Genomic DNA, 144,179 nt, shown 5'->3' with positions numbered 1-144,179 from the left:
TGTGCTGAAAGTGAGTGGAGACGAGGAGAGGGAGGATAGAAAGTGACAGTTTGGGGAAGCCTCTGCATGTCTCTCCTCCTACTGAGGGAAACTGGGTTAAGATATCTGTCTGCTGAGTGTTACACGCAGATCCTGGTTCATCCTCCGTTTATCTGTCGTAACTGATAACTGCACAGTAATCTTAGCGTATCAGTGTACGATAATCATTTGCATTTGTTCCCTGCTAACTCAACAACCCACCTGCTATTTCTGCCCAGACAGGGAAAGCTGACAAACAAACAGATGCGCTAAAACAGCGACCTGATCCACTCGCTGTAATTCTGTTGACAGTGTGCTTTAACCTGACCTTATTTAACTTCTCAGGGCATTTGCACAAACTCAAAATCATGTCACAAACTGTTTATATAGATGAAGGACGCGTCCCAAATTCCTCCCACATAATAGAAAGTGAAAATGGTGGCGTCTAAATGGTAACCCATTGAAAGTTGAAAATCAAAAACATGTGAAAACTCTTGCAAGACTCACTGCCCGACGGCCTTCTTAACTTCAACCATTCTAGTCAAAGCATGACCTTAACCTTCCGAGGTCAAGGCCTGTCATTTTAACCATTCAAGGTCAATGCCTAACCTTAAACATTCAAGGTCAATGCATAACCTTAAACATTCAAGGTCAATAAACATTCAAGGTCAATGCCTAACCTTAAACATTCAAGGTCAATGCCTAACCTTAAACATTCAAGGTCAATGCATAACCTTAACTTTAATCTAACCAACCAGGTGCCGAGCTTGTTAGCGAGAGACGATCACAGCTGTCAATCATGAAACCAAACACGTTTTTTGGCATTTTTTGCCAAATAACTAATTTAAACCAAGGTTATTGGAAAAATTAAAACATGAACAAACTACCCAAATCATTTTTTTGGGGGGGGGATGATTCATTTATTAGACGTATACTTTGACTTTTTAGTTTGTCCCATCCGCTTACATAGTGGAGGCGGGGTTAATATCATGGGCGATTGTTTAGGCTTCACTTTCTGGGAGCTCTCGTCATCCATCTTTAAATTCAGTCTATAATCACAAACCATTATCAAAAGCATCAGCACGTCTTGTTCTAACAGTCTTACTCTTTATTTTGTGTTCAAGGTTTTGGGTGTTCAGTTTAGTTCACTCTCCCCTTGTGTCATGTCTGTGTTTTCCCGCCTCTGCTGATTCTCTGCCCCGCCTTCATTACGTTCACCTGTCTCTCGTCAGCCCTGCAGTCACCAGACCTCCTGCTCACCTGTTCCCACCTCCCCATTACTCAACATAAAACACCCCTGTTCCTCTGCACTTTGTTAGCTTGTCTTCCTATCCGTTTGTACTTCTGTTCCAGTTTCCTCTGAGTCCTCGTCTCCTGTTTTCCTGCCTCTTTCGTCAGATTCTAGCCTGTAAACTATTTCAAACAAATCTAGTTTCTTCTTCCTCCTCATTCAATCCACTGTTGCCCTCTCTCCATCTGTGACGCTTGTCTCCTTGAATCTCAGACAAAAGCCCCCTGGTGAGGCAATCGTTAAGTCTGATCTGAGTATTGATCAAAAACCTTATCAAACCCCTGCAGATGTGTTGTGGACGTTTTCCTCTTAAGACCTTGTAAAAGCCTTGTCAAAAACACAGAGTCCGTGTAATCTAATTACCAGACTAATGAGCCTCTGGGTCATCTCGGGGTTACAGCGGAAATTAAGGGAATAAAGAGCATAAGAATTTTAATTTAAGTCAATTTGTGTTATGTTCTGTAGGTACAGACACCAAGCTGGGCTCTGGATCCTTGGTTTCAGAATAATTGCACAATTTATAGCTGCAGCTTTTTCCCCTTTAACTGCTAACAAAGCCCTGGCAAGCATGAGTCAGACGTATAGATCCTGTCTAACTATATTTTCGTCGTCATCCCCGCATCACTCATTTCCATGTTCAGACCTTTGGCTTTATTGGTAGATGAGTGCGGTTTAATTAACATTGTTAACAGCACTAATCCATCAGTGAACCGGACTGCAGCCAGATACTGTCCTCTCCTTTCCTTCCTTTCTCTCATCTTCTGAGGTCAGACTCGCTGCATCTTTGAGTGCGTTTGGATGCAAATAGTTCCAAATTGTTCCTCCATTGCGTTCATTTTTTTTGCATTATGTCATCTCTCTCTCATATCCCCATTTTTTCAGTCCGCCTGTCAATCTCTCTTTCGACTCTCTCATCATTGTTCCCAGCTTGGTGCGAGTGCAATTAAGCAACGCGGCGAGGTTAGGAGCGAGGGAGCATGGGAATTATCCTGAAACGAGAGATAAAGACAGATTAACCGACAGACAACAGCGCGCACCGTATCCTGCGCTCCTCTTATCTCTTAGACACATACGCATTCATACTAATTAATAAACGTGAGGGTGTCCGTATATGCTAAAGCTGCAAAGTCGCTGCGGCGGAGTCAAAACATGTGGCTCGGTACGATAAGCGAGACGCTGAATCCCGACCCAGGCGATTTTGACCTCTGACCTCTCTGTGGCGAAGCATCAAACGCCCCAAATAAACACTTTACAGTATGTTGTGTTTCTGCCTCCCCATGTGTCTGAAGTCAAACCGCCTCATTATCTTACTCCTCATTATGAACGGCAGATGTTTTGTCAGGGAAAACACTCATCTCTTTATCTCTCTGCTGCTGCACAGGGATTTGTTGTCGTATAATGATGTGCATGAGGGGGCGGGAGGGCTGATGCGTCAGAGTCTAGTAACCTGTGTGTGCACGTGTGTGTGCGCGTGTGTGTGTGTGTGCAGCATAATAATGTTGCCATGTCCTAGACACCAAAGACCTACATTACCCAGAGGAAATCTATAGTGTCTCACGGGATCATTTATCACAAAGGTTATCGCTGCATTGTTCAGGGCTGTTTGCTCATGTGTGTGTGTGTGTGTGTGTGTGTGTGTGTGTGTGTGTGTGTGTGTGTGTGTGTGTGTGTGTGGGGGGTTTGTACACCTTTTTCTCAGTAGAGTAATTACATCCCTTTTCTCCCTCACCTCTCCTGTTACTATGCCCTTCATCTTCATCCATATGTACTGATTATTCTCTGCTTTTCTTTTTATGCCTTATCTTTCCTCATTAATCTCCTCGAATCCTCTCCGTCTCCCCCTTTTCCCTCCCTCCTCTTCCTCTCCTTCACCTCCAGACGAGGGCCAGACGGTGTGCCACAGCCCCGCGGAGCTGGCGGGCCAGCGGCTGGCGGAGGTCGGCATGCAGCTGCGGGCGGACTGCCACCAGGGCCTGGGCTACTGGGACTACCTCTTCTTCATCGCCATCGGCTTCGTCATCTTCTCCGCCGGCACGGTGTCGGCCTGGGTGATGGGCGTGCTCATGGTGCTGTACGAGCGCTACAGCAAGAGGAAGAGCGAGGAGCTGGACAGCGACGACGAGGACGATAGGGGGGATGGGCGGCGGGGGAGGAGGATGTGGAGGAGGAGGAGGAGGAGGAGGAGGAGGAGGAGGTAACCAGGGGAACGGGGACCTGAACAAGCCGGGCATGCAGGTGTGACAGATGTGACGTGAGGAGGAGGAACCAGACCTGATGAGAGGACTCTGAGACCAAAGGCCCTGCAATGATCCATGATCTGACTGTCTCTCTGTGTTACAGATTTAGATATCGCAATATGCTCTTCACCATATTGGACAGAAAGTGTGTGTGTGTGTGTGTGTGTGTGTGTGTGTGTGTGTGTGTGTGTGTGTGTGTGAGAGAAAGAGAGACAGAAAGAGACAGCAATAAGGATGACTATGCCTTCACTTCAGGAGTACAGAATGACCTCTGAGATTATTGAGAGCAATAACCCCCATGCGCACACACACACACACACACACACACACACACACACAGACACGCACACACACACCCACACACAGACAAACACACACACTTCTCATCTCAGCACAGATACTCTTCGGAGCTGCCGGTTTCTCCGAGTGGGTGGATGTACCTGCATACTACGTGAAGTGCTCTTGAGTAACATTCTGTAAATGATAATTATAACAAGTTGTGTTACGTGAGAGACGCGCACACACACACACACACACACACACACACACACACACACACACACACACACACACACACACACACACACACACACACACACACACATAGTAGATCAATACACAGAAAAGGTATTTGGGGGGTCACAAAGAGAGTGATGCCTTATCTCTGCTACAATAAAAAAAAAAAAAGTACATTTCGGTATTAAGATGTGATTTTCCTGAATGCCTTAAGGCAGCTGACTTGAAATGGTGAACAGTCACTGTTGTCTCCTATAGACAGAATCTGTCCAGAAACAGTTTTTGGGATATGATCGAATATTTGAATGTAAAAAAAATTCTACAACTCACTGCTGGTGGGATTAACAGGAAGTTTAAAGGCACCCTGTGGAGCTTTTTAACCACTACTGTGGCATTATGGAGCAATGTTTTAAATGGCAGCTACCAATCTGATTAAGAGTAGGTGGAGGTAACATGGACGGAAGCAAAAAGTCTGATTTAAAAGTAAAGAAATGCTTTCTCTAGTTTCTAGGCCTAAAGGACGCAAACAAATACATTTATGTGATAAATTCTGAATGTAAACATTACTGTCTTTATTGACGAGAAATCTCCACAGTGTGTCTTTAAAGAGCAACTTAACACCCCTCTGAAAATCGTGTTTTTCACTGATGTTTTTGTTTTTTTACTTTGCTTCGATGATGTAGAAGTGAACTCTGGGGTGATTCGGTACACCATGACATCACTGTTGGGTTCGGTTACTGGTGCAGCAGAGCACACTTCTGACCATGTTTCCATTCAAATTCTGCCCAAAGTTTACCCAAATTTCATGAAAATCAGCAAAAGAAAATGGAAGATTTCCATCTACAACGGTAATATTGGCATAGAAATAAACAGTGGGTGGCACTAATTACCTCCAGTTACTTTCCACACTCCAGTTTAGTTGGTGGTATATGCACCTCCATCTGGTTTCCCAAGTAGAAGATAACAAAACGGATGCTTGTTTTGAAAAGAGGCTGTTCCCACATTTATATAATTTGTCTCTTAAAGGAATACAAAGACAACCAAATGTTATTGAACCCCTGGCAAACAACATCCACCAACTGGAATGGAGCGTGGAATCGGGAAATGAGCTTGCATGGAACTTTTGGAGACCGCCGCTCACTCTTAATTATGAAGGGAACTACATATGCATCACTCAATTCTGCAGCTGTTCACGGATGCGGAACGCATAGAGTATATTATATATTATATATTAAAAGACCACCAGTCAAATCTTAAACGATGGAGAACTTTTTGGAAATATGGCATTTATTTCCTTATTTAATATGAGGAACGTTAAAGTCTCTTCATAAATCCACACCAATCAGATGTCTTTCATCTGCAGCCATTTCGTCTATTCAGTGGAGTGGAGTCTTAAGAAGACGTTAAAGTCAAATCCTTCCTGTACATCATTCTTAAATTAATAAGTCTGTTTCCAATGCGTCCTATTTTTTGTATTATTTTCTAATATTTCCACTTTTTTGGGGGAAGTTCCATCAGGTTTCTTTTGTTTTAATTTAAAATGTGCATCAAAACAGGCAGATGGAAACAGACTTATTGAGTTGGTCAGATGTGAAACCAACTGGATTCTTTTAACCAGAGAGGTCAGTGAAACACTGCTTTTCAGCCTGATGCTAAAGCTCATTTTTAAGCTCATCCCGCTGTAAAGACGGGCAGAAGAAGTCTACCTATAGCGACACTATGTGACTGTATCATATCATGTGTGAACTGTTCGTGTGTTTGTCTCCGTGTCTCTGTGTGTTTTATGCTTTCCTGCCTCTCTGCCGTCGTTCTACATTGTCTACCAACCACTGTGGCTGTAGAAGTGGGGCAGGTTCATCGTGGCTGCACACGACGACAGCATCAGGGTGATTGAGTCGGTCGTGTAGCTAACGATGACGCTACACTATGTGACTGGGAGGCTCGCTTGACTGCCCTCATGTTACAGTTGAGCACATACAGGCCACGGTCTATGGCCCAGCTGTCAGACAGGAAGTGGAAGCCTCTGGAGTAGTAGTAGTAGTAATAGTAGTAGTAGTAGTGTGTGTGTGTTTGAGCTGGGCAGAGCCATCGCAGAGCATCTCCGTGAGAAGAATGGACGAGTGATTCATGAGCCCCAGACTGATCCAAACCCCTTCCTCCTCCATCCTGCTCTCCTTTGACATGATGAACGGCAAAATGGCGGATAGAGGCCGGGTGGAGAATGACAGCGGGGGGGTCACCATCAGAAGCGGGAAATTCATCTGATTGATGTACTGAGCAGCTGAAGTGAAAGACTGATTGATAGTCAGGCTTTTATTCGTTTTTCTGAGCTGAGTGGCTCCAAATGCCCCGGATGAATGGTCATGGATGAATGATAACCCGCCAGAGGGTTTGGCAGAGTGTGTGTGTGTGTGTGTGTGTGTGTGTGTGTGTGTGTGTGTCAGTGTGTGTGAGATACATGCGTGCATTTTTATTTTTAGTTCCTTGGTTTATGATGATGACAGTTTGTCTATATGAGGATATATGTGTCTGCAGAAGCACATCTTCAATGTCAAACACTTCATCCCTCACCAACCTGATCTCACGGGACGGCGTAAGAAATGCCACAGCGTTTCTGCGTGTCATAATTACGCAATTTAGGACTTTTTTGTGTGATATTTTACGCCACAGGGTTGAGGGTGCGAGATTTGGAGAATTTCTATTGCCTCGTAACGGATCTCATGATGGTGACAGCTGAGCCGGCAACTGGCAGCTAACAGTGCTAACAGTGCAAACAACTGCAACAGTGCTGATAGAGTTAACAGTGTTTACCTATGGGAGAACCGGAGGGTGGGACTTACGCAACTGTGACAACTTTATCGGCCTTAATCGCCGTATTAGCGTTGGGGACGTTAGCTAGCTAGTGTTGCACGCTATCATGCGATCCATTCATGTCAACAAAGCAAAGAGAAGCTCCGATTACAACACACAGAGAGGTTGAGTAACTTCCTTCTCTGCCCAGGTAGACATTACTCCACCATATCTTTACACAGCAAGCAGCTTTTTTCTGCTATATAAATGCTCTGAATCCCATATTTTGCACCTTTAACGTTGTGAAACAGCACTTTGTGTGTCATTTAATGGCATGTCGTCACTGTGAAACCTTCGCGGTTATGTTAAGACAGCAAAACAACTTAGTTAGGTTTAAAAAAAGCATCATAGTTGAACTTAAAATAAGTATTTAAACTAAGTAAATTACATACATACATTCTTAGTACACGCAAAGTGACTTCCAAAAACGTTGTGTCATTCATACGCCAATCGGTGAGAGTGGGCTGCCTTCACTCAAACACAGAATCTATTGCTCTCTCTCTCTCTTACACATACACACACACACCTACACACACACACACACACACAAACACACACACACACACACACACACACACACACACACACACACACACACACACACACACACACACACACGACTGTCCTATACATGCATGATAAATCTCAAGGGCACAGCTAAAGTCGGAGCCGCGGGCCCCGAGAACATTAACACTCCTGTTTTGGTCTCTCTTGCCATGCATCACCACGTCCTCCATCCTCAATCTGACACTGTCATCAGCTTTCACACAATGCAGGCACGCACACTCAAACACACACACACACACCCTGGACCTCTGATGCATCTGTTAAATCTTTAGGCTGTCATTATCAGATCATTTGTTCAAGGGGAAGCTTAGAGGCATGCAGGCTTTAACTGCTGGTGTCAATCCCTCTTACGTTACGTCACATTCAGAAAAAGATATTCGACCTTCAAGAGCGTGACCTCACAGCTAAATACATACCTGATTGGAAAGAGCGGCTGAATGTCAGTTTCACGCTGACGACAAACGGTCGAGCGGTAAGCAGACAGAAAATGTCAGTGCTTTTGGACAGCAGCAGGTCAGAGGTCAGAGGAATCCTTGTGTTTACTTTTCACAGGACAAAAATATCACATGTAGGAGGTGTCCAAGGGTGAAACTCAGTGAAGGGGCTAAAAGGTGTGTGCAGAGACATTTACAGTGACTGGAGGGAGCAAGATGTACATGGATGGATTACTGAACTGGCCAACTGGACACAGACTCAGGGACCCTTCACACACAAAATGTCACTAAATAGACTCAATATGACGACAAAGAGACTCAAAACCTCTTCACATAGAAAAAATTAATAATAATTTGAAAAGTGGCAACGTAACCATAAAAAGAGACACAACCCAACTACAAAGAGACTTCAAATGACTACAAAAACACATAAAATGACAACAAAATGACTACAAATAGACCAAACTAAATACAAAGAGATGCAAACCCGCTGCAAAGAGACATACAGTAACTGAAAACTATGAAAAGGGGCAACACAACCACAAAAAGAGACACAAAGGAACTACAAATAGCTTAAAAATGACAAAGAGACACAAAATGCCCACAAAGACTCAAAATCACTACAAAGAGACTGAAATAACGACAAATAGACTAAAACTGACATCAAAGAGACTCAAAATAACTCGAAACACCCACAGAAACACATAAGACAATTACAAAAGACACAAAATGACTAGAAATGACAACAAAGAGATAGAAAATGCCCACAAAGACTCTCAAAACCATTACAAAGAGACCCCAAATGACTTAAAAGAGATTCAAACTGATTACAAAGAGACTCAAAATTACTTAAAACAACTACAAGTTAACATAAAATGACTAGAAAAACAGATGTAAAATGCAAAGAACATGCAAAATAGCTGCAAAGAGACACACAGCGACTCACAACTATGGAAAAGGGCAACATAACTACAAATAGAGACACAAAAGAACTACAAAGAGAGTCAAAATTACTCAAAACAACTACAAGGAGAGATAGAATGACTACAAAAAGGCACACAATGACTACAATTAGAGCAAACTAACTACAAAGAGAGACTATAACAACTACAAAGTGACACAAAACAACAACAACAACAAGAGGCTTAACAACTATAAATCCCATGTGTTTCACTCCTATAACGGAGAGGTGGTGGGGTCTCTGCATGTCTGCACCCAGGGCACATCGTCTCGTAATCCACCCATGAAGACGTGTTGTGACTTTGTGTGGATTTTTGTCGCTGCTGGAGGAGAAAGTGTTGTTTATTTATTCAAAGAAATCCACGAGTTATTACTCAGAAAATTGTTGCCCCAGGCGATGATCTGGATGTGGCCGGCTCAAGAGAGAGATGAAGAAGAAGGAACGGTTGCTTTGTAACTCCCTGAACTCCTCTCATCATCTTTTGACACATGTGTGTGTGTGGTTGTGTGTGTGTGTGTGTGTGTGTGTGTGTGTGGTACATTCATGCATTATTATGCAGAGGAGGAAACATCATTATCCCGCTGATTCCAGATCAGAGGGGCTGTGTTGACTTGCTGTTAGCTTTGCAGATGTCCTCAAAGGCGACAGAACTGTCCTCAGTGTATTTGTATGTGTGTGCGTGAGTGTGTGTGTGTGTGTGTGTGTGTGTGTGTGTGTGTGTGTGTGTGAGTGTGTGTGTGTGTGTGTGTGTTTGTCCAATATGGGATCTCTGATAGTGATACAGATTCCCATAAACCTGCTGATGAACGGTATATTGTGTCTTTATTTTGTTGTTTCTTTTAGAGTCTTCTTTAGTTTTGTACACCATGAATCATAAGCAATAAAGAACATAAGGATGCAGAATGGATGAAAAAGTAGTTTTCTAAGACTTTACTTGTAAATACTGAGAGAGTGATTTGAATTCTTGTGCTGCAATAGAACAGGAGTTCAACTGAATAAAAAAACAGCAGTTAAACATTGTAAGAATTTTTGTATCACAAATACGGGAAATCTTATTTTACACATACATGAGTGCTATTTATAGAGACTTGGATCAAATGCATTCATTCAGTATCTGTAGGCTTCGTTCATCAGATTAAAGTTACAACCGTTAAGATTTTCATAAAATCAACCCACGTTTTTGATACCACTTACGGTCGGCCTTTTTAAGCAAAAGCTAGTCAATATATTTATATTCCGTAATTATCTTTCTACATGGTTGTTTTCATTATAAGTGGAGGAGTCCGCCATTCAGATTGCCTATAAGCACAAGAGATCCACAGGACAGTGATGCATGCAATCCAGCGCAGTTTTATCTCATTTTTAACAGCCTCAGTTTATCATAACTGTATTTAAATTACTGCTAATGCTAACTGAATATCTCCCACTGCTGCTGCTTCACATTAAAAGCATTCAACTGTTGAAACACGGGGTGGCTTTTATTGTGAAGGTTGCATGAAGTTTTTTTTAGGGCTGCACTTTAAATGGGTACAGCAGTTGGTGTGTCTTTTGACAGAGAACATATTGAACAAATGTTTGCTGAGGTATTGATGTTACCACGGTAACAACGAGGTAAATTAATAAAGACAAAAATCTTAAAGTCCAACTGAAATTAAATTTAGTTATCCCTTTTTGTAGTTGAAGATACAATCTCAAAAATTGCTGTTCTGCCTTCTTTGGCGACACCTATGGCGGTAATTGGTAATTGCGCATGTCACTTGTCCGTCAATTTCCCGACAACTAAATGTGAAATTTGTTTCTTTTTACTTGAATTTGCACTTGTTTCCTCACCTGTAGTCATCGCTCTTTTTAATTTGTTGTTTTCTTCGTACACAGTAACAGTTTTGTTAGCAGACTAGGAATAAAAACTAGGGGGCGCCATTATGTCCAGAAAAATTAAAAAAGTTTCTGTTAAAGAGAGCACAAGACATGTGATCTACAGAGCAGGTGTGTTTGTCTAAAAAAAAAAAAAGTGTTTAAAATGGTTTTAATTCAATTTCAGTTGGACTTTAAGGATTATAACTTTAAGTGGTGTCCGTTGATATTGATAGTCAGTTGCTACTGTGGGTGTATGCAGGGGTAGGTGTGTGTGTGTGTGTGTGTGTGTGTGTGTGTGTGTGTGTGTGTGTGTGTGTGTGTGTGTGTGTGTGTGTGTGTGTGTGTGTGTGTGTGCATTTTGCTGCATTAGCCTACTGAGGTTCAGTTTCTCAGATAACCTCCACTGTCAGGACAGTGAGAGCAATCGGCTGACATTTTCTCATATACTAACACCGGTCCTGTCGCCAAACATTTAGGTTACCATAAAACTAAACTGCATTGGTAATTATGTTTCAAGGGAAATCCTGGACGTTTGCCTTTGACGCATCACAAATAATTTTCAAATTAATCTGAGGAGGTCTGCTGGAGTACTGACTGCAATGTAATAGGAATATGCTTCGCTCAGAGCAAGTGACTTTGTATATAAAGTAAAAAAAGACTACTTAGTGTTTGATGGTGGATGGATCAACACAGGACTTTGACCCAGCAGACCGCTCTTTGTATCCTGTGTGATCAACATACTTTTGTTTGTTTCAAACTACGACGTAATTCAAGAGAAAATTTGTTACCTTCAAAAACGTAAACCAGGAAGCAGTTTTTTATGGGAACATAGTTTTGGATGTGACAGTGCAAACACGCAATGCCCCCAAGATTAATCATCAGGCTATGAAGCAAATTTTACATATTGGCCAAACAGTCTTATTAAAACATTTCCGGGTCTGTCAGGTGATGCCTTTGGGCCCAAAAATACTTACTTACATCGGGAATGAGACATCTGTTCCTCAGCTGATTGTTTTTTTAGGTAAATCAACTACCAAACACTTGAATAGCCCTATTTAAATTATTACGTCCTTAAATGCACTAATAGCCGAACCCAGAGTAGTTTTCCTTTCCTATCGTGTGAGTAAACCCGAAAACAAGTCTGGGCCGAGGGCTGGGAGGCGGAGTTAAAGAAAAACAAATTCATGGACCCTTTAATGCGTAAGGTCGCATAAAGTTCCAGGAAATTTCCTTTTGAATTTCATACTTGGATGACAAACTTTTTTTGCTTCATGTGCCACCGAGCAACAACGTACATCGGCTGCCTCAGACCCAGTATCCAGTTCTCTTTATACATCCAGGAACCACACACACACACACAGTCTTGTACACACACTCACACACACACACACACACACACACACACACACACACACACACACACACACAGCGGGCACGGGGATAGGCTCAGGGGGCTTAGAGCAGGAAGCGGAGGCTCACAGATGACTTCAGTGCATGCACTCATGAATGTTTTCACTCCCCTCTCTCGCCTTTCTCTTTCTTTATCTGTCCTCACACCGAGCTCCCACCTGCTCCGCTCTCAGCGCTCCACCCTTCCTACTTTCTCTTTCTCCGTCACCCCCACTCCCCTTCATTCGAGTTGCACTGCCAACTGCTCAGCCACTCCACTGGCAGAGAGCAAGGCTCTAATCCGTCACACGGCCTCTCGAAAAAAAAAACTCGGCCTGCTGGATCCGACAGCTTCTGCAGCTTCCCCTTCGAGAGAGAGACAGCAAGGACAGCAGACAGACAGACAGGAATGGCAAACGCATACTACCAAGAACACAAAACCCCAGAAGCACAAAAGCAACACTAGAGACAAAAACATTGTGTGCTCACACAACCATCACTGTGTGTTTTATGGAGTGTGTGGGTGGAGCTTGTGTGCTCAGTCTGATCCCGTTATTTCTCCGAGGGCGCTCCGAGTCAGAGCGTGAGCATGAAGCACAGAGACCATCTAATGCAATAAGTCAATAATACATCCCATCAGTGCTCACACACGCAGCACAAAACAGCCTCAAAGGGTTAAAGATGAGCACTTTCCTTTTCTTTTCGAGTCGCCACATGTCTGTATAGATTCTTCTTTACATTGTCCGTTCTTGCGCTAACAGCCGGATGGACAAAGTCGCGATAGAGGTCACACTCTCGTCTCCATTGAGGAGAAAATGGGTGGAATATTTAAACATGAGCAGCAGAGATGAACAGTCAAAACTCAACAACTGTTTTTGCATCACTTTCAGCGTGACCCCACTTTGAGAGCTCATACACACACACACACACACACACACACACACACACACACACACACACACACACACACACACACACACACACACACACACACCCATAAAACATACACACATGCACACTAGCATAAAAGCCTTTCTGTAGATGACATTGTGTGGGAGCAGAGGAGAGTGTGGCTGTCAGCAGGATTCCCTCTGCTTGCTTGCCCTTGAATGGCGTCAAGAGGAGGCTGAGAGGAGAAGAGCAGGGAGTCTCTTGATGGTTGCATCATGAAGGACACAAACCAGGCGCCAGACAAGAAATGAGAAAATGTACGTTTCTGCAAACCACGATTGCATTGCATGTTGACGTTTCTGAAGCCAAAATACGTTTCATAATCAACTTTAATATCAGTAAGAATTGGTTAGATTTAGGCAACAAAATCACTCGGTTAAGAAAAGGAAACAATTATGGTTAGTTTTAAAATAGTAACGTTATAACAAAACAACGTAACAACATAACGTAACAAAACAACGTAACTAAACAACGTAACAAAACAAAGTGACGAATCTAAGTAACAAAGTAACGTAACAAAACAATGTAACAAAACAAGGTAACAAAACAACGTAACAAAACAAAGTAACAAAACAACGTAACAAAACAACGTAACAACGTAACAAAGTAACGTTTCGTAACGAGGTAATGTAACGAGGTAACGTAACAAAGTAACTTAATAACGTAACTCAACAACAGTTACGACGCAATGTAACAACTTCCCTAAGCAGACTTTCTAACAAGCGTAAAGTCAAGGTTAACTTTCGGTTTCACACAGGACACGCACAGCGGTCTCCTGGGTGAAAGTCCTGTATTTGTTTGACCCAAACTTCACTTATACTCGTTATTATACCACACAACTATCAATGTCCGTCACTTGATATACTATAAAACAATTTTTCCGACCAAATGCAAAAAACGTCCACATTCAACATATTCTGTGGTTTGCAGAAACGTACAATGTCAAGATGTTTTCCAGGTAACTGGACTTAAGGACAACACGATCAGTAGATGTCCGTGCTTGAAAGGATTTGTGAGACTTAACAGGGAATTCTGGTGTTTTTTGGTTTTATTCTCATAATTGTGGCAACATATATATCGAGGTATGAAGCGCAAACCTCCTGAAGCTTTCCAAATAAACTTGAATTTTACATAAATCAATTCAAACTGCTTGTCTATTAATCCTAATGAAAGTAAACACAGAAAGTAGCTCATGTAGCTAAATGCATGGGGTCTACTAAGCTAACGTTAGCTTGGCAAGTGCAGAGTTTGCATGAGTAAGAATGGACACAATCATGAGAATTAGACCCAGGTTGGACTTTTCTCTTAACATTTACCATCCTACAGTAGAAAAAGAGACATTTTATTCAGTAGATACTGAGTGGACTGTGTGTGAAACAGGCCGGTCAGTAGGTAGCTGTACTAAAAGGAGAAAATAATAAATGTCAGACTAGATGTCCTAGAAAAATCGAAATAGTACGATTAAAACTAGAAGACAGTATTTATATAATTCTATATTTATTAGCTAAAAATTTCTGCAAATGAGCCAGAACTTAGTCTTAGTTCTTGTTCATGCTTTTACACTGCGGACAGAGGTGATTTTAATAAAAAGGTGTGAAAAGTGACAAACAAACAAACACCACACTGAGCAGCAACACAACTGAGGGTCTTTAGACTATAGAGAGCGCTGCAGGAATGAGTTCTAAAACCCGAAAATGAGTCAGCATTTTAACTTCTGGTTCCCTCCTCTTAAATACAATGTTTTTTTAAAATCTGCTTTTGGTGAGATGCCTGAAATCAGCTTTAAAAAATGTTAACGTTTAGTTCTACGACATAAAATATGTCACTAAATACAACAGTCTTTAGCTTTAACATGTCTTAAAACCACGGTTGTGGCTAAATGAAACTACTTAACGTCATCACTAGGACACCAGTCCTCCTTTAGCTTAGTGGTGGTGACGTGAAGTCATGTGACCGTAGTGTAGGTGATTGCATGTACGCTCCAAAAATCATGAACAAGGTGTTCTTTTTTTAATATTATCTTGCTTTACGAAACGTGTTCGTATCGTAAACGTTTGTTTGCCACAGAGATTTATTTCTGCAATAATTCAAAATCCAAAGGCTGTTTGTTGAAGGAACCAGTGCGACGCTAACTTCTGGGTTTGTCGACAACAATACGTCATCCCTGCAGCACTCTATTATATAGGATCTGCACACACACACACACACACACACACACACACACACACACACACACACACACACACACACACACACACACACACACACACACACACACACACACACACAGCCTAGAAACAATCACTGGCCTCTCATCTCGGTTGTCCGACTTACAGTTGCTCTCCTTTTTTGAGTCTCTCATCTTTGGCTTTACACGCTCCTACACACACACACACACACACACACACACACACACACACACACACACACACACACACACACACACACACACACACACACACACATATGGAACACAGACTATTATTGTATGAATCCACACAGAACCTGCTTCTGTATGACTGCCAGTTCTGGCTATATCAACAAAACAAAAAAAATGCGGTAACTTATATTAAGTAACATTTGATCTTTTCCTATTATTAAAACGACGTTTAAACCAACGACTGTGGCTTCTGAAGTGTTTCCTCTTTGGTTCTTTTTCTCTTTGGTCCTTCCTCTCCGACACGGTGATGTGAAACAAAGTGGACCTACTACATCAGCACAATGTGTGTGGATGGAGGGGAAGGAGGGCAGAGGGGTGATTGATTTAGCCTCTGCACCAACGCCCTGGCACTCAAAATGTGATGGAGGGATGCAGGGGAGGGAGGGGGAGAAAAGAGAGGTGCATAATGCTGCATGCACCTGCGACCTTACTCTAAACCTTGTCAACCCTACGCTTCTTCTCTCTTCTCTATTAGTGTCTTTTTCTATCCCCACAACCTCTCTAAAACCCATCTTCAATTCTCTCCCCCTCCAGTGTTTTCTCCCTTCCTATTTTCTTCCCCTCTCTCTCTCCTTATTTGTCTTCTGCTCCTTTGCTTTTACCTCCCTCCCTTATCTCCTCCTGTCTTTTTTGGCAGGAACAGCGGTTTTATTATCCAACCTCACCTCTGCCAGGTTGGGTCAGATACTGCAGTGGAGCCGTCTTCACTTGGCACTTAACGTCAAGAGAGGGAATACAAAAAGAAACCCACACACACACAGCTGAGGGAGGTAGAAAGAGTGACACACAGGAGGAGAGTTTATCCGCGTACTGTAAGTGAGAAACTCCAGCACGGCAGTAAAATCAGTGTTGGTGCAAACGTAAAGTAGTGTGCTTGCAGCTCCACTCGGCATAGCGGTGCGTCACTGTGGCTGTGGGCTTTCTCAGGAGGGGTGGTGGAGGATGCCGATGCCAGGATGCCAGTCCTGGTTCCGGGCTGCCAGATCAGAGGAGCCTCAATCGATCCTGACAGCTCAGTGTGTCACCAGGTCACAACCGAGGCAGAAAAACAAGGGCAAGGAACTGCTTCAATCGGCCAAAAATGTGCTCCTCTGCTTTTACTATTAGTAACAAGAATTAGAATACAGTTAGAATGCAAGATTATGTGGATTGTTGTCAGAGCAAATCCTCTATTTAGTATTTTCTACTACAGCTATCAAACATTCCTATGCAGACAGAAATGTGAGATTGTGGCTGTCTGTCTGTTTGACGCAGTTTATGCAACCGATTCATGCTGCAGAAGCAACAAAAACAACAACAGTACACTGGCTAAATGAAGACAGAGAACATACAAATCCCCTTTTCATCTTTTTCAAATACAGCCGATTTATTAGAAAATTTAAAAAAACAAATATTCTCCTATCATCCAAAATTATAAAAAGGGTTAGCTTTAAAACAAGGTGGCAACCACCAGTTCTGAAAAGTGAAACCAAAGCGTTAAAATGCCTTTAAATTGCATTCTTTCTAACGGCCATCAGGGGGCGACTCCTCTGGTTGTATAGAAGTCTATGAGAAAATGACTCTACTTCTCTCTTGATTTATTCCCTCAGTAAACATTGTAAACATGAGTTTATGGTCTCAATCTCTAGTTTCAAGTCTTCTTCAATACAGCATGATGTTCATTTAGTAAATGATGGTCCATTTAGAGTCAAACAGACCATAAAGCAGGGGATGCTTTTACCTTTTGATTGACAGGTTGCTACTAGAGCATTGTTACAACTTTAAACCTTTCACAGTGTGTTTTCAGTTCATTAACACCCATTGTAACATTTTGTTCAGCTAAAAAAATTCTTAAACAGCGTTTGGTTGTACTTAGCTCCTCCCTCTCATATCACTTCTGGTTGTAACAAAGCCAAGACGGCAAAGGTATTGTACAATCACTTATCTGCAAACTAAAGCAACGAATATGCTGTATTTTATTTTCAGTTTGTTTGCTTTGTATTTAATGTTAAATTACATTCCAGCAATTTAGTTTTGCTGTTACGTAAAGCTAGGGAACTCCTAACTGACATATTTAAGAAGGATTGATCCAAATCAAAGGAAGAAGATCAAGGTCAAGCTCCAAAAACGCTACACTTTATCGCTATTCAGTAGCATCTTTCACCCATGTTTTGTCCTAGTTTGTAATCCAGGGTTTCTGTCAAAAATAAATCTTAACCCTGATGACATAATCAGGGTTATTTTTAACATCCCAGAGCTCCCACCAGAGCAGCGTAGGGAGTAGAGCTCCCTATAATGGGAGAGCTGATCTTGACGTGTGAAGTCAGGGGGAATGCCTTTTTAAGATTAATTTTACTTCAAATTTTTGATTCTCAATTTTTTGCATGAGGTTGAAGAACATTTATGTCCAGTGATGAAAATAAATCACTGTATATATTTACAAACAAGCAACAGAGAGTTTGCCAAAAAATGGTGGACAAATGTCTCCAGGAGACGTTTGGCTTTCCGACCTCGACCCGCTGACCTGCTGAATCTCCCTCCGGGTCTGAACGGTTGAACTTACAGAGAAATGGGCGGCGATGTTGAAAGGTACCAGCATAGACATTATTTAGAAGTCCTATAAAACAGGAGTCGCACGCCTCACAAAAACCACCAGGAGGGCGACAGTCAGGGAGAGAACGGCAATGAGACGAAACGGAGAAATGATATAAAAAAACAGAGAAATCACATCTCACGCAGACAAAACTGTGTCACAGCGACTGTCATCCTCCATTCAAGTGTTGGATCTGTCACACAACGGGAACAATTTCATTCTCTAGATCTGATTCTCTTACCCAAAGACATCTCACTTCACCTTATTTTTGTCAAAGGACGAGTGTGTATCTGTGCTGAGCGGAGAACCACAAGGTGAACCAGCCTCAGATTAAACCTCAGAATAGCAGCTCAGCGCTCCTGTAATAGAGCTTGTCTTCCTCTGAGAGTTACAGCTCATTACCGCAGGACCGCCCCCAAAGGACCCTCCACCCCCCTCACCCATCACCAGCACCTCACCCAACCCAACACGACCTCACCCCTCAGATGAAGCCCCCACCTCGTGATGCATATCTACCTAAAAACACCCCCCTCCCCAGAAACTGCTAACCTTTGCGATCTCAAAGTACCTTCTGTTTTTGTGTTTTACCTTCCTCTCCTCCATCACTGCAGTTACCACCTGTGTGTCAGACATTTGACCATCTTCTCTTCTAACTGAACACACACACACACACACACACACACACACACACACACACACACACACACACACACACACACACACACACACACACACACACCTCCAACGCCTCTGCTCCCCTCTGTCCCCTTACAGGGTTGCTCTTGTCGACACCTTTCCAGATTTGGACGTTTTTTGATGAGAATTCCCCACCTCAATCTCTGCTGTTTCCCTACTTAACCCTCCCAGGGGCTTTGCAGATCTGCTCTGACACACACACACACACACACACACACACACACACACACACACACACACACCACACACAAACTGACAAAAAAATGACTGGATCACACTGGCTGTGGTGCACCCGAGCGTGCACGCGCGCACACACTTGCTTCGTTGTCGCCTTAATGAGGTCTCATCACGTCTTTTACTTTCTCTCCTCTTCTCTCTCTGCTCTTTTTTTTTTTGTTCCTCTTAGTCAAGTGTCGTGATCTTCATTCTGGTGCTGCACCGAGGTGTCAAATTAAAACATTAGCTGGAATGTAGATCAACATAATAAAATATTTCCTGAGTACTGTTTTGACAGTCTGTGAGTTCGCTTGAGAAGGACACACACTATAAACTCTGGGGAGTCATTTATAAGTCGGCCTCTCTCCATCTCTCCATGAATACTAAAGATTATGAACATGTGGGTGAGAAAGTAAGGAGAAAGAGTCCAGATGTGGAGGAAAAGTCATTTTTATGGATACAGATGGAGTGTCTGGATGTGGAAGAGAGTATTTCATGATTTGAATGTGTGCCTCTGCATGTAGATTCCATCCAACAAGGGTCACATGATTCAGCCCCATATCATGGCAGGACGTTTAATAGTCACATTATGCAATCTATGGCCGATGGTGAAGTACCTTTAACCTGCATTCTCTCTACTGTCCATCAGGGGGCGACTCCTCTGGTTGTATAGAAGTCTATGAGAAAATGACTCTACTTCTCTCTTGATTTATTCCCTCAGTAAACATTGTAAACATGAGTTTATGGTCTCAATCTCTAGTTTCAAGTCTTCTTCAATACAGCATGATGTTCATTTAGTAAATGATGCTCCATTTAGAGTCAAACAGACCATAAAGCAGGGTATGCTTTAGGGCGGGGCTACTGTGATTGACAGGTTGCCAACACGGAGTTGTCTGTTCTGGGAGTTGTCCATGTTTTCGTCCTAGCATCATCCAGCGAGGGTCATCTGTTCAACCGCAGGGAGAAATAAAACAATTTTGTCAAAACACAAATAAAAGATGGATTCTCACATGCCCTTTTTTTTAGAAGCTGCTGGCTCAGCACTTTGCGGGGCCGGTTATAGTATCTGTGTTTGTGTGATGGATGCCCTCTTGATCCCATTCCAGGTAGAGGTGTAGTCTGACTCCTCTCTGGAGACACTGATCATATACGGCCGAGTGGAGAAACCCACTCAGACGCACACAGTCCAGCAGCTTCATCCGACTGCTTCGAAATTTGACAACACTGTGGCGTGTGCACGTCCGTCTGCTGCAAAAATAAAGAAAAATAAACGAGCAACAGACCCAATTAGTAGTTTCCTCTTTCACTATCATTTTCCCCGTCTCTGGAGGACTCCAGCACTGCAACACAGCCCGTTTTCCTCCTCCGTCCACGTCTGTGGTCGCCTGATGAGTTTGGCTGTGATTTTTTATTGCTTCTCCAGAGACCACAAAGAGCAGATTACTCTGTCTCTCACTATTATCCACCTTGTACTTTTCTATCTTTAACAACCTCCCTGCCGAGAAAAACACTCAATCCCACCAGGGCATGATGACGTAAACCCTATTCTGTGACTTCAAATGAACTGAGAGGCCAATATTTCACTGTTTGGTTCATGTTTTGGGGCAAAATCGAGTAAAGTAACAACTATACTTGACATCAATTTGTGACATGAGCCGGCCTTTATGATCTTAGAAAAAGATAAAGATCAGATATCGTGCTGGAGGCTGCAGCTAAAAACTGCCCTTTCTTTTTTTTTTTTTTTTTGGATCAATACAAGAGAGAAGAATAAAAGATGGGAAGAAAGGGAGAGGAGAACAAGTGATGCGATTCTGTGTTTCCTCTCCTCCACACGGGCCTTCCTCTTTTTCACCGAGATGCTTTGCTATTGATTGGACATGAGAACTGTGTGTGTGTGTGGGTGTCTATGTTTGTGTGTGTGTGTGTGTGTGTGTGTGTGTGAGAACGGATGCTTGTAGCTTGCAACAAGCCAAAGTGTGTGTGTGTGTGTGTGTGTGTGTGTGTGTGTGTGTGTGTGTGTGTGTGTGTGTGTGTGTGTGTGTGTGTGTGTGTGTGTGTGTTTGTGTGTGTCTAAATGAAAACCCTCAGCCTTGTTTGTAGGGATGAACTTTTGGAGACTCAGAGAGCTTCTTCATCAATTTCTTGTGAAAATTACGAGAGCCTTTGTCTCCTCTTGAAAGGATTTATTTGTCTGTTAGAGTGGTGGCACAATTCAAATGGGATCAAAAAGAAATGTGTCTCTCTCTATTGACTGCTGTACTGTTTTTCCCAAAATAATATATAAGGGGAGGAGCTTGGCCTCTCTATATCTTTATATGCTCTAAAGAAATATTGCCTACCTACACAAAATATATCTCACACTACTTCTAAGTTCAACGTATACTCATACAACGGTTCATATGATATCTTACGAAAAGATGATTGACATAAAGTAGCCTAGACCTCAACTTTATGCAAAATATAAGCGGCCAATGTACGGTTTGTATCTTGAAACGCAACAGTGCATGGCTGCTTACATAGACAATTAATGGGAAGCGTGGAAATGATGACTACTGTGAACACGTGCCGTAAAAGATACCATGTTCACCACGTTCATTATCTCAGTTTAGCGTGATAGCATGCTAACATTTGCTAATCAGCTTTAAACACAAAGTACAGCCAATTTTGCAGATACTTAATGATAAAACTAAATATAGAAGAAATTCAGATGTTGACCTGATGGTGGCGGCGGATTAAAAGCCAGAGGATCACAGAAGTTAATACACTTCACTCTAAGGGGAACATGGATGTCTATGCTCCGAGGGTTCTACGTTCTAAAGCTTAACATCCTCTAAATGTGACACATTAAAGAGACCTTTCAAATGTTTTTATGTTCTCAGCAATGTATATTCCCCTTGGTCAAAATGCTGAACTCACCCACCAACATCTTACAGCCTTCTGATGCTATACTCCTTGAAGCCTAGACCTTATTATTTCTTCCTTTGGGCATTGATATCTCCACAGAGGCTGAATGGACTTCAAACTGCTTTTGAAACGTGCATCTCCCTTCAGTTGTTTGTATTTTGAACTGCAAAGAATGTAAGTTTATATCAAGAAAAAACACCCTGCTAACATGGGGATGCTTACTAAACTGACTAAATCTGTGTTTTTCCAGCACAAGTCAAGGTCTCTTGAAAGCTGATGTGCAGTAACTATCGTATCAAAGCCATCTGTAATTCAAATGCTCACACTGGTAACTATTCTGTGAGGCCTGCCAGCTAAATGTAGGAGTAGGGCAGAGTGGTTTCTTTGTGTTGTGTCAGATTCAAGTGCTCTCAGAAGTGCGCTCCAGCTGCGTTCAGCACCGGCACTCTATTTATAAAAAAAAGTGCATCGAGGCGTGGGAGGAGAGCATTATGTTGTGTCAATATTTCAGATAGCATGTAAAACCGCGGCAGTGTGTTACTCAAGTAAGTGAGTAGAAAGGAAATGTCTGTGTGCGTAGTTACACACACACACACACACACACACACACACACACACACACACACACACACACACACACACACACACACACACACACACACACACACACACACACAGTGGCCTGGCCTATAATTGTACCTATTTAAATTGCTAATTTCCTCCCTCCCGCAGGTGCCTCAGTGTGTTTGAAACTAAATTGCTCGTCATAGCAGGTCAGTCTGAGCCAAATGGATTCGTCTGTTCTCCCGTTTCACATATCGATGCTGGACGGTGGACGACACCTGCCGCCTCTTCTTGCTTTCTCAGATGGATTTCAACATCAGCCCCGTGAATATTTTAGTATTTGGCTTGGATGAGCCTTTGACCGGTGACATCTCCATTACAAGGGATGTTTTACTCAGTGGTGCACGTTGACACTAAACTACCAATCAGACTGAATCACCTGTCCCCCGTCAGTACATACCAGCCAACCTTTGAATTTAAAGGGGACATATCATGATGAATTTTAGGTTCATGCTTGTATTTTGGGTTAATATCAGAACATGCTTACATGCTTTAATGTTCAAAAAACACAATATTTTTCTCATACTGTCTGTTTGAATATACCAGTATTCAACGTCTGTCTGAAATGCTCTGTTTTTAGCGCCTGTCTCTTTAAGAGTCCCTTCCTGAAAAAAACCAGTCTGCTCTGATTGGCTTGTCATGAAAAACAAGGCCCGTCTTTGCAAAAGTAGTTATAAAAGCAGTGGGTGGAATTACTCGGATAAGGGGCGATATATTCTAATGAGCCTGCATGTTTTTATTTTGGTTTTTTTCTCTAACACTTTATTTAAGAATTGCCTGTGTACAATTTTCATAAATTGACAATAAGAGACAGCAGAAGATAAAAAAGATAGACAAAAATAGAAGCATAAACAAATTAAAATAGCAAAAGTAAATAAATAATATAAAGAGAGAAGAAAAAGGGGACATTAAGAGACACATTCTGATTGTAAAATTCAGACATTGTTGTATTGTTTGTTGGTTGGTTGTCACTCCATATACCCAATTTTCTTTTATATCAACATGCATAGAGACACATACACAAAGTATCTATGGAGTGTATTAAGTGTTTTCTGAGCCTGCAGCACTCTGCAATAAGGCGATGGTGTAAAACACAGGATGCATGATGATATGGGTGGATGGTCGGCCCATATAAACACACAGACATGCATCACTGGATGCTTTAGGACAACAAGTAATTCTTGGTTTATCATGTCTGAGATGTTTCGAGCCACTGCATCTCACATGTAAACTCAATAACCTCAGTCTGTTCTTGATGACTGCTCTTTAAATTCGTACAGTACAGCTGAATAGGGGAGAAATAATAAAAGTATGCATCATCATGAAGCTTCCCCCGTTGATGACTAACATTATGATGTTTTCTGAAATGTCATGTCTAAATATGCATTATCTAGTAACTTTTGGTGAATTTAAGAGAAATATAGAAGACATGGTATGAAAAAAATAGCCCAAAATCTCAATAATGACCAGTGTATGAGTACAATGTTTTTGCATTCAGTGTCTCACCTTAACTCAACTTGATGAGTGGGAAAAGTGTACTAAGTCTAAGAACTACATCGTCATCTAAACCATGCTATTACTGTGTCGTGATGGAGCCCACACACACACAATCACACGGAGAGTAATCATGGGTAATGATAACTGAGAGAGAACATAATTTTCCTCCAAAGGGACGGAGGTAAACAACAACGGAGGGAGGTAAGAGGCCATCCAGCAGAAAAAAACGTCAGTGAGTGACCAAACATTTCCTACAACCATCATCGTCCATCGTGGGTATAAGAGCAGAAAAACAGAAAGTAAGAAAGAGAACAAAGAAAAAAGAGATGGATGACGTTTCTTGTGGGCAGAGCGAAAGTAGTATGGAGCTAATCTCGGATAAGTGGCAGATTTAGAGTTCCTCGGCAGCTGTGATGTAATACTTAATGCATACAGCGGCTATAAATCAGCTCTTAGCACCATGTGAGCTTTTGCCCGGAGCGGCCCACCAGGCAAACGAGGGACGGAGCTAATTGCAATCATTCAGTAAGAAGCAGGAAGGAGGCGAGAAAGCACCTCCTCTGTCTAAAGTGACTTTAAGCATTTTCTACACTTTAAACAATCAATCAACTCTGTTATTCAGTTCACTGGACGTCCTTTCATTCACCTTTATGTGGTTTTATTGCTGTTTTTCCCAACTTATCTACGGGAAATACCTTTGAGAAATAAACTTTTCCCAAGATTGATTTACTGACCAAACCATGTTGCCCATTTCTAAAGACAGTCATTGCACCATCAAAGATTTGAGCAAACTTCTGGTCGACAAACCATCTGAGTGAATTGAAATGTGCCAAGAAAAGCTTTATACAACTATGTTTGTATATGTGGTAGTACTCTGCAAAACACCTATAAACTTTAATCTTTAATGTGTAAAATCTGTGGAATTCCCCTTTAATGGTGCACAGTGTAAGATCTGAATCCAGATCCAGAAATTGTGATTATCATAGGAATGTGAAGAGGCTACTGTGTTAACGTTATGTTACATAAATAGCTACTGAGATTAGCATGCTAACCAGCTAGCCCCAGCCCGTCCTGTCTTGTAATACCACTTGTAAAGCAGGAGGCTTTTATAACAATAATATGTCATGTTACATAACATTTATAACACAATATTTATGAAAGACTCTGACGCCACTCAAAATACTTAACCATGACAAATGAACAAATCATACATTTCATATTGTCTAAATACATTTTTCCACGACAGCTACAGTACATAAACTCGCTTTAACTCTTTATTATTACAGCAGAACTCTGATATGAGGCTGACATCCTGTAACTGAACCTCCAGAACAGCCCAGCTATGTCTATTTTATTTCAAAGGGTTAATCGCACAACGTTCTCAGGGGAGAGAAGCTAAATCCAAAACGGTGGATTATGTAAGGAGAACCATAGCTGGGGATAATCCTTCTCGCCTGTCTGACTGTTACACTGTTCTTTGAAGGCTGGTTTAAAGTGGAGATGATGGGGAGGTGAATGTTGATGTTCCCCTGAGAGCAACAGGAGTAATGCTTTTCATTCGTGGATGGATTACTGAACGGGCCTGTTGGGCTCAGGCCCAGGGGTCGAATATGTTAAGAGCCCTACTGGCCTTCACCTAGAAAATGTAACTCCAAGAGACTCGTACTAACTAGAAAGAGACTAAACATCACCACAAAGAAATAGATTACTACAAAGAGACACAACAAGACTTCAGAGAGACACAAAACAACGACAAAGAGTGACATGAAGAGACCACAAAGACAATCACAATGTCCGAAATAAGCAGGAAAAAAACCCACATTGAGACAAAAAGCAACTACAAAAAGATTCAAAATTACTACAAGAGACAACAAAAAATCCTGCAAAGACACCAAAAAGACTACAAAGAGACGCAAAGCAAATACAAAAAGAAGTACAAAGAAACTCAAAGAGACTCACAATGATTAAGAAAGCGAGAATAAAAACCACAAAGCGACACAAAACAATTACAAAGAGACCAAAACGACTAGAAAGAGATGCAAAACAGCTGCAAAGAGACCACAAAGAGACTCACAACGACTATGAAAAGGTGCAAAAGAACCACAAAATGAGTCCAAAGAGACTCAAAACAACTACAAAGACACTGAAAAAACTACAAATAGACAAAGAAAGACTTCAAAGAAACCAAAACAACTACAAAGAGATATAAAACAGCTGCAAAGAGACCACCAAGAGACACAAAATGACCCAAAGAGACAAAAAAACACGGAAAAATTGGTGACGATTACAAAGAGACACAAAACAAAAAGGGGCTAAACAACTATAAAGCCTGTGTGTCTTGGGTCCTGGGTGATGGGTGATGGGGCCTTTTTTTATGTCTGTGCCCAGGGGCCATTCGTCTCATTATCCGCCGATGTTTTTTATTCAACATCGACTTTGTTAAACATCTGTGACCACATTCAAACTTTATACTTAATCGACATAAATATATTATGGCAACATTTTGAAGTCTACCAGCGAGTAAGACAACTCAAACATGTGGACATCCCTTTAGCTGTGAGGATGACCCCCAGCGATTTCCACCACATGAACAACACGCCAACATGTGATTGCATGCTGCACATTAGCAGCGAGCTAACCATGCGAATGAGGGGTCTTCTGTTTGCACGCGGACTCAGCGGCCGTGTCTTTATATCTGTGCAAGTTCAATGCATGTTTGTGTCAGATAGATGGAGGAGGGAGAAAAGGAGGAAAATATTTTTTTTGCCATATTTCAATAGATTTGATATTGTGTTTTGTGCATGTGTAGAAAGGAGGGATTTGTAGTATTATCTTCCTCTACCACTCTGTCCTCAGCTGACCACTCACACTCCTAATCAATCGACCTCCCAATTGGCCTCCGCAACCCAGAGCCAACCACCGATTGGCTGCGGGGGGTTCTGAGGCAGAGGGGCTGGTTAATTATGCTAATCCATAAAACTGATAAGGAGACGGTTTTATGCGGAAAAAAATTAAAACCTCTTGAAAAGTGCACACAAGGCAATGTGGCTTAGAGAGAGACGGGCTCTGTGAGAAAAACACGAGTATTTTGTTGGAGTAAGGAGAGAGAGGAAATTCAGGAATCAGAGAAAGAGAGCAGAGTTGTAATTAAGCTCTTTTCCTTTTTCTCATAGATCCTAATCTCTGCATAACATTCGAGAACTCGGTGTTTCCATGTTTTCATTTGTCCTTTAATTTCAAATACTGAAACAGCAATGTTAATATTGAAGTCTAAATTTGACTGAATTCTCTGGATGCTGGACTTTTCCTCCCCCCACTCAGCGCTCAGTTCCTCCTCTGTTGCTGGTGTGCTGCTGGCCTTTCCCCTCTCTTCTTGTTAGCTGATGTCTGTGGGCGGTTAACACTGCTTCACTGATCCACAACTCATCTCTCTTTTTTTTTCTACCATTTCTTTCTTTTCTTTTTCATCTCTGCCCAAAAACACCCGATAATTTTTGGCTGTGCAGAAAAGCATTACTGTTTTTGGATTTGGGATTTAAAGTGAGCAGCATCAAGTAGACTTTAAATTTAAGTAAACATAATTTCCAACATTACCAACATAACATAACATTACCAACATAATGAGTTCAAGGATCATTTATTCTCATTATGCAACACAGGGATGCACAACAAAATTCAGTAGTAGCCCATTTGTGACCCAACAAACACATGCAAGCAAAACAAAACAAAACCAATAGTACATTCCTGAAGTGCAATTTCTTTAATTTGCATCATAAGAAATGTAAACAGCAGGAACAAAAACAATTATCTGATAATATGGCCGACATCTTAACAAATAATAATTCATCATGAGGAATTGTCCTTCAACTTTGACTATGTTTGATCCCCAAGAATCATGATGTAAACAGAGTCCAAATATTAGAGTCTGCATGTTTCTGTAATCTCTTTTGAAGGACTCTTTTGAGGAAACAGTTATATATATTTTTTGGTTTCTGGCAGTGTAATGCCAGTTACTCTCTGTGTCCCACAAAAATCAAAGTGCAAAACTGCCTCTGCAGTCCTGCAAAAACCAGAACAAGGAGAGCTCAGCAGTGCAGCTCTGCCTGCCAGAACTCGTGTTGCACTGTGGAGACAGTTGAGGATATTAAACCGAGGTGTGAAAACAGGGAGCTGGATCGTCAGGAGCTTCCCCCTCCTCCCTCCTTCACCCCCCCCACTCGCTTCTTCCACCGCCATGCAGCCTAAATGTTCCACTTCTGGATATCAGTGCATCCCAGGTTACAGCTGGTGAGGCATCAGAGGACAAACTGCCTTCACAAACAACAGAGACCTGGAAACCCTGTGAACTGCAAGAGGTTTAACTTCTCACTCTGACAGAAAATTATCCCTCCGCGTTCCCGGAGGCTTTAAAGGAGAGAGGAAAGGAGGCAAAAAGAGACAGCAAGGAAGAAAGAAACCCAAAGTTTTCTGTGCTTGTTTACTTCTTGTTGTCTAGTTTTATGCCAAATGCATTTCCTGTGTCAACCAGCCTGGAAAATGGCGCCTCAATACAACACAATCATGCTTAAAGTATATAAATCTGCTTCAAAGACTGAACTGAAAATTAAAAACCAATAATAAGGGTTGGTTGGATGTGACTTTGTGAGCTTGTGGTGGGAGTTATCTGCAGAGTTTACTGACTTCAAGGCATGAACATTGAAAGAGAGGCACAGAGAGAAAGAGAGAGAGAGAGAGAGAATGAGAGAGGGGAGGAAAGAGAGGTAGAGCAACAGAGGAGGGGGATAGGGGGAGAGATGGAGTATCTGAGGGAATATAATTAACTCCATGGTCTGCCTCTCTGCAGGCCTGCGGCATACTGCTCTAAAATGCTGATTCAGTACACAGATAGACAGAGTAGCACGGGGAGGGAGAAGTGGGTGAGGAGAGGGATGCAGTAAGAGAGAGAGAGAGAGAGAGAGAAGAGAGTGATGGGGTGTTTCAATAGCTCAGTGGGGAAAAAAGTCCTAAATAATAAAAGCAAAGAGTAAACTGTGAGGGCAGGAGTGAGAGAAACGGCTGCTTAAATTAAAGAAAAACACATTATATAAATAACCATTATGTAAGATTCACTTAACAGTTGCAGAGGGTAGATGATGGATGAACTTTATCATTTGAGGAAGGTTTTCTGCAGTCGGTGGGAGACTTTATTGAGCGCTGAACATCTGCAGATCCTTCAGAGGCAGCAGCAGCAGAAAACCTCACAGCGTTATCTGGAGAACAGCGACATCTAAAGGTGTGAGAGTAGACATGACCTGCACTGAATTTCTACTGCATAATTGCTGATAGATACAGTTGCCTACTGTATCTATTAAACTGAAGAAGAAGAAGAAGAAGAAGAAGAAGAAGAAGAAGAAGAAGAAGAAGAAGAAGAAGAAGAAGAAGATGATGAGCACATGAAACCCCTCACTCAGTGCACATGTCCACAGCTCTGTGTGCATTTACATTTGTTTAAGTGTATTATAAGTGTATAAAATAAGATAAAATAAGATAATCCTTTATTAGTGAAATTAGGGAAATTTGCAGGATTACAGCAGCAGAGAGGATAGTGCAAACATGAGACAAAAGTAAAAAACAAGATCAAAAAATATTATAAATAAGTAATAACACAGTAAAGAATATTAAATAAGTAAAAAATTAAATCCACAATAACTAAAATATTATATAAACAGACAGAATAATTGTTGTATAGCACAGTGGATTGCAGAGATTGCACAGATTTATATTGTCAGTTTTTGGGGATGTGTGGTCTACTATTGGTATTTCAAGAGTTGTATGAAAGATGTGCTACTGCAGGCTTTATCATACCTTAATCTGTGCAACATATATGTGTTATATGTCTGTTTGCTCTATGGACAAGTGGGCTTTACTTTTTTAACGCTTTCTTCACACATTTAATTATGTAAATGTGAATAATAAAAGAGAAACTGTGGCACGACTAATGTATTACAGTGTTGTATTAGCAAAATAATGCAAATAATGCAGTGTTACATTCTTATAAAAATGTGTTAATATTGTGAATATTTATTTTTCTATTATATGAATGAATTCAGGATTTACTGAGAAGAAGCAGAAATTTGACCTATGAACCTGTAGAAACTGGTGAAAGTATTACCAACAAAGACCCTCACAAATACATAGAGCCTGCAGCGGGGCTAATATGTCTTATAAGATAAGATAAGATAAAATAAGATAAGATAAGATAAGATAAGATAAGATAAGATAAGATAAGATAATCCTTTATTAGTCCCGCAGCTGGGAAATTTGCAGGCTTACAGCAGCATAGGTAAAGTGCACAAGAGACATAGTAAAGAAAGACAAGATAAAAATAAAAATGAAATAAAAAAAACAAGTATTATAAATAAGCACTAAAAAACTGTAGAAAATCAACAATAACTGAAATATTATATTTACAGACAGAAAAATATTGACTAAACAAACGTGTAACATTTTTATAAAAATGTGTTAATATTGTGAATATTTATTTTTCAATTATATGAATGAATTCAGAAAAAAATTTACTAAACAAACTGATTTAGTGACAAAAAATCCCTCAAAAAGTAAAATAAGTAAATTAAAGTTAAACTGGAATTCAGTGAAAAAAAACCACATTACGTTTTAGTTGCTCTAAAATCAGATGAGCTCAATTTAATATAAAGTATCAAACTATTTTAATATAACAAGCAAAGGCTTTTTTTTTGAAAATGTGTATTTTTTTAATGCTTTCTTCACACATTTAATTATGTAAATGTGAATAATAAAACAGAAACTCTGGCACGACTAATGTATTACAGTGTTGTATTAGCAAAATAATGCAAATAATGCAGTGTAACATTTTTATAAAAATGTGTTAATATTGTGAATATTTATTTTTCAATTATATGAATGAATTCAGAAAAAAATTGACTAAACAAACTGATTTAGTGACAAAAAATCCCTCAAAAAGTAAAATAAGTAAATTAAAGTTAAACTGGAATTCAGTGAAAAAAAACCACATTATGTTTTAGTTGCTCTAAAATCAGATGAGCTCAATTTAATATAAAGTATCAAACTATTTTAATATAACAAGCAAAGGCTTTTATTTATTTTTTAAATGTGTATTTATGAATTTTAAATCCAGTAAGAACTCATTACGAAGTTTAAAAGTGAACCTGACACGCTATTGGTGGAGAGGTTTTCGTTCAGCCAATAGGAGACGACCTCACGGGACTCTCAACCAATCGGATTGCTCAAATATTTTCGTGACGCTGCTTAGAGACGCAACCCGGAGAAACGAGAAACAGTCCAATCTGTCATCTAATAGCGCCATTTTAAAGTTATATAATCCGCCTATTTCATAACCAAGAAAAACATGGTGAGTGTTGAATAATGTGAAGTTGTCATATATGTTTAATAAATTGACATTTGTAGCTTTAATACCTTTTTTTTTTATCAATCTTTAACGTTACTGAAGCGGCGTTAGCTTGCTAGCTAGCTAGCATAACGGTCAGTTTTGAACCTAAACAGGTGTCTAACGCTCGGTAATAACGTCGTGATTTACTGACAAAAAGTGTAAAGAGTGAGTGGAGGACGGCAGCTGACTAAAGTACAGGATTTATTATTTATAATTTTATAAATTAAATGTAATTCAGCTCCAAGTTTTCCTCGCACGCTGGCTGTAACGGCTGTGGTCACATGAGACAAGATGGCGGACCCCTGAGCCCAGGATTCCTAACGGTCGCTGGTCGCCATGGTTACCAGATTCCACTGACCAAACCGACCGTTGGCGCCGTAAATGACGTAAACTAGTTTTAAAACGGCTAGTTTGTTGCGACAGTTTGCAACGGTTCATTTTTACGTTAATTGGACAGTTAAACTGTGAAGAAACAAATAAGCCTTCTTTTTGATTTAGAGGTGTAGTAAACTAGTTTTTTTTTAATTTTAAATATTTTTTTTAACATGTAAAAAATTTGAGATCATGATGATGATCCAGTTTAAGTTATTTTTTTATTATTATTTATTTATTTTACCAGATTTGGATAAAAATAACCCTTTTTTATTATTATTATTATTATTTATTTATTTTACCAGATTTGGATAAAAATAACCCTTTTTTAAAAATTATTATTATTATTATTATTTTACCAGATTTGGGTAAAAATAACCCTTTTTTTTATTATTATTATTATTTATTTATTTTACCAGATTTGGATAAAAATAACCCTTTTTTTATTAATTATTATTATTATTTTTTACCAGATTTGGGTAAAAATAACCCTTTTTTTTATTATTATTATTTATTTTTTTTTACCAGATTTGGATAAAAATAACCCTTTTTTATTATTATTTTTTTTTTACCAGATTTGGAGAAAAAAACCCTAACCCTTTTTATTATTATTATTATTATTATTTTACCAGATTTGGGTAAAAATAACCCTTTTTTTATTATTATAATTATTTTTTTTTTTTTTTAACCAGATTTGGAAAAAATAGCCCTTTTTTTAAATTATTATTATTATTATTAATTTTTTTTTTTTCATTGTAATTTTTGATTAAAAATAACCCTTTTTCCTCAATAATCACCCTTGAGGTCAAATATGTGTTGTTTTGTTTCGAGGGGAAATTCATTTTTCCCCACTATTAAATCTAGCCACATCTGAGTACTCTAAAGCATCTGATAAAGAATGAATTAGCTAAATGATACACTTTGTTTTCCTCCAGCGTGAGTGTATCTCAGTGCACGTGGGTCAGGCGGGTGTCCAGATTGGCAATGCCTGCTGGGAGCTTTACTGCCTGGAGCACGGGATCCAGCCTGATGGACAGATGCTCAGTGACAAGACCATCGGAGGAGGAGATGACTCCTTCAGTACCTTCTTCAGTGAGACGGGAGCAGGAAAGCACGTCCCCAGAGCAGTGATGGTGGACCTGGAGCCCACTGTCATCGGTGAACTCTCAATTAAATATAGTTTCCAAAGTCGTGCTTGAGTTTGGTGAGTCAAACCCTTGAGTCGTTTTGATTTAACCTGTCTCCTCAGATGAGGTGCGAACTGGGACCTACCGGCAGCTCTTCCACCCTGAGCAGCTGATCACCGGCAAGGAGGACGCTGCCAACAACTACGCCCGGGGACACTACACCATCGGCAAAGAGATCATTGACCTGGTGCTGGACAGGGTCCGCAAACTGGTGAGTGGATTGAGAGTTCCTTCCTAATAACACTGGGACCCTGTGATGAAAGATCATTTAGATAATATCATTTCAAATGTATGTGTTTGCAAAGCTCAGCAGCACATGTATACTGTGAATCAATTTATGACAATTTACCTTTACGCCACCAGGGGGCACCAAATCATACATGAATACTAATACCCCCTACCCATTTTAAGTGATATTGTGTTCATGCAGATTGTTTTGCTTTAAGTTTTCCAGGTATTTAGACCCGTTTCTGAGACTTCTACATTTAGCTCAGTACAGTGGAGGTGAATGGAATTGTGTTCGCAGTGCTTACAGCACTGTCAAATAAGTTTCAACCTCTCTTTCCTGAAACATTGAACCTGTTACTATGATCACATAACACATTAACGAATTTCAAGGGGACAAAGTTATTGTTAAAAAGTGGTCCCAATAAAAACAGTTCACAGCAAAGTATGTGGATTATTAAGAGTGATGCAGATTTTGTGTCTGAGAAGAGATGTTGCAGTTCAACTCTTAAAAAAGTAAAATCCTGACGGTAGTTGTCATGTTCATCATATGTGAGATTCATAATATTTATCTTGTCAGTTTAAAGCGTCAGGTGAGTCTGTGCCAAGTTATTTCTTTTTCGATTTGTTTGTTTATTTGAATGTGTGGAACTATCAAGTAATTCACCACTATAATATAATTACTAATGAATGAATTGGCCCTCCATCTAAACTTCATTATTATCTGTCCCAGTGTGACCAGTGCGCTGGTCTTCAGGGATTCCTGGTGTTCCACAGCTTCGGGGCGGTACCGGCTCTGGTTTCACCTCCCTGCTGATGGAGCGTCTGTCTGTGGATTACGGCAAGAAGTCCAAGCTGGAGTTCGCCATCTACCCGGCTCCCCAAGTGTCCACCGCCGTGGTGGAGCCGTACAACGCCATCCTGACCACCCACACCACCCTGGAGCACTCCGACTGCGCCTTCATGGTGGACAACGAGGCCATCTACGACATCTGTCGCAGGAACCTGGACATCGAGCGTCCGACCTACACCAACCTGAACAGGCTGATGAGTCAGATCGTGTCCTCCATCACCGCCTCCCTCCGCTTCGACGGCGCCCTCAACGTGGATCTCACAGAGTTCCAGACCAACTTGGTGCCGTATCCCCGTATCCACTTCCCCCTGGCCACCTACGCCCCCGTCATCTCCGCTGAGAAGGCTTACCACGAGCAGTTAACAGTGGCAGAAATCACCAACGCCTGCTTCGAGCCCGCCAATCAGATGGTAAAATGTGACCCCCGCCACGGCAAATACATGGCCTGCTGCCTTTTGTACCGCGGCGACGTGGTGCCCAAAGATGTGAATGCCGCCATCGCCACCATCAAGACCAAACGCACCATCCAGTTTGTGGACTGGTGCCCCACTGGTTTCAAAGTTGGCATCAACTACCAGCCCCCACCGTAGTTCCCGGTGGAGACCTGGCCAAGGTCCAGAGGGCCGTGTGCATGCTGAGCAACACCACCGCCATCGCAGAGGCCTGGGCTCGCCTCGACCACAAGTTCGATCTGATGTACGCTAAGCGTGCCTTCGTTCACTGGTACGTGGGTGAGGGCATGGAGGAGGGAGAGTTCTCCGAGGCCAGGGAGGACATGGCCGCTCTGGAGAAGGATTATGAGGAGGTTGGACTTGATTCTGTGGACGGCGAGGGTGAAGAGGAGGGTGAGGAGTTTTAAATGGAATAAAGACACTTGTTAAAGAGTAAACCGTTGGTGTCTGTTCTTAAATATATTCCAATGTTTGTCTATTCAAAGACCAGTTTGGTTATGTGCAAAGTACAGTTCATGAAAGTGTGGATGTTTAAAAATGTTTTTAAAAATGCTTTGAATGTATTCGTGAAGCTCATGGTTGTCTATCAAACATACTTACAGAAATAAATTGTATGTACATTACAGTGTTCTCATATTTTTTGTTGACATATTAGAGGGAATTTGGGATATCTCTTTATATATTTCCATAAATGAGAAATTACTGTCAACAGCCATAAATAAACATTTTTACATTATATATGAACAAACCCCTCTGTTAAACACTCAGGATACAGAGAGGAATGAAACGGGAAAGTTGGTGTATGAAGTGGAGTCTATTTAGAGAAAACAGCCTTTTTTTGTAAAAAAGGTGAAAAGAGTAAAAACATCAGGTAGATATCACCATGAAACTTCCCCGGTTGATTACTTCAGTAAGACAAATCTTTTTTTGTATTACAAGTTTTCTCAGATGTCATGTCTAAATATGAAAATGAGGCATTATCTAATTGTAACTTTTAGCCAAATAGACAAATAAGTAAAGTAAATGTATATTTTGGATGCTTTCAAGAGCACAAAAAAATCTTAAAAATAAATCTGCATGAAAATAAATGTTTTGCCTGTTGGGAAATAAAATCCATGAATACATTTCTTTATTAATTTATAGGTATTGTTTATTTTTATGGCTTCACTCTAAAATAAAAAATATATATATTTTAGAAATGAGTAAAAAAAAGCAAAACAAAAAGAGCGTCTGTTCTTTTTGCAATCAAGTACCAGAACATAAAGATACAAATGAAAGGCAGTCTGGTGGTGATAAAGGGTGTTTGTTGATATCGTGTCAAATGACACAACGTCCAAAGTTAAAGTCACAGTTGCTAGGTAACCCTCTGAAGTTTGATCGTTACAGTGTGACAATCAACAAGTATACAAGGTGCGTTCTTCTAAGTCATTTGGTTTGCAACAGCAGCATTCATTTTCAAGCATACGTACATACATTTGAGTACGATCTGGTTTCCATGAGAGGAGCTGCTTTACTCCGTAGTGTGAACGCATGTAGTGTAAACAGATTATGGATCACATCATATAGAGGCCAGAAAGCAGTAAAAGTTCAAGTTCAAGTCCCTGAAAAGTTAAAAGAAGCTTCAATTAAAGCTCCTCAGTGGAGGTCTGTGATTCTTCCTCCTGCAGATGTTTCAGCTGTGTCCGGTCACCTGGTTCTGTGAGTCAGAGGTCGGATCGGGTTCATCGCTTTCTGTCTGCAGGAAGCCCCAAGTCTTGAGCAGAGCGAACCGCTGAGCAGGAGGAGTGGAAAAGTAGTCCTTCTGTTTCTGAGAGTAGATCTGGACCGGAGGAACGATGTCTCTGTATGTCCAGTCCTGAGGACAGAAAAATGTCTCTGATTATTCAATGATACGATTAAAAACAGCAATCAGGCTGATTTGAACACTGAATTTGTTGCAATTTGCTGTTTTATGTGAATTTTATGTGAATTCTTTTATGTCATTTTATTTATTTATTCGAACTTTTTTTGCCTTTTTAGTTTTTGAGTCTGTTGTTTGCTCTTTTATTTGTGAAACTTCTTATAACAAAATTAATAATATTAATAAACTTCCTTTATGAAGCGCTTTTCAAAACAAAGTAACAAAGTGCTTTACATGGTTGAACCAGGATTGAAACATTTAAGGACTAAAGGCAAATGAAAACATGCAAATTAAACAAAGAACACGTTACAACAACAAAAAACACAAAATGTTTTATGCTGCCGTTATGCTGCCGTCTTGGTTTTAAAATTTCAATGGGACTTAATAAAAAAATGATACTGCATACTGGTACTGTGTTTAACGTCAGATAAATGTATTTAGAATCTCAAGCAATACTATTCTACTAAAAATCCAGGTTAAATTAAGACTCAACAATAAAATAAAAGAGTTGTTTTTAAATTAAATTTGAACGACTTCTAACACTAGGTCTCAATTTGTAGAAAAAAAGGTCAACAAATTGAAATTATACATTTTTGTTGTTGTTATTTTTGTGTTAAAAACTGCGATGAACTTATATCCAGCATCATGTAATGTCCTCACGAAAGAGACTTTATTCTATTCTCATCTAAGCACCAGACACATTAAACAGAAACTCCACAGATGGGGGGGGGGGGTCTCTATCTAATCTAAAAGGCCATCCGTCTGGAGGTCTTTGACATGAAACGGGTTTGGTTTCCCCCGGTGTCCAGTTATTTTTTTGGCTGAGGTTCTGTACCTGCCAGTGGAAGTTGAAAGCCTCCAGCAGCTTTATCCTGTCCTCTCTGGACGGCAGGCAGTCAGGAGGAACCGGCTGCTCCATCTCAGAGCCCACCGTCACCCCCCCGAACACCAGCAGGGCTCTGATGGCAAACCAGCCCCCGAACCTCGGGTGAACACACACTCCGAACATCTTCTGCAGGTAGCGGATGGGGGGGGGGAAGCACAAAACAAAGGTGAGGAGATGAGAATGGAAAACATACTGTACTACAAAATATATATATATGTATATACAGTACCAGTCAAAAGTTTGGACACACCTTCTCATTCAACTACTTTGAAGAATGTAAAATATAAAACATATTCTGGTTTGTTGAGCATTTGTTTGTTTACCACATAATTCCATATGTGTTCCTTCATAGTTTGGATGTCTTCTGGTGTGTCCAAACTTTTGACTGGTACTGTATATATTACAAGTTTACTAAACAGAAACCAAACAGCGTTACTTTTTCAGCCCAGGGTTGGTCGCTGACGTCGGACTGTTGGAAGTAGAAAGCCGCTCCAGAGACGTGAGCAGCAGTCTGAGCCAGAAACTTTGGCTTCCTGCTGGGCAGCATCTCGTAGTCATACCTCACATCCACCTCCTGTCCTGGGAAACACTGCAGGGCAGGAAGAGGAGGGAAAAAGTGCATATTTCACCTGATCATGAAAGAAAATTGTTGTAGCTGCGATCCTATTCCTAACTTGTGTGGGCAAACTTGTTTTTTTGGTTTGTTTTCCATTTAATTTAATGTTTTATTGTTTTTTTATGTGCCTTCCTTTTACAAAATTGTTAATAAGGACGTAAATAAAATACCTTACCTTGGAGACAGCAGAGGAGACACATTGTTTGACACACTGGTCGATGGGGTCCGACAGCCCCTGGCAGCCCCTCGCCTCCATGAAGGGCAGGAAGGCTTGTTCGAACATCGCAGGGGTGCTGAGCACCAACACGGCCAGGGTGTCATCATGGTGGGCCAGACGCAGGGTGGGAGGCAGCACAGAGTTATACCAACCGACCTGTGGGGCATGATGGGAGAGAGGGGTCAGAGAGGAAACACACAGGGGACACTTTATTAGGTACACCTGAACAATCCAGTTCAATCCAACACAACTGGTTTGTCATAAAGTATACTTTTATAATGCCTGTTATTTTGAGTTTGTTCGCAGTGTTGTAGAGGTTTAATTTAAATGATGTGTTTATTATTGAGGTCATAGCTGCTGAATATAAAGATAAGATAAAGATAAGATAAGATAAGATAAAGAGGTTTTTATAGTCATTGTAGTGATACAACGAAATTTCGTTTGGAAGCCCTCAGCAGCGAACAACAAACACAATAACAACAATATACAACACAATAACAACAATAAACAACACAATAACAACAATAAACAACACAATAACAACAATAAACAACACAAAAACAACAATATACAACACAATAACAACAACAAACAACACAATAACAACAATAAACAACACAATAACAACAATAAACAGATAAAAATACACAAAAGGAATGAAAACTTTACTATGTACAGCAGGTGAGTATTTAAAATGTCCTACTGGAGTGCAAAAGTTTTGCTCTTTTTTTGAGTATTTAAAATTTGTGCATACAGTGCAGTGTAAACATTGTTTTTGGCAGTGCAACCAGAGTATAAAGTGTATATATATATGAATGAAAGTTGTTTCTAATATGATGCCTCCCTTAAACTACAACCTCAGGAATAAAGAATAAATAAACAAATGTAATATTACAAACTTCATGAAGGTAGAATGTATTTCAAAGCTGTTGCAGTGAATTGCATTAGATTACACAGGTGTTCCTAATAAAGTGGCCACTGAGTGTACATGCTGTGAAGGTCGGTGTATATATATATATATAGTTATATATATATATATATATATATTGAATTATATTCACACTTTTAAGCCCTTTTTGCTGTAAAGGCTTCACACTGGAAATAAAGTAGATCCACGGTACCTTCAGAGGATAGATTTCAAATCCCAATTCAGATAAACTGTCTTTTAACAGTCCTGTAACACTTTGCACATTGGACGTGGACGCCGCCATTTTTTTTTGCATGGCAACACAAAGCGGTGGATTGTGGGAAATGGTGTTCTTTGACTAATCAGTGTCAGAAGTTAATCAAGACTTTTGCCTTTTTTTATTTATTATTTTTGCAATAATTTATTCCCCCCCCCAAAAAAGAATGAATTCAATACAATGTGTTTCTGAGAAAGTCTGCTGTATTTTTTCATGTATTTTGTGGAGAGTAAAGACTCTACTCGCTATCTACTACATTACCCAGAATGCCCCTGGTGGCTACGTCATACGCAATCACGTCGCTGGGCACCTGGATTTAAAAGTGGAGTCGCAAGATTTTCTGTGAGTAGCCCCGTTAGCCCGCTAACGTAAACCTTTGTGTCGTTAAATAACATTTATTATGTTTTCAACGAAAGTTTATATTTTTGTATATTCAAATAATGTGTCACTCGGTGTCAAGGTAACGGTTAAGAATGAGCGACGTCATGAAAAGTCAACGTAAAGCTGCTGCTGACTGGAATTAGTTTACGACAATTTTAGCTACTTGACGTTTAGCTACGCTCCCCTTTACGTTATGTTGATGTGTTTAGGGGCTGTTTTGCTTTATGTTTGGAAGCCAGCATCTACACTGCTGAAGGGTCCTCTTACATCGATATATATATATATATATATATATATATATATATATATATATATATATATATATATAATATATATAATGTAAATATATATATATATATATATATATATATATATATATAATATATATATATATATATATATATATATATTATATATATATATATATATATATATATATATATATATATTATATATATAATATATATTATATATATATATATATATAATTGATCCTGGAAGCTGAAGAGATACTGGTTCAGATACGACACCAAAGTTAGCTCCCTATTTGGGAAGAAAAAAAAAAAAGACCAGTTAAAAGTTTGGACACACCTTCTCATTCAACTACTTTGAAGAATGTAAAATATAAAACATATTCTGGTTTGTTGAGCATTTGTTTGTTCACCACATAATTCCATATGTGTTCCTTCATAGTTTGGATGTCTTCAATATTAATCTACAATGTAGAAAAACAAATAAAGAAAAACCATTGAATGAGAAGGTGTGTCCAAACTTTTGACTGGTACTGTGTATATATATATATATATATATATATAAATATATATATATATATATATATAAATATATATATATATAAAAAGAGAACTCACCCAATTTTTTTTCACCTCTTGACCACATTGGACCAGATCCAGATTAAACAACAATAGACCTAGACATGTCAAATCTGGTTTACGTTGTCACAAAGAAACCAGAGACTCTAAAACACAGTTTCAGATTTATGAAACTTTTATTCTATTTATCAAAATGCATAGATTATCCCAGAGAAGACAGATACACTTTAAAATACAGGTTCTTATCTGTGAAACCTTTATTGTATTCGTGAAAATGCTAAAAGGAGAGATTTAATTTTCACATCTAGACGACATTGGACCAGATCCAGATCAAAAGACCATACAACTAAAATGGTCAAATCTGAACTATGTTATGCCAGAGACACTGTTTGCATCTAATGTCTACTTGTGACAATTCTAAAAATAACCATTAAGGTTAAGGTTATATGTAGACTGATGAGTTCTGGACTACAGTATCACAGAGAAACCATTGACTCTTTAAAACACAGTTTCAGATTTGTGAAACGTTGTGAAATGCAAAAAAAAAGATTTCACTGTTTCTCCACATCTACACAGCATTGGACCAGGTCCAGATCAAAAACCACTATACCTAGTTTTGTGAATATGGATTTGATCGTCCCAGAGACGCCAGATTCTCTTTAAAACACAATTTTGGATTTGTGAAACCTTTATTGTATTTATGAAAAATGCTTAAAAGGAAGATTTCACTTTTTTCAGAAGACCAATATACCTAGACTTGTCCCAGAGAAGCCAGAAAAACACATAAAAACAGTTTGAGTTTTGTTAAACCTTTGTTCTATTTGTGAAAATGCCTTAAAAAGCTGCTGATGAGCTTCACTACAAATATGCAAATGTCCAGGCCTGCTGTAACTTAAAACCTCCACAAAGTGTCAGAGATCTCTAGTAGGTTGTTACCTCACAGACCAGCCCCTGAAACACGTCTCAAGTTACTGTATCTCTATCCCACGGTGGTTTTTGATGTTGTAACATCACCGGCAGGCCATGAACCACCGTCACGCATGACGTTTGTTACATCAAGGATCAAGAATTAACAGACTAATGCCTGTGAATGTTGCATTTATAGCTCAACTCCGACATGAACTGGGACAACCAGCTGAGCTCTATCCTGTCAGTAGCAGATGGCAGCGTTGCAAAGATGAGGGTGAGTAGATTCAAATTGACTTCCCCATTAGTCTTGCTGGAAGTAACAGAAATTGATTATTTTAAAGAGTGTGTGTGTGTGTGTGTGTGTGTGTGTGTGTGTGTGTGTGTGTGTGTGTGTGTGTGTGTGTGTGTGTGTATGTGTGTGTGTGTGTGTGTGTGTGTGTGGTGTTATGGTACATTAAGGCAGTGAAAGGATGCTCTTGTTATCACATGTAAACTGTCATAATTGGAGCCGTCTGTAGATGGCAGTAAAGCCCCACTTAACTTTTTCCAGGGTCATTCTTTTATTTCGATTAAATATGCATAGCGATGTTGAGAGTTTGGAAACTCCCTACAGTTTGAAAGTGTTTTTGTGTGTCCCCAGGAGAGACTGACCTCACCGGGGAAATTCTCCAAGGGAGTAGAAGGTGGGTGACCTTTTCTGTCGATTTGTGAATATGACTAAACAATGGGAATTACCCGCTTTGTGTATAAGTGTGTAACTTCCACTCTCATATTAAAGTGCAGATAATGATATGCACGACCGGGGTTTGAACTCATTTTAATTTTGGTTCAATCCTCTTTTTTTTTATTTTGCTTCTTCCTCCCCAGATTTGTTTCCATCGAGGGAGAGGATTTGTGATTCAGATCTGGGCCCTCCTGCTGTTCCTCCACGAGCCCCCCTTCTCCGACAGCCCTCCTCATCTCTCAGTCCTGCTGTTCAGTGGGCCGACCTGGCCGCCATCCAGTCACAACTCCAGATACAGAGCCAGGTGTGTGAATATTTGTTTAACCGAGCCGAGAGTGCGAGATCAAACAGCTTTCACAAAGAAGTCAAACAGCGTGTAATGTGGCGATAGAGCTGCTATCATCGGCAGTATTCCAATTTTTTTTGTTTTTTGTGCTTTCAAGGCGATTGAGTCACTTACCCACAAACTCCATGATGTGGAAAGAGAGAGACAGTCTCAACAATGTCACATCCAGACGCTACAAGGTAACCTACTGCACCATCACTCCCTACCTGAGCTTATACTGGGTCACGTTTTTCCCTCACAAACACAGCAACACCTGAGAGGGATTCCTACCCGGACACACCCAAACGAAGTTAACGGGTCACATATAAAAGATAATGCAGCATTTCAGCACAAATTAACCATTGTCATGTTATTGTTTATGAAGTTGACAACTCTGTAGCTTCCAAAATATATTTTGTTATTCATAACAGTTAAGTCAGGTCAACAAGTGAAGTTTCTAATCAAAAATCCAATTTCATCCAACACAGAATCCGTTTATCATTTGATTTTAAAAACTCTTCTTTAAACCTGCACCCCTTTTTATTTTTGGATCATCCAAGTGTGTCTTCTCACCTTCATTCAATCAAAACACTTCAGCAAGGCTTCCATAGTGAGACCATAGTACCTCACTTCATGCCTGATACTTTTTAGTGTTGAATTTAACGTATTACCTCTTTAATCTCTGTGTGTGTGTGTGTGTGTGTGTGTGTGTGTGTGTGTGTGTGTGTGTGTGTGTGTGTGTGTGTGTGTGTGTGTGTGTGTGTGTGTGTGTGTGTGTGTGTGTGTGTGTGTGTGTGTGTGTGTGTGTCCAATGGAATAAAAAGAAAATGTTCTCCTTCTGTTTGATTATCTCAGTCCCTCGATGACTTTAAAGACAGGGTTGGTAATCTTCTCATTAAGTCCGGCTTTCAATGAATCAAATGCTCTGACAAGAACTAAACATTTAGGCTATCCCAATGGAGAAGTTGGCTTGTCACTATAGCTACATTTGTTGCAAAATATTTTCAGAAATGATTGCGATAAACAGCCAGTTTATTCCACTGCTATAATATAATAGCATTATAATGCAAGTTCACTCTTTCAAAGAGCACAATGAACTTTTAGTTTGCGATAATATTGGAATGTGAATGTGAATGTGAGCACCATAAGGAACCTGTCGGGGGAAAAACTTGTTTTTTTCCGACAGGATCTCCTGTATTAACGTTAATTAAATACGTCATATTTTATTCCATCCTTGCTCTATTGTGGCTTTTGTCGTACCTCATTTGTACTTTGTAAGGATAAAATAGTTTGCTTAAAGTTACTGTGATGAACTTTTAACTGGTTATGAAACATTCTCAAGCTAATACTGATACTGACCTTTATATGACCTACATAAGTAAGTAATCAGAGAGAAGATGGACTATTTCTATATAGGTATTCTTATTACTTATCATCAGTGCAACTGGGTCGGATCCTGCATGAAAATCAGATGAAATCATGCAGGTTCACTAAAAACACCTTCAGCTCAGACTCCGGCAGAGACCAGTCCACTGTGGAAAGACCCAGATCTGTCTCTGCCCTGCTGTCAACCTGCAGTCGGAAGCTCGGACGCGAAGAGGAAATCTTTTTGCCCGGCAGATCTTTTGTTCGGTTTGTTGGGAGGAAGGGAGGCACGGGAGAACCAGAACCAGGACTAAGAAGGGTACACTGTCAGACCCTGCTGCACTAAAATGAGAGGTTTTCTAAAGGGACTCTGGTGGTCTGAAACACTACCACTTCCCTCCACAGAGGCCGCCAAAATCAACACAAAATGAAAGTTCCTTGTAGTAACTTAAATACTTAAATGATGCCTCACCCTTGTCCTTAAGTCTCCCCTCCTTTCTCTCCTCACTGCCCAGCCTGCTACTGTCTGAAACAAACCTAAATACACTCATCAAGGGAGCATTCATTCATAATTAAAGACATTAATAAAACATTCGGATGTGCCCTCAAGGAAGCTAGAGGAGAAGTCATCCCTTCCTTGCAGTAACCTCTCTTCTCCTACAGAGGAGGTTCACCGGCTGCGTGAGGAGCTGAGGGAGAGGGAGCGAGAATCGAGGAGGGGACCAAGTCCAGGAGCCGAGAGGAAGATGGAGCAGTGGAGGAGGGAGGTCGGACATGAGCTGAGCAGCCTGCGGGGACACATCACCAGAGCCACGTCGCTAAGCAACCTGGAGGAAAGGTACATTAGGGGCGGAGCTTGGACTGATGATAGGCCCAGCTCAAGATTGAACCAAGCGGACAGTGTTTTCACCTCTTTTCTTTTCTTTCTCTTCACAGTTTCGGATCAAAGCTCCGCCGCGAGGAGCTGGAGCACCTGCACAGAGAGGTGGACCAACTGAAAACGCAACTCAGTGAGTCACGTGCACACGCATTAACTGTGCCCTTGCAATTCTGCAGGAGCGCACGTGTCCTGATCCCAACTGCTGGCCTCCAAAAAGAAAAAGACGAGTACGGTCTTGTTCACAGCTCGTTCTTTTTTCCACTTGACAGGGAGACAAGGGGAGGACGCCTTCCTCCAGCAGTCAGAGGCCAGAGAGACCCGCAGACAGTACGAACGCAGCTGCAAGGTACACACACACACACACACACACACACACACACACACACACACACACACACACACACACACACACACACACACACACACACACACATAGCAGCAGGTTGTGTTTTGTTCTCCTGCATGTGTGGTTTGTATTCCTTCAGATGCTTCACCTTTCCTTTTGTGTGCTTTGTTCAGACTCTGGAGCAGCTGACGGACAGCTACAGAACTCACAGCTCTGATCTGACAAAGACTCTCTCTCAGTATTCTCACACACAACAAGAGGTCCGCCAGATCAGGTACATGTGCGAGCGTGCGAATGCAGGTGTGTGTGCTTTTCTTTCTGGGAATTAATTTTAATTGAATTTTTTTAATAATCTCTTTATAACAGAACATCTGTGTCAGATCTGAAGGAGGAGGTGAGGAGACTCGTTCTCAAAGAGAGTCAGCCTTCACCTTTGCTGTCAGCGCACACATCAGGCAAGTCTTTTTCCTTCTGTGGCCTTCGCGCACACACACACACACACACACACACACGTACACACACACACACACACACACACACACACACACACACACGTACACACACACACAGTATGATAAACTATTTAAGGGAAGACACTACAGGGAAATAGAGTAAAAATGTAACTTCTAGATATCATCAAGAAACTCCTGTAGATTACTTACCTCGAGTTTTGGGAAATTGTATGTTTAAATATGCAAATGAGGCATTATCTTGTTCATGTACATACATTTCCAAAACGATAATCAGAACACTGGATGAAGCCAGATTAAAAATTCTTGTTTTATTTTGTCGACATATTAGATTGAAAGTTTTTTACAGACGGAATTTCTAATATCCCGGCATTAAAAAAATGTCTCCATGTTTTACGTAATAAAATGTTGTATAAATAAGGCTATGAGGGATGTATGTATATGTGCAAACCTTAATAATATGGATGGGAATGAAGCTGTAAAGTTTGGTGTATGTAAATGCTACTGAAGTGGAGATTACTGGCTCACACTCACAGAAAATGGCCTTTGAAGAATTGTTTTGTAAAATGACACACATTTTGGAATAGGGTAACAAAAATAACTAATAGATATCACCATGAAACTTCCTCAGTTGATCACTTACAGTAAGACAATTACTTTTTCTAATTCAAGTTTTCTAACATGTCACATTTACATATGCAAATTAGGCTAATGGTAACTTTTGGGGAATTTAGGAGAAATCTACAGATGTAAATAGACAAAGTAGTAAAATAAACACCTAAATGTGTATTTTGGATGTTTTCTCTCCACTAGTCTGAAATAAGACGTGTTATGGACGCTTCATAGTCGATCTAAAAATTGATCAGTGTGTAAAAAAAACGATATTTCTGCCTGTAGTGTCTCCCATCAACCATGTCTTTCTATTTGATTCAGGGGCATCACCGCTCCCGCTGCCTGCCAGTCACAGTAGAGGGGTGCGAGTTGAAGAGCCGGACTCTGACTCCGAAGACTTCAGCCCGACCCCGAGCCTGGCTGAGGTCAGCTCAGATGACCTCTCATGGCTGGATGACAAAGACCACGGTGAGGACGACAATCTTCTGAATTATAAATGAAACAAAATGCACCTAAGCACTGTGCAACTACAGTTACTAAAAGCACATCTTGCTGAGTCATCACAACACAGAACATCTCGTGTTTCCATCATGTCATTTTCATGAGCCTTCTGTCCTCCTACATGTGCAGCACAAACATGTTCAAACGCTCCGACGGACAGAATGTTTCGCTGCGCACCAGATGGACGCAGACTGTTGGAGGTTTACAGCAAGATATGACGTGTTGTCTCCCCCCTCCCGCTCCTCCCGCTCCTCCCCCACACATCTGGCTGCGCCTTCACCCTGATTCATCCCAGTAGATCTGACTCAGCTCATCTCGTCTGTGTTTGCCATTTCTGCATACAGTTGGTTATGGGAATAGTTTTATATGCTGGCAGATATGCGTATTTGTCAGATACCTCTTGTTGCCTGGCAGCGTCACGGTGACGCCACAAATCCAGGAAGTCACTGCTCCCAGCCAAAGAATAGTCTCGCACAAAGCTCCGGTTAAACTACCATTTGTTGTTTTTAAACTTAAGTTTTTGTGTGGATACAACAAAGGAGATATAACATTTGTTAAGCGGTGCTGGAAGGTGTATTTACTTTCCTTAAAGGGATAGTTTGGATTACTTTAGGTGGGGTTTCATGTGGTACTTATTCAAAGTCAGTGTATTAGCTACTTTAATATAGTTAAGAGAATAGATTTAGAATATTGCCAATGCTTTACTTTGCCATAAGACAGCCCTTTCAAAGCCACATGACTCGGACACAATCCTTTTAAATCACAAATGTCAGACAATAACACAAACTAACTAACGAGGAAGTGGTAGTTGATCAACTCCTGTGTTCGGCGAGGAAAAACGACAGAGTCTTCTGGTTTTGTAAAGAGAGATAACAGCTTCAGATCCCCGTTGGAAAGGGGCTCTCTGACGTCAAGGTAAAGCCGTGAAAAAATACAAAATATGGCGTACACGTAAACTAAATTTGATTTATTTAGGTGTCTTAAACACGTTGACAAAAACAGTAACTTAACCTCGCAGAACACAGAAGTTGTTAGTCTACCGCTTCCTCAATCGGTTAGTTAGTTTGTGTTATTGTGTGACTTTGGTGAAACCGAACTTACCCTTAAAAACACCAAAGTCGCACAATTACACAAACACACTAACAGATGGAGGCAGCAGTGGACCAGCAGCTCCCATAGTATGTAAGGTAAATCACTGTTTTTGGCATTGGAGTCTGGTGGTTTTAAAGAGAGCATAGATAAGAGCTTCAATTCCTCGTTAGAAAGAGCTGTCTGACAGCAAGGTAAAGAGGTGGAAATACTCTTAATACACTTATTTCTTAGTATTCTTTTTACTGATGCCACTGTCCACAGCATTACACTGCTTTGCTCCAGTGCTGGTACTCCTGTCTGTTTCTCCAAACTGACCACCATCTACTGTAGGTAATGCACTGACTATGGATAAGTACCTCGTACAAACCTTCCATGGTTCTTACCTGGCCTTTATTAGTGGAGCGTCTCAACCAGATTTCTCTCTAAAATTTGCCATTGTGCAGAATTGACATCTTACAACCTGTTTCTTATATCAACTCTGATAATGATCAGGCCAGAGTAAGTTAAACCAAAAATGAACTTATTTTTAACATTCGGTAAGTATAGAAGCACAGAGGATTACATATTGATGAATGAGCGAAAATTACATCAAGTTTACCGTCATTAAAAGAACCTAAATATGGGATTAAATGCCAAGAATAAAATCATATCTGAGACCAAAACACTCAATAAACAGGAAAGATATCACAGTAACTCATCGAAGAGAGTGATACTTAAATGACTCAAACCCAAGTTATCTAAATACGGATGAATTGCTTTCCTGATAAAAAAGTTAATCACACTTTCAGAAACCGCTTTCTTGACTTAAGGCTAAAGGTTCCAAGAGGGGATGTCAAATGAATGTCATTCTGGCAAAAAACAAAAACCACAATACGCCTTTAAAAGTCTCCAATCTGTAGATATCAGTTAGACGGGTAAACCACAGAAACTGCTGGAAGCAGATGTGATAGTTAGAATCCGAGTTCATCCGCCTTACACAGCGGTACCAAAGTTTCACTATGATGCATAATGTTTCCAAGTGTTTGTTTAAGTCACAATTTCAAAATTCGAACGAACTCTACAGGGAAATAAATATAGAGGTGGTGTGTTTCAGATGTTACAGAACTATCCCTTTAAGACAGAGCTAGCTGTCTCAAATCTTTATACTAATCAAGTATATTTCCCAAAATGTCACGCTATTCTTTTTAAATATATCACAAGAGGACATTTCATGATGAAGTCAGAGAAGAAGAGAATAAAGAGACTAGAACGACAGAAAATGATTGATAAATGTGCAGCACCGTTGTGAGAAAGTTAGTGGACCTTCTGTGTTCTTCCATCTGCAGGTAAAGCATGAAAGCTCTTGGTTCTTCTCCAACTTTTTCTTTGTAATCAGTCAGTTCTTGGTAAATTTGGTGCTTTGTGTTTGTTTGTGTGTGTGTGTGTTTGTGTGTGTGTGTGTGTGTGTGTGTGTGTGTGTGTGTGTGTTCGCCCGTGCACTGCTCAACCTTGAGATTTACCGTAACAGAAGGTCGACGTGCCCGGAAGAGATTACAATCTCTGCTCTAAACGTTTCCCAGAGTGATTTGGACCCATGAAGCCGGGCTAATTTGAAGACTGTTTCCACACACACACACACACACACACACACACACACACGCACACACACACACGTTTCACAGTAGTTATGGGAAGACATTTGAATGTTTTCCAGCGTAATCCCACAAGAGGCACTCATTGACTCACTCACACACTCGCACAAAGAGTAACTGCTCCTTCTCTGCTCTTCATCTCTTCCAGCTCTTCATCAGAAGCCTCGAGTGCGTCTGAGCGTTCAGTCCAGACGGAGCGACTTCGCTGGTCCGGGATCAGATCTGGAGGACGACGACAATGATGATGATCTCCTTGATGAAGATGTGAACCCAGATTTAGGATCTGACCTAAGTCTTGATGACCTCTGACCTTTTTTTTTAATAAGGTGACTGTTATGGAATTTGACTTCACCAACATGAATATTTCTGCCAACTTCTCCAAAACACTACCTGAGATGTGTTCTTACTTTTAAAGTGTATCCGATCAGTACAGTTTAGAGTCTCAGCCTCATTCTGAAAGGCAAAACTCTAAAAATAGAAATAGTTATTTCCTTTGTGGTCTCAAGAGAAAGGGAGCAAAGGATGGCAAACAGCTGGCGTACAAACAAGTATTAAAGTCATCCTACTTAATGTTATTACTGTTTCTTAAAGGGACAGTTTGTATCTTTAGAAGTGGGGTTGTATGAGGTTCTTCTCCATAGTCAGTGTTTTACCTACAGTAGACAGGAGTACCAGCACGGGTGTAATGCAATGAACTGTTGTGGATGGGGGCAGCAACGTGTTTGCGACACCTACAAATATCAATATCAGTTTAAATGTACGCTTTACCTTGTCATTCTGAAAGCCCTTTGAAAGTCTTCAAAAGCCACGAGACTCCATTGACAAAAACAGCAACGTCAAGGTAAAGCCGTGAAAAAATACAAAATATGGCGTACACGTAAACTACATTTGATTTATTTCGGTGTCTTAAACACGTCGTGCTGCTGCCCCCGTCAACTGCACCAAAGTTCTCACATGCTTAGATATGATAAGTGTTTCATAGTTCATGCCATTGGGGAAACTTTCTTTTAGTGACAGGAACTCTCAGCTGCTATTTATAAACACTTTATTTATGAGAAAAACCAGAAGATTTAGGGGCGTATCACACGGTGTCAGACTTACCCACTAGTCAAAACTTTCTTTCTTTTACAGTTAGTTTAAATAATAATAAATCAGAATCTGTCTGCTCCTCCTATGACTCACCCGACCACAATGTGTTGAAACAAACCACCAAAAAGGAGTCGGCATTGTTTGCTCTCAGCCTAGTTAGCGGTATCTGCTCCAGGCTGAGGGCCATGATAGCCACAAATCCTCTTTTTGAATAATCGGGTGTAGTTGTCTCCACATGCACAGACCCGTTAGATGCTGGGAACAAACTGAGGAGACGGGCAGCCTGTTTAATCCAGACTCTCTGTGAGAGCGACTCAATCACAAACTGGTTTCATGGCGGTGGGTAGCTTTGTGCCCACACAGCGGTGCTTTTGGTAATCGGCTTTATTTCTCACGGTAAGCTCCACTGATTGATTCCTCAGTTGTGACATTTCTTCTTTTTTCTTTTTTTTAAATTAGACGCCACCGAATGGTTCTAATACTTTCATTTTTGCCGCACCCTCTGCACCCGGGTCTCGAGTCACTGGAGATGAATTATGGGTCCTGCCAGAGTGAAGTGGACAGATGCTCTGTGATTGGTCCGCTCAACCACAAGATCTAAAAATAGTCTCCTTCATGGTTGTTATGATTACAGATTGTTGGGGTTAGGAAAGGTTCTGGTGTAGTTTAGGTCTGCAGGACTTACATCTCTGCCCATAACTACCACAGTCTGCTTATGTTGCCTTAAAGAAATACTTCACCCACAAAATTACCATTTGCACATCCGCTACTCTCCCACTGTTACCTTGAATTAGTGAAGAAAACGTTGTTATTCTGACATGCATTCACGGTGAATTTGAGAATCCAAAAAACAGAGAAAAGTCTCAAAACTACATCAAAACATAATTCAGGTCTCATAATAATACCTTTTATTTGTATAGCGCTTTAAAAGGTATTTCAAAGGCAGTTTACATGTTAAAGACAGAAACAATAAAAGAAACAAAAATGTAAACAAGGCAGAGAGATGACATTATAACCGAAATAAACAAAAACAACAACAAGAAAAAAGACATGCAGAACTTGCATCAGAGGTTGAAAGCAGATTTAAATAGATACAGTTTTGAAGGTGCCGACTGACGGTCGAATCCTCACTACTTCACAGACACACGCCTGAGGTGCACTCGCCAGAAAGAGTGCAAAGGTTAAGAAACGTTTACAGATGAAAGAAGCCGCTTTGACCATAAACGCCTTTGTGCGTGCTCTTAGCTCGCACTTCATCTGTGGAGGCCGTCGCCAGGGTGCCTTGCACAAGTATCAACAAAGCTTTAACAGCCCCACTCTTGCACAGAAGCACTACTCTGTGTTTTAAATAGATCAGTTTTAGCAAAGTTGCATGCGTTCGTGAAGCAGTGAGCGTACGACTGGATAAATGAGACTGTGATGAAACTGCACGAGTTGTGCGAGAGCTCGTAAACAGATGTAGTTTTGCTGTTGTTGAACTTTGCCCCCGTTTACTTCAACTCATCCAGACTTTTCTCTGCTATGTAAAGGTAACACCGGGTGAGTCATGATATTTAAAATGGTCATTTTGTGGGTGAAGTATTCCTTTTCAGTTGGTGTCTTTTGAACGATCCATTTGTTATATAACCTCATGAATTAGCACAAGCTGTGATCACTTGATGTACAGTATGATATCAGGTATACATCTACACTTGGCTCCACTCTTCAGTGCAGCAGAGTTATGGATCTATAATGAGCTCCTCTTCCTGACCTAATGCACACTCTTCCGTCCAAGAGAAATCTGATGAGGTACTGTGGGTTTTGATTCCCGGTAATGCAGCCGTGAAGTGAAGACAAAGAGGAATCCAAAAAAATCCATCGGCCATTACGGCAAAACACCATCACACCCCACCTCCTCCTCCTCCGTGGCCTCCACTGCCATGTCTTTATACACACACACACACACACACACACACACACACACACACACACACACACACACAGAGCTCAGTTAACGGTCCCTTTATGTGGTCATGTCTGACATGAGTCACACTGCACCAGGCTTGATGTCAAGCTGTTAAATATTTCAGCGTACACACACACACACACACACACACTCCATGGAGGACCCCAGACCCCAGTTCAGAGCAACGGGGTGGAGCTGTATGTCAGGTGGAGGCTTGGGTGGTGAAAGACACTATACAGTTCTTCTAACAAGACAAATTGTCTCACTAGTCAATAGTAAGCAATAAAAAAACTAAATCAGTAAATGGCACCGAGCGGTACGCGACAGTATTCAAACAAACCTCCTCTGACACGCCGTCCTTGTCTAGCTGTTCATGCGGTCAACCCATTCGATGAAAAAGAAAAAAGGCTCATTTATATGTTATTGTGGCCACATAATGGCTGATGAATCAGACCTCTGTACTGCAGTTTTTTTTAATTGCATCTGCCAAGTATTGCAGCAGTGGCGCTACGTTAACGCAGTGCACACTGATTCATTCATTGAAGGTCTGTAAGAAAATGTTCTGTCTCCAGCAATAAAAGTGTGTGTAAAAGTTCAAAAGAGAGGAGCTTGACTTTCTGAGGCTGCTGCTATCGTTTGTTGGTGCTGCGGTCAGAGAGCTGTTTATAACAAACGCTGTTATTCATAAAGGAGATGTACAAGTTTATGCATTTTCAAATAACATGTTTTACATTGAACAATCATTATGTAGATTGTGTAACGAGGAAGACTTTGTGTTTGTCTATTTTCTACTGAACATGTTAAAAGTTTGTAGGCCAATATCCAAATTTGGCTACACATTTCTTTTAAATTTACACTTTTCAACATTATGTCTGGGATTCTGGATGAAAATTGTCCCTTGATAATAAATATAATTATTGTGTAAGGTAAGAATATTTATAATCAAAGTTTGATGACAAATTTTACTGTAATTTCCCCCCAAAAAATGTTGCAAAGCCAAATTATTTTGGGAAAAATAGCACAACATAACTTGAAATGGGAAAAGTTTCTAAATGTATTTGTACTGTCAACCTAATATTTTGAATGTCTTAATGGATCCTATTCATTTCATTTTTTTTCTTGTGATTTTATAAATTTGCTGTTTTTTATTGTCCAAGTGTTTATTTCTTTCATCTGTCTTTGTGAGGTTAGACTGTCATGTGTAATGTGTATTTTTTTGCCATTATTAAATAAATTATAATAATTGAGACCTGAAATGCAGAGGATGATTTCAAAATACCTTTAATCATAAAACAGCAACAGTCCATAATCCACATCTGGCTGCAAAGCCTCGTTATTCATTCAGGATACTTACAGACAATTTTTAATACTTCGAGATCTCAAGTGTATAATTTAGAACTGGAAGTACAGACGGGTGACAAAAGTAAGTGAGGAAACGTCTTTAGGTGTTTATTCCTCCGGTAGAGACTTTCTAAATCTAACAAAAAGAGCTGTTTTGATTCCTCCTTTTATTTGTCACCCATCTGTAGTCATTCATGGCACAATGATTAAACAGTGAACACAAGTATTAGCTCCAATTGTTTTTCTAAAGACGTGGGTTGTTCTGCTCTCTGTGTCTCATTTTCCACTCACATTTTCCTGCAGATTTGCAGAACAGAAGCACCGCGAAGCTGCTGCACATTATTATAATAATCAATGAGATACTGGTCCGTCAATTTAACAATTTTTCTTCGTGACTGGCGAAACGCTAAAGCAGCAACTGAGATGGAAAGTTGTCTTTTGCGTGATGCAATCATCAGTAGTATTTGCCAACATTGTGTGGGAAGGCCACTGGCCAGTTTCATTCTGCAAACTGTCACTGAATGTGAACGAGTGCCTCTCTGTGAACACGCTCAGGGCTAAAAGTGTGCAAACACAGGCATGTCGGAACAGCTACCTGAACCCCGGAGAGTGTCTATGCTTTAAGTGGCAACCGCACAAAGCACTGGGAATGACTGGTGAATCTGGAAGTTAGTTGGTTTGAATATAAATACAAGTTTGCAATAAAGAGCTGTTCCTATTCTGCGTAAGGCACTCTCTCCTGGTCACAAGACTCCAAGGAAAGAAACACACAAAAAAACAAAACACACTGCACATATAAAAATCAGGCCAAAAGCCAGCAGGACCTTCAAAACAGAAACTTAAAAAATTAAAACAAAGTGAAAACACTTAAATATCCGCTGCCACACCTTCAAAAATCCACAAACGCACCTTTTAACAGACTCACACACCTGCAAACACACACACACACACACACACACACACACACACACACACACACACACACACACACACACACACACACACACACACACACACACACACACACACACACACACTTCTAGGCTTTTTTTTCTCTCATACACAAACATCATTTTTTCCACTCCTGAAAAAAGTAAAGTGCAACTTTCTTTTTTAACACTATAATCAGGTCAGTTGTTAAGTTCATTTCTTTTTCTCTGGCTTCTCATTCAGACTGCCAGACTTTCTGTTTTCCGTCAGAATTTCTAACACTAAATTAGACCGGTTCCCTTCAGGTAATAGTCTGTGTCCAGGTGTGAACCATCCTAATGATGGATGTGACCTCCTGCTTTTTCAACACGAGGGAAATCAAAACATATCATACAACTCCAACTCCCCTAAAGACGGGCTGAAAATATGAAGCGTACAGTAATGAACAGAGGGGTGGGGCTTAAGTTGTAACTACAGGAAACCAAAATATATTTTTGCTAAAGACGACCCCGTCATGGGCGATGTCTTCATTGTCCATTGCAGCTTCAATCGTGTCTTTTCCTACATGTCGGGTGATCTAGATGAGTTTGCTCGCACCTACCCAGAATTCTCTCTGTTTGGTGCAGATTTAAGGAGGAAAGGCTGGGTTTGCTGCAGCACGAGCCTGGAATCAAGGAGAGTTTTTTTGGCGCCAAAAGCTTTCTGTCATGCCTCCATCAGTAGCTGTACATGGACAAGGGTGTGTCCTCCATCATATCGTCCTGCATAAATTACAAAATAGTATTACAGCTAATTATACAAATAAAAACATTATATGCAAACACTGTTTAAACAGTCTATATGGTCAAAAGTGCAGCTTTCTCATCATTTAAAGGGATTATAAATTGTAATTGATGGTTCATTAATCATATTTACTGTTTCATAATTCAGTTGAGTCAAAAGAACAACTTTGTAAAAAATCTACATGGCTGGCAATTAATTAATAGTCTAGTTAAAAAAGTAATAGTTCAACATTTTGGAAAATACTCGTATTCAAGATTGATTCCTCGGCAAGACAGCGAATTACTGGTACTACTGTCTGTAGTGTTTGTTCTACTGTGTGTATATATATATATATATATATATATATATATATATATATATATATTATATATATTTTTCAGCACTGGTAAGATATGACTGTATATCTCACTTCTGTACTCAACGATATCTGACTGATTGAATGTTTCTACGGAGACAGCTGCAGTGACAGCGTTGCCTGGATGTCAATTCAATTTCAATTAAATTAAATTAAATTTAATTTGTATAGCTCAGTTCACAATTCACAAATTTGCTCCAGTTCACAATTCTACAGCAAATCCTGCTCCAGAGAGAGCACAGAAAGTGCAATAGATCCAAGACAACATAATCATATTACGCTGAACGTGCTCACCATAGGGAGATCCTGCAGCCGGCGGAACTCTGGTCTGTTGTCTCTCTGGCGCAGTTTGAGGAAGAGGAGCAGAGTGATGATGACCGCAGTGATGATGAAGGCTGACACCAGGCCAGCCAGGAGGGGGTCTAATGTAGGGGAGTCGTGGACCATCGTGGCTGGAACAAAAAAACACAGAAGACACTTGAGCATGGAGCAATCCTCCTTGAACTAAGATGGATTTGACTCGACAAGGTGTGAAACTTTGGCTTCTTTAACGCTGGCTTAAAGCTGTGAGTGGAACTAAATATAGACTCCACATGTTCAGTGTTCATTGTGTACGGAGCTCAGGACGGAAATGTCAAACACAGGATGGTGATGTTAAGCTTTCCTGTGCTCGAGCTCTCTGTTGAGCAAGTTAATGTATTTCTAGGGCAAAGTTTTAAAGATTTATTTTAAGACGTAGCGTCAAGCAGTTTATATTGTATGTGTCATAGTTTGGGTTCTGTTTAATCTCTCCCATCATCCCTCTTGACCTTTCTATGTCGATGTCTCTGTGCGTTTGCATATTTCTGTGCAGGAAAAGTGTTTTGTCAGCGTCTTTGGCAGCGTATTCCTGTATATGGATGTTGTCATGGAAGACTATTTCATAAACTTTTTTTTTTGTACAAATCCTCTGGTTGGATGCAACAACGACCACAGAGCAGTGAACGCTCCATGTTCCTCTGGCTAACGGAAAGAGGCGAGGTGCCAAAGCTCGGCCTAATAAAACCACGCGGAATGAGAGAGCTTTATATTTTTACTGTATCCAAGTAGGCCGGGTCAAATGAGAAGAGTTTTCCTTCCTTTGTGACGCCACTGTGGTAAAAGTCCTCTTAAGGTGGAGTATAGATTGTTAGCAGACGGACAGAGAAGGGAGAGAGAGAGAGAGAGAGAGAGAGAGAGAGAGAGAGAGAAAGGCAGAAAAAATTAAGAAAACAGCATTCTTGAGGCCACGAGTCCCATGACTGCCTCTGTCTCTTTCCCAAAACAGAGGCATAATTGTGGAGTGCTTGGTGGTGACGGTGCTTGTAGAAGATGTAGACGGCTGAGGGGTGGGGAGGACGGGGTGTGTGTTTGTGTCTGTGTGTGTGTGTGTGTGTGTGTGTGTAGAGGCTTGTGCTGGAAAACAAAGAAACAGCGTCGCCTTTGTTTTCCAGCCAATTGACCTCTGGCTCTGTCAATATCAAGACATCGTGCACTTACGGTCATCCCCAACGTTGAGCTGGGAGGGGTTGTCTACGTGGGGTTTGGCCTGGGCGGAGGGGCTGCTCGGCGGGTTGACGGTGTGCCTCTGACTGGCCTCGCTTGAGGTCTCGGGATGTCCGTCGGACTCCGAGGTGTTGTGTGGAGGCGTGAGCGTCGACGACTCGGTTCTGGGGGGCTCTTGAGAGGGGCTGGTGCTGGATGTTGAACTGGACTTGGAGATGATGATGGTGGTGGTGGTGGTGGAGGTGGTTTCGGGTTTTGCTGGCTCAGGTGCTGGGACCAAAGTGGTTGAGTGTGTTTTGTTGTGAGTTGTCTGGTTTGATGGTGTCACAGACTCAGGTGGTGCAGCATGATGTGTTGTTTTTGTTGCTGGCGTGGTGGTCGGTGTGTCTACAGGGGTTGTGTGTGTTGTGTCTGTGGGGATGGAGGTGGGGGTCGTGGTGGAGGTGATGCTGGTGGTGGTGGTGGTGCTAGTTGTGGTTGTGGTGGAGGTGTGAGAAGTGGGGGAAGGATGAATTGAAGGATGTGATGTCGACTTGTCTTCCGGAACAGCAGCCTCCGTGGGAGAGGCACTGCTGGTATCTGCAGGAAGAGAAAGAAAACATTATTGTTTACGAGAATTACCGCCTCGCTGTCGGTCGCAGTTTACATCCATGTTTGTCCATCCCTTCATTTTATCCTAGGTCAAGGTTACAGTGACCTTTGAACCTCAAATTCAAATCAGTTCCTCCTTTAGTCCAAGTGGACGTTTGTGCCAAATTTGAAGAAATCTGCTCAAGGCGTTCCTTAGAAATCGCGTAACTAAGAATGAAACAGACATCAGGTCACAGTGAGCTTGAACTTTGACCTTTGACCTACAAAATACAATCAGTATGTCCCTGAGTCCGAGTGGACGTTTGTGCCAAATATGAAGGGATTAGCTCAAGGCGCTGCTTCGATATCGTGTTCACAATACTGGAATGGACACATGTCACAGTGTCCTTGAACTTTGACCTTTGGACACCAAATTCTAAACATGAACAGGCACATCTTTCCATCGGGATAAACTGTGATAACTTTATTGATTCTCTGACTCTTCAGATGAACATTTCAGTTTGTCCAATATTTTGGTTTCATGACATTCATAAAACTTCTCAGCTGTACTTTGTGTTTCATCCTAATTAGCAAATGTTAGCATGCTAACACGCTAAACTAAGATGATTAGCATTGTGGATGTGGGCTGTCACAATATCACATTTTCACTGCACGATTATTGTGGCCAAAATAAATCACGATAACAATATCATGGCAATATCGAAAATAGAATAATAAAAAATAATAATTAAAATAACGCTTTGAGCCAACTTCATATTTAACTTTTTGTGTATGTTTTGGCAAATGAGTTACTGGATGTGGAGAGCGATCCCCTTAACCTTTTAAGAGGTGCTTATTATTTACACAATATTATCATATGTGTATAATCAACATGATATCAATATTACATTTTTTTTAATTTCACCCTTAGTGAGCCTGTTACGTAGCACGATAACATTAGCGTTAAGCGTGTCTGTAGCCTCCTTACTGTTGATACAGTGTACATATTCAACACTTTGGGCTTGAGTAGGTGTTAATGGTTCTCTGATATGAACTGATTTTTTCGCCACCACAGTGCCAAAAAAATGTGTCTTGCCTGTGAATATGTTTTAGAGTGCAATGTGTGAACCAGCACCGTGTGTGTGTTTGAGAGAGAGACAGCAGGGGGGAGATGTGGATGCCACTGGGGGAGGGAGGGGGAGGTGTATTACACATCCACCTTTCTCACCCCCATGTGAAAAGTCACACAGCATTTAATCACTTCTCTCCTCCACACCAAACTCTTCCCTCAGCACATTTTATCAGCTCTGCTCACAGATCTCTCCCAGTTTAAGTGACTCGTTTTAGTTTTATCTTACGGTATCTGAGATGTTCTTTTCATGCAGTTTTTTTTAATCTATTTTTTATTTTTTAAACTGGGTCAACACGTTTAAGTCCCTCGCTCTGCGGCCCACTTCTGGACGTTGAAAACAGAGATAAGGACTTTGTTAAATATAGCTCCCTAAACTCTGAGCCACCTGCTGCTCGGCACTTTGCATCTGTAGTGAGACAAACCTTCCCTTCTGGAAAGCCTACTGCAACACCAGATCACATGTTAGATTTCAAACAGGCCGTTGCTTAGTTACCGTTCTTTAATTCGGGGGTCGCAGGGATGGTTTCCTCTTCTGTTGTTGTTTTGCCGTTCAAACTGCCGTCGCCTCCTGTATTCGTATTTGCGTCCGAGCCGTTCTGTGGCGGTACGGCAGCATCGGGAACTTTAGGCTCCAGGCTGGAATCAGGGGCCTCAGCGGCCTCAGGGGCCTCAGCAGCCTCAGGGGCCTCAGGGGCCTCAGGGGCCAAGATTTCTGGAGCAGGGGAGGCAGCAGCGTGGTCGTCAACTGATGAGGAGAGTCAGTCACAATTGGATTATCATTAGTCTCTGGTCTCATGTCCTCATGGTCATTAACAGCTAATTTGCTCGTTATTCCAGGACAAACATGGACCAACAGACCGTGCGCACACACACACACACACACACACACACACACACACACACACACACACACACACACACACACACACACGCACACACGCCGCACGAAAGCATCTGAATCATTTAGTAGAGTATATCAGTCAGCACAGGCCGCTTTTTTTTTCCAAACATCAATTATTAAAACAGAAAAATGCAGACACAGGTATCGTTTTTCCAGGGAAAGATAACTGACAATGCATATTTCTTTTTCCTCCAGCAAAGCAGTGCAGCACTTTTATAGAGTTACATCCGTACATCGTCTTCTATTGCTCAGTGAGCAGCTTTAGGAGCTTGGTGTCTTGTTAAAGTGTTGGACAAGAAGACAACATGTCGTAGTTATATGATTTTCTTCTGCATCAGGAGCTAAACGCAGCGTCTCCAGGGCATTTTTGGCTTATGACCTTTTAAAGTAAAACTCCTCCTGGCTCCTTGAGTTGTGAGCAAGTTTTCAGAGGCCTTAAAACCCTCAAGTTTTTCCATTTAAAAAGATTAATGGAAAACATTTGTTAGCAAAAATTTATGCTTCTGGTTTCCTATTATGTAATTACTCCTCAGATTTATCCTGATGCACCAAAAAAACGCAGCTTGTTGTGTCTCCTAACGTTGCTTGTGTTTAAGGCCAAAAAAATTGCACTTGAACACACCGCAAAGGCCAACTAGCAGGTACGTTCTGCGCCTGCGAGAAAGGAAATAACTCTCCATACCAGCAGGTTGTAGGGTGTATTGTTCATTCAAAAAAGAAAAACCAGCAGACTTAAGACTGCTGATATAAAAGCCATTGTTATAATAAATATATGAAACAAAGCAGTGTTTGTCGACCATTTTCACGCCACTCTAGATCATCACATGGGTTCATCAGATGACATGTTGTTGTGAAAATACTTGTGTACTACAATGGCGAGAATTGAGTTGAAGATGAAAAACGTGTGGCCTCTTGATTCTAGCCCTTTGCTTGCTTTTCTTCGGTTTCTCTTCTGTGATTTCTCTCATCGACGAGCTCTGCCTTTAATTCAACCTGCTGAATGGACCCTGACAAACGGCCCCCGACAAAGTAGACACTTATCGAGTCGGCCCGACATTCATCTGGTGTGACAGGCCCTTAAGACCAATATGGGGACTCGACCCCCAGGTTAGGAACCACTGAACGGATACTGAGAATAGAAATGAATCACAACACAGTCACCAAAAAAAGAATGATTTTTCTGTAGCAAAAATATTCTTTTTTTCCTATCATGTCATGCAGGACTCCTCAGATTTACCTTGACACAAACCTTCATCAAGGAACTAGCGCAAACACAAAGGCGAACTGAAAGTAGCACTTGAACGCACCGCAAAGACTACAGCCAACTGACAACATACTGTTAAACATCATTTCAGAGCCCAAAACAAAATGGATAACGGCCTTTTCAGACTTTCACATTGCCCTGACATCTACTGCAGTCCTTGTGAGGCGCAACAAAGCTTTGGTCTTTGACGTTTTTATCCTTCTAATGAAGACCTCTCTCTCTCTCTCTCTCTCTCTCTCTCTCGGTCTCCATCTCTCTCTCCCGTCCAAGTCCTCGTTTTGCTGTTTCTACCTGCTTCCCCCCTTTTGATGAAAACCAGAGCGCTGCTGTAACCTAATGTCATTACCGCTCACTAACACACTGCCATGATGCCTTTCATTACCTCCATAATCACTCTCTCAGCTCATCAGCGCACACACAGTGAGAGAGAGAGAAAGAGAGAAAGAGAGAGACCTGCTTGAACTCTAAATGATACAAAAACAGACATAAATAGACGGAGGCGCTGCCCGGCTCTATAATACCGGCCTTGTTCCCTCACTTGAGCTCCATTAGAGCCACGCAGGTCAAGTGCTGGAGTAGCATGTTGTACATTATATGTGTATCTCTCTGTGTGAATGTGTGTGTGTGTGTGTGTGTGTGTGTGTGTGTGTGTGTGTGTGTGTGTGTGTGTGTGTGTGTACGTGTGTGTTTGCAGAGTAGATTTATAAAGAGAAGCACTGTTTCACACTGTTGCACACTCCTCTCTCCAGATATTGCAGGGTCTTGCGTTGCGGGCCAAGGCAGCATGTACCTGAGGAAGTAACTCCTGCTCACTTCTTGAACGCTGCCGATCAGAAACAAACCTTGTGTGTGAAACCCGTCAGACCGCTACTGTAAAATCCCATAAGCCTAGAATGTGTGTTTGACTCTAAAGACATCATAACAACCCCACCTCCCCTTTTTTATTGATCTATTTTGCATTTATCCCTTATTGTATTTTATTTGATTGTGTTTTTTGTATGTGTTTTACTTATTTACTTTCAGGTATCACCATCTGTAATTTATTTTAGCAAGCTCAAACCTGTAACAAAATGCTGAAATAATTATTATTGTGAAAATATAACAATAAAATGTAATTGTAAAAAATCCCATAAGTCCTGGTGCATTGCTCTCCTTGACCTTTTTGTCTCTACTTATTTCTGATGTTTACTGCCAACCGTTGTTTGTCCTCTCAACCTTCATGTCATGTCTTTTGACTCTCATCTACTTTTACAGTCCTATGTCTTATCATAATTAATGTGAGAGCCTAAATTCACGGCAGTTAGTTAGTTAGTTATATTATTCATTGTGTCATGCACATACAAGGGCTCGATCTACGTGGAGTTATTTGACCCCAAAAACACTTTGCATGTGTTACAAAATAATATTATTAATTACGTTTCACATTGCGAACAAAGAAGTAGTTTATTTGGGAATCATTTAACCAGAAGAACATTTTATGAATAAAGAACATATTACTAAAAGGTGTAGTTGTTAAATCATTATTCTAAAACTTGTATAACATACAAAATGAGACAATTAATAACAGAGTTCTAAGGTTTACTTTTTCAACTTTTTTAATTAATTATATATTTTATTGCATATGTCACAAGTGGGATTTCTTTATTTTGATATTTGTGTATTATTTTTTCATATATATATTGTAGGCATTAGATGATAGGAAAGTTTTATGTCACGATTATCTTGAGGAAATGATTGTGATATTATCCCGATAATCAGCTAAATAAGCTTAAAACTCTTAAAGTGGCTTTAAAACATACTGGAATCACTTAAACAGATATGTTTATGCATTACAGATGGGACACACTTCTATTTGTAAGACTATCACAATCAAACAATCAAACAATAGTAAATAAGGTTATAATAAATCACAACACCCCCTGTATTAATAAAGGATAAATAAATGAAAAATAACAACATTATATGAGTCTGTACTTTCCTACATGGTGATTCCTACAGTTTTAAATCAGGCTCTATTTTTCCCTTCTCTACATGATAGAAAGCTAGACAGCTTTTTCAAGTGACTTATGTGATGATAGTCACATTTATCCAGATAATGTAAATTAAACCACAATCATCTTATTGTGTTTTTTATCGCGATAAAATCCTATATCGTCTCATCCCTTAACAACAAGTTTTTATCTCTATTACTGGATTTATGCAGTTAGTTATATAACTTTTTAGAAGAAGAGTATGAAAATGTGAGTGATTTATTAGAAAGATGGTCGTATAAGTTAAACAAATAAAGGCTTTTGGCATTTACTATGTACGAACAGAGAAATATTTAATATATTTTAATGCTTTTTGCTGGGAAAAAACCTCATAAAGGATTTATTTTCTGGACAGAAATAAAAGATTTGACTTAGAGAACTTATGAAAAGTTGAAAAAGTCCTCCTGTGTTTTGATTCCGTCGCTATACTTTGTGTTTATGCAAATCCAGCTCCACACATACTCTATAAATTCTGGTGGCACTGCCCTGATATAAAATCAGGTACTAAAATACTACAGAGGAAACCCAATTAGCACGGAGCCAGTAAAATGACAGTGTGCCGCTGCACATACAGAGGTGTCATTTATCACAATGTACTTCCCCGCTCGTTTACAGCCAATAAATGTCCTCCAGTGGAGCCGAGCTGCTCTCTATTCATTCTGGTTTCAGCTGGAGGAGCTGATGGGACAGTTCTGCCCAATAAAATCTTTTCAAATGTCAATAGTCCCATTTTGTTTTTTATGTGAGAGGCACTGGGGGAGAAAAAAGTGAGAGAGGAGGTGGGAAGAGAGAAAGCTGAAAGTAAGGTGAGTAAGAGTGAAATACAGGATGTGTGAGAGGTGTGTAAATGTAATGCCTGCAGAAAGAGGAAGAGGCAGAGAGGTGAGGTGGGGGGAGGAAGGAGGGAGGAAGTGATGTGACTGATAAACTGTTAAAACAAATAGCAGAGGCTCAACAGAAGAACATAAATAAATCAAGCTGTGATGCGAATCAAAGCAAACAGAGCAGTATGAAACATAAACTTATGACTAGAGGTGGGAGAGTTTTTTGTCTGCCTCTTGATCTCGAGAAAGGTTGAAAGAAAAACACACAAAACATATTCACACTTAACTTTAAGGTGTAACAAACTTCAGATTGTGTCAGTTTAAATCTCTGCACACAAACACAAAGTGCCTGGAGGCAGGTGAGAATGGTTGTGTGTGTGTGTGTGTGTGTGTGATGGTACAGTAAACCATTATGACTATTTCTATCAGAAATGATTCCACAAAGAAACTATGAAATAAGAAAACATAAGAATAAACACACTTCCTACCATGATCAGTGGATCCAAAGTGAAGGAGCAGCAGCGCACAAAGGGCAATCCACACTTTAGTCTCCATCATCTCTGTCCTCAGGCTTCACAGGGAGGAATTATTAAGAACAAATGTCTTCTCTTCTGGGACTCTGTGTCTCTCTCTCTCTCTCTCTCTCTGAATGACTGGTTTAGAAATCCCAGGCTGCTGCAGGCGTTTACTGTACAAACCCTCTGCAGACAGCAGCTCTGCCAGTGTGTGCGTGGCTGAAGGGACTGAAGGAGGAGTGTGTGAGTCTCTCTCTCTCTCCCCTTTCATTCTCTCTCTCATTCTCCCTCTCTCTCTCTCTCTCTCTCTCTCTGCCACGTGTTCTCTGTTCATAATAGTCAGTGGGTCTGACTCTGTGCCATGACGCGTATTCAGCAGCAAGACTGACACCTCCCCACAGAGCCACCAGGGCCTGCTTATTAAAACAACAGTGTGGACCTGTTCACACAGACTGTCACAGCTATGTATATGTTAGAATATGCATATGGTATATATCACTATTATTCTTGTTTTTTTTCTTTAACGTTTATGTGGCTTTAACTAATTGTATTTTATTTGGTCACTGTTGTTTATTTTATACCTGGTGTTTTGTATTTTTACTTTTTGGAAATAAAATAAAATAAAATAAAGTAAAGTAAAAAAATAAAGTTAAATTAAATTAAATATCTATTTATTATTTTTTTGTGAATATTTATCTGTAAAACACATTGGATTGCCTTTTTGATGTCTGCAAAGAAAATCGTAAATTAAAGAAATGCTTATAAAATCATTAATATATATATATTAATGATTTTATAATATATATATATATATTATAATGATTTTATATATATTAAAATCATATATATATAATGATTTATATATATTTTATATATATTAAAATCATTAATATATATATATATTAATAATTTTATAAGCATCACGAAAATAGTGCAAGTCACTTATTTTGTCCACACTATTTACTCGGGGACTTTGTTGTGACTGCAGCCTGACGAGTCTATTGTTAGTATATATTATATATTTATTTATTATTATTTATTTTTATTATTCACAAAATACAATATAACAATAACTCTTAATAACTTGTGGGGTTTATTGGCTACTTACATATCTATATATATGTAGTATTAGTAGGCTGTATTATATATTTGTATCATCTAAGGAAAGGCAATGAGTTCTAAAATCAATTAGATTTTTTTAAAATCATAATATCATGTATTTGTTGTCTTAATGCTGTATAAAGAAAGTAACTGGTAAATAAAATAAAATATATAAATGTATATATAAATAAATATATATATTCTCTCGGGTATTTGACTTGATCCGGAAGAATAAACTGTATCATCCTCTCTATTTCTTTGCATGACTGGCTGTTTCTGAAGGGCGTTTCACTGAAGTGTGGTGTCACCGTTTGACCATGTGGGGGCGCTGTTGCTCTACAGCTGGTTTTCACATTGAGGGAAAGAAATGTGTTTTGTTTGGAAAAGAGTGTCAAAACTACAGATTATTGCACTGCTTCTCTGGAGGATGTAGTCCCAATGAGATTACATTTATAGCACGCAATGATTTCAAACTCTACATTTTATATTTTGTTTGCACTGAGATATATTTTGATTTCATATCTACTATGGACCTTTGCATCATTCTCTGCTGCACCAGGGATCTCCAGTTTATTTGCTAAATCATTGACATAAATAGGATATACTTAGTATTTACCATTTCATTGTATGGTATTGTCATTTTTATTAAGATTGCATGGATGGGAAGAGTGTGAATATATAGCATTCATGTATCTGCAACATAGGTGGGGAAAAATGCAATAATTTGTAAATATGGTCATGTGACTGAACTCCTCCTTCTTCATTCCAGTTTACATGTCAACAAGCACCAGTGAACACAACAGGTCTATTACACAGGCAGTTATATAGCAGCATCACTGACACACATGTTAAACATAAACCACATCTGGTTGAACACATCTGGTCGTTTGAGTGTCACTTTGTCTTTGGACCTTTATTACCCCTTTCTGTGATCTGTATTTTAGCTACTGAATAAACTGAACATCCAACAGAAACTGAAAATACAGTCAATGAATGTCATGTATTAAGATAGACATTGAATCCTATCGTATAGGTGAAGCATACGCATGTGAATTGACTATAATGTGCCTCTTATTTGCATGTATCTTAGACATTTCCAGGTCATAAACAACATTTATTTATACCTGGTGTTTTGTATATTTACTTTTTGAAAATAAAATAAAATAAAATAAAATAAAACAAAATAAAATAAAATAAAATAAATAAAATTAGATACAATAAAATAAAATAAAATAAAATTAGATACAATAAAATAAAATTAGATAAAATAAAATAAAATAAAATAAAATTAAATTAAATAAAATTAAATAAAATTAAATAAAATTAAATAGAATTAAATAAAATTAAATAAAATTAAATAAAATTAAATTAAATAAAATTAAATAAAATTAAATAAAATTAAATAAAACCTCCACGTTTGATATTTCGGGTTTCGGATATTTCCAGGTCATAAACAACATTTATTTATACCTGGTGTTTTGTATATATACTTTTTGAAAATAAAATAAAATAAAATAAAATAAAATAAAATAAAATAAAATAAAAAATAAAATAAAATAAAAATAAAATAATATAAAAAAAATAAATAAAAATAAATAAAAAAAATAAATAAAAATAAATAAAAATAAATAAAAATATCTATTTATACATTTTTGTGAAGATTCATCTGTAAAACACATTGGATTGCCTTTTTGATGTCTGCAAAGAAAAATCTTTTGAAAAATCATAAATTAAAGAAATATATATATATAAACAACATTTATTTTCTGCAAAATTTTTTAAACAATATGTGCGAGGAGTAAATGCCGCATTCAAATGTCGACATCGCCTTAGAGCTTTTCCTCGGAATTTTTGAACGAAAAAACTTAAAAATATAACCCAATACCTGGTGTTTTGTATATTTACTTTTTGAAAATAAAATAAAATAAAATAAAATAAAATAAAATAAAATAAAATAAAATAAAATAAAATAAAATAAAATTAAATAAAATAAAATAAAATAAAATAAAATAAAATAAAATAAAATAAAATAAAATAAAATAAAATAAAATAAAATAAAATAAAATAAAATAAAATAAAATAAAAAAATAAAATAAAATAAAATAAAATAAAATAAAATAAAATAAAATAAAATAAAATAAAATAAAATAAAATAAAATAAAATAAAATAAAAAAATAAAATAAAATAAATAAAATTAAATATAAATATATATTTATACATTTTTGTGAATATTCATCTGAAAAACAGATTTTCCATTTAAAAAAATTGTAAACAATATGTGCGAGGAGTAAATGCCGCATTCAAATGTTGTTTGTAAATACGACATCACCTTAGAGCTTTTCCTCGGAATTTTTTTACCGAAACGAAACTTAAAAACCCAATACATGAGCTGTGGACCTAAATAGTATAGTAATAGTATATTCTCATGATTTATCCGATTTTTTTATATCCTTGTATTGAAATCTAATTGATTTTTTTGTTGTTGATATTTCGGGTTTCAAATGTATCCTTGTGTTACTGGGCGGTCCTTGACCTGTGATGCTGATATTTCCCACCGCGCCTGAACGCAGCGCGCTGTTGCTCGCTGGTGACGGAGCGGAGGCAGGGAAGCGGCAGGGAGCTGCCAGCATCGTCTCGTACAGTCGCAGGACAGAAAGGTGTGAAAACACGGGTCTCCCAGACCACCTAGAAGCCAAACACGGAGCCGCCATTGTTTTATCATGCTGTCACACTCTGAAAACGTCAGTATATCCGTCTTGCGTGGCTACATTTACCACCACATTCATAGCATAGCGGAGTTAGCATATAAGCTAGCCTTGGTCGTAAGTGGAGCGGGCTAATGCTAGCTAGCCGGTTAGCCTGTCGTAAAGTAATGCAAGGTGTCGTAAAGATTTTTTTTTTTTTTTTTTTGTTGTTGTTTGTTGTTGATGACAATGGAGGGGTGTTATCTTGACTGTGTTGCTACTCTTTGGTTGTTTGACAGCTGCGGGTCAGCGGGGACATGGAGACACCGGGGAGGACAGCAGCACCGGACAGCCTGGACTTCACCGTGGACAACGTGGAGAAGGTGAGGGGGGGCAATTAGGCCAATTAGTCCAATTAATCCAAGACAACACAAGACTAAAGAATTCAATTAACTTTATTTAGTAGAGCCCAGAATCACAAGGCACAAAGTTACCTCAGAGGGCTTTAAACCTGAACACATGTCACATCCTCTGTCCTCACATCCTCTGTCCTTAGATCCTCTGTCCTTAGATCCTCTGTCTTCACATCCTCTGTCCTTACATCCTCTGTCCTTAGATCCTCTGTCCTTAGATCCTCTGTCCTTAGATCCTCTGTCTTCACATCCTCTGTCCTTACATCCTCTGTCCTTAGATCCTCTGTCCTTAGACCCTCTGTCCTTAGATCCTCTGTCTTCACATCCTCTGTCCTTACATCCTCTGTCCTTAGATCCTCTGTCCTCACATCCTCTGTCCTTAGACCCTCTGTCCTTAGATCCTCTGTCCTTAGATCCTCTGTCCTTAGATCCTCTGTCTTCACATCCTCTGTCCTTAGATCCTCACATCCTCTGTCCTCTGTCCTTAGATCCTCTGTCCTTTAGACCCGCACATCCTCTGTCCTTAGATCCTTTGTCTTCACATCCTCTGTCCTTAGATCCTCTGTCTTCACATCCTCTGTCCTTAGATCCTCTGTCCTCTGTCCTTTAGACCCGCACATCCTCTGTCCTTAGATCCTCTGTCCTCTGTCCTTTAGACCCGCACATCCTCTGTCCTTAGATCCTCTGTCCTTAGATCCTCTGTCCTTACATCCTCTGTCCTTTAGACCTGCACATCCTCTGTCCTTAGATCCTCTGTCCTTAGATCCTCTGTCCTCAAATCCTCTGTCCTTAGATCCTCACATCCTCTGTCCTTAGATCCTCACATCCTCTGTCCTTAGATCCTCTGTCCTTAGACCCTCACATCCTCTGTCCTTAGATCCTCTGTCCTTAGACCCTCACCTCCTCTGTCCTCTGTCCTCACATCCTCTGTCCTTAGTCCCTCACCTCCTCTGTCCTTAGATCCTCTGTCCCTAGACCCTCTGTCCTCTGTCCTTAGATCCTCTGTCCTTAGATCCTCTGTCTTCACATCCTCTGTCCTTAGATCCTCTGTCTTCACATCCTCTGTCCTTAGATCCGCTGTCCTTTAGACCCGCACATCCTCTGTCCTTAGATCCTCTGTCTTCACATCCTCTGTCCTTAGATCCTCTGTCCTTAGATCCTCTGTCTTCACATCCTCTGTCCTTAGATCCTCACATCCTCTGTCCTTAGATCCTCTGTCCTCTGTCCTTTAGACCCGCACATCCTCTGTCCTTAGATCCTCTGTCCTTAGATCCTCTGTCCTTAGACCCTCTGTCCTCTGTCCTTAGATCCTCTGTCCTTTAGACCTGCACATCCTCTGTCCTTAGATCCTCTGTCCTTAGATCCTCTGTCCTTAGATCCTCTGTCCTCAAATCCTCTGTCCTTAGATCCTCTGTCCTCACATCCTCTGTCCTTAGATCCTCACATCCTCTGTCCTTAGATCCTCACATCCTCTGTCCTTAGATCCTCTGTCCTTAGACCCTCACATCCTCTGTCCTTAGATCCTCTGTCCTTAGACCCTCACCTCCTCTGTCCTCTGTCCTCACATCCTCTGTCCTTAGTCCCTCACCTCCTCTGTCCTTAGACCCTCACATCCTCTGTCCTTAGACCCTCACCTCCTCTGTCCTCACATCCTCTGTCCTTCCCTCACATCGGCTCAGGAAAAACTCCCCTAAAAAAGGAAGAAACCTCTGGGAGAACGACAGAGGAGGGATCTTCTCTCAGGATGGACAGAATGCAATAGATGTCATGTGTACAGAATGAACAGCATAACAGAGACATCAATTATTCATATAATCACAGTATGTAATAAAGAAGTGATGTTCTTTCTAAGGAGGCAGACAGCTGGAGGGGGAACGCAGAGGAGCTGTATCTGCCGTGTAGCTACATAATAATACATATTATTATTTCGTATGGAGAAATAATGTTTGCTGACAGAAATGATCTAATTTGTCTTTAACTCTTTAAATTGAATGGCTGATGGTTAGAAATGTGTGTAAATAACAGCCATCTCTTTGCCATCTCTGTTATTGCAAAATGCTCGTCTGGGTCTTGTTTTTCTCTGTTGGATTGGATATGTGTGTGTGTGTGTGTGTGTGCGTGTGCGTGCGCGTGTGTGTGCGTGTGTGTGCACGCGTGCTTTCTTGGCAGTGTTTACTGTGGCTGCCGGGTTGCTGTGATGAATCTCCCTGCTGGGTGGCCACTGACTCGGACACAAGGGGATGGGTGGGGAAGACAATGGGGAGGATGGAGAGTGAGAAAGATGCTCCTGTGGAAGAGCAGAGCAGAGTGGATGTGATGAGATGGGTTGGGGGAGGAGGAGGTGGGGAGGGAGGGAGGGAGGGAGGGACAGGGTCGGCGTCTGTGACAGTGCCAGTAAAGAAAGAAGAAGAAGAGGAGGAGGGGGAGAGAGAGGAGGTTGGCGATGCGACAGAAAAGGAATTAGAGGCAGGTTTGAGGGAGGGATGCACATTCCTGTGGGGGAAATGGCTTATAATGGCTTGGCCTGATAATCGGTTTTATGGTGTAATACAGGAGGAAGAAGAAGAACGACAAACAATGACCAAGGTCCTGTCTCTCTGTGGATAAACTCCTAATTCATTTGTTCATGTCTACAGGTGAAGAAAGTGGGGCTCCGTTATAATTTGGGGGTGACAAATGCATGAAGAGAGTAGAAATGAGTACGTGGTAGAAAATACTAGTACATATTGTATGCATACCTACGAACATGTATAATTCATGTAACAGGGAGGATCATAAATAATTTGTTATGATGTATTTTGGTAACCTTTAGTGAAAGTAACTGATTTGCATGAAATTTGTCATTAGATGAAGCTATTTATTTGCTGGGTTTTCTTGAATGAAGTGTTTCATTTACATGGAAGTGAAACCTCTCTTGACAAAATACCCCAACTGTGCTCAAATGCTGCCGATCTGCTTTTTCCTCTTTTTAAGACACTGAAACAGAACAAAAGCAGCCACTAAAATAGTCGACTCTGATTGCTCGTTTTTTTGTGTGGGTTAGTACAGTTCCAGGTCCATTTTCAGACCCTGCTAATGCATTCAGTCTTCTGCGAGTGCTACCGCGGCCATCAGTAATCTCATTAACTGATAAAACCTGACAAACAGCATCTGAAGTATAATTTCCCTTCAAGGCAATGAGCACTTTTGTAATAACACCACACGGGCATTTCAAAACAGATGAGATATTGTTCTATTAAGACTCAGCTATATTTAGAAAGTATATTTAGACTATTCGTCAGAGGTGATTTTTATTATTCTCTATTATTTGACTCAATATATTTGTACTTAATTAGTCATTAAAGCAGCATTAAGCTGTTAATTCACCGGAATAAGTTGGAGACACAAGGTTATTAAGTCCCGACTGTGTGTTCATCTAAAAGCTTCATATCTGCATCAGACCTCAAACTTAATTCCTTCAAAAAAATCTGAGATGTTGTTTTATTAGCTTGTAACTGTTAATAAACACACCAGCAGCAGACACGTTGTTGTGAAAGCAGAAAGTTGAATTTCGGCTTCCCATAAATTGATGAAAGCAAAATCGGTCGTTAAAAGAGTGAAATAAAAAGAGACCAGCCGTGTAGAGTTGTGACTGTTGTTCAGTGGGATGGTGGAGAGGGTGTGCTTGTTGTATACATGGTGGTGGAGATGATGGTTCCTGGCCCAGTGTTTCTATGTGTCCAATAGAAAGCCCTTTGTTCGATCTTGGGCGTGTGTGAAACAAAGTACCACATTGTCAGCATCTTTGTGTAATGAAAGGGGTACATATACACTGCCGCACATTTCCGCTCGACTATAATTCCCCTTTTTCTGGAATCACTTCTCCGCTATTCCAAGCAAGTGGATTTTAGAGGAAATTTGGAGCTCTTCACTTTGCTGCAAAATAGCATTCTGTTTGGATTTAGTAGTTTTGCACGTCTCCCCAGAGACAAACTACTTCTGTACCACGGGAAGGGAACACAGCGCAGTTCTGGGTCAGTGTGGGTCAGCACCTTGCTCGAGGGCAATTTGGTAGGGGAAGATTAATGATTAGTGATTAATGTAAGAATCTCGATTCTTATGTTCTACGTTTTTTTAAAGTACATTTTTTCTTCTATCTGGCAGTGTTGACCTTTTTGGCTCTCAAAGTAGATTCACTACATGATCCTTTTCCACATTTTAATCTGCTTTAATGCCATAATGTGCCACAATTCAATTAACTGCAATTTATTTTGCATAGCCCATAATCACAAATCACAAATTTGCCTCAGAGGGCTTTACAATCTGTACACGTACGACATCCTCTGTCCTTAGACCTTCACATCGGTACAGCAAAAACTCCCCTTAAGAAAACCTTAGGCTGAGCGACAGAGGAGGGATCCCTCTCCCAGGATGGACAGAAGTGCAATAGATGTCCTGTGCACAGAACAACATAACAGAGTTACAACACATTCCATGCATAAAAATAAGGATTACTAATAATAACAGCAGCAGTGGATTTAGTAGAATAATAATAATACCACCTTTCTAAGCATGCAGCAGACTGGAGTAGATCCTGAAATTCGCACACCCATGGACGCAATACAGAAATGATTTTGAATCAGGAATCGTTCTGAATCGAGACTTGACTAGTGTTTCGCTTCAAGGCTCTGTCTTTTGGAAACTGTGTTCAAGTAGGATAAGGTATAAGTGACAGCAAATGCTTGCTTCCTATTAAAACGTTCTATGGAGATGATTCAGCCGGCCAGCTAGCGTATTACAGACCATAGCAGGGGGATTTGACACAGAGAAATGATGCATGGTCTATTGAGTGGGTTTGTGGTGGCCTGAGAGGCTATTTGAGAGGGACCATTACCATCCAGGATAAAAAATATATTAATGACCATTACCATCCAGTCCTTGACAGAAAAAAAAAAATATATATATATATATATATATATATATATATATATATATATATATCTGGGCTCAAGGTGGAACACATGTCTCGTAGGTTACGTGATACTCACACGTCCTAGTGAAAGCACTTTTGTTTCATTTTTTTTATTTGAGCAGGCTTGCAGACAGAATCACGTATCCATTGATTCTGAGTCTTCTGAATGATGTGATGAAAACAGTTCATGGAACTGTGGGTTGCACGTTGGGACACTTGCTGCATGGCTTGGTTTGCTTTCCATGTGCTGAGATTTTATCACTATTGGCAACATGGTATTCTTCATTTCTTTCTTGGCCGTGTGCTGTCAACAACCACCCGCACACACACACACACACACACACACACACACACACACACACACACACACACACACACACACACACACACACACACACACACACCCGCCCAACTATTGTTCTTTGTTCCCTCATTAATCATCATTCCTCTGCACGTCTTTGGTTCTCACAGTTATAGCACAGTGTCATGATGGTGGCTCGGTCAGTGTTGTGATGATGCCTTCCGCAGCACAGCAACAAACGCTGCCCTCCCATCACTACAATGACTTTGGGTGTGACACTCGAGTGGACAGATGGCGCGAAATCACAACAGACCTATGTGGCAGCGTGATTCCATTACCTGCTGTGTGTAAACACAGTGTGCAAAGACGACGTGTGTGTGTGTGTGTGTGTGTGTGTGTGTGTGTGTGTGTGTGTGTGTGTGTGTGTGTGTGTGTGTGTGTGTGTGTGTGTGTGTGTGTGTGTGTGTGTGTGTGTGTGTGTGTGTGTGTGTGTGTGTGTGTGTGTGTGTGTGTGTGTGTCTGTGGCTCGTGCAGTAATGCCTCAAATTGGAAAGAAGATTTCTATAATGTTTACAAAAAACGACATGCTGCAACCTGCTTCTCTTTATCTGCATCTCCTGCCTTTCACTTTCTAATTATATTAATAAGGTAAATCATCTTTTATAGATAATAATATCCATAATAATATTATAGATTTACTACATTTTTGTTTCATATTTGTACTTGATACTCTGTGTAGAGCAGATATTGTAGCCACCTTTTGTGAAAGTTGCTTTATACGATATTGGAAGCATTTATGTTGCCTCTCAACATGGCGATAGCGGAGCCAACGACAAGCAGCTAACAGTGCTAACAGCGTCAACAGTGTTTAGCTGAGGATGAACTGGAGGTCTGATGCTACGCTTCGACGGCTAGACGACTATCAACTATCGGTATCAGCTGTAACTGCCGTATATATAGCGCAGTGCAGATCGGCTAACTAGTTGTGAATGCTCACATGCACAAACACGATCTAAAAGCATGGCGGCCGGCCCGGCTATGTCAACAAAGCAAGGAGAAGCTCGGAATACAACACACAAAGATAGAGAAATTAATTTCTCTGCTCAGGTAGACATGACTTCACTCTATCTTTACAAATAAAATATTGGTTTTCTACTAATATTAATGCTCTGAATCCCGTATATATAGCATCTTTAACACAGCTCAGGACCAACACTACAGTTATTCTCCTGGGCTTGGGAGTGAGCACACAAGTGTATACCAGTCGCAGTGAATCGCTGGTTATGTGTGAGCAGATGGTGAATCTGTCTAACTGAGCCATGTTTTTTTCATGTGCATCCTTTTTCTTTCCTCCTCCTCCTGTTGGAGAGGGACTGCAGAGGAGGCTAAAGACCTTTGACAGTGTCTGCCAAGAGCGAGCCTTCCTCAGGTGAAGCCAGGTGGTTCGGGCAGGCTGCCACCATCTGTAGACACAATAAGCTGCCTCAGTGCCGAATAAACGCTTCAGTTTCCAGGGATGTGCTACATGGTTTTATTTATTTTTTTCCTTTGCTTGTTTTATGAAAGCAAATGAGTGATGGGCAATTAAAGTTAGTTAGCGGAGATAACTGCTGCACGTCTGCCGTGATTTCCAGGAGAAAAGGCGCTGGTTTTCTTTTGAGAGGAGATTAAAGCAGAGAACAGACACAGTTTTTGTGTCTTGCTCTTTGATGATAAACCGTGGAGGAACAGACACACACGCTGTTTGGGATTGGATAAGGAGAGGTCTGCGATCACACAGTGGACTGTGGTAATGATCCGCTGCGGCTTTGAACTCCGATATCACAGCTTCGTTTACAGAAAGGGCAGAGTGGAGCCGACTAACCAGAAACATCCTGATGCTTTTTAGAAGGAAGGCATGGTATTGATCCTCAGAGAGAGAGCTATATCGGAACACAATAACACATGCATATTTCATCTGTCCTGTCATGCAGCGCTGTCTATAGTAACCAGTTCAAATTTACCAGAAAAACACATATTTTCACACGTGCATTTGTTTCTATAAAACCACATTTAAGTGCAAAGATTCTCTTAGAAAGCTGTTCGTTACCCACAAAGACCTACCAGCTCGAGACAAAGCCACACACAGATGGTACATACAGTACCTGCTGCCCATACTGCACCTGCACCTATAGCTGTCTCTCACTCACACACACACACACACACACACACACACACACACACACACACACACACACACACACACACACACACACACACACACGTATGAACAACTGTCACCTGACTCTACGAGCAGCCAGCTCATTAACGCCCAGCCAGTCATGTTCAGAGTCTCGTACAGTAAGTGGAGACGGATAATTGCGTTGGGAGGGAGAGGGGGAGAGAGGGAGAGGGAGAGAGAGAACCTGAGACTCTCCGTTTTCGGTGGGCATTGACGCTGTATTGATGTTCCTCTCTACAGCTACAGTTGCACCATCATAAACTCTGTGACCCATCATGTATTCTACACGGTATTAGTCCCCCCTCCCTCCCTCTTCTTTGACAGCTTAAACTCCTCTGATGAGAGAAGGAGGTGAAATGTAGAGAGAGCTGAGGGATTGAATGAAACTGGATGGACAGTTTAGGCTGGAGGGAGGCGAATTAAGAGAGGAGGAGGAGGAAAGGAAGAAGAGAGGATGACTGTTGGTGGAGGAATTTATGTGAGCGAGCTTCAGGGGGTAAAGACAAGCATCAGAAGCTCGCTGAATAGATATTTTTTTTTTTTTCCTCTCTGTGTTGGTTGTTAGACATTGACTGCCAGCAGATTTAGTCCAGTGGGCATATACATGTGTGTTTGTGTGTGATGCCGAGAGAAAAAAAATATGCATTTTTGCAAGAGTAGTGCCAAAACCTTCTGTTCTGGCACCGCTAGGATAAGAGCTGTCTGTTTAATTAATGCTCCCTTTTCCCCTTTTTCTTTTTCTCCCCCTCTCTCATACTCGTCCTTTCTCTTACTTTCTCTGTGGCATGTTTCCCTCTTGTTCTCTCTCTGCACTCAAGTGCTCAAATTACTCCGAGCCGTACTTCAGAGAGTGCTGTTTTCAGGTCATTGCTTTCTCCATTGCTCAGGTTTTCGAGGTAAACTGTCTACTCGTGTGTCTGTGTGCTCCCCTGGTTGCGCTTGATAAAAGATGCTCTTTTTCTCTCAAGGTAACCAGCTCTTTTCAGAACACACGAGCTCAAAGGATGTTGTGGAACATGTGTAGTGTAGATGCGAACGCTACTCAAATGAACTTTGTTTGTACAAGATTGTCCAGCACCCCCCCCCTCATGGTTTAACCATCCACAGATCGTATGACTGTTTTTTGACCTTGCTCTCCTCTTTTTCGTTTCCAGGCCCTCCACCAGTTGTACTATGATCCCAATATAGAAAACAAGAACCTGGCCCAGAAATGGCTCATGCAGGCTCAGGTCTCGCCTCAAGCCTGGCAGTTCTGCTGGTCCCTACTGAGCCCAGATAAGGTATAGTGTACACACACACACACACACACACACACACACACACACTGAGAAAACATTTAGCTTCATTTGCATCTATCTCAATTCAGTGTGTTTTTATTAGCATGAGCGTTGAAATGCTTGTCGTCTAAGCATCAAAACCACAAAAGTACACAATAATATTGATTTGAATGTTAACACTACATTAATCTAATCATCCCCCACAGGTGCCAGAGATCCAGTACTTTGGCGCCAGCGCTCTTCACACCAAGATCTCCCGCTACTGGTCCGACATCCCCACGGACCAGTACGAGTCTCTGAAGACCCAGCTGTTCTCCCAGATCGCCTGCTTCTCCTCCGGCTCCAAGATGGTGCTCACCCGGCTGTGCGTGGCCCTGGCCTCTCTGGCACTCAACACCATGCCCGAGGCCTGGCCCGGCGCTGTGGCCGAGATGGTGCGGGTGTTCCAGGAGGAGGGGGGAGGGGTGGACGGGCGGGCACGCTGCCTGGCATTGCTGGAGCTGCTCACCGTGCTGCCCGAGGAGTTCCAGACCAGCCGCCTGCCGCAGTACAGAAAAGGACAGGTACGTCTTCAGGAAACACCTGCGCTCACACTTCTGCAGGTGGTGATGGCCACCAGGTTCTTTTTGGAGGAATTTGTTCATCAGTATGTATAAAACTTCAAATATGTCAAGTACTTAAAGCTGGCAGTGAAGGCTTTGTCAGAGTACTTATTCTTTAATCAGTTAATGTTGGGTTTAATTTTGATTGTACTTCATTAATCTATTTCATGCAGGAAAAGTGATTGTGCATTTTTCAAAGAGTAATTTGTCAAGAAAGAATTATATTTGTGCGTCAACAGCAACGTAATGGCACTAGTGTAGAAAACAACTTTAATGAGCCTCCTGCTTAAGCAGAGGAACATGTCACACATGAGCAATACAGCCGCAGTCTGACCCTCATCGTCCTCCTTTCCCCTCCAGGTTCGGGGCGCCCTGGGTCGGGAGTGGGGGTCGGTGTGTCCCTTACTGCAGCAACTGCTTCGGCGGTCGGACAGCCCCGGGGCGGTGAAAGCTCGCGTGCTGCGCTGCCTGTCGTCCTGGGTGCTGCTGGACGTGCCCCTCAACGAGAGCGAAGACCTGGTGCACGACTGCTTCAGCGCCCTGCCCGACCCCGAGCTCTTCGACACGGCGGTGGAGGCAATAGTCAACGCCATCTCGCAGCCCGACTCCCAAAGGTGTGTACGAACGTGTGCCGGTGTACGCACCAAAATTACTACTGTGTTGCATGAGAGCTTGTCGTGGGTTTAACTGGAGGAATTGCACAGAAAGGAGGGAGACGATGGCGAGAAAGAACAGAGGGGTGGGTGAAAAGAAAGATGTATTAGCCAAGGACAGGAAACAGACAGGGTGGACACTGGGAGGGATGGAGGGAAGGAGGGAGGGATTGATAAAGGGCAAGCTGACAGCCAGGGGGAGGAGAGCAGCATTTCTCGGTTGGCTGGCGTTGCTATGGTTACAGAGCCGGGGAGAGATGTCATCATGCCCCGGTTGATTCAGACATGGCAGGCACCCATTACCCCTCCCCTAGAGAGAAATAGAGGGAGGGAAGGAAGGAGATAGAGGGCGTTAGTGACGGGACGATGCGAGAGAAGAAAAGGGTGTGAGGGGAAGCTGTAAAAAGACTTCATCCTCCATATATATACCTCTGCACTGCTTCCTCAGACAAGAGGGCGGGATCTGTGGAGGAGCTGCTGACAAGTCCGTTTAAGCACACTCCCTTTTTAACAGATGGTGGGAAGACAATTAATGGAGTTACAGGTCGGCTGGGCTCCTAGAGGTGATACGAATACGTCACGGAGAGATGAGATTCTGCAGATTTCCTTCTCTACATTTCAGCTGGTTTCACAGTTTTATAATACAATTGTCCTTCCTCTCTTTGTCTTGTATTGTTTCACTTAATACTGATCACATCCCGGCCTGTTTGCCGGTTCTGTCAGGTCCTCCCAAAGGTCTGCTTGACTCTCGTTGGTAGCATCTCTAGAGACACATTTGGCCTCTGTTTTCGTCAGAGCATTGTGTGATTTATGAGGTTTATATTTGACTACCTATATTGTGTGTACGTTGTATCAGAGTCTTGTAGAGAGGATGTAAAGAAATGAATCTATTAGAAAACCCTCATCCTCTCTAGGAAATCATATTCCACCTTTTTTTTTTTTCCCCATCTGTAGATTCTGCCGTCTTTGTTTATTCTATCTATTTTATCTTTTCTTTGCGCTCTTCCTTTTCCCCTTGCTCTTCTCTCAACATCAGTACTGAGCCCTCCTCCCTGCCTCTTGTTCTCTCCCTCTGTTTAAACACATTACAGTCAACTCATTTGGGGGGATGCTATTGGTCCAGCTGCATCCTGTTGCCAGGCAACCCATTTCCCCTGTCTCGGAGTGTTGCAGTAATTGCAGAGGGGATCAGAGGTGGGGGAGGTGGAGAGGGAGAGAGAGAGAGTGAGAGAGAAAAAATAAAGGAGGAGTCAGGGAAGGAAACATAAAGTGTACAACAGCAGGGCAGAGAGCATAAGGGGAGAGGACAGAGGAAGCCAAGATTTAGAGGAGAGGAGAGGACACTGCAGCAGACGCTCTGAGAGAAATCTCCAGAATGTCTTTGTTTACGAGAGAAATGGGGGGAAAACATTTACAAATCCATTCTGCCCTTTTAGATCGTATCACATACACACCAAACCCTCTCTTTCAGAGCTAAGAGTGCATGACCTGCATTTGCAAAGCACCTTGTTAAAAATGAATGATCTTCTGAGTGCATGAGTGCAGTCTGCCACTCATGTACACACACACACACACACACACACACACAAACACACAAACAGTCGCTCACTCATTCACACACATTGCGGTCGACCCCTGCGCTGCTCTCACAGAGTTTCTCAGGCAACCGAACACAGGGGAGGATGTACGCTAATACAACCACCGGTTTGGGCTAAGCAGATGGAGGCCAGAGTCACAGATACATCACATCCCAGCAGGGTGGAGCTCTCTCCAGAGAAGGCTGAGTCAGTGTGTGCTGTGCTGCTGTGTAGGGGACTCGGCCCTCATAAGGCAGAACCGTAGAGCCGAGTCCTCGGCTTATAAAAGGGGGTCCTGAGGGAAATTAGAATGATAAATGCTTCCCAGGACTGAACTGCAAAATGCATTTAACCTGCGGAGCAGAGAATGCATATTATCTGGCCACTATTTAGTTTGGCTGGTGCTGTACCATAAGGGATTACACTAATGCTAAAAGCGTTGGTCGGTTCATTGATTATTTTAATGGACGGAAAATAAATCAGCAACAGTGTTGTTAAAGGCGCAATGAGGATTTCTTGGTTGCGGTTTGTAAACACAATATTCTAAGTTGGCCCTCATTATTTTTCTTGCCAGCAGGTGAAAGCCAACTCCAGATCACTCTCGTTTAGAAACGAGCTTTCACCGCTTGGTGTTTTGGGGCATTGTAGTGTTGACTTTTGGTGCCTTTACGAAATATTTTCACAATTTTTAATAAATAATAATCAGTAATGTGGGTGTAATGACTAAGTTGGTGAAGGCAAATGATAGAAGAGTCTAGTAAGTATCACTTTAGTGTTATGCAGCCTTTAAAACTATGAAAACAACACTTATGCCATATTACAATTTTACAATATCCAAAATTTAAGACGATATCTAGTCAATATCGACAATATTGCCCAGCTTCACCTGACCACTATGTTTTTAATAGAGCTTAACGCCTAGAAACATCCTAATTCATATTAATTGTGCCTTTTAATTGAATAACTGTTAAGAGTAGTAAAAATGTTAAAGCTCTGGATTAGATCCTCAGACACACTGTTAGTCACAGTGTTGTTTTCCAGGTTGATTTGTTTATTTTTTTTGTCTCTTTTCAAAACTCACACAGCCTTGCTGTGACATTGATGAATATTCATTGTTATGGACACACGTCCGTATTGACATTCTCATGAAAGATGAAGCATCGCCTGCATACCACATACCCCACCCCCCACACTCGGACTGACCCACACATAATATTGTTTACATTCATAGCATTCACACATGCACATAATCTCCTCGGTGACATTCAGACGCTCACACACGCACACGCATGCCCTTCCTCTCCAAATGTCACCCCCTCACTTGCTGTCATTAAGGATGAGAGGAGGATGTCGTCTGATGTTGTCACATGAGCAGATCTGACTCTGTGTCGAGGAGCGTGTGTGTGTGTGTGTGTGTACCAGTGTGTGTTTGTGTGTGTCAGCACATACGTGTGTTTCAGCCATAGTGAGGGAATTAAAGATGGCTGAGACAGCGGGAAGAAGATGGAATAATAACTGACAGCAGCTCTGAGCTGAAGCTTTGAATAGACTCTCTGGTTCCCTGGTAGATGTGTGGGTTGTTTTTAGGGTGGGTGTGCTGGATCAGAGATTGGATTGACTTGGACTGAGATTTGATTTGAAATAAGCACTTGTCTTGAGAAGGAGCAATAAATACATCAAGCTAGCTGTGAGCGATGTGTGAGTCAGTTTTTATATTCACCAGTGGAGGCTCCCTGGCTGTGCACGCCATGTTCTTCTCACTTGTACAGCACTGCATCCAATGTTTTTTAACTTAACTGTATTTGACTCCTAACTGTCAATTCTGCTGTTCTCTGTCTGTGTTTTTGTGCCTCCGTGGTTGTAGATACGTGAATACTTTGCTGAAGCTGGTTCCTCAAGTGCTGGCCCTCCAGGAGCAGCTCAGAGAGGCTGTTCAGAATGGAGACATGGAGACCTGCCATGGTATCTGCCGTATCGCCGTTACACTGGGAGAAAATCACTCCAGGTGTGTGTCCTTTTTCACACCTAGCCCTGTTACAATACAATGATTTTATAGTATATTTATCTTGGCCAAAATGATGCATGCCTCAATAATTATTCAGTCTTAGGATGGTATTAACACATTCTATAATTCAATGATATTGAAGGCAACACAAAAAAAGTGTGTAGCCAATTCAATAAAAATCTGTTTTTTAAACTAATCGCAACAAAGTAATCTACTATATAAGACGGCTTTCTTTTCTCAATGAACACTGCTTCCAATAACACATAACACATACCAAAAACTGACAATTCATGTGCAATAGCAATCCAATGAAATATAAATAATCTGTGCTATCCACTGGGCAATATTAACCATTTAGTCAGATTATATCATACTTTTTTCCCCCGTTGTTTTACTTATTTAATATACCTTTAATTTGTCATTACTATTTTTATACTTGTTTTTGATCTTGTTTTTCGACTTATGTCTCTCGTTTGTTCTTTTGCACAATCCACTCTGCTGCTGTAATCCTGCAAATTCCCCCGCTGTGGGACTAATAAAGGATTATCTTATTTTATCTTATTTTAACATTAATTTGCATTAAAACAAGTCATACAATATTCTGTGTGCAGTCTCATGTGTTGCTGTGTCTACTGATTAAATGACACTGATAGAGAAAGTTGCTAGTTTGCCTGAATACCACCTGCTGTGGAGGGGTTAATGGAGCTGCCAAATGACACTTTTTTCCTCTTTCTCCATCCTCCACCCATCTCTCTCTCTCTCTCTCTCTCTCTTCTCCAGGACTCTGTTGGAGCAGGTGGATCACTGGCAGAGCTTCCTGGCTTTAGTCAACATGATCATGTTTTGTACAGGCATCCCCGGACACTACCCGGTCAATGAGACCACCAGCTCGCTCACACTCACCTTCTGGTATACGCTACAAGTAAGGACTGTTAAAATCTGTTCCCATCATAACGTAGAAGTGAAGTTGTGATAGTTTGATTAATAAATGCTACTGTATATTATGCAACTGGCATAATATCACTTCTTTTTTTCTCTAGTTTCGTTATTACTAGCCACGTAAAACCGTCCTCAAAATAAGCTTTGCACAGTGAAGTTTGGGAAAGCACCATGAGCACCAGACTGTATAAAAAGCATCTCTCCCCTGCACATCCTGATTGAATGAATGTGCTTCTCACTGCTCTTTATTTTTTAAATAATAAAATATGTCTGAAATTCTTAGCTTTTTTCGACCAACCCCAAACAAACCAACTACAGAACAAATTAGATCCAGATTCTAATAAAAGCCTTGTAAAAAAGAATATCCAAACAAGTTGAGCAAACAGTTAAACCAATTTTGACTCAACATTCTTTTGAGGAGTGCCAAACATGGAAGGATTTAATTGAAGCATTTTTACAAATATTGTAAATAACGGTAGCATTAATTAATGAAACAAATTAAAACGACCAAAAAATGACTTATCTATCATAAGTTTGAGCAAGCAGACAATGTATAGTTATATATATATAAAATATATATAAATATTATTAAACAAGAAAGAACCTCACTCAGATTTGTTGAGAATAGTCTGGTAACAACACTATTCCACCGGGTTCAGCTGAGACACGTTGTGTCTGGACGCGTTCACTGGAGCTGATTGCGGCCTCTCTAGACCGTCCTTGTGAGTTCACTAGACTCCATAAGCTGCTCTCGGCTCTGCTCTTCTACAGCACTTAATGATTGAATTGACCTTTTCAAAGAATAAATCAATCGTTTGCTAAATGCCTCCTTTTGTTTACATGCCATTGTGATTGGTAGGTTAAATCAAATTTACCCCATTTGTTTGGTGGTGGCAGCTAATTTTCAACCTTGGTGTTAGTTAATAAAAGCCTCTGTGATTCATAACGGATGTTTTGGGGCTTTAAAGTGCAGAAATAATTTCATGTTCCAGACAAAAAACAATTTTTTTCCCTCTCCTTCCTCAGGATGAGATAATGTCGTTCGAGTCGGAGAAGCAGGCGGTGTATCTTCAGGTCTACAGGCCCGTATATTTCCAGCTGGTGGATGTTCTGCTTCACAAAGCCCAGTTCCCCACCGACCAGGAGTACGCATCCTGGTCCTCCGACGAGAAAGAGCAGTTCAGAATCTACAGGTTTGTATTCCAGACCCTGTCCCTGTGTGTCATACATGCCTATTTCTGCAGCACGCTGTTGAGTACAAGTGTTTCAGTGACAGTCTATAAGTGCTTCAGAAAAATGACTGGCTGATTGGTCAGCACACGAGTGCGCTCTGCTCAAATAGACTCTCGCTGGACTGGCAGCTGAGAGGGCAAAACCTGTCTGGCAAACAGATTATGCACATAATGTTCCAAGGTTGCATGCTCCTAAAATGTCTGTTTGTGCTCGTCTGTCCTTCAGGGTGGATATCTCAGACACACTCATGTACGTGTATGAGATGCTGGGGGCGGAGCTGCTGAGTAACCTCTACGATAAACTAGGGAGACTGTTGACTAACGCTGAGCAGCCCACATCATGGCAGGTGGGTGAGACATACGCAGACAAGCAGAGATAGAAAACGGGAACTATTTGTTGTTTTCTTTGAGTGTTGCACAAAAGGCAGTACTGAAAATGTGTCATACCAGATATGATGGACCAGTTTTTCAGCACCGGTGTTTTCTTTTCTTTTTTTCACTTTATAATACATATATTACCTTGTAAGTCCACACTCTTAAATAACAATAAGCCACAAGATGAACTTTGAGCAAAGCTAAAAGTTAAAAGATATATTTACAAGATTTATTCCATTTAAATGGCTCAAACTAATTTCTCAAAACAAAACAAAACAAACTTCAATTATATTGCACCTATTATACATGATATAATAAGAGAAATACATATAGAATGAACATAAAAACAGGGAAATTAAGATGGAAAATGAAACACACTTATAAAATAGAATAAAGTAGAAAACATAACACAAGATGGAATTCAAACCGACTGAATAAGGTATTTAAAAGTCAGTACTCAGCATGCACATATACATCAATAAACACTGCAGCAGCATCAAAAGATCTCCATTCTCTTCTACTCTTCTTTTCTACATCAACAGTAGAGACTTTAACGTTTAAGAGGAAATCTCAAGGTATTTTACCTCTAACCCTTTTGATTGCTGAATTGTCATATTCATCATCTGGTCTCCGTCTCCTCCTCCAGCACACAGAAGCCTTACTGTATGGCTTCCAGTCCATAGCAGAGACGATAGATGTGAACTACTCTGACGTCATCCCAGGCCTGATAGGACTCATCCCCAGAATCAACATCAACAACGTCCAACTAGCAGACACGGTGATGTTCACAATAGGTGAGATTAGAAGGATCTCTGCACACGTCATGAAGGTTCAAACACATTTAGTGTAATCTAAAGACAACACAGGTGGAACTCATTCAGTATCTGAACTGGTAATCTCCCACTAGGCGCTTTGGCTGAATGGTTGGCAGACCACCCAGTGATGCTCAGCAGTGTCCTGCCCTTGGTGCTGCAGGCTTTGGGGAACCCGGATCTTTCTGTTTCTTCTGTCTCCACACTCAAGAAAATCTGTAGGGAATGCAAATATGACCTGCCACCCTACGCAACCAACATAGTAGCTGTCTCTCAGGTACGTGTACTGCCTACATGTGAATCTCCTTTTTTGACGTTTTCATCCAGTTTATCAAGAGCCAAAAGCAATCAATTGTATTTATTTATTTTTCACATTAAAGGCAAAGGCATGCAAAGGCATATCAGGGTATTTTAGGTACGAAGACGGGGGAAGGTGGTAATATTCCGAGATAAAAAACTCTGACTCAGAAATCCTCTGAGATTAAAGTTTGCAAGAACAGAGTGCAAAATATATTGAGTATAGCAGTATTATTTATGTTCATTACATTACACAGAAAAAACATGTAAGAAAACGTATTAATGTTTCTCTCAGGAGTCCATCCTTACCAAGGATATTTAGATTGCGGCAAAATGTATTACCTAAATCTCAAAGAATATCCAGTTTTTTCTCATATATTCAGAGTTTTTCTCCCCTTCCCCATAATTAATATTTTTTTACCAATGGCTCTAATATGCCTTTGTACATTGCAGACTTTTTGTGATGTTCCTGCTTTCCAGAAATAACATTTCTCTTTGAAAGTTGTATTGTATTGTATTATTTTGGTTTTACTGTTTATTGCTTATTTGGTTAGGTTTTGTTGTGCTTTCAAAGTAATATAACCTTCACTCTGACTTTCTCTTTTCTCTCTAGGAGGTGCTTATAAAGCAGATCCACAAGGTCAGTGTGTGCTCTCTCACATTTTATTTTAGCGCTAAATTAACATTTAAATAAAGAAAAGACTGAAAAGGACTTTCTTTAATAAGTTAAAAGGTTCTCCACCATGTGTGTCTGCACCGACCACTGCTGTATTATGTGATTGAATGAATACAACCCATAATTGTCTAACCCTTCGTGTAGACACCAATGCGGCCACCTATACAGGCTTCGTACAACACACTTAATTCAAACTCAAAACCAAGCGGCGATGTATGCAGGCAATCAGCTCAAGGTCGTATTATAAGACAGGTTATACCATCTTGCAAAAAATCTAAATTAAAGTCACCAAGCGATCCGCCTGCTTTAGCAGCGGTAATCCACTCAGCAGTGTGTGTGTACTGGTTCCGTTAGCCGTTAGCAAAAACATCCTGTCCAAATCACTTAAAGTGAGCAAACTGTTTTCCCTAAGTGTGTCTCTGGGCTCAGAGCAGCTGCTTGAGCGAAGATGGGCTCAGCTGTGTTATCGCTCATGGCCCCTTCCTCCCAGTGAGTGAGGAGTCAGAAGGCGGTCAATAGTGGTATAAAAACAGGCAATAAAGGGTTTTTTTGGGAAAATATGAGTCACTGCAACCATGAGAGGTCCTCGAGCATGAAACCAAAACTGGCCACTCAAACTATTATGCCGTTTGATGCAGCAGAATGCGAGATTAGCCGTGGACGGACACAGAGGTGCACACACATGATTCTCCTGGCTGAGATAAAAAATAATAATAATAATAATGACTTTAAGCTCACTGCTTGCGCGAAACTGAAGCTAAACCTTCCTCCACCCTTTTCCTTGCAGACGAGTCAGTGTATGTGGCTGATGCAGGCTCTCGGCTTCCTGCTCTCCGCTCTCCCCGTGGAAGAAATCCTACGAAACCTCCACTCTCTCATCACCCCTTACATTCAGCAACTGGAGAAGCTAGCGGATGAGACGGTGCGTACACAGACCAACATGTAACATCACACACACACACACACACACACACACACACACACACACACACACACACACACACAGACAGAGACACACACACGCAGAGCTGGACTCTGGCCAATAGTAACAGGCCTTGTTTCTGTGTGGTGTCACTGCAGTGGAACATTTCTCTGCGGGACCAGATTGGATTTGACCCTGCAACATGGGCTTGTGACTTGCAAAGACACACTTTTTTCTCACTCACTCACGCAACACACACACACACCACAGCAAGTAGAGAGAGGAACAAATTGAGATCAGAAGAAGGAAAAAGAAGCCTGCACAGACACACTTACAGTAGGTCATGCTTTTACATGTGCACGCACACAGATAAGTTCTTTACCCTTTTGAAACGTCAGTTCTAATATAGTCTGGGTTTTCAGACCGTCACGCCGGATGGTACAAATGTGGAGCCGATATTATCTAAAAATACACAGTTTGATGTTTGCTATATGTGGACCAAAGTAGAATTCCTCCTGATCCCTTGTTCTGCAGTCGTTTCAGGACTTTGGGTGAGATGTCAGGTTAGATGAAGCTTCTCTCTCTGTGTCTCTGTTCCCGTCTCACCCTCCTCACCGTCACACACTGTCTCCGACTTCCTCCCTCTCTATTTTTTTTTTTCAAAGGTATCGGCATTACATCAGACTAGTAAATCAGGTGCTGTGTCTGGAGCCGGACAAATAGTGGCACCTAGTGGGGAGTAACCTTCTGGTTACGTCACATCAGGGGTGAATGACCATGATGTCCGACTGTAATCACAGATACTGAGTCACTTCTGAATTTGGCTTCATGCAAAGTGTGCATGCACACTGTTCTTGTTGTAGAGAGACTGTACAGAAACAGTATGAACTTAGATGAGGGATGTGGATGTAAACGTTATGTTCCTCGTAGTCTTTTAGCTTCGTTACATCACCATGGAGACAGAGCATTGATTTAACACCTCAAGTGAAAACCTAATTAATGATTTTACCTGGTGTTTGAGTTGTTTTTTTGGAGTGAGATGAAATGTTTCTCATCAATTAGTTGAACAATTATTTTCTCTGTCATTTGTACTCTTTATTCTATAAATAACAATGGCATGTAATAATTAATGAATGTCAGAAATTGTAAACAGCAAGCTGTCATAGATCTGTGTAATTTGCCTAAAACCAACAAAAAAGTGCTGTTCACTGACTAAATTGCTAAGATGAGTGATTATCAGAATTGTGACTTAGCAGCACTGCTTTTTTTTCAAGAATATTTTTATTGAATTTTAAACAAATAAATAAAATACAAAAAAGGTTTAACTTAACAGAGCACATTAATAACCGTGTTTCCATCAATGTTTTTTTATGCTCATTTGGAAGTAATGCATTAAAAAAGCTCCATGGAAACAGCAAAATTGATAAACTCATTTTACGTGTTTTTACGCTCCTTCAAGGTGTTTTTTGCCTTTGTTGTAAGTCATCTTTTTTTTCATAACTTGAACTTGAAAAGTGTTTATTTTTGCAAGTCTAGCATGGTAAATTAATCTTTCCTTTTGTCTAAGGTTTGCCTTTTTGTGTTTACATTACATTACAGTCATTTAGCAGACGCTTTTATCCAAAGCGACTTACAATAAGTGTATTCAACATAGACTGACATCATTGCAGTCAGTCGTAATTACTTTTCCGAATATAACACTTTTTATGATACAACAATACAAATAATTATTATAATCATATACCCTCTGTACTGTGCTTTCATGCCATAATTTGCCACACTGCCTTTATTAGTGTACAGTGGACTGTGGAGTACATCCTTAAATAAGCCCCTCTATGTACTGAATCGAGAACTGATTTTGAATCGATACAGTTTATCAAGGAAGGCACTAAATAAGACATAAATATTGCCGTTAGGTTGTAGAGCAAATTCCCAAATAAAACGATCTGTTTCTTCTCCTTTTTTCTTTTCCTCTTTCAGCCTAATCCCTCCAATAAATTAGCAATCATCCACATCTTGGGTCTGCTGTCCAACCTCTTCACCACGCTCGACATCAGCAAGCAGGACGACGAGTCAGCAGACGGCTCGGCGCCACCTGTCAAAACAGCCCCGCCTCCACCTGGACCAAACCCAGTCAGTCACCACACACACACACACACACACACACACACACACACACACACACACTATCATTAGTTCCATAATTTTGTTGAATCTATGGATGATGGATATTGACAATGTGTCCCATTGAAAGACATTAAAGCTGTAGTATTGGAATGTAGTGGGGCATGTGAGCTCCTCCCCCCTCTGCTGCCTCCACCGCCAAATACATCGGCTAAGGCTGGTTGGAGGAATGTCACTCAACCATAGTCATTAGTAATTCTGCTGATAGGCATGCAGCCATGTGTAAATGCTAATGCTGCTGCTTGTGTATGACTTTCTATTCATTCCTTTTCTGTCTTAAAGTTAACTTGTGTTTTTTTTTCAGGTGGTGGTGGTTTTGCAACAAGTGTTTGCTCTCATACAGACCGTCCTCAGCAAGTGGCTCAATGACTCGCAGGTTGTGGAGGTGAGTCATTGTCGTGTGCAGCCACATATTGTCAGACCTCTGCTCTCTGTGAGGAATCAGTCCACATAATCGGACATGACATTTTCAAGTATAGCCGATCTCATGTTGTCCCCTTCAGGCGGTGTGCGCCATCTTCGAGAAGTCGGTGAAGACTCTGCTCCACGACTTTGCTCCCATGGTGTCTCAGCTCAGTGAGATGCTCGGACAGATGTACAGTACTATTCCCCAGGCCTCAGCCCTCGACCTCACGAGACAGGTACACACCCATGCATGTGAACAAACACACGTTAGTATTCTTCCTTTTGATACTTGCATGCAGAGAGAGTTTAGACATTTGTCAGAAAGTGCTGTGTACGAGCTAATCAGCTGTGCACCAGTGACGCCTATGGGACCTTATATCCCCATGTCTTTGTGTCTAAGTGACTAATAGGGACAACAATTTCTGAAATTGGTCCAGTGTTGAGGGAGAACGCTGCAGCCGGCAGCTGCTAAACGGGTTGCTATGCGATCGCTCGGGCAACTCCTCACCTTCAAAGCACAGCCACTAAAAGTGCTTGTTTTTCAAGCAAAAGGTTTTATATCTCTGGAGGGTTGTTTCCATTATGTTATCTGGCATTTATAATAACAATCTGAGTCCGTCAGTCGCAAAAATAATCACTTTTAGTGGAAGTTCATTGGCGGTGAGGAGTTGCCCTGAGGGATAACATTGCAGCCTGTTTAGCGGCTGCTTTCTGCAGTGTTCTCCCTCGATGCTGGACCAAATTTAAAACATTTCTTTCCCCATTAGTCACTTAGACACAGAAACATGAGAAAAATACCAAAGTTACCCTTTACACAGGTAGATTTTTTGCTAGAGAGACCTAATTTATTGTAGTTGTTGATCTCATTAATTAGATTAATTATTAATTAAAAGTCCAAATGGAACTGAAAGCATTGCCAAAATAAAGAAGTCTGTTCCCACAGCTGAACAGAATCTTAAAATTCAGACACATTTAATAATAAGCTGTGCTCTCACTTCAGAGCTTGTTTTTCTCACAGCACCGTCGGTCCAAATGCCACAACAACAAAAAAAAACACAAAGAACTCTTCAGGTTGCAGCATCATAAATCACCAAATCTCTCAAAACATATTAGCCATATTTTAGAAGTATGGGAGATATCTGATTATTACCATTTATCTGTAAACACAGTAATCAGGTTTCTGCAGTGCATGTAAAGACGTCCTCTGGTTTCCTGCTGTAGTCTTCTTTCCTGGTTTCTTGTGTTCAACTGAACACAGCGCGTGTCTGATGTGAAGTCCTGCTGTTTCAGATGGTGCATATCTTTGCCAGTGAGACGGACCACTTCCCACCCATCAAGGCTCTGTTTGAGCTGGTTACCTCAGTAACGCTGTCCATCTTCCAGCAAGGTAGGGGGTCCAGCGGGGCGGGACTGTGAATGCTGTCAAATTATCGTCTGTTCAAATCAGTGATGGACCTTCTGAATGTTTTTGATCATATTTGATTTCACAGGATCCAAAATCAAATCTTTGTATAGCAGAGAAGTGGGATTATTAACACGTTTGTAAAAATAAAAGTTCACAAATGTTATATATATTCTATGGCTGTACCGAAAGTCTATTTTCATTTTTTTTTTTACATTTGAGGGTTAAATTGAATTTTTTTGCCGTATTTTATGATGTCATCACCCTCAAAGTATTTATATATAAATACATATATACAAGTGCGGGCCTCCTTTTGTGAAGCAAGCAGGAGAGCAAACTGTTTTTTGACCGTAGTAAACATGTTTTTGAAGTCCTATACACAAACAAATGTGCATTGAAGCATAATATTTGGTTAGATAAAAACATGGTGTGAATTCTGGAAATTACTACATCAACTTTTTTTCAATTAATATAAAATTTTGGACTTGACATCGCACTGGAGCTATTTGAAAGTATTTAGATGACACGAGTTGGAAACAATCCTACGCAGCCACCACTGGAATCTAATTCTATAAAACTTAGAAATGTTAAAATAGCCTGATCTTTACCTGAAACTGTGCAGAAATACCAGCTTAAACAGAAGGAATAGACATTTGCAGCATTCGAATCAAATTTGAATGTCAGCGTTATGAAGGAAGCTTCAATCTATTTGGTACAGCCCTAGTACATTATGATGAAATACTTCCATATATGTCATGAAGACTTATAAACCAGGTCTGGGGGACACAAATAGGAAAATGACCAAAAGGTTAGAGGTCACTGGACTCTGTTGTCACAGTCGACCTTTAAACGTTTGCTCTCATCAATCATTAAAGCAGCGGTCTGTCTCAAATGATAATTCTATCAATTGCAAACTTCTGTGTCCACTGATCAAATCTTTTTGAGACTATTATGGTTTGCCTTTAACTTATGTAATGTTTTCTATATTTATCAGCCTAGTTTTTGCTTATTTCATTTTTTGACTGTTTATTTGTATTTGCTGCTTCAGTGTTTGAGCTGCATGGAAATTACTTTTTGTTTTTGTTCAATGTCGATCAGGAGTTTCTTAATGTGTCAGACTTGGGTTCTGATTTTCACTCAACATAAGATGTGCATGAATAAGATGATGTAATTTCATCCAACTACACCTGGGGTTAGGATACTTGTACCAGCTCTGTCTGCCGCTCCCCCCCCCCCCTCCCTTTGTGTTGTCCCCTTTCTCCTCCCCCTGCTTTGACTGGTTAAGTAATGGCTGCCTCTCCTCCTGCCTTCTAAACTCTTTCCTTTCTGAGCAGGTGCCTTTTCAGTAGACAGTCACAGCACAGAGACCACTTAGCTTATTCAGTTGGCTGACATGTAACATGCAGCAGGGTGGGTGGGGGTGATGGGGGGGCATATAAATACGGCTGCCTCCTCTGCTGTGCTAGGATAAGAGTCGGGGTTCTCCATCACAGCCCTCTGAATAAGCCCTGTTTTCTCTTGCGGGGGGTTTGTGTGTGTGGACGAGGTTCCGGAGGGATGGGGGGGGGAGTTATTGAGCAGGAAACTTGTTTGGAGTCTGGGAAACCGCTAAAGCTGGGCGCTTACTACAGATGTTTATTTTGTTCCATATAAGATTGTTGTTGGAGTCCCCCCCCTCCCCCAAAACCCAACATCAATCTTAAGCCATCGGAGATAAATATGTGGATTCTTCATGTCCAGAAGCTTCTACAGAGAAATGTGTTTAATTGTGCATCAATCTGCCATATTTAAAAAAATAATAATAATCTTGTAGTATGTGTCCAGCTGCACAAAAGGGGAGGTTAGTGATCTGAGTGTGATTCATACGGATGGCTATGGGTTCACCTTTTGAATCTAAAGGGGATCTTAATGGCTCTGAACGGACCCTCTGCAGAAACCTCCTCCGCTCTGAGGCACCGCAGTCTGGAGAGGAAATGTGTTTTTTGTTTGTTCCGATCACATTGATGCCAGCGGTGCCTCGAGGGAAGGAGGTGAAAGGGGGTCCGTTCAGGTTTGGTGCCTCTTTCCCCCCCCCCCCCCCTCCCCAAACTGTAACAGTAACAGAGGTGCCTCCTGGGTTCCCACTCCAAACCCACTTTTCTTTCTTTAGGTTTGTTCTTTTTCTCTCGTTACTTCTTTTTTTTTTTTTTTCTAGTTTTTCTCTCTTAGCAGACCCATGTCTTTGTCTTCTGCCTGTTTTTCTGTTGTTTTTTTATTTTTGGTCGGTCTGTTCTACCAAGACTGCCAAAGCTTCATATGCCCCCCCTCCCCCTCCCCCCTTCTTCTCCCCTTCGTTCCTTACTCACGTGTGAATTATTTCAATGAAATATTTTTGAGTTCTCTTTTATTTCCACATGACTGTTGAATCTATTCAGTTGCTGTTTGTATATTATTCTTATTCTCTTATGATTTCTTAAGTTTCATCTTTATTATATTTTAGGACCCAGGGATCATCCTGATATTGTTGATTCATTTATGCAACTCCAAGCTCAGGTGTGTTTTTGGTTTCTTATTTCATTCACTTTGGGTTTCTCCCTCTCTCTCTTTCTCTTTCTCTCTTTTTTTGTAATTTCTCCCTGTTTCTCTGTCCTCTTCTCCCTCTTCTACCTCTTCCTGTTCTTTGTTACTGGGCCCTAAGGTGTCCCATCACACGGGCGAGGCAGTGGAATGAAACGTGAGGGGAATGTTTGAAAAGAGAGACTTCTGTCTCTCCTCAAATGCTTTTGATTCTAACAGTCACCTCGCCACACAAAGTACAGACCTCTTGTAAGGTTTTTCAGTCCACCTTTAATTCTTTATTTCTTCATATAATAATACTAAAATAAGAAAAAATGCACGGGTGGGATGAAAAAACCCGGAGGGCCTGTAATAGGGAACCCACCTAAAATCGAATTAAAGACGCCGGTGTATGTTCGCCACCAATTTACAAACGGATATCACTATTTTAAAATAACTAACAGAAGGAAAATAATACCATTTCCAAACAAGCAATGCTAAAGATAAAACTGCAGAAACCACCAACATCAGTCTGATATGCTCTTTAAGGCATACAAAGCGTTAATAACACACTGATCTTTATCTTGTACTCCTCGTGTTCAGTTAATTAACTGATGAAGAAAAAAAAACACTGGCAGAGATCTTAAATGGCCTCTAAAAACCACTCCCCTGCGGTAAGGCGTTATGGACTCATGATGTTTAGCCTACACAGGTTTTCAGAGTCTGAACTATTGTAGTATGTTTGCCTGATAACATTTAAACATGATAAGATAAATAACTAACATTTTACAGATGTTATTAAGTAGCATTGTTGTCATCTTTTTCTTGAAATTAAGCCACGATTTGGACCGTTTCTTCAGTAGATGCAGAGTTTGACGTCATGACGCACGAGTTTTAGCAACACGCATCTGTAAAATAAACATACCGACATTGATGGAATTAATTTATAACCTAGGATGCAGACCATTCTAACGGATTGGACCATTTGGAATCAGTTTTCAATTTCCATACATACAGTTGGATGAAGAAAGTCTTCTCACAAACTGAGAAAGACAAAAAATTCTAGATGACAGTGCATTTTTTTTTAGTAGGTTTTGGATACAGATGTCCAGATGCAAAATGTCCTTTCAGATAGCTGAACTTGCGTATAGGCCGACACGGAGTACCGATCCGATACCGGTGCGTTAAAAACATGGCAAAGTTTTACTGATGGGAATTTCAACTGTAAACTCTCAACAGAGACAGAACAAAATAAAATAGAGACAGCTCACTTGTGAGCTACTTCCATCATCAATTTTGAATGCGAGCTGATTTTTTTTCTAGCTTCTGTCTCATCTCTGTTGAGAGTTGCAAATGTACAGTTCCAATCAGGCAGGATGTACGGGCCGTGGAGCGAGAGACACGTGTTGTTGTTCCTGTGAAGCGTTAATGAGCTGACGAATGATGTCATCACTTGATATCCAATGGATGCATCAACTCGCGGTCTCCCAATACCAAGTCCATCATTTCAGGTCGAATTTATCAGAGCAACTTGTTATTGAGTTCTTAAAAGTCAACATCAGGTCACATTTGCTACTTTAAAAAAACATCAGCTCACTCAGCGCCTTTTTAGTTGAAATATTTTGGTTGATGCGGCGCTCTTGGGTAGCTGATGTAACGGCGTTGTGGTCCCAGGTGACTGGTTAGTCTCTGAGCCCGGTCCTCCTCTGAAGTCATTCCAGCCCAGAGCCGATCAAAGCCCAAATGAATTAATATTCAACTAATATTAATCCGTCCAGACAAATTGGCTGATGGCTCTTCTGTTTTTATTTTTTATATTTTTGTCTTCATTCTTCTTCCTTTTGTTTTCTATCTTTGGATAGATCTGACCTCCATCTCTCTCCCTCTCCCTCTCTCCCTCTCTCCTCCATCCTGAATGAGTTCATTATTACAAGATGATTATTTCTATTTATCTGCACATGTTAATTAGTTACACACTTCTGTTGCATATTCAATCCAGTGAACCAAAAACAAGTAATGTTTCGAATACAATTGATTTAAAAAAAAAAAAAAAAACCACTGCCTTTAGTTTGACTTAAGTTCCTAATTAATTTCAAAGTTTGATTTTTTGCAATTTGTTTGTTATACCTGCCGAGTTCTGCATTGGAGGATCTCGGTAAGAGTTTGGACGTAGTTTTTCCTAAACAGATGGAGAGAGTACTAAAGCCTGGTAGGCAGATCTGTTCTCAGCCCTGTGTTGCTGTCAGATCCGGCTACCAGGCTGAGCGCGTATTGTTGATAGCAGCATTTTGAAGGAGCTTATGCAGTGGAATGTGGTGAAGCAGTGCCGAGTGGGTCGGGCCGTCAGAAGCACGCTCTGTTTAATGCCTTTATCTGCCTCTTAGGCCCTCAAACGGAAGCCCGATTTGTTCTTGTCTGAGAGTCTTGACGTGAAAGCAGTGTTCCACTGTGGTAAGTTCACACACACACACACACACACACACACACACACACACACACACACACAAACACCAACACACTGTTCTGTTCCTGAGAAATATTTCATTTTTATTTTTTTTTACACCATCCTTCAGAAGTTTATTTATGTTTCTGACTCCTTCTCCCACTTCTAGGAGTTCTGTCGCTGAAATTTCCAGAGGCTCCGACAGTCAAGTCAACGTGCTTGTTCTTTGTGAGCGCACACACACACACACACACACACACACACACACACACACACACACACACACACACACACACACACACACACACACACACACACAACTTTACACCCTGCAAGAATATGTGTTTATAGATGAGTAATTTGTCTTTAAATGTCCCTAATTGTCTTTGTGCCTCTTCCTCAGACTGAACTGTTACCCCACTGCTCCGATGTGCCTCCTCTGGCCCGGGTGGTGCAGGAGGACGGCAAACTGTTGATGCAAGCCGTGCTGGAGGTGAGAGAAACAGTCATTGTAAAACACACTTCATTCAAACTTGACAGAAACAAAGTGAAACTAATCAAAACGGTCTTTGTTAGTCTTTCCTCTTTTAGAGTTTGAAAGAGAAACTGAATAAGATAGAAAAACAAAGTAACCGCAGGAACATTTCACTGTTTACTAACCTTGTTTTCTGGCGCTTTGGTGACATTGAACGCCAGAAAATAAACAGAAAGACATATTATTCTACTGGCAATGCGAAAGGAGTCTATCGCCTTTTTGAAGCAGGTTTTTCCTTGTTGAGAAAAACCTGCATATGCACGCTTATTTTGATGGAAAAAAGGTTTTAGTGTAATTAAATCCCTGTTGTCTAATTTCTCCCCCTGCTCTCTCCAGGGCATCGGGGGCGGGGCATCTCGGAGCCTGATGGACCAGTTTGCAGAAGTGCTTTTCTCTCTGAACAAGAACTGCTTCTCTCTGCTCGCCATGTGGTTGAAGGAGGCTCTGCAGCCTCAGGGGTTCCCGTCATCGCGGGTCACGACTGAACAGAAAGACAACTTCTCAAGTCAGATACTCAGGTGACACGACCGGACATTTGTTTACATGCTTATTCAACCACATGCATGTACTTTCTAACTGTATGTAACTGTCCTTTTAATCTTTACCGCCTCTTCTTTCCTGCAGAGAGCGAGTGAACAAGAGGAGGGTGAAGGACATAGTGAAGGAGTTCACACTGCTGTGCAGAGGGCTCCACGGTACGGAGTACGCCGCTGAATACTGAAACTCTACCCTTGAACTCTCGCCCGACCGTGACCTCCGCCCTCGGCGCCACACAGCTGGATGCCACGACAACACAGCTCTCACAAACCACATCAGCGAAGACATCATGAAATGATTGTAATGATAAACCCGCCCACCCCTCCGCCGCAGGACAAGACATGGAACCAATCCAGACCTACCAATCGGATTAAAGGACAAACATTTAAATCCCCGGTGGCTTTATGGAGGCAGTCCTTTTAGCTCTGATCTCCTTTTTCTGTTATACGATTGATTGTTTCTCCCTCCTCTCTCTCCTGTTATTTCTCTGGGAGAGCTTCGAGCAGCTCTCCCAGCATGCTGCCTCTCGCCTCCTTTCGATCTCTGTCTTGTTCTGCCTTTTTTCTAGATCTTCCTGTGGTTCCCTAGGTTGTTCCCTGGTGATTAGCGTCCATATGAAATGGTAGTGGTATCGTACGTAGCTACTTGACATTATTTTCTCAAAATAAATCAAATGAATTATATAAATGTATACGTATATACACATATAGAGAGACGGTGGTCGTCAGTCCTGCTGCTGCTAACGGGAAGAGAGAAGGACCAATGTCTGGAGGGAATTCTGCAGGAGACATTAACACAACTACATTTTACTCCCAGCCACGCCCCATGTGATCTCTACATTTGCCAAATTATCATGTTTTGTGAATTCGTCCACTTTTTTTTGATATATATTTATGCCTTTTTTGGGGGCTATGAGTGGAAAAAGAGCCAAAAAACCCACACAACTGGAGTAAAAACAGTTTTCTCTCTCGACCTGTACCTCATGTACATACAGTCCCAGCCGGTCATACTGCAGTCTCCTCGGATTGTAGAGTGTCTCTTATGCATTGGTCCCTTAGGTAAAGCAGGACTGCCTGTAGAGAAGGCTAGAAGTGGGGTGGTGGGGGGGGAAGTATAGTAGCTGGTAGTGAGAAAGAGGCACAAGATGGAAACTGAGAAGGGAACCGAGTGTTCGGAGGGATGAATAATCCTGTCGAAGGACGGCTTAGTCACTGTAATCGTGCAAAAATATTAATCAAGTTGTGCATATTAACAGTTATTGCTGAACACTTCTGTGTATTTGAGTGTGTGCGTGTGTTCATACCTGTGTGTATGTATGAGAGGTTGTGTGTGTGTGTGTGTGCACAGATGTAAATCTTTTTTTTTTTTTTTTTTTTTTTTTCACTTGTTCAGTGCACTTATATTGGACCTACAGTACACATCGATAACTTCCTCCTGTCTTTTAAAACAAAGAGCGCTCACCCATTTTTCCTCACACCACACTCCTTCAGACTCCTCCTTTCTGGCACATCCAGTAGTTCACCGGCGATCGCACCCATCTGTTTAAAACCTCCTTATCACATGGAATGACCGGCCAGTGATAACCATTGATCACACTCATCTATATCTATCTATATAGATATCTATATATATATATATCTATATATATATCTGTTATTGACACTTCCGCTCTTAAACGAAAAATGCCACTCAAATCATATCATCCATCCGGGTCACTGCTTTGGAGAGGACCAAGAAGGATTAGAGAGTTTAGGACCAAACTTCTCTGAGTTATTCAGCATTTTTTTGCAACAAGAGTTAACACCGACATTCTGTGCTCATCCATTTATTGCCTGAGACATCATCGTCGGTGAAGTGATGTGACGGCTTTAAAATATACACTGTCCGGTGAATCGGCAGGACCAGTCGACGTCTAATATCACTCAGCGTTGAAATGTACTCCGTGGTCTCTGATAAACTTTATCTCAGTCTAATCCTTCTGTCTTATCCGAGGTGCCTGCAGACATGTAGCATGTATGTGTTTTGGGGGGGAGGGAGGGAGGTAGGCTCAGGGGGGATAAACGTATTCAGTGTGTGAGACACTGCAGAAGGACCTGATACAGACTCAGAGGAAAGAGTCGGCTCTGGAGTGAGTCGTCAGAACCTCTGAGTCTTCATTTGAACGGCGTACGATTGGACGTTCCTCGGTCTGTACTGTCGTCATATTCTGAGGCGGGAAATAAATAAATAAACAGTTTGTCACAGTTTAAATAAAGAGAGAGTAGTAGGTGGCGGAGGGGAGGGGTGTGTGAAATGTACATTGTTTTTTTTTTGTACCTTGGCTTTAATTTATTAAATATATCTAAGACTGCAGCTCCTGAGTCTTCAGTGTTTGGGAGGAGATGAGTTCTGTTCTGTCAACACTTCAGTCAACTAAAGGCCACGCTGTCTTACATCACCACTGACACACAACACAAGGAGATTAGCTTTTATTGCCTGTTATTTTTTGGATTCATTTCCAGACAGTTTGTTGAGGAAAATTTGACGATCTGGAGTCAGCCCATGTTTAAAAAAAATATAAAATTTGCCCATCAGTATTACATGACATTACATTACATTACGTTACAGTCATTTAGCAGACGCTTTCATCCAAAGCGACTGACAATAAGTGTATTCAACATAGGTATTCAAGAGAACTACTAGTCACCAGAAGTCATAAGTGCATCTCCTTTCTTAAACAAGCATCTTAAAGCATAAACCAGAGCAAAAGTACAGAAACAAACTAATACCAATACAATAAGTGCAACAAACTAATACAATAAGTACAACAGACTAATATGAATACAATAAGTGCAACAGACTAATATGAATACAATAAGTGCAACAGACTAATATGAATACAATAAGTGCAACAGACTAATGTGAATACAATAAGTGCAACAGACTAATATGAATACAATAAGTGCTAAGTGGAAGGCTCAGGGTAGTACTTCTTGAGTATAAAGTAGCATAAAATGTAAATATTTAAATAAAGTAAAAGCATCCCTAGATTGTAGTTGATTACCTTACAGCACTGCAAATATAAAATCCTTTATTTGTTTTAATTGGTAAGCCCAGAAGCCAGATATAAAAACTGAATCTAGACTCCAAAAACACTGAAAACAACCACACTTTTCATTTGAAAGGAACAAACACAGTCCAGATCACATGAGGAAGTAGTCCAGTACCAGTCAGACAATCTAACTTTATCATTTCACAAGTTTCTCTCAAGTAAAAAGAGTGATTTTTGTCCTGTAACCTTCTCCCACTCTATCACTCTAAAACATCATAGCGTCTGCGCATGCGCACAGGCTCCCACGTGGGTGCAGAGGTCCATCCTGTCAGCCTGCAGACCTCCTCCACTGAGTCCATTCACCAGAAGTGTTTCCTTTTCCTCCCCAACACAGACACTGAACTGCTGAAGCCTCTACTGGTAAGTGAAGCTAAGCTAACTAGCTCAATGCTAACTCTGCTAGCCTCTTAGCTTCCTCACATGCAGCTGCAAGAAACCAAACAAGGGAAACAAACAGAGCAAACTTTAACTGGTAGGAAACCCAGAGCTCAATGCTGTTGTTGTGCACGCTGTGTCCTGAGTTTGAATTAACTTTATTCCAATTCTATATTAATCTGAAATGAGCCATTCTGCACAATTTGTACTTTTACTTATGTACCTTTTTAAAGTCTAATACTTGTGTCCTGAGTTTGAATTAACTTTATTGAATAGGACAGATGCAGTTTAACAGAACAGAGCATGAAGCTGATGATTAAAACATGCAGCTTTCAGTGTCATAACATCAAAACACACTACAAGTATGGAAGTACTATAAGACACAATCACACAATAGTACATTTACTCAAGTACTGTACTTTAGCACAAGTTTATGTACTTTTAAGAGTTACTTTAATTAAGTATCACCATTTAATGCTACTTTATACTTTTACTACACCATCTCAGAGGCAAATATTGTACTTTCTACTGCACTACATTTATCATATATATATATATATATATATATATATATATACACACAGCACCAGTCAAAAGTTTGGACACACCTTCTCATTCAACTACTTTGAAGAATGTAAAATATAAAACATATTCTGGTTTGTTGAGCATTTGTTTGTTTACCACATAATTCCATATGTGTTCCTTCATAGTTTGGATGTCTTCAATATTAATCTACAATGTAGAAAAAAATAAAAATAAAGAAAAACAATTGAATGAGAAGGTGTGTCCAAACTTTTGACTGGTACTGTGTGTGTGTGTGTGTGTGTGTGTGTATATATATATATATATATATATATATATATATATATATATATATATATATATAGTTACTTTGCAGGTTTTGTTTAAAATGGATTGAGCTAAGAAGTTGTATACAAAGTAATTAAATTGACCGTTAATGCATCAATAAAATATAATCCAATAATGTATATTATTATGAAATAAGCCATGCTTCACAATTTGTACTTTTACTTATGTACCTTTTTAAAGTCTATTTTGATGCTAATACTTGTGTCCTTTTATTTAAGTAAGATTTAAGGTATTTTACTTATATCAGAGTGTTTTACAATGTAGTACTGCTACTTTTACTGAACTAAAAGATCTTAGTACTTCATCCACCACTGCCAACACACATACACCAGTTTACTTTGGTCATTTACAGTACAAATAGCTGAAAATAGTAACAGCTTTGGTTTAATTCATCCAGAAATAAACCTCTGTTGTAAATATTTTATATCTGGAATTTATTTGATTTCGGTTTGTAATGTGTTGCAGAGTTGAAAGCCTTTAATGGAGAAACTGATTTTGCAGATTTAGATTTTTTTGGATTGGTATTTTACAGTTATGCTCCTAGTTACTGTCTTGTCTTTGGAAACATCTGGAAGAAGACACATTTGAAACCTACTTTGAGAAAAGTAACTATCTCCCTTCATGTTGTTAGTGCAGACAGGCTGTTTTGATATAATCAGTGGCATCACAGCCAGTACTGGTTAAGAATAGTGTGTTTATTGAAGAGGTTTCAGTCTAACACGAAGCTCCTGACTCCTGACAGCGTGTGACCTGCAACATGCAAACAATCAGTGAGCTAACTGTTCAATGAGGTTATCTCAGATACACATTGGTCCTGGTAATGAATGAGACAAAACATCAAAGGGCTGTTTAGAATAAAATGTTCCTGTTTTATTATTAAAATTAAACAGGACAATTTTTCATCATTTGAGTCAAAAGTATATAAACTGAGATTAGTTTGATCTACCATGAGACCACTGCAGAATTACTCAACAGATTTCCTTAGTCTGAATAATAATAATAATAATAATTCTAATCACAATAGTAAATTTATTAATAGAGCACTTAAAAGTGAAATGTAATACTCAAATGAATGATAAAATGCATAAAACCCAGCAAAATAAATAATAATAATAAACAAGAAATGAAAAACATTCAAAACAATCGGACAGCTCTGATAAAATCTTGATATTCTTTCCAATAAAAGTATGTTTTTAGAAGACACTGACTCAGACAGCCTTATTTCCTCAGGCGGGTCGGTCCAAAGACTCGGGGCCCAGATTACAAAAACTCTGTCCCCTTAAATGTTCCTCCTGGACTGGAAGAGACAGAAGACCTCAGCAGTTCATAGGGGATTAAAAAGTCTCAAATATAATCTAGAGCCTTCAAGGTAATCAATAAGATCTTAGAATCAATACTATACAAACAGGGAGCCAGAGGAAAGAGTAAAACCTGCATGATGTGATCTCACCTCTTGGTTCTGGAGGCCTGATATCTGATTATTGTCTTCTTGACCTGAACCGATCTGGAGATAAAGGTCGGCCTCAGTGAGAACCTTTCATTAATCACATGTATCGACTTCGGTCCTCAGAATATTAAGACGGTTCCAAATCAAGGTCATCGACTCTACAATTCATCATGTTTGACGTTCTGGGATTGATTTTTATTAATGGAGGCCTCTGTTTTTAAACTGGATTTATTCCTCTCATGTCTCCGTCAGTCATGGCTGTAGTGAGGTTCTACAGTAATGAAGCGGTGAACGGGCGAGCCGTGCAGAGGGCCGCCAAGCTCCACCCTCAGCTTTCCTTCACCACGGAGCTGTGCTACAACGTGGAGCTGACAGGTGAGTGTGCAACAGATTATAAATTGGTGTTGAAGATGCTATGGCCCAATCCCAATGTCCCCACCATAGACTGTATATAAGAAGTCAGAACTGTTTTTTTGCTGCCTGGTCCCCACTAAGCTCCTTAAACCCTGAACCCTCATGGACTTAACTGACATCACTTGGTAAGTGGTTGAGTGGGAGAGGTAAAAAAATGGTAAAATGGGGCGACATATTACATTACCATACAACAACATGTTATGTACAATTGTGGGTATTTATTTGATCCTTTTTATTCCCTGATTTGAGCATCTTCCAGGCTCTCGTCTCACAAGATGAGAGGTAATTGTCAACTAATCTATTTACTCCCCCTGGTAAACCTGTGTTTAACTTCAGATTGCTATGAATTGTGGGTAATTCCGCAGCTCTAAACCCTCACAGACTTTGCAGGCACGCTTCTCCAAGTCCTGGAGTTTGGAGATGGGGCCTAATAAAAATTAATGATGCAGATGCATGTGGACATTTTTCATTTATCCACGTTGCCATGTCCTCACCGTTTCCTTCCTGCTCTCTGCTGCAGGCTGTGAGAGTCTCGGTGCCGAGCAGAAGGAGGTTCTCCTCTGGTTGTTCCGTCCTCCGCTGCAGGCCGAGCCGCTGTCTGACGCACCAAACCTGACTGAGGGCAGCGGGGAGAAACTGGTGGAGATAGGACCCAGGTACTGCTGCACTCACACCGTCTGATTAATGACCTCTATTACAGGCTGTGGCTCGGCTTCTGTCCTGCAGCTAAGCGTGGTTTATGGTCGGGCCAGAAAATGACGTTATCAACACCTCTGCGTCGTGCACCTCTGTGTATTTCTGTGACCGGGTGATCAGAGCTCTTCAGCCTTGAATGTCACAAATCTTCACTGATAAAAGCTCTATTAACATGTCTGAGGATTTTACAAAGACTACAAATTCGTTTTCGAATGCTTTAGAAACCGGAGTTCTTAAAAAAAAATCTACGTTTGAATAAATATTTTGCAGCCAAATAAAATAGTTGACAGCTTATTCAACATTTGTTTCTTTATAATGCATGTTATACTTGACTTCTCTCTTTAAAGGGCTTGTGTGAAGGCAATAAAGTAGTCCACAAATATAAGATATGAGTTTACAGTTAATTACAATTCTTCATCTCCATTGTTGAGGTTGGATTATGGCGTTTTGCTGGTTATATATATATATATTTTTTCGATTCTTCACAGCCAAATTAGTTTGTACGACCTTTTTCATTTTGGAGAATAATGCAAAAAACACTAAGTTGATCATGAAACACCTTTATGGATGCTCGTAGCTTGGGAGCCATCTGTGGAGGCTATCGCTACGTAGCCAGGCATGAGTATAGACAAAGCATTAGGGCTGCTTGATTATGGCAAAAATCATAATTAAGATTATTAAGCACTATTACTCATTGACTTTGTGACCATCAGACATTTAGAAGAACAAAAAATACTGCCTCAAAGTGTGGAAAAAAATGTCTTTAAACTCTTTTATTTTCGTTGCTGTTCTGCTCTTCAGGCTGAACTTCTCCACCGCCTGGTCCACAAACACCGTGTCCATCTGCCAGAGCGCCGGCCTCACTAACGTCACACGGGTCGAGCTGTCTCGCAGGTTTCTAATCAAGGTTTGCACAAACAAAGAAAAAACTTTTTTCTAGAGCACTGAATCAATGTTAGGGTTTCACTTCATGTCCCTCAGTCTGATGAGATCTGTCTCTCTTCTCCTTTCAGCCAAAGAATGGAGAGGCGAGCGTGAAGGAGCTCGATGGAGACGTTAAGAAGCTGATTGAGTGTCTGTACGACGGCATGACTGAATGCATCTATCAACATCCCATCACCTCCTTCGCCGTGGAAACCAAACCGCAGCCCGTGTTCGAGGTGGACATCCTGGGGAAGGGTCGGGCAGCTTTGGAGACGGCAAACGATGATCTGGGTGAGACTCTCTCAAATCTTTTGTTTGCCAGACTGATCCTCTTATTGATTTACTGTAACCTTTCTCTCTTTTCTCTTTCTTGTTTTTGCCTCAGTCTTGCAGCTTTCTGTGAGTACTCTGTGTTAGCTGGTGGAGGTAATGATGTCACATGATGCATGACATTATTACTTAGCTGGTTGAAGTCACAGGACTTATCTTGCACATGCACGTGTTTCTTTTAGTGTGTCCGTGTCTGATGTGATTTAAAAGGAAATGAAAACCAAGCGGCTCCCTCTATTTAATGGAAAGTTAGACGCTGAAGAAGTTAATCTTACTGGTTCAGATATTATGTTTCCAAGAGAGACAATAAGTAAAAAAAAAAAGCTGAATTTTCTGATGATTTTTTAATGACTTTTGGGAAAACAGTGTATCCATAAACTCAGAATAACCATTTTACTTTCAACTACCTCACAAGGGCTGCAACTTATTAGTATTTTGAAACTTCTCATCGTCAATGTTCATCCACTTAAAAGTGCTTGTTTTTTCGCATCTGACTGACACAAATATGATGTGCGATAAAATACACAATCAATAATGAAATCAAATAATGTACTGTAATATATATTCTCATATTAGTCATTCTGCACAATGTGATCTTTACTTTTGGTACTGAAAAATAGGATTGCAGGATGTATGCTGCTCTCTTACTTGTAATAGAGTATTTCTACATTGTAGTATTGCTACTTTTACATACAGTAAGTAAAGATCTGAGTAAAGATTTTAAATGTTTTTTCTTTTTTCAACCTGGACTCTATTTTCACATGTTTGTGTCTAAGTGACTAATGGGGTTTCAGCTTTCAATCAGTCCAGTATTGAGGGAGAACAGGGCAGATGTCAGCCGCTAAACAGGCTTTAACGTAATTACCCAGGGAAATCATCGAGTGACCTCATCGTCAATGTCCTCCACTAGAAGTGCTTATTTTTGCTGCTGACGGACTCAGATTATTATTAAAAGTGTCTTAAAACATAAAACATTCCTCTTTGCCTTTGCTCGTCTAACAAAGATTGTGTCTATCAAAGTCTCACTCAAGTAGAAGTCTCTTTCTGAAATCCAGGGTCTCATCCACACTGTCGAAATCATCTAAATATTCAGCCACGACATTGACAATCTTTTTATTTAATGCTACGCTATGTTTTCTGTAATCCACCGTTGTCTTCTAGCAACAAGTCACATGACAGGATGACAAACCGACCGAATCAAATCAAGGACACTCTCTGTAGGATTTTTTTATTTTTTAAACACTTTAAATGTAAATCTGAGCTTTCTAGTGTCATTAAACAAGCACTTTTAGTATAAGTGCATTGACACTTCTGACTGGTTATTCGCCTCTTCACATGAACAGGTTTTTCAAACTTGACACTGCCCACCACAACAGAACGTGACGTGTGTGCTTATGTTCACGCTCCGCTGATTCACTTCTGCCCCGGCTTCATTAATATTCCCGAGCTGCTCAAACCAGATGAGAATAATTTCAGTACATACTTTGTAGTCGCTGTTGTGCTCAACCAGTGAAATGAGGATATCATTTTAGACTTATGTGGAATTTCAGATTATTTCCTCCCTTAGGGTTGATTTCACTTTCACAATTTTGTTTCTCCGTGTAGTTTAATAAAGGAGAGACAAATTATTTTAGGTGACATGGTCTCATCTTAAAGCAGTGTGTGTATATTAATGTAATTATCCCTTATAATAACAGTCTCTGTAAAGTTGAAATAATGCTATTTACCCATATATGCAATACAGCAGCCGCTGTATTGTTTTTATATACAGAACGTACTTTGTGCATGTGAATGTCTGTGGTTTGATTCATTCTGCATCCCTGCCTGTGTTAAATGAGTGCAAACTACTTTCTAAGTTGATGTTTGCTGTTTATAACTACAAATATACGAAAAAAGTTTTTTGGTAGCAGAATCTCATAATGTTTGTTGTTGTCGTCGTTGTTGTTGTTGTTAATGCAGGTCTGGCCTTTGACTCCTGGGATCTGGACTACTACACCTCCATGTTCCAGAGGGTTAAAAGGAACCCCACCAGCGTGGAGTGTTTCGACCTGGCCCAGTCCAACAGGTAACAGATTAGCGGGAGAGCTTTGTGTTGTGCTCTGCAATTTTATTTTTTTTTTATCCTGTGTTTTTTTAATTTTTATTAAATTCTCTTTTCTTTGTATCTCGGTTTCCCAGCGAGCACAGCCGTCACTGGTTCTTCCGGGGGCAGATGGAGATCGACGGGCAGGAACAGAAAGACACTCTATTCAGTCTCATAATGGACACCCAGAGGCACAGCAACCACAACAACGTCATCAAGTTCTGCGACAACAGCAGGTGTGTGTGTGTGTGTGTGTGTGTGTGTGTGTGTGTGTGTGTGTGTGTGTGTGTGTGTGTGTGTGTGTGTGTGTGTGTGTGTGTGTGTGTGTGTGTGTGTGTGTGTGTGTGTGTGTGTGTGTGTGTGTGTGTGTGTGTGTGTGTGTGTGTTCACACTGACTCAATGTGAAATGTGTTTACAGTGGTATCAGAGGGATGGAGCTGGAGTGTGTTTACCCAAAGGATCCGTCCCGAGCGAGTCCTTATGAGACACGGCACTCGCTGAGACACGTCATCTTCACCGCAGAGACGCACAACTTCCCGACAGGTCAGCACACACGAAACATTTGTGTTTATTGGCAACTTAAACGAATACTTCCCCCCCGAAAATGATCAATGTTATATCAGTTACTCACCCAGTGTCAACATTTTTCTTGCATGGCTTTTAAAGTGAACATCTAATCAGAAAATGGAGAAAAGGTCTTCAAAAGTCTATGAATTGGATTAAATGGGATCTGCATTTAACAACAGTGAAACTATCAAAAACACCTGTTAACAAACTCTCACACAAGTCTTGCAGTACAATCGAACTCTCATGTATCTATTTGTTTGCCCACTACCTGAAGACATGCGTCTGCACTAAAACTTTACTATTTGTAACACTTCAGACTGTGTGGCCGAGAAATGCTCCTGTGCCAGAGTGAGTCTTTGTGCAGTGTGTTTTTAAATACAGTGATAAATTGCTTATATGGATCAAACAGCTTGGTACAGAATCACTCCTTTACAGGTGCTGTTTAAATAATTCACCCATAGTAATAAAGTAGTCTGCTAACAGTTATTATTTTGGGTCCCCTTATACATGCAATATAATGGAAAACATTTTAAAACTAGACTAATGTTAATTTAATTTTTGTTTTTATTTTTTGACTTTACTTTGCCTCCCAGTTACCCGCCTGCTTTTCGGATGGCTACGAGAGGATTGTTCTGCGTTCACCCAGAAATCATGACGTGGTTATTTTCTCTCAATGAAAAAAACCAAATGTGGACAGCGAAAAGCTCTTGTGGTTGAAGTTGCCTTTGTCAAGCGGATAGATAAAGCAGCGTGGGCAGCGTCAAAGAGCCAATTTCAATTAGATAGTAATCTGAGAAATGAAGAAAAACAAAAACAATTTGGTTATAATGATCATCGGCTTATAGCGTACATTGTAGTGATGATGCATGTGTTTGGGATGTAGTGACTTGGACGTTACAGCAGGAGTCGTGTTTTAGTTTTTTGTTCACCGTGGAGGCATGAGAGAAAACATTGAGGAATTCAAGGTAACGGGGGTTAGAATTTGTTGTGCAAATGGTTATTTATTATATAGTATTCCTGTAAGTGTCCTTTTTTTTTTTTCTCCTTGTGCTGTTTTCCAATCAATCCTAATCAAACCCGTCTGACCCGTAGGTGTAGCGCCGTTCAGCGGTGCCACCACCGGCACAGGAGGTCGTATCAGAGACGTCCAGAGTGCCGGACAGGGAGGCCACGTCATCGCCGGCACCGCAGGATACTGCTTCGGCAACCTGCACATACCAGGTCTGCAAAACGGCGGGCTTTGCTTTTTTCACTTGAAAAGTTCGATTGATACAAATATGTTCTCTTTCGCTGTCCTTCTCTGCAGGTTACGATCTCCCCTGGGAGTCTGAGGGAGAGGGATGGGAGTATCCTTCTAGCTTCGCCTCTCCTCTGCAGGTGGCCGTTGAGGCCAGTGATGGAGCCTCGGACTACGGCAACAAGTTTGGAGAACCTGTCCTGTCAGGTAGCGAACCCTCACAGAAACATGCTTTCTTTTTCTTTATTTTCTTTCTTTATTTTCTTAATTCTTTATTTATCTGCTAATTACTTTTCTCGATCCATTGTTTTAGTCTTTAAACTGTTAGAAAATGGTGCAAAAAAAGCAATTTACAATTTCTCCAAACTCACAGCAATGTCTTAAATTTTATGTGATCAGTATTCCAAAACCTAAAGATATTCAATAATTTACTGACATATGTGACAAAGAAAAGCAGCAAATCCTCACATCTGAGAATCTGAAAATGAGTATCAGATTAGTTAATCAACTAATCCTTACATCTCTAGTTGCACCTAATAGAGTATATTCTTTATTGATTAATCTATTATTTTTTGAATTATACATCAATCTTGTATAAAGTCTTATGATTAGCAGAGAGATGTTTCTTTAAAAAAATGTTTCTTTAAAAAAGAGAGATGTTTCTTTAAAAAAATGAGAACCTGTGTCTCATCTCAAAGTCTGTTCTTGAAGTTGCTAAAAAACATATTTTTAGAACATAAAACCCAGAATAACAAACACATTTCAGCATCTGTGAGTCTGAAATCAGCAAATGTTTGGTGGTGTTTATACTCGATAAATGACTAAAACATATGATCGGTTTTCATGTATTATTCCTAAATTTCTCTGATTCCCTCCTCGCAGGTTTTGCTCGTTCTTTCGGCATGCGTCTGGCTGACGGAGAGCGGCGTGAGTGGATCAAGCCGATCATGTTCAGCGGCGGTCTCGGTTCTATTGAAGAAAAACATGTAAAGAAGGAAGAGGCAGAGACCGGTAATGGTTCAGCTCAGTGTGTAGAGCCTGATTAATCAATACACCCACACACACACCCACACACACACACACTCCCACACACATCGATGAGTGACTCACGGTGTCCCTCTGCTCCTCTGCTGTGCTCGTTGATCAGGAATGGAGGTGGTGAAGATCGGAGGGCCCGTGTACAGAATCGGCGTGGGAGGCGGAGCGGCCTCCTCTGTTCAAGTACGCTCTCCACAGTAAAACCACAACAGCAGCAGCGACCTCACCAGGCGCAGAAGGTTTTTAAATAAGTTGTGGCTTTTCAGGTCCAGGGGGACAACTCCAGCGACAGGGATCTGGGTGCGGTGCAGAGGGGGGACGCTGAGATGGAGCAGAAGATGAACCGGGCTCTCAGGGCCTGTCTGGAAAGAAAGAGCGGGAACCCCATCTGCAGTATACATGATCAGGGGGCGGGAGGAAACGGTAACTGCCTTCTTCTTTTTAAAACATTTTTTATTAGGATTTATGTAAAGCTAAGATTATGAGACAGAAGTTAACATCGTATTATCATCTTCAGGTAATGTGCTTAAGGAGCTCAGTGAGCCAGCTGGAGCTGTGATCTACTGCAGCAGATTCAAGGTAATCAGCACATGAACCAGGGCCACTCTCTCTTAGTCTATTATTTTGATAATCGGTTTATTGTTCTCAGTCGACTAACATCTCTTGCATGGTTTTTTTATGCTTCTTTTTCATGCCGAAGAAGAAGTAAAAAGCTAACGGTGGGCTATAAACAAATTACACCTCGGTCACATGACTTCACGTTGCCACCACTAAGCTAAAGGACTAATGTTCAAGTGATGACATTCAGTATTCTCATTTAGAAACCAACCAACTTTTGTGAGACGAGTAAAACTTCAAAATTCACAAGAGAATTATTTACTGACCCATTCTGTATCATAGAACAATTTCAGGCATCGTACCAAAAACCAATCCAAAAAAACACATTGACCTCAAGACAAGGGATCAGAAGGTGCAGAAATGCTACAGTGCTAAAATTCTAACAGTGGTCATCAAAACTTGAAGTTGCGCTCACAAGATTGGCGAAGAATGGAAACGAAATGTATTAAACCCTGGTGAAAACACAACCATAGCTAACAAATATTTCAAAAATCGTGAACCCTTTCCAAACCCCCGAAGGCACAGAAACTTTCTACTTTTATGTCCTGCACACATTCGGCCATTTATCATACATATATAAACACTTATTGTTTTTCTTCTTCTCTCCGTCTTTGTTTTATAGAAAGGTGACCCGACACTGAGTGTGCTGGAGCTGTGGGGGGCTGAGTATCAGGAGAGCAACGCCCTGCTGCTCCGTCCGTCCGACAGGGAATACCTGGAGAGGGTGTGTCAGAGGGAGAAGTGTCCGGTTGACTTTGTGGGAAACATCACTGGAGACGGAAAGGCAGGTTTCAGCCTGGATCGAGTCAATAAATGCACATGCGTAGTACTGATCCATCCGCTTTACAATACTGCTAATCTTGTGTTTATTTTAATAAAATTTCTCTCCCACAGATTGTGCTGGTGGATGATGAGGGAGGCAGCGGTGACGGAGCAGACGGAGGCCGCAGTCCCGTCGACCTGCAGCTGGAGTGGGTCCTCGGTAAGATGCCTCAGAAGGAGTTTAAGATGGAGCGTCGGGCTCTGACCCTTAAACCTCTGGCTCTTCCTGCCGGGCTGAAAGTCAAAGATGCTCTGGACAGAGTGTTGCGTTTACCTGCTGTGGCGTCCAAACGCTACCTGACCAACAAGGTGTGTGTCTCACCCCAAACCGTCTCTGAAGTATTACATCTGTGCAGACACTTTGTGACTCTCCATGTCTTCACTCCCTCCTCCTCTCAGGTGGACCGGTCCGTGACGGGCCTGGTTGCCCAGCAACAGTGCGTCGGCCCTCTTCACACCCCGTTGGCCGACGTGGCTGTCGTCGCTCTGTCGCCGTTCGGCCGAGAGGGAGCAGCCACCGCCATCGGCGAGCAGCCAATTAAAGGCCTGGTGTGTCCGGCAGCCGGGGCTCGCATGGCCGTCGGAGAGGCTCTGACCAATTTGGTGTTTGCCAGAGTCACAGCTCTGAAGGTGAGCGGAGAATCACAAATACAAAAACAAATCAAAATACTCAACATGATGGTCCTCTTTAAAGGATAGAGAATACTTTTCTCTCTACTTAATGATATAACAACCCTGTTGACAAGATCTTCAGGCTAGGGTAACAATTTAACTAATAAATGTAACCATGATAATTTGCCCAGTTGATCACTCAAGTAGGATAATTGTTTTTTAATTACAAGTTAATTAAAACTTATTGTTTAAATATGCACATTATTGTTTCATTTTGATGATATATTAGAGTCAAGGGGTTTTACAGACTGAATTTTGGATATCTCTGGATATCACTCCATAAATAGGAAAATACTGCTTAGGAAGTTTTGAATACATACATTTTGAAGATGCCTTAGGTGGTAAAAAATAACTAATAGATATTACCATGAAACTTCCCCAGTTGATTACTTGCATTTGAACAATTCTTTTTTTCTGAAATGTTATGTTTGAATATGCAAATGAGGCATTATCTAATGGTAAGTTTTGGTGTATTTAGGAGAAATCTACAGACGCAAATTTACAAAGTAGCGAAATAAAGACCTGAATGTGTATTTTGGATGGTTTCTACCCATTATTCTAAAAGAAGACATTTAGTGTCTCGCCCTAAAAGAAATGTCCAGGATTTTGATAACTCCCCCAGTCGTGTGTTTCAGGATGTGAAGTGTAGCGGTAACTGGATGTGGGCGGCCAAGCTGCCCGGTGAGGGAGCCAGTCTGTGGGACGCCTGCAAAGCCATGTGTGAGGTCATGGCTCAGCTGGGCGTGGCCATCGATGGGGGCAAAGACTCTCTGAGCATGGCCGCCAGAGTGGGCAAGGAGACGGTCAAAGCTCCAGGTACGCTCACTGAACACGTTTACATGCACGCTGATATTCAACTATCATTCTGAAGATGACAATATTCTGGATTTAATGCGGATCATGTAAACAGCATATTCTGAATTAGGCCTTATTCTAAATATGTAGCATTTTCCAATTAAGACACGGCATGTCTGGTCTTAAGGAGAAACACACCTACTTTTAATGCTTTATGGATATCAACAGCTTTTTGGATATGCACACATATCAAAAAATGACCTTTTTAAAAAAAGGTGGCTGAAGGCATGAAAGAGGGATGCTGTGTTTGCACAATTACACAGTCCACCGCTGGTTCCATTTATCAGAGTATGCACAGCTGCATGTAATCAAGATATATGTGTAGTATATTTTCGATTTCATTAGCCAAGTAAACAGCTTCAAATAAAGGCAAAAAAATAATATTTTGTTAGTAACATGTCAACAGTTTGCAGGGCTGCAGTAGAGATGCATGCCCAGATAAAAGCCCACATTTATATTCAGAAGGAGAAACATCTTTAAACACTATTATTGCTTAAGTTATTTTCAGGGCGTAGCTGTAGGAGGTTCATTATGGGGGGCGTTTTGCGTGAATCTGAGTTTGCACGGCTGCATGTAAACAGGAATATTCAAACAAGTGGACTATTCATTTTCATTTGCCATGTAAACAGCTTAGAAGGAATGTTGTCTCTTTCGGAATAAGGGTGATATCTGTAATATTTTGTAGATGTAAAAGGCGTCACTGTTTGTATATTTGTATCTGTGTGTCTGTAGAAGTGTTGCAGTGAGTGTCTCAGTTTAACTTTGCTCTCCTCTCACTTCTGTCTCAGGTGCTCTGGTTATTTCTGCGTATGCTGTTTGTCCTGACATCACAGCCACTGTGACGCCCGACCTGGAGGATCCAGATGGAAAAGGTACATATGAGACGTGCTATAACAATGTTCAGTATTGCAATGACGATATGACTTGCAACAAATATTTTAGTGCATTTTAGCTTCACATTTCCTATGGTCTGCCTGGTTGTCTTTACATTTAGAACTGGACAAGATTGATTATTTTAAATTTTACTACCTTAAATGTCGTTTCTAGAGCAGCAGCAGTGATGTTTACAACCGCAAAGTCACTGCAACACTCACAAATATCTCACAGGAAACAAATTTAAAAAGTCAATAAAATACATCATGTTCCAGAGAGACGGTTATAAATAATGAATGAGTGATTCACTGCCTGCAGGGACCGCTGGTAGAGGGAGGAGGGGATGCTTTGTTTCAGCCAGCAGATAAGTTTACAAGAAATTGCCAAATTTTTAAACAGCTTGGCAAAGCATAAGTATCTGTTTGTTAGATACAAACAGATGGATTTTCGTTTAGTTTATATACTCAAGATAATCCACAAACCTTGATGTGAGCAGTTTCAACACATCAAACTGGATAACAGGGTGATGATTTCTAAAAAGAGACATTGCTGTTCAGTTTTTCAAGTGTTTTTTTTAGCAATTTGATCCCCACAAGCCGAGTCGCTATATAGTTCCATGATATTGGAGAGAAGACGGATATCTCTACAGGCGATATCTCCAACACTCTGCAACTCACACCCAAAAAAATCTAGATTGATGAATAGCACTACAGGTAAGAGGACAAATAGGTCGCACTTGTTTGTAACAATTCGATATTAGTGTGCTGTGCTTGTCTAGAACAACAGCGAGAGACGTCGGACAGAGCAGATAAAAAATATCTCTTCTCTACATGTTTAATTCATGTTCAAGCTTGTTGAACAGGTGCAATAAGACAAGATAATGCTTTATTAGTCCCACAGTAGAGACATTTGCAGGATTACAGCAGCAGAGTGGATTGTGCAAATGAACAAACAAGATAAATATGTATAAAAACAAGATCAAAACAAGTTTAATAAATAAAATCACACAGTAAAAATGTAATAAATAAGGAAAAGCGTAAAAAAAAAAGACTGAATGGTTGTTAATATTGCACAGTGGATTGTATTGAGAAATGACTTGAATTTGGTGTCTTCTAACCCAGACACCAAACATCAGTCTTTCTCTACAAAATGTACAAAAAATGCCCATTCTCTCCACACTCTCTCCTCTGTGCCGTCCTCTGACCCTCCGTCCTCTCTCTCTGCAGGCGTGTTGTTGTGGGTTCCTCTCAGTCCGGGCCGTCATCGTCTGGGAGGCTCGGCCCTGGCTCAGTGCTACAGCCAGCTGGGAGACTGCTCTCCTGACCTGGAGCAGCCACAACTGTTTGCCGCCTGCTTCAACACCACACAGGAACTCATACACGGTCAGTTTGTTCACACGCGGACGAAGAGCTTCCTGCCACGGAGGAGAAACACGTCGTAGTGTTGTTTACTGTGATTCAGTCTGTGAGCTCATTTTTCTTTAGCTTCCTCTAGTTCTAAGGCCACAGCTCAGTGCTGTGATACTCAGCCACCTAGTGGGTTTATTGTGTATTTTTTTATTATAATGTCTTTATCTATTTATTCAACCTTTTTATTTAGCCGAGATATTTTGGAAATTTTGAATCTCACTAACAAGGGAGTCGGGCCAGGAGGGCAGTGTAAACGTTTCACACAAGCACCACAAAAAAAACACAGATAACTAAACAAAAGAGCAAACGGTTAAAAACAACATGAAAACTGATAAATTCACTTTAAAGAAACAGCTGAATTAAAACCATCCAGCAAATTGCATCAGTCCATGAACTGTAAATCCCTGTGAAGGCAAAGACAATCAGTGCTCAAATGATCCGTAATCCTGTTTTTAAAATCTTGCATGCTTTTAGAATAATCTAGTTTGAAGTTTAAGTTAATAAAAAGCAGTTTTCTGTCATTATTTATTACCCACTGAGTAATGATTACATTGAAGTAGCACATGAACCTTTTTTAAATTTCTTATATTTCTAGTCAGTAAATCAGTTAGAATGAAAACATTTCTGCTCCTCCAGACCGTCTGCTGACTGCAGGACACGACGTCAGCGACGGCGGCCTCGTTTCCTGCTTGCTAGAGATGGCGTTTGCAGGAAACCGTGGGATTGATGTAGAGCTGTCATCAGAAGGAGCTGGAGGTCAGTGAGCTGATGTGTTCCACACTCACAGGACACAAACTGTGTAGTTGTAAATCATGAACTCATGCAGTGTTTTATGTGCTGCACAGTGATGGAGCTGCTGTTCAGTGAGGAGCTGGGTTTGGTTCTGGAGGTTTCACAGCCCGACGTAGACACGGTGTGTCAGAGATACAAAGACGCAGGCGTTGCGTGTCAACGCGTCGGCAGAACCTGCGGCTTTGGACCGGAGGCTGTGGTGAGACATCGACCTCAGTAACCATGTCAACGGGTTTCATCTCATCTATGCTGATCGTTGTTTAATCCCTCTTGTCCTTCAGGTCAGAGTTCGTGTGGACGGAGAGGAGGTGCTGAGAGAGCCGCTGCCCAACCTCAGAGCATTATGGGAGGACACCAGTTTCCAGCTGGAGCGCCTCCAGACCAATGAGAACTGTGTGAAACAGGAAGAGGAGGGGCTAGCCAAGAGGACACAGCCCTACTTCAAACTGACCTTTGACCCCTCTGAAATACCCAGCATCAGCCAGCTCAGTAAGAACAAACAGGATGGGTACCATTAACAATGATTTAGTATATTAAACTGCGATGTATTGCAAGTTAAAGTTTTAAGTTTATTAAATTTATTTTGCTCTTTAAGAGGAAACGGGTTTGCACCTAATTAGTTAGCATTTTGGGGATTTATACCATTTGTTTACAGCTTTGGTGCTATTTTTAACCATTTCTTTACCAAATGAGAATTGATAATAATCAAAAATACCACATTAAGACTCCAAGACCTTAAGGGAGGATGTAGAAAAATCCATGCTGTGATTTGGCATCAAAAAGGAAATCTTGAGATTTCTGCAAGAATGATTAGATGGTGTTCTGGAAACTGCTCAGAAACCCCATTATTGTCAATATACCTAGGAAAGGTATACTCTTTTAATCCTCTTTAAACTCTTCCCTATGTTGTGGTTGTAAAGTTTCATGAAGCTTTTAATATCCAAGAGGTCACACAGGTCATTTTATTTTATACAGAGGAGTACATTTAAAAAAAGGTCTAATGGGAAATGGCTGCTATGGGAACTCACATCATCACACATAAATACAGTTGAGCTCATTGGATCTACATGAGTCTCAACTTTAGCAGACTTCCCAATGTATGCAAGTCCAAAACTTTATAGAGGTGCCAATATGCAGAAACCATTTGAAGAATAGACGAAAGTAACGCATTTATACTGCATGCAAAAATAATGCATGGCTTTTGGCGAAACAATTTTAACTAGCAAAAGGTGGGCATATCTGTAAAGGTACCCATAAAACCCATTTTCATTTACATATCCTGAAATGAAAGGTCAAGATGGCCATGTCAGTTTTCCCTCGCCAAAATATTGCCTAACTTTGGAGCTTTATTTAGCTTCTTAACCAACAAGGGAGCATGACATGGCTGGAACCTCGTTTATGTAGTTTCATTTGATACTAGTATCTTCTAACTGGCTTAAAACCTGAGCGTGCTACAGCCTCTGAAAGACAGTAATGTTGCTGGAGGGGGAGTTGAAGAGGTTAGACTAAAGCATTATTAAAATCATCATCTTCCAGTTGTTATAACCACTAAGTGTTTGATATCTTTATTTAAATCTCTCTGATGTGTTGTTTTTTCAGAGAAGCCTCGTGTCGCTGTGGTCCGGGAGGAGGGCAGCAACGGAGACCGAGAGATGTCAGCGTCTCTGTACATGGCCGGCTTTGAGGTAACTGTTTAGAGCTTCATTAACTGGATAGATATATTTTTTTTAAGCTGTAAAAGCAGTGTGTGACTCTTGTCTTTATTCTTTTGTAGGTGTGGGACGTCAACATGCAGGACCTGTGCTCTGGCTCCATCACTCTGGAGTCCTTCAAAGCGGTCGTGTTCGTTGGTGGATTCAGCTACGCAGACGTCCTGGGATCAGCTAAAGGCAAATAAACACCTATACAAACACACACACGTTGACTACTTTGCTACACACATTATTTAACACCATTCATCCTTTTATGATAGGTTGGGCTGCTACTGTGGCATATAACCCCAAAGCCAAGGCGGAGTTTGACCGCTTCCGGCGGCGGGACGACACGCTGAGTCTGGGAGTTTGTAACGGCTGCCAGCTGCTCGCTCTGCTGGGCTGGGTGGGAGAGGACGGAGCAGGTGAGAGGAAACTTAATACTGTAGTAGTGACGATGCAACAGCTACACGTGAGGTTACTGAGTTTAAATAGCTGTCTGATTCGTTCCACTTTCCCCCCACAGAGACTGAGGTGGTGCTGACTCATAATCAGTCCGGCAGGTTTGAGTCCCGGTTCGTCAGCGTTGGGATCCAGAAGTCCCCGTCCGTCTGGCTCAGAGGCATGGAGGGCTCAGCTCTGGGAGTCTGGGTCGCACACGGAGAGGGTACAGTCCTTTTAAAGTAGATCACGTGGTCGTCCTTCACTTGTCACAAGAGTTAGCAAAACGGTGCTCTTGTCCTCTTCTCTCATTTCGATGTTAACGACTCATGAGTGGCAGAATTCATATGCAAGTTATGACAATTCCACACAAATGTCTTTATATTATAAAACAATAAAGTGATTACATTTCAGACAGACATGGCTGTAAACTGCAACTTAACTGTTTGGCGGGCTCATATATCCGCTGTGCAGAGGATTGTGGGTCAGAATAGCCCGAGCAGCTTGCATATTGCAAAATGTAACTGCATGCAGTAGAACTACGTGGTAATTTTGTCATACTGGGTTTGAAACACTTTGTATTGGGACGTACTGAATATGTTTCTGGCATACTAAATATACCATTGAGTCATTCTACTGACTCATCACTCCACAGGTCAGTGTGTTTGATATTGACTTTTCCTCCCACGACCTCTTTCCCATCACAGGTCTGATGCAATTCCGTAGCTCCCTGGCCCAGGACCAGATTATCTCAGGTGGGCTCGCCCCCGTCCGTTACCTTGACGACCAGGGTCACCCCACCGAAGAGTACCCTCTGAACCCGAACGGCTCCCCGCAGGGCGTGGCGGGGCTCTGCTCCAGGGACGGGAGACACCTGGCCATGATGCCCCACCCGGAGCGCTGCACCCTGGGCTGGCAGTGGCCCTGGGCCCCGAGGGACCTCAGACCGTCTCTCACAACGTCACCGTGGTTACGCATGTTCAGGAACGCAGCTGCCTGGTGCAGCGACAAAGAGTGATAATACTCTGATTACATTACTGGTCGTAGTGTCTTTTTGGGGTTGTTGTAGGTCAACTGAAAACTTTTTACACACTGTGGTACTTTGACTGTTTGCATAATTAATGATGCCTGCTCTAATACTTTATGAATTGGAGACTTTTGAGGATTCTTGTTCACTTTGTACACGTTCTATAATTTTCTTTCTGGCAATCTCTGTCTTTTTTTACAAAAATGTTTTGTATCATCATTGTTGCTTTGCTGAAACTTAAGAAAAGTAATTTACTAATAAATACATAATAAAACAGCAGAAGCACGTGTAGTGTGACATATGTTGTGTAAAAAAAAAAAGCCATTTAAGTCAATAAATATTATTTATTTTACACAAAAACATAAATTCATATGATATAAAGTATTTACATAGTACATACTATTACAGTACTGACATGACAGCCTGTCTTGAGCTTGCTGAAACAAAATTGCCGCCCAGTTGGAGGAGTAATAATAACAAAGTGGACAGTTTTTTGGGGTAAAAAATATGGATTGAAATGAATATATATATAGGATGAAATTTAAATTTAAATTCAGGATTCTACTCCCAAACAAACACTCCAGGCCTCAGGCACTTACACTCACAGAATAGGAATTTGTAATCACAGCTGAACCAGCACACTTTATGACATTGTATTTTAGATATCACTCCTACATGAGCTCTGTAAACACTTGAGTCCACAATCTGAGAGGCTTAGGACGCTGTGGAACATTTTGAATGTTACACATAGTGCTGTCGTCAATATTTTTACATCCACTGATCCAACAAGCTACGGCCAGAATGCAGAAATCCTATCAAAGTCCATGTCAAATGCTCCTTGTAGAGACTCCAGCAGCATCTGTCTACAGTGAACTCCCCATCACTCTTTGAGAGTTCACAGTATTCCCGGATTGTCCTCCTCTCTCTGGTGCCATCTGCTGGTTGACGTTGATGACACAGATGAGGAGCAGGATGACCACCACCAGGTCATCCAGGACCCCCAGCAGCCCACACAGGGACGGGTCTGTCTCCAGAGGATTCGCTGAGGAGGAGACGGCGTCCAGAGGAGGGGAGGAGATGGACACCACCGTCCCCACGCAGCACAGGGCCACTCTGAAGAAAAACAACCACACCAGTCCTCCGATGTCGCCCAGGCCTCGGGCCAGCAGCTGCAGGAGAAGGGGAGCGTCACACAGGTAGTCTGTTACCTGGAAAGGGTCGGTGTGAAGAAGAGAAGAGAGGTCAGACAGGTCAAATGGTTCCAGATGTGAGCATTAAAACATGATATATGGTTGTACATGAGGATATTAGGAGAAAGGCTCAACATTTTCTTTTAAAAAGTTCCTGTATTTAGTTTTAGAATTAGTTTTTCCCTGAAAAGGGTGTGGAAAAATTGTATCTACTGTACTATATATATATATATATATATATATATATATATATATATATATATGTATATGTATATATATATATATATATATATATATATATATATATATATATATATATATATATATATATATATATATATATATATATATATATATATAATATATGTATATGTATATATATATATATATATATATATATACATATATATATATATATATATATGTGACAACAAATACAGTTTTAAAAAGTCATATTTTAGAGTTAATCTTGTGAACATTATATATTTTTACACCCAAAAAGTAGACTTGCTATAAGACATGCATGGGTACATTTTTGGATTATGCAAAATGAATATGGCATTGATGTTAGCTGTCAATCATTTTCTATTATCTGACTATTTTTAATACACAGGGAGCCTCTATTGATACAGATGTAACGCGAGAGCCCATTCCATATGATCTAATAAAGTATCTATAATATTACACAAAGAGTTTTTAGATATTGCCTAAAATAAAGAATTAGATATATTTAAAAAATAAAATAAATAATAAAAGTAATAATAATTCAGCTGCCATACTTTGTAGACCAGTGTACTTCAACACCACCTTTTTGTATCACAAGAGTGAAGAAATCTATGTGGGAAATCAGTTGTGCACGTATTTCAAAGGAAAGGAAACACTAATCCTGAGAAGGGCTGCGAGGTGTGTCGTTAACCAGACACCTCCATTGTCTGGAGTTACTGGTTTTATTGGGCAATAAATCCCTGAGGTTCCACAAGTTGTATTCCTGTTACCAAAGCTTTTATCAGAGAGGACGGTGGAGGAATTCTCACCAGACTGTCAGATAAATGTGCATCACCTGATACAGACACAGGTTAACTATGGAAAGACTATAATTATAGTTTCTAATAAGGTTAGACTGACCCTTCGCGGGGCTCCAGAATAACGTTTGTTGTAGTCTGTGATTTCCCCGAGAACTTCCTTCGACTGGCGGTCTGATCGGGTTTCGTTAAACAGGTTACACAGCTCACTGACCTGGAAAATCAGAAACATTTTATCACATGTGTCGACCTCATTCTGAACTGTGTTGAGTCCAAACAGTCAGATGACTTTAGACTAAAACATTGACTCAAATAAGAATCAATTTAAAACTGTGCTCCACAGACTAAATCCAAACAAAAAGACTAAAATGTGACTTTAAACCAACTTCAATTTTCAATAAGCCTAAGACTAAAAAATGAAGTAAACATTTTCGTCAAAATAAACACTTGTTTGGACTATGTTTTATTTAGACCATGCAAACTGTACCTTCTGTCTGCAGAGAGGGCAGCTGATTGCATCCAACCAGGATCCATGTCTCCAGTAGGCGATCAGACAGGGAGCTGCAGAATCAAACACATACACCAACATTCATTTATCACATACTGGGACATTCGACAGTTTACAACATAATGCACTGGTTCCCACCCACTAGGGGGGCTTCATGAGGCCTCCTTGATATTATTACAGTATCTAATAATATTAATGCTATAAGTAAAATCATCTCTAACTTTGTTTATCGTGTGTTTTGTCTCTTTTCTGGCAAATGAAATACATGTAAGGATGTGGAGGGAGATGATTTAAGAGGAGCTGGATTATTTAGACCAGTGGTTCTCAAATGGGGGTACGTGAAGGCACTCCAGGGGGTACGTGAGCTTTTTAAAAAATATATTTAAAATTAGCATCCATTCAAAAATCCTTTAAAAAGTGTTATTTAATAAATATTCAATAAAATATAAGTGTAAGTTCATAAACTGAATTCAATGCAACAATGCAATCTTCAGTGTTGACAGTTTAATAAATCAGACACTGATGGCACAGCGCTGTGTATTACATCTTTTTTTCAACCAAAAATGCTTTGCGCTGGTTAGGGGGTACTTGGCTGGAAAAGTATTTCACAGGAGGTACATCACTGAAAAAAGGTTGAGAACCACTGATTTAGACCATATTAGCATATGTGTTTAATTGACACAATATCAATATTTCTATTTAAAATATCTTGGTTTTGCCAATACCGATATATCGCTACACCTCTAATGGGACTTTTCTTATAATTTTGACCCATCTTTTGAATTTCACTTGAGGTTTAGCTCTATAAATCTGTGAGCAGCTACCAGATTGTGTTTGTTGTAGGTGACTCGCCAAACTTCCTCTTATATAACCGAACGCCTCTGAGGAGAATGATTTGAGTAAAGCTGTCAGGTGAGAGGCACAGTTGGAAAACCATGGCAACAGTAAATTATTGAAGGCCGAAACAGAGAGTCGAGACACACGGATGCTACGCTGATCAGCTGATGAATGATCAAAGACCTGAACACATGAATTATTTGGTGTTGTTGAATTTCGTACCACAGAACAAATGGCCACAGTTGGTCTGGACCGGGAAGCTGGATGTCTGTAAGCAGACCGGACAAAACCAGTCTCTGCTCAGTGATGGACACGGCTGTGTGGATTCCTAAAGAGATGAGAGGAAACAGAGAAGAATAGAGAGTCAGAAAGGACGAGAGGTGGAAAGGAGGAAGAAGGAAATAGAAAACATTAAAAGGAAGGAGGAAGAAGAAAATATGAAGCTGAACCTCATGAGCACATTTAATAACAATTATTATAGCTACACAATTAAATGTGATTAGGCCAAAGTTTGCACCAGGCCTCTTCCTCAGACCTCACTGCTTTTTGTGTTTTTCTTTTGTTTTTGTCCTTTAATTTATTCTTGTTTTTATGCTTTTCTTATTTGGTGAGGCTTCCCTTTCACAATTCATAACTATAGTTAATAGACAGAGGAGCTTCTAATTGGTAGTATATGTATATGACAGCTAATAAGCCTGAGTGTATGTATATATATATCACGATTCATGTATTTTCTTTTTAATTTTGACTGATCATTTTTAAGAGCAAGTGGTTCTTTATATCATCATGTGTTTATATTTTATATATATGAGGCCTTTTGAAGTACTTACCTTGGTGGAGTACATGTTTGTATACTGGTATTCTCCTTTGTATACCATAATCTCAATATATCATGTGTTTTCTTATTACTATTTGATGTGGACTATTTGCAACAGGTGTGTTATGTCACGTATGCTTCTCTGTGCATTCAGATGGGGACCTCTGTCTGTCTGAGGAAGAGTCTGCAGCTTGAAACATTACACAGCATTTAAATCCTTCTAACGGTGAGCAAATCTAGCAAGTTTTGACCCTGCTAGATATGTCTTTGAACCTGTCCTATTTGGTACAGGTCTCTGTTTTATATTGTTTTATTGTTTTATGACAGTGAGGTCATCATCATTTGCCTAGCAACAGCAATCTCCACCAGACTGTGACCCTATAATAAAAGCAATAACAATCATCCCACAGGACGGCCTTCCAGCAATAATATGCTTCTCCTGTTTGATTGTGAAATATCATATATGACAATAATATAAGAGTGCAGAAGTTGCAGCTGCTTGCTGTGTGTGTGAAACGCTCACCTTGTGGCGGCTCGTTGACGTTGATGCTGTCTGCTCAGGTGTGCAAACAGGAGATCTGGGCAACCCGAGGTGGCCGTGACCCGGTGGAGCTTCAGAGGGGAGAAGGTCCGGCCTGCAGCGTGAAACAACACGGCGACAACGATAACACAGCGTGAGAGGAGATGCTGACACAAAACTAACGATTCCTGAGATAAGGTTGATTGCACTCAGCTCCTTTTCTAGCTGTGGAGGACAGATGCTGATGCTCTGACTGCAGCGGTTTAGCAGATTAGATGCTGTCTTGCATCAATTATTACTGTTATTTACCTAAACGTTTTTTAAGTTGCAGTCATTCAAGATTAATATGTGAAATGGATCATCAGGCATCTTAAACAACTTCAGCATCCCAGTCACAATATAATCAATTATATTTACAGTGATTACAGTTGTCAGATTATGAAATTAGGCCGGTTATCAAAACAGATAAACAGGTCATTAACATATTGATATTCCACATGATTAAACATGTTTTTGTTGTGGTTTTCTCTGGTTTAACTTCATTTTTGTGCTTAAATGCAGTGATAAAAAGACCAAAAAAACAATTGAACATTTCTCACTGTTTCTAGTCTGAACTACAGATCAGATGGAACAGCCTGACGTTTTCCCTAAACTCCAAGCCAAAATCATCTTACAAGTACAGTCGTGTTCTCAGAAAAACAAACACAAACCCTTTAATGCTTCCATACATGCACCGTGGCGAGACTCACCTGGACTGAGAGTTGTGGTACAGGTGCATAGCTGAGCCAGAAGCAGGTAGTCACTGTCTCCTAGAAGGAAGTGAAGTGCTGCCTCACAGCATCACTCCACAAAATAAATTAGAGCGGCCTGTCAATGATCAACTACACCCTCCAATATCAACTGCTCTCTGATTCCTCCTGCTTTAAAGGAGCAGTGATGCAGTCAGATCAGTAAAGCGGTGGACGTGCTTCTCTTATGAAACATTACACTTTGAGGGTTAAAAGTATTAGAATCATTAAATCAAAGTCTGGTCAGGGGAAAACTATTTTGGGTGGTCACATGACTTACCCCCAGATGAAAGCCCCGCTGTGTTAAAGTAGGTTAGATCTGACCTCGCCAATCATTTACCCAAAGTTTACTCTTCAGCCCGGCTATGTATAATTCCACTCTTACCATAAACTATTGGTTGTGAAATGCTTGTGAATGTCCCTGACATTAGCACCGTACTACACCAAGGGTCACGGAGAGTCACCTCAGCCTCTCAACGATCCACTTCAGTATAAAGGCAGATTTCTCAACTGTCTTTTATCATTAATATATGAGGTAAAAGTTGTGGCCAAATAACCCAAAATGATGCAATAAAACCACTAAAATAAATTTGCTGAAGGGAGGGGAGACACCGCATGTGAATAGGGTAACATTTTAAACAAATAAATGTCAGCATGAAGCCTTCCCAGTTCATTACTTACATTAGGACAATATTTTTCAATAAGTTTTCTAAAGTGGTATGTTCAAATATGCAAATGAAACTATATTATCAAATATTTGCCAATTTGAATACCTATTTAGATGAAATCTGAACATTGGATAAAGCAAGGTTCAAAGTTATTTTTTCATTTTGTTGACATGTCAGAATCAAAGGTTTTTACAGAGGGGATTTTGCATATCCCTTTGTATCACTCCATAAATCAGAAAATACTGTCAACAACCATTAAAAAAATAATTTTAGCCATGTTTTTAGTTATAAAATGTTGTATAAATCTGGCTATGAGTGATATATGAAGAAACTCATCCATCATAACATACATTTTGAAGATACTTCAGATGAATAGGGTAAAAAAAAAATCACTAATAGAAATCACCATTAAACTTCCCAAGCTGATTACTATCATTGAGACTTTTTGTACTACAAGTTTTCTGCAATGTAATGTTTTATATGAAAATGAGGCATTACCTAATGATAGCTTTTGGGGAATTAAGTAGAAATCTACAGACACAAATATACAGAGTAGTAAAATGAACATCTAAATGTGTACTTTGGCTGTTTTCTTTCAGATAGTCTGTAAGAAAATATATTATGGAAGCAAAATATCCCAAAATCTCCAAATTGACCAGTGCATGGATTTGCATTTAGTGTCTCTGCTTGAGAAAACTCTCTCTAACTGTTTCTGACAGTGAGTGAAGGTGCGATAACCTTCACATAGTTCTCCATGACAGCTCCATTGCAGAAATATCCTGTGGTTCAGGTCATCTAAAAATAGCATCCATCAGTCAGTGAGGGTCAGGGTCTCGTAGTGGCGGCGAACAGGAGATAAAACACAGTGGCTCACCTACTGACAGTCAAACACAGGACCGAGGACGCCCTGCAGGCCACATGGGGGAAGTTCAGTCTCAGGTCACACACACAAACACTGATTTCAGATGTGTGTGACATACAAACTACACTCAGTGATCACTAAAGAGAGATGTAAGAATGTTTTGTGTTAAATTCAACCAAATTCCAAATGAAATGTAATATGATACGTCTCATCATCTACAAGCTTTGTTTTGAATTTTTCCATATGGTGGCTCAGAGAGCAGGTGACCCAGGTGAGATTTGTTATCTTAGGGTGACTAAAAGTCATCAGTAACCAGCACATGTTTAATGACACACACACCCTCACGTGAGATATATAAATGAGGTGAGGAGGTTTGTTGCATTAGTGAGAAATGATTCACATTCAGAGAAGGGTTGGCGTGCTGCCCAGTTTTTAGTGGCCGTCTGAGAGCAGTTTGATCACAGAAATGGCTTTCTGTTGGCTGTTAATAGAGCCTTTAACATCAGGGTTTATATGGGATTAACATTCTATTTGTATTCAATATGCAACTCCAAGCTATACCTGCATAACTGGCTGTGCAGGGTTATTATTTGTGTTGGCTATAGGGTGAGGTTATGTACCTTTTTTACAGTCAGACTGGTAGACAAACATGAAACAAACTGTGAATATGATTTCAGGTTGGTTGAGCATATGCTATCACTGGTGTTGTTGGCAGAGGAGATGACGCCAAGCAAAGAGAAAAGTTATGTCATGCTGTTTTTTCTTTTTTTTTGTTGCACAAATCAGTAGCCTTTCCTCACATTTATGTTTATGGTTTTGGTTGTGGTATTTTTTAAAAACACATTAAATCCATACTCTACTTATATGTATCTTTATTATCTGCAGTACGCCTTTATGACTTCCTGACAACCTCAGAGAGGAAAGACAAGTCTTATTGGGCTATTTGTATTGAAGATTAAATGCAATAATCTCCCAAAATACTATTTTATTTCATGAAATCCAGTGAATAAAACACTTGTTAACTGTGATCAATTCCTATGTACTGAATTCTGTATAAATCAATTCTACATACAGTACAAAAGTTTGGACACACCTTCTCATTCAACTACTTTGAAGAATCTAAAATATAAAACATATTCTGGTTTGTTGAGCATTTGTTTGTTTACCACATAATTCCATATGTGTTCCTTCATAAAACACATTTTTACAGAATGGCTTTTATGTGATGTCGTCGTTTTAATGTTTCCTTTTAATTGGTTTTAGTATTTTATCTTATATTCGTTTACTATTTTATGTTTACCTATTTCACTTGATTTTACTTATTTTGTTTGTTTATTTGATTGTCATGTTATTTCATTTTGTTTCTTAGTTTAGTTTTATCCTAACGATTGGCTATTTGTATTGAAGATTAAATGCAATAACCTCCCAAAATACTATTTTATTTAATGAAATCCAGTAAATAAAACACTTGTTAACTGTGATCAATTCCTATGTACTGAATTCTGTATAAATCCATCCAACATATTCATTAAAAATGAAGGGAAACCATGAGGGCTATTTGTATTGAAGAATAAATGCAATAACCTCCCAAAATACTATTTTATTTAATGAAATCCAGTGAATAAAACACTAATTAATTGTGATCAATTCCTATGTACTGAATTCAGCATAAATCCATCCAACATATTCATTAAAAATGAAGGTAAACAATGAGATAATTACACAGATCAAAAAATGTATTGATTTTGCCCGGATTATAGGGGCGTGTGTTAATCGCGGGTCCCCGGTCGCTGATTGGCTACGGCGCGGTTTAACAGCCGTCAATCACCACAGAGCTCAACGCTGATTGGATACGCCTCCCTTCAGCCGCAACTCGCCATTCACGTACGTGTTACGTCACTCAAATGCAGCAGAAAGGAGAGGAAGAGCTTCTCTGACAGGTGGAGGTGAAACACTTTAACCTTTAAGGTAATAGAAAGGAGACAGATGGACGTGAATAAAGCGGAGCTGTCCGAGAGCCTCGTCATATGGGTGAGTTTATTATTTATGAATGGGAATGAGGATGTGTCGTGTGAAACCAGGAAGCACGGTGGTTTACCTGTGCAGGTGTGTAGGTGACACCACCTTTACACCTTTACACTCACCACATATGGATTTAAAACACGTTTATATGACATGGCAGCATGGTTATTGTGGATATGTGAGTATTAGTTATATGTTAAGTAACATGTGACGTCACCGCACCTGCACAGGTCTGCACAGGTGTGTGTGTGTGTGTGTGTGTGTGTGTGTGTGTGTGTGTGTGTGTGTTGTGTGTGTGTGTGTGTGTGTGTGGGACCTTGTTGATGTGTTAAGTTACAACTGTGTGTGTGTGTGTGTGTGTGTGTGTAATGTAATCCCCGGTTTAGAGGCTGATAAGAGGATGATTAGTGTCATCTGACATCTAAATCCTCTCTGAGCCACACCAGGGACCTTGTTGATCAACAGTGTTAAGGTTACAACTAAGTGCTCTGATAATAATAATAATAATAATCTTTATTTATGTAGCACATTTCATGCAGACTAAGTAGCTCAAAAGTGCTGCACATTTGAACAAATTAAAAGATAAAAATAGATAAGATAAATAAAATAGTAACAGAAGAAGAAGTTTATACAGAGCAGCAACAACAGGACATTTCAGCATATCGATAAAACAGAAAAACATATTACATTTAAAAAATGTAGATATATATATATACAGTACCAGTCAAAAGTTTGGACACACCTTCTCATTCAATGGTTTTTCTTTATTTTTTATTTTATTTTTTTCTACATTACATTACATTACAGTCATTTAGCAGACGCTTTTATCGAAAGCGACTTACAATAAGTGTATTCAACATAGGTATTCAAGAGAACTACTAGTCACCTGAAGTCATAAGTGCATCTCCTTTCTTAAACAAGCATCTAAGAGCATAAACCAGAGCAAACGTACAGAAACAAACTAATACGAATACAATAAGTGCAACAAACTAATACGAATACAATAAGTGCAACAAACTAATACAATAAGTGCAACAGACTAATACGAATCCAATAAGTGCTACGAGGAAGGCTCAGGGTAGTACTTCATGAAGAGGTGAGTTTAAAGATGGGCAGCTACTCTGCTGTCCTGACATCAGTGGGGAGTTCATTCCACCACTGAGGGGCCAGGACAGATCGGCCGCAGGGACCTCTGAGCGACGGGGCAACCAATCACCCCGAGGCAGCAGAGCGAAGTGGTCGGGCGGGGGTGTAGGGCTTGACCATGGCCTGGAGATAGGTCGATTAATATTGAAGACATCCAAACTATGAAGGAACACATATGGAATTATGTGGTAAACAAACAAATGCTCAACAAACCAGAATATGTTTTATATTTTAGATTCTTCAAAGTAGTTGAATGAGAAGGTGTGTCCAGACTTTTGACTGGTACTGTATATAAAAGTGATTGAGTACATACAAGATCAATTGAGGGATAGTTTTGGGACTAAGTGCTGTTATTGAAGAATGCTTGGCAAAATAGATGTGTTTTTAGCTGAAGCTTGAAAGTGTCACCTGAGGCTGCCTCTCTGATGTTTTTGGGGTAGGCTGTTCCACAGTTTGGGAGCATATGTGAAAAAGGCTGCATCTCCAATTTTCCTTTTCCAGAGGTTTTGAGGAACTAGGAAACCAGCAGTGGAGGATCTAAGTGTTCGTGGAGGAACATAGAGCAACAGGGAGTCTGTGATGTAGGCTGGTCCTCAGCCATTTAGAGCTGTCCTTGGAGGACAACAATGTCCACGTTAATAAACAAATATGAATATATTAACATTGTTTTCCACTTACACAGAGTTACAATCAATATCACTCCTGATCATAACTAACAAGTATTCATTCATTTTAACTCTTAAAATGCCAGCTTGTTTGCATAATGCCACTGTTTGTGTTTTATGAAACAAAACACAAACATTGAATCATATTCTGTATTCAAACTGTTAGGGGCACACTTTTTGTTCACCGTCTGTCATATGTCAATGAGCAACAACATTGATTTTGATGCGTTTATTTTTTTTTTTGTACAATAGAACCAGTGAAATAGCATGTATTTGGGCAATAATTTGAATTATGGCTCAATCTGGTGGACAACAACAATTTTAAGCAAGGGTTCTCGATTAAAAGCCTGATAGAATACAAAGCAAGATTTTATACTTAAATGGCCGTGGGGAAATTGTGGTTTTAATGGGTTTCTATGGGGACATTTTGTATTTTTATCTAGTGAGACACAAGAGTTGAGTTAGCCTACTTCCCAGCTGTGGTGGAAGAAAGATTCAGATCTTTGACTTAAGTAAAGAAAGCAATACAACAGGGTAAAAATACTTTGTTTCACATCCTGCATCCAAATCTTAACTATCAGCTTAAACGTCTACGTAAAGCCATGATTGATCTGGATTGTAATTCGTTAATTATTTATGTTTAAGCATCACTAATATTGTAGATCATAAAGTTCGGACTAATTTCAGCTACTTACTATACTGCCAGATAGTTTAATATATAACTATGAACCAAACATTATAAGTCAATGCATATTTTATATTAATATTATAATAATTCTTATTGTTATTGTTATTTTTATTATTATTATTACCAATGTTTTATTTCCCTGTTTCTCCATGGATTGCTGGCCGGTCTTTGTGCTGATGCTGTGTTTTGTGCCCCTCAGCTGCAGACCTTCAACACTCCTGCACCCTGCAGAACAGTGGAGGAGCTGACCACTGGAGCAGCAATATCACAGGCACTGCATCAAATGTGAGGGAACACACACACACACACACACACACACACACACACACACACACACACACACACACACACACGCACACGCACACGCACACACACACACACACGCAAGAATACAAAATACTGTAGGTTATCCAGATCTCTCCCATTAATCATGATATGCGGCGACTCTGCAGATGCATTTTTTTTTTTATACCAATACCAGTATTGGAAATGCCTCAGATACAGCCTTTAATGCTGGATCGGGTATCAACAAGCATGGGAATCTTTTATTGGATACCATGTTATCATATGGTAGTGAAACATCTCTAGCTAATACATTTTTCGAGAGTCCTGATTCCAGATTTTAACACTTATGCACAAAAACTACAGGATAATTCATTTTTGTTGACATTTCTTTTTGTAGTAAAAAAACATTTTAGCAGTAATGTAAATCAGCAACAGCAAACATCAGATTTTGTTCCCAGACCCAGAAAATCACACAACGCCGGATTGTTTTTAAGTTAACTAATCGGCAGCAATTTCTGTTCATGTAGATTTATTTTACAGGAAGGTGATACCACACTTTCCTCGGACAGCAATCTTCAGAGTTCACAGTGAAGAAAAAACTCCCCCTTAGTTATTTGTACTGTCGCTGTTACTCTCCACCTGCATGTGCAACACATAGCTGAATGAAAGAACGCTCCTTTTTTTTTATAGGTATTATTAAAAAAAACAAATCCTGAGTACTGTAGGAAATAATTGAGTAAGTAAAAGCAGGTTGAACAAAAGCCAACATTCAATAATTTCTAAAAGAATGTGCCCTTGAACGGCCCACTATTAATTGAGTAGTCCTGTGTAGATGAGCTGTTGACCCCTCTGTCCCCCCCGCTGCAGAGACCCAGTCTGGTTCTCTGACGGATGGCTCGGCCGCATCAAAACAGACGTGGATGATAACTGGAGACTGAAGGTATGAGCAGTGCAGTCTTCCCCATCCTCTCTCTGTCCTCTCTGACTTTACCCTTCAAGTTTGCTGAACCCCCCCCCCCCCCCCCCCCCCCAACCCCCTTCCTCCTCCACTTGTGTGCTAAATCCTCTGTTTGCTTCAACCCTGCCAAACTGTCCTTGACACTGACCTCCTTCTTCCTGCCCAAGTGGTGCTTCTCCTGGCTTAACACGCACTCTGACTCCTCTGGTGAAATGTGTACATGTATGTTTGTCCAAATATGTCGGCTACATGTAACATCATTTAGAAATGTAAATGCATGCCGTTCTCTCTCCCTCTGTTTGGCTGTGACTGTGTTTCCCCTGTTGCCGTTTTCCCCTCCATGATAGGCCTCTTTCACATTGGACATTTTGACAAGTAAAATAGTAAATTCATAAAAAAAATGAATGGCGGCTGAATTGCATTGAGGTGACTCAATATTTTGCAGGCTTGGCTTACTGGTACACAAGGATAGAAACTATTAATTACAGGTCTTCAATAAAATAAGCTACAGAGCTACTGTGCTGACAGAGCTAACTCTGCTCTGAATATCAAATTTAGCACATTTAGTGTTATTAACTTTTTCTGCTAAGACAAGTCAAAATGTCTTCTGAGGAAAAAGGCATATTTCCACTTGTGTACATTTGAAAAGTCTTGATTTTTTTCATAGCATGAACATCAGTTATGTTTGAAGTGAATCTGTGTTGTGAGTTTGTCCTCTTGATTCCTGCTTTTGACTATAAACTAAGTTGATAATGTTTAATAATCTTGTATGTTTGATTTCAGATGAACAACCTGAAGAAGATCCTTCAGATGGTGGTTGATTATTACTTTGAGGTAAGTTGCGGTCGTGCACACAATATCCTTCCTTGTGTTTGCACCGTTGATGGGTGATTGGGAGAGACTCCTGTGTGTCCGCTCAGTTCCTGTGGGATTTGTAGTCTGAACTGTTTACGTAGTGCCAAGCCCCAGGAGCCGAGCAGTTGAGATCAAAACAAGCATCAAGAAGTTCCATCCTAAAAACATCCACAATTTATTAAATCCACTTTGACAAGTCAACACACAACTGACATATTTTATTCATCAATCGTCTTGGTCCTTGCAAAACTCTTCTTCCACAGCTGTTTACACGTTAAGCTCTTAAAATAACTGTTATCTGTTTCCGTACCGTCAGATCTTAGCCGAGGAAATCTCAGACTTCCGCTTGCCAGATCTGCCCCGGGTGGCGGAGCACTCAGACCCCGTGGAGCTCGGGAGGCTGCTGCAGCTCGTACTGGGCTGTGCTGTCCGGTGTGAGCGTAAACAAGGTATGTGGCTGCTTCTGATACCTACAGTATACTTGCGCTGCACAGTGGAGATAGAAAGGGAATTGTCCCATCAAAATCCCGTTGGGTTAAGGCCCGAGAGTATGAACAATGTTCGGTTATTGCCCTGCCAAGCCTCTGACAAAAGGCAGAGATAATCGGATAAAGACGGCCTGGCTGGGAAATCAATGACTGCAGTGTTGCATTTGGAAGTGGGACACAAGTGCAGAAAAACGAATAAACCATACAGTCAATGTGTGTAGCTGATGAATCTCTCTCGTTCTGTTGACAGAGTACATTCAGATCATCATGACCTTGGAGGAGTCTGTGCAGCATGTTGTCATGACAGCCATCCAGGAGGTCAGTCCATCCTCGTATCTAATGTCTCCCTGACTCAGATTGCAGATGTTAAAGATATACGGACAAGCTTGGTTTAGCTGTTGCGAATCTTTGAGTAACTTTTAAAGAGAATTCAACAGCAGTAGTTGCTTGCATTTGACTTTGCAGATATTCTAATGAGTCTGAATGATCCATAAACCCAGTGACACTTTTTCCTCTCCAGCTCATGAGTAAAGAGATCATGACCCCGTTTGGAGCAGAACTGTCGGGGGACTTGGAACAGCAGGTCAGTTTCATAATGTCAGAGATTCCCAACTGGGAAATCTTGCTTTGTTTTCACAAAGTTCGTACTTTCTGCTGTGTATTTCTCTAAACAAATTTGAAATGTGCAACGTAAAAACAAAACAAAAAAAGTTTGACTGACCCTTGATATGCGATATAACTTTTATATTATTATTCAAAAATGAATTGAAAAACCTATTAAATGATTATGCTATGATTCTTTTTTTTTGCAGGGATCTGTACCAAACAGAGATGTTTACTGAATTCAAAATGTTATTTTTACCCACAGCAAACGGCTGTACCTACACTACACTACTCGCTCTGCTAATGCTGACAGAGAATCATTCAAAAATGATTTAGTCTTCTGCTAGTGCTGCATTCTTATGCGAATGCTCTGATTCATAAATGTAATATTTTACATTTATGAATCAGGGTTCTGGGACAGAGGATGTCGCATGTATACAGATTGTAAATTTGGGATTTTGGGCTGTACAAAATAAACTGAATTGAATTGAATTAATATTTGATTTTGAAATAGTATTCTTAGGTAGTTGTTATTCAGTGTATCTATTGAGTGGTTTAATCAATTTTTTTATTTTATGAAAATGGCTTCGACAGTCACTTCATCCTGATGCCTGGCCTGGGTGTTAGTCCGCCTTTTGAGACTTCTGGTCTGAGTATTGCAGTAGTTATGTGAATGTACTGTACATGTTAGTTAATTCTGCTTCTCCTTCTTGTGTCCAGCTGAAAAAAGCCCTCGAGGAACTCACTGAACTTCTAGCAGAGAAGGAAGCCTTAGCCCAACGCTGTCAAGAGCTCGACGTACAGGTGAATACAAAACTTAGAAACACACGCTTGAGTACATTAATATGATTTATTTACAGCTGTCCAGCCTCAGTGCTTTCTATAGGTTTGCCGATAGTCAGATATTCCGTGTCTATGCACACATGCATGCATGCCTGCGGTACGGTATAAACAGGAGTTGTGTAATTCGCTGTAATGCTTGGGTCCATTGTCTGGAGCTGCTGTGGCAGAAGGACTGTGGGTTTAGAGTCTGGGCTCTGCTGGTCCCACTGTGGCATCCAGCCCACGCTCTGCCACTGCCAGAAGGCCTCACTCAGCACTGTACAGGCAGACTAGATGTAGAGCAGGCACTGATCAAATGTTCAACTGGACTCTCGACAGATTGATTTGTTCAGTCACCAGTCTTGCTCATCTCTGGCCGCAGCGAGGTAAGTCCAACACGGCAGAACTAAACCCATCTAAACCAGCTTCTCAAATGTGTTGACTCTAACTCCGCTAACAGACGGCTCGATTAGGTATTCTGTGTGAGACGAGTCAGGCTATTTTTGTTGTGTTGTTCCAGTAATTCACCCTGGAGCACTGTCTGTTTTATAATACCCATTTTGTTATCTTCTTTTGGTAAAAGCAAAACCATCATTTTGTAAGGCATCTTGTTTTATGTGAGACTCAAAGTATAGTTCATGGGATGAGACAGTAAAAGATATGGCTGGGAAATAATTTAATATTATTTTTCATAGACTTAATTATATAGACTTCATAGACTTAATAATTCTTGATATAATGATGATTATTTCTTTATCATTTTGCAAAATGATCTTGTCTAATTTAATCATTCCAACCATAATGAACGAAATTAGCAGCTGAAGTTTCTTTATTTTACATGTGTGACAAGTTGTGTCAATTGTAATGCTATTTATAGTAATATTATCATGTTTTTCTTTCTATACAATATATGTTTCAGAAAAATGTTTTGTTATGATATTGATTTGAACAATGTAGCCCAGCCTTAGTTAAACGTATAGATTTCTAATGTTAGACGCAGTTCCTAGAGGATGTTTCGATCTAGTTTGTAGTCGTGTTGTACGCAGGACTTTTAAAACAATGGCAAGTTAATCTCCGACTAACAGTCCAGTGTCTGGTGGTAAAAAACATGAGGGAAACGATGGGTGAGAAGGGTGAAGAAACTAACTAACCGTGTATTAACATGTTTGCTTAAAGTGCACTTTGTCTGGGCTCTGCTTCCAGCATGGATTAACTGAACTGTTTGCTTTAACAGCTGGGAGAGGAAGAGGGTTCATCTGTAACGTGTCTTTTGATGCTCAGATGTGACTTCGCTGCTTTGCATGAAATAATTGACCAAAGAGAGATTTAACACAGATTCTTTCTGCTGACTTGACACAATTATTCTTTTTGGTTTGTATATTTAAAGGAATAGTTTGGATTATTTAAAATGGGTTTGCATGAGGTACTTCTCCATAATCAGTATATTGTATACAGCAGATGGAGTTTGGAGAAACTAAGACAGGAGAACCAGCCCGGGCTCAAAGCAATGTACCGCTGTGGAATTAATAAATGAATCAATATCAGTTTAAATGTACGCTATATTTAAATATTTTTTATTTAACTACCATCTGTCAGCCTTTTTCTTTTACGGAGAACTGAAGCCATTCTATCAATCTAATTTCTTTTTAAAGCCACAAAACCTCATTAACAAAACCAGTAATTTAACCTAGCAGAACACAGGAGTTGCTGGTCTTCCTCTACCTGGATCTGTTAGTTAGTTTGTGTTACTGTTTAACTTTGGTGAATTCAAACTAACCCTTTAAAACAACAAAGTCACACAATAACCCAAACAAACTAAACAACTGGGGCCGTGGTAAACCAGCAACTCCTGTGTTCTGCGAGTAAAAAAAAAAAATACAGTTTTTGTCAAAAGAGTCTGTAATCTTTGCTCTCTTCAAAACATCCAGTGTCAATTCAATGCGGAAAGGGCTGTCTGATGGCATGTAAAGCAGGGCAAATGTTTTAAATGAAGCACTTAAGCACTAAATGTAACACTTATATCGATTACAGTATGTCTTCATTTTTTGGTGGCTAAAATACGTTTTACGTCAGCAGCAGTTCATTGCTTGCTCCCTTGCTTGTACTGCTGCTGTTTCTACTGTGGGTTTATACATTTACTATGGATAAGTACCTCATACAACCCCACTTCAAAAAACCAAACCATCCCTTTTACCATTGTTAAATTGTATCACCTGTGAGAGTTGCTCTAAACCTTATTGTACCTGGACAGGTGGCTGTTCTGCAAGAGGAACGGAACAGCCTGTTGGCTGAGAACGATGTCCTAACAGACCGAGCCAATCAGCTGGACACATTCGACGACCCGAGCACCCCCTCAGGAAGAAAACACAGCCAGCTGCAGCAACAGTTAGAGGTGGTGCAGGAGGAGAACTTCAGGTGTGCCCACGTTCTGATTAAAACATACCGCTGCAAACCTTCATCACGGTTTGCAAAAGTCTGAACGCTTACGTGTTTTTGCATCTTTTTAGGCTGGAGGCCGCTAAGGATGACTACCGGATCCACTGCGAGGAGTTGGAGAAGCAGCTGATCGAGGTTCAGCACCGTAACGACGAGCTCACCAGCCTGGCAGAAGAGTCTCGAGCCCTCAAAGATGAACTGGACGTTCTGAGGTTTGTGTCTGTGTGGGAAGCGAAGGTTGATCAAGTAATACAAGTTTTTTTCAGCTACTTTCTCTCGTCAAGGCACAGAATACAAACCAACCTCTCTTGCTGCCTGAAAATAAGAATATAGTTGCACTTTCCTGAGCCTGTTAAGTGGATAGGGAAGGTCAGCTCATGATTTCACTGATTAGCTCCTGTTTTCTGGTTGAGCTTTTGCTAATTAGTCAAATTAGAAAAAAAAATCTCCATACATATTTCTATCAACTGTTCTTGAAAGAGTAGGTTGACCTTTTGCATGAGCACAAATGAGAAGAAGCAGGAAGGAGAACAACAACAACAACAACAACAACACAAAATGTTATATTTCAAAATAAAGCAAAATGTAACAGTTCTTCATCTGTGTGAGTGGAGAGACCAGAGATTAGACCCCTAAGGTAGAAGCAGTTGGAGTCATAGTTATTCTTTTATATCTGTTTTTAAATTTATATTTATCTTGCATTCATATACTGTAGGAACTGCTCCGATCGGGTGGTGATGCTGGAGGCCTCGGTGGACACATACAAACGTAAACTGGAGAATCTCGGTGATCTGAAGAGGCAGATGAAGCTTCTGGAGGAGAACAACATGACCTACATGCACAACACTGTCAGCTTGGAGGAGGAACTGCGCAAGGCCAACGCTGCCCGCGCACAGCTCGAGTCCTACAAGAGACAGGTGAGTTTAAAGAGAATTCATGTCATAAATCTCACACGGTACAGATCTTATTTTAAGTGTAACAAATTATTTTATTGGTTTGCTGTGTGTCAGGTCATGGACCTGCACAAGAAGTTGTCTGAGGAGTCGCGGCGAGCAGACAACCTGGCCTATGAGATGAAGAAGTTGGAGGAAAAGCACGAAACTGTGATGAAGGAGAAAGAGGTGAGGCAGCGTTTAAAATGTGTCAGGAGGAATCTGTAGAAGGATTCTTTTTTTTTTTTTTACTCTGGCTGTGGTAACATCACTTGGTTGTTTTTACATATCTTCCGCTTCAACCTGAATTTGTTGTGTTTCAATCATTTCATCATTAAAAAGAATGTATAAAGGAGTAAAGGACTAATGCCACAGCAGGAATTGGAAAAAACTTGTTATTGCAATTATCTTCAGCAGACTCGACTAATGTGACAGTGTCTTAACATGTCTCCCTAAGAAACATTTTCCATCGAGAAAAGCCATTAGTGCCACTCTCTGATCTTATTTATATTTAAAAATGTGTATATAAAATATATAACTTGTGCTATTGCAGCATCTATTCTCTTCTTTTCTGTTTTAATCTATTTCAGTTTTTCTGTTTTATTCTTTTGGCTTTTTAAATGGCTGTTTTTTATTGTACTTAAATGTCCTTTTTTTTAATAATGTATTTCTTTTGCACTTTGTCTCGATGCTTTCAATTATTTATGTAAAGCGCTTTGAATTGCCTTGTTGCTGGAATGTGCTGTATAAATAAACTCCCCTTGCCTCCATTAGAGGACCATCATGGAGAGAGATTCTCTGAAGGAGATCAATGAGGAGCTGCGATGCACTCAGGCTCAACAGCATCAGCTCTCCCAAGCAGGTATGTGACCCCATAGTAATAACTGACATAAATTACTTTTCCACTTTGATATTCTAAAGCACACATACTTTTTTTTTCAGTTGGTATTTTGCCTTCTAGCAGCCCCAGCCATGAAAACCTGGCAGCTGAATTAATACCCATTGAGTACAGGTAATAGACTATGATTCTGTCAATGTAGAATGTGGTAACTTTCTTATTCAGTGTTGTGTGTGTGTGTGTGTGTGTGTGTGTGTGTGTGTGTGTGTGTGTGTGTGTGTGTGTGTGTGTGTGTGTGTGTGTGTGTGTGTGTGTGTGTGTGTGTGTGTGTGTGTGTGTGTGTGTGTGTGTGTGTGTGTGTGAAAACTGACATTGTGTGTGTGATTGTTCAGAGAGAAGTTCATCAGACTGCAGCATGAGAACAAGATGTTGAGAGTGCAGCAGGAGGAGTTTGAGAGAGAGAAGATCGCTGCACTGCAGAGCCAGCTGGAGGAGGCCCACAAGACACGCAGTGAACTGGACACCGAGAACAGGTTAACAGATTTATAAACATTTATCAACCAAAATGAGTGTGTATATGCAGGTTATTTAAACAGGGGAAGACGATTGACAGTAGACAAATATGCCTTTCTGTTATTTTTTTTCTGGTATTGCGTTCAATGTCACAAACGTGCGGGAAAATAGAGTTAGTAATCAGTGAAAATGTCCCGGTGGTAACTACTTTTGTTATATCTGTTACTTATTCATTCTCTCTTTCAAACTTTCAAACTCTCAAACCACAGTTGGTGATTGCTGGAACAGTGGAACGTTTTTATTTCTTTCTGACACTTAATCAAGTGTGTTTTACAGTGATCATTGAGGTAAAATGACTGTTTCTGTCAATGGAGTCTGGTAGCTTTGAGGAGCCGATATAACACTCGTTTCATTTCACATCTAACTCTGTGAATCAAGGGTTTCTTTTGACCAAACTATAGGTGATGATTGTTGGAACTGTGGAAAGATGCACCAACATGGTTTTGATGGGTTTTTATTTTATTTCTGTCGGGTTTGAATTAAGTTTTTTATTTTGACGATCAGCGTGGTAAATTTACTGTTGACTGACTGAAGTCTGGAATCTGAATTATTATAATTGTCTTGTTTATTTTATTTATTATATATTAACTTAACTGCGCGTCGCACAGCATCGCAATGGAAAAGGGTGGAAAATGAGTGTGTCCACCCAGGTGTCATGTTTCCATCACTGCCCATCTGAACTACAGCAGTTAAATACCAGTGACTTCTGCAGACTCATTTGTCCTGTAAATGACTTTTACCCTTAAAAGAAATGCCAGTGGGTATTGGGTAGTTGTTTTTTTTGTCCAGTGGGAAAGCAGCTCTCATCTCTCTTAAATCAGCAACAGGTTGACGTGATGGAGGTTCTTTTTCTCCATCGCCATTTGCTGCTTTGCTGAAGTTACCTCTGTTATATTTTGTGTGCCGATGTATAATGTTAAGGTGTATTCTTTGGTTAATATTTCCCTCCTCTTCACTGTAATCAATCTTCAGATTGAGTCGAGAGCGGATCAGTGAGCTGCAGCAGCAGGTGGAGGACCTCCAGAAGGCTCTGCAGAGTCAGGCGGCCAAACCCGATGATGTGAGTGTTCCAGGAGCGCTGGCACCCGTACAGAGCTAACCTTATTAGGCTCTTCAGACTTTGTGCTGGCACGGCATTATAGAAGGAAATCACATTAGTGAATGTTTTCAGACAAAAAGTTAATCTTACTTAGACGTGATTCTTTTTCAAATGTGTTTATTTTACAGTGCACAACCTTTTTATTGTACTTGTAAAAGCTTTTAATCTTTTCTTTTTCAGTCAAACCTGAAGCGTAAACTGGATGCGCACATGTAAGTGTGAATTATGTGTCAATCCCTGCATAAAAATTGAGAGATATAAAATGAATGCATCCTCCAGCAGAGGGAGGTAAAGAAACAACATGTGTCTCCTCAGGGTCCAACTGAACGAGGCTCAGGACGAAATCATGAAGAAGAAAGAGCTGCTGGAGGACCTTCAGCCTGACAACACTCAAACCTGTGAGAATAAATGTAGCCTTCTCTCATAATGTAGTTTTCTCTGCAACGCTGCATTAATACTCAGCAGAGCAATATGAGTGTAGTGAAACCTCTTCATTTCTTCATTGCCTCTTAGCCTTGAAGCTGGATGAGCTGAATGCTGCTCTGAAGAAGAAGGACGATGACATGAGGGCCATGGAGGAGAGGTACAAAATGTACCTGGAGAAAGCTCGCAATGTAAGTGAAAAGATAATATAAATACTGTTTTTTACTTATTTGTGACACGTTCAAAATTAATACTGAACAAAAATAAATGAAAATAAAATGGTGTTTGTAGGTTATCCGAGCGCTGGATCCCAAACTGAACCCGGCCACCGCTGAGATCCAGACTCTGAGGAACCAGTTAGCAGATCGGGACAAGCAGATGCTCAACCTGGAAGTAAATCTGATTTTTAAATCTATCACAGTACAACATGCATTGTTTTTTTTTTTAAAAAAGGACTTGTTTGATTGTTTTTCAAGCTTCACTCATGTTTGGTTGATTTGCCTCTGCAGCGTCAATGTGAGCAGGCCAAACTGAGAGAGTATGAAGAGAAGCTGATCGTCACTGCGTGGTATAACAAGGTAACACATATTCAAATTATCTGATGAATATTCTGCCTTTTTATGACTTTATTGTTCAGTTCAGTCACTGTCATCCCAAATAGGAAACTTAATTTGCAGTCAGGTGCATGAGATAAAAAAACAAGTACAAAAGAATTATTACAAAACAAAAAGTACAGGGTTTTTTTCCTTTACATATGAGATCCAGAACAAAAAAATACACAAAACCACAACACAACAATCTATAAAATTCTAAATTACATGTGCAAATTTAGCAGAGTAATTGCACAGGGAACAAATTAGTTTTTACTCTTATTGCTCATGAACCTTGGAATGTTCAACCTGAGGAAAGAGTTTTTTCAGTCTTAGGCTTTGGTCATTTCAATTTGAGTTTTTGACTGATCGGTTAGTGATCGGATATATTTTGTGGTCAAAGGACTTTTCCTCCCAGTATTAGTAAACTTATTTATTGAAGAATGGCCGCTTACAAAGCTCCACTAATTTGCTAATGAACACGTTTTTTTAAATGCTTTTATTGTGAAGCGGCAAAATCAGGATATGTTGGGCTTTCATGAGCACTAACTGAACAGGACTCAGACAGCCGGTCTCTTAGCTGTGCTCGAGCCTGGATTTTCCTCCTCTCTTCCCTTTGCCCTCCCTCTCAGGAAGGGAACTCCTAAATGGGAGGGGGGAAGATGATGTCGACGTACAGTCTGAGTGATAAATTGTCCAGATTGTGACCACAACACTGTCTACATCTAACCTAGATCGGATCCCAATGTGAGCAAGATTCATTCTCTGAGTGCACACAGTGACAAATGCATCCTGGCATGATCAGATGACAAAAAAAATCTAAGTGAAACCACGTCCTTATATAAATCTGGCCTCATGAAGAACCTGCTGGTTAAAGATAGTTGTCAGGGAGGTCTGTTGGAAACTTAAAGCCACATTCACAATAAAGCTTAGGTGTCTTTAGTCCCGAATGTTCAGTTTATTTACCAAGCAATCATAGTAAAAATAAGAACGACACAATAAAAGACTTATAAAACAAAAACTTATTAGTATCTTAGTATCTAACTTCCTAATGAAGAAAGAGTTGACACTCCAGCTTTGTCTTGTCTCCATCCTCAGAGTCTGAACTTTCAGAAGCTGGCGATCGAGTCTCGTCTCGGCGGCTGCACCTCCTCCGTTCTCTCCCCCGGACAGTCCTTCTTGTCCCAGCAGCGACAAGTCTCCAACGCCCACGCCGGGCGCTTTCCACCAGCGTGCCTGCCGCTACCTCCAAGTAGACCTTGTCAAAGAGTCACTCACGTCTCACCTTCCATTCAGTTAAAGGAGACAAACACTCTCCCTCACCTCCCTCCCACCAGAGAGCACTACAAGTGACCTTAAACACATCTGCTCTCGGAGCTTGGGGGAGGGGTCACCGATCAGCTGACCGGGATCAATACGCACTTGCTGATCAAACACAACTTTATTGGTCACAAACCTGAGACTATAGCAAACAGTCCCACAAAACACAGGCTACAGGCTGACCTTTCATAGACCAGGAACCCACCTTTTCTTTTATGGTAGCGAACACTGTCCCAACCCGTAGACTGTGGAGCTGAATTCC

The 144,179-nt window shown here is 40.5% G+C and overlaps 8 protein-coding genes and 1 pseudogene across 9 annotated transcripts in view; 6 read left to right on the top strand and 3 right to left on the bottom strand.

Moving 5' to 3' along the window:
• Nucleotides 1-6,327, top strand: part of LOC129094768 (leucine-rich repeat-containing protein 52-like) — a 21,425-nt gene extending 15,098 nt beyond the window's left edge. Inside the window, exons 2-3 of the mRNA XM_054603028.1 lie at nt 3,188-3,467; nt 6,201-6,327. Coding sequence (XP_054459003.1) covers nt 3,188-3,467; nt 6,201-6,327 — 407 coding nt within the window. The remainder of the gene's footprint in view (nt 1-3,187; nt 3,468-6,200) is intronic.
• Nucleotides 6,328-31,302: 24,975 nt separating this feature from the next.
• LOC129094073 (tubulin alpha-1B chain-like) lies at nt 31,303-35,029 on the top strand (annotated as a pseudogene).
• Nucleotides 35,030-35,686: 657 nt separating this feature from the next.
• mmachc (metabolism of cobalamin associated C) lies at nt 35,687-39,377 on the bottom strand. The gene is made up of 5 exons (XM_054603316.1): nt 39,279-39,377; nt 38,116-38,313; nt 37,761-37,913; nt 37,274-37,450; nt 35,687-36,393 (listed from the first exon to the last, which is right to left on the bottom strand). Exons 1-5 carry the CDS (start codon nt 39,366-39,368, stop codon nt 36,211-36,213), a joined length of 801 nt encoding a protein of 266 aa, XP_054459291.1. The 5' UTR covers nt 39,369-39,377; the 3' UTR covers nt 35,687-36,210.
• Nucleotides 39,378-39,626: 249 nt separating this feature from the next.
• LOC129094676 (dynactin subunit 1) lies at nt 39,627-53,628 on the top strand. The gene is made up of 12 exons (XM_054602935.1): nt 39,627-39,683; nt 41,658-41,735; nt 42,102-42,144; nt 42,329-42,489; nt 42,629-42,710; nt 44,539-44,713; nt 44,812-44,885; nt 45,025-45,101; nt 45,275-45,375; nt 45,468-45,556; nt 46,505-46,651; nt 49,556-53,628. Exons 2-12 carry the CDS (start codon nt 41,670-41,672, stop codon nt 49,714-49,716), a joined length of 1,176 nt encoding a protein of 391 aa, XP_054458910.1. The 5' UTR covers nt 39,627-39,683; nt 41,658-41,669; the 3' UTR covers nt 49,717-53,628.
• Nucleotides 53,629-53,709: 81 nt separating this feature from the next.
• On the bottom strand, nt 53,710-64,830 carry LOC129094677 (uncharacterized). Its single transcript, XM_054602936.1, has 5 exons — nt 64,584-64,830; nt 59,570-59,821; nt 57,369-57,953; nt 56,145-56,302; nt 53,710-55,473 (listed from the first exon to the last, which is right to left on the bottom strand). The coding sequence occupies exons 1-5, from the start codon at nt 64,651-64,653 to the stop codon at nt 55,429-55,431; spliced, it is 1,110 nt and encodes a 369-aa protein (XP_054458911.1). The 5' UTR covers nt 64,654-64,830; the 3' UTR covers nt 53,710-55,428.
• Nucleotides 64,831-68,302: 3,472 nt separating this feature from the next.
• LOC129094300 (importin-13-like) lies at nt 68,303-100,036 on the top strand. 2 transcript variants are annotated; one of them, XM_054602407.1, is made up of 23 exons: nt 68,303-68,453; nt 68,696-68,779; nt 77,437-77,562; nt 77,766-78,122; nt 78,522-78,775; nt 82,256-82,396; nt 83,177-83,318; nt 84,362-84,528; nt 84,794-84,914; nt 85,589-85,736; nt 85,850-86,031; nt 86,665-86,691; nt 87,515-87,649; nt 89,630-89,782; nt 90,138-90,218; nt 90,337-90,474; nt 91,529-91,625; nt 94,120-94,172; nt 96,560-96,626; nt 96,788-96,846; nt 97,022-97,111; nt 97,490-97,671; nt 97,778-100,036. In XM_054602407.1, the coding sequence occupies exons 1-23, from the start codon at nt 68,433-68,435 to the stop codon at nt 97,872-97,874; spliced, it is 2,922 nt and encodes a 973-aa protein (XP_054458382.1). In that variant the 5' UTR covers nt 68,303-68,432; the 3' UTR covers nt 97,875-100,036. The 2 variants fall into 2 exon arrangements, with proteins under 2 accessions (XP_054458382.1, XP_054458383.1); XM_054602408.1 differs by having other exon boundaries at nt 68,308-68,369.
• A 979-nt stretch (nt 100,037-101,015) lies between these two features.
• On the top strand, nt 101,016-120,233 carry pfas (phosphoribosylformylglycinamidine synthase). The gene is made up of 28 exons (XM_054602440.1): nt 101,016-101,141; nt 103,726-103,848; nt 104,408-104,543; nt 105,385-105,490; nt 105,597-105,798; nt 107,797-107,902; nt 108,016-108,156; nt 108,339-108,463; nt 109,580-109,708; nt 109,794-109,931; nt 110,607-110,735; nt 110,872-110,945; nt 111,029-111,185; nt 111,280-111,341; nt 112,003-112,164; nt 112,275-112,511; nt 112,602-112,832; nt 113,510-113,690; nt 114,518-114,601; nt 115,829-115,984; nt 116,648-116,767; nt 116,857-117,002; nt 117,085-117,292; nt 118,403-118,488; nt 118,578-118,692; nt 118,776-118,919; nt 119,021-119,161; nt 119,643-120,233. The coding sequence occupies exons 2-28, from the start codon at nt 103,728-103,730 to the stop codon at nt 119,951-119,953; spliced, it is 3,948 nt and encodes a 1,315-aa protein (XP_054458415.1). The 5' UTR covers nt 101,016-101,141; nt 103,726-103,727; the 3' UTR covers nt 119,954-120,233.
• A 63-nt stretch (nt 120,234-120,296) lies between these two features.
• si:dkey-183n20.15 (RING-HC_RNF170 domain-containing protein) lies at nt 120,297-125,705 on the bottom strand. Its single transcript, XM_054603219.1, has 6 exons — nt 125,606-125,705; nt 124,860-124,971; nt 123,742-123,847; nt 122,662-122,735; nt 122,278-122,388; nt 120,297-121,170 (listed from the first exon to the last, which is right to left on the bottom strand). Exons 1-6 carry the CDS (start codon nt 125,632-125,634, stop codon nt 120,826-120,828), a joined length of 777 nt encoding a protein of 258 aa, XP_054459194.1. The 5' UTR covers nt 125,635-125,705; the 3' UTR covers nt 120,297-120,825.
• A 3,362-nt stretch (nt 125,706-129,067) lies between these two features.
• Nucleotides 129,068-143,950, top strand: hook1 (hook microtubule-tethering protein 1). The gene is given in 23 exon segments (XM_054602404.1): nt 129,068-129,205; nt 131,895-131,980; nt 132,848-132,920; nt 133,722-133,772; nt 134,110-134,242; nt 134,532-134,599; nt 134,802-134,864; nt 135,605-135,688; nt 137,958-138,121; nt 138,214-138,354; nt 138,858-139,059; nt 139,153-139,263; nt 139,849-139,936; nt 140,017-140,086; nt 140,305-140,445; nt 141,458-141,545; nt 141,765-141,796; nt 141,900-141,982; nt 142,098-142,198; nt 142,299-142,400; nt 142,517-142,585; nt 143,696-143,806; nt 143,809-143,950. Coding segments are annotated over 23 exon segments (2,151 nt in total). The 5' UTR covers nt 129,068-129,160; the 3' UTR covers nt 143,854-143,950.
• Nucleotides 143,951-144,179: the final 229 nt, after the last annotated feature.

This window comes from Anoplopoma fimbria, chromosome 8 (assembly GCF_027596085.1).
Source record: "Anoplopoma fimbria isolate UVic2021 breed Golden Eagle Sablefish chromosome 8, Afim_UVic_2022, whole genome shotgun sequence".
In the NCBI taxonomy this organism is placed as follows: Eukaryota; Metazoa; Chordata; class Actinopteri; order Perciformes; family Anoplopomatidae; genus Anoplopoma; species Anoplopoma fimbria.
Note: the sequence above shows the minus strand (reverse complement) of the source record. Positions and strands in the feature narration are given on the sequence as shown.

Bases quoted from the DNA above. Each gene is read 5' to 3' on its own strand.
- LOC129094676 (XM_054602935.1), top strand. From the start codon at position 41,670: ATGAACTGGGACAACCAGCTGAGCTCTATCCTGTCAGTAGCAGATGGC. The intron at 44,886-45,024 runs GTGAGTCACGTG...TCCACTTGACAG, and splicing joins CCAACTGAAAACGCAACTCA to GGAGACAAGGGGAGGACGCC. The intron at 45,376-45,467 runs GTACATGTGCGA...TCTTTATAACAG, and splicing joins CAAGAGGTCCGCCAGATCAG to AACATCTGTGTCAGATCTGA.
- LOC129094300 (XM_054602407.1), top strand. From the start codon at position 68,433: ATGCTGTCACACTCTGAAAAC. The intron at 84,529-84,793 runs GTTTGTATTCCA...TCTGTCCTTCAG, and splicing joins GAGCAGTTCAGAATCTACAG to GGTGGATATCTCAGACACAC. The intron at 86,692-87,514 runs GTCAGTGTGTGC...TTTTCCTTGCAG, and splicing joins TTATAAAGCAGATCCACAAG to ACGAGTCAGTGTATGTGGCT.
- mmachc (XM_054603316.1), bottom strand. From the start codon at position 39,368: ATGGCGGCGTCCACGTCCAATGTGCAAAGTGTTACAGGACTGTTAAAA. The intron at 38,314-39,278 runs GTACCGTGGATC...CATGCCCCACAG, and splicing joins TTGAAATCTATCCTCTGAAG to GTCGGTTGGTATAACTCTGT. The intron at 36,394-37,273 runs GTACAGAACCTC...TTCTGTCCTCAG, and splicing joins CTTTCAACTTCCACTGGCAG to GACTGGACATACAGAGACAT.
- LOC129094677 (XM_054602936.1), bottom strand. From the start codon at position 64,653: ATGATGGAGACTAAAGTGTGGATTGCCCTTTGTGCGCTGCTGCTCCTT. The intron at 57,954-59,569 runs GTAACTAAGCAA...CTCTTCCTGCAG, and splicing joins GACCCCCGAATTAAAGAACG to ATACCAGCAGTGCCTCTCCC. The intron at 56,303-57,368 runs GTAAGTGCACGA...TTTTTGTTCCAG, and splicing joins GCTCAACGTTGGGGATGACC to CCACGATGGTCCACGACTCC.
- si:dkey-183n20.15 (XM_054603219.1), bottom strand. From the start codon at position 125,634: ATGCACCTGTACCACAACTCTCAGTCCAG. The intron at 123,848-124,859 runs GTGAGCGTTTCA...TCATCTCTTTAG, and splicing joins CGTCAACGAGCCGCCACAAG to GAATCCACACAGCCGTGTCC. The intron at 122,389-122,661 runs GTACAGTTTGCA...CTGATTTTCCAG, and splicing joins GCCCTCTCTGCAGACAGAAG to GTCAGTGAGCTGTGTAACCT.
- pfas (XM_054602440.1), top strand. From the start codon at position 103,728: ATGGCTGTAGTGAGGTTCTACAGTAATGAAGCGGTGAACGGGCGAGCC. The intron at 107,903-108,015 runs GTAACAGATTAG...TCGGTTTCCCAG, and splicing joins GACCTGGCCCAGTCCAACAG to CGAGCACAGCCGTCACTGGT. The intron at 119,162-119,642 runs GTACAGTCCTTT...TTCCCATCACAG, and splicing joins CTGGGTCGCACACGGAGAGG to GTCTGATGCAATTCCGTAGC.